The sequence below is a fragment of the Falco biarmicus genome, chromosome 11, assembly GCF_023638135.1.
Source record: "Falco biarmicus isolate bFalBia1 chromosome 11, bFalBia1.pri, whole genome shotgun sequence".
NCBI classification, from domain to species: domain Eukaryota; kingdom Metazoa; phylum Chordata; class Aves; order Falconiformes; family Falconidae; genus Falco; species Falco biarmicus.
This window is the reverse complement of record NC_079298.1, coordinates 27,829,818-27,960,452: the sequence shown is the minus strand read 5'-3', so window position 1 is coordinate 27,960,452 and position 130,635 is coordinate 27,829,818. Positions and strand designations below refer to the sequence as shown.

General features: G+C 44.0%; 6 protein-coding genes and 1 long non-coding RNA gene across 9 annotated transcripts in view; 5 read left to right on the top strand and 2 right to left on the bottom strand.

Annotated features, from left to right (window-relative positions):
- Positions 1-4,632: 4,632 nt before the first annotated feature.
- LOC130157117 (regulator of G-protein signaling 5) lies at positions 4,633-17,836 on the top strand. The gene is made up of 5 exons (XM_056356289.1): positions 4,633-4,774; positions 10,034-10,144; positions 12,878-12,939; positions 13,059-13,225; positions 13,744-17,836. The coding sequence occupies exons 1-5, from the start codon at positions 4,731-4,733 to the stop codon at positions 13,903-13,905; spliced, it is 546 nt and encodes a 181-aa protein (XP_056212264.1). The 5' UTR covers positions 4,633-4,730; the 3' UTR covers positions 13,906-17,836.
- A 721-nt stretch (positions 17,837-18,557) lies between these two features.
- On the bottom strand, positions 18,558-29,837 carry RGS4 (regulator of G protein signaling 4). Its single transcript, XM_056356285.1, has 6 exons — positions 29,652-29,837; positions 25,499-26,052; positions 22,896-23,000; positions 21,859-21,920; positions 20,970-21,136; positions 18,558-20,432 (listed from the first exon to the last, which is right to left on the bottom strand). Exons 2-6 carry the CDS (start codon positions 25,540-25,542, stop codon positions 20,181-20,183), a joined length of 630 nt encoding a protein of 209 aa, XP_056212260.1. The 5' UTR covers positions 25,543-26,052; positions 29,652-29,837; the 3' UTR covers positions 18,558-20,180.
- Positions 29,838-54,739: 24,902 nt separating this feature from the next.
- Positions 54,740-64,492, top strand: RGS18 (regulator of G protein signaling 18). 2 transcript variants are annotated; one of them, XM_056356282.1, is made up of 5 exons: positions 54,740-55,055; positions 55,711-55,812; positions 59,324-59,385; positions 60,252-60,418; positions 62,878-64,492. In XM_056356282.1, the coding sequence occupies exons 1-5, from the start codon at positions 54,937-54,939 to the stop codon at positions 63,130-63,132; spliced, it is 705 nt and encodes a 234-aa protein (XP_056212257.1). In that variant the 5' UTR covers positions 54,740-54,936; the 3' UTR covers positions 63,133-64,492. The 2 variants fall into 2 exon arrangements, with proteins under 2 accessions (XP_056212257.1, XP_056212256.1); XM_056356281.1 differs by having other exon boundaries at positions 54,747-55,055; positions 59,321-59,385.
- Positions 61,846-114,544, bottom strand: LOC130157119 (uncharacterized). The gene is made up of 3 exons (XR_008824701.1): positions 114,408-114,544; positions 105,096-105,199; positions 61,846-62,059 (listed from the first exon to the last, which is right to left on the bottom strand). It is a non-coding gene; the product is annotated as an uncharacterized LOC130157119 (long non-coding RNA).
- On the top strand, positions 75,030-79,099 carry RGS21 (regulator of G protein signaling 21). Its single transcript, XM_056356290.1, has 3 exons — positions 75,030-75,909; positions 77,088-77,254; positions 78,224-79,099. Exons 1-3 carry the CDS (start codon positions 75,744-75,746, stop codon positions 78,425-78,427), a joined length of 537 nt encoding a protein of 178 aa, XP_056212265.1. The 5' UTR covers positions 75,030-75,743; the 3' UTR covers positions 78,428-79,099.
- Positions 114,545-115,640: 1,096 nt separating the features above from the next.
- On the top strand, positions 115,641-119,322 carry RGS1 (regulator of G protein signaling 1). The gene is made up of 5 exons (XM_056356286.1): positions 115,641-115,860; positions 116,240-116,323; positions 116,965-117,026; positions 117,585-117,748; positions 118,439-119,322. The coding sequence occupies exons 1-5, from the start codon at positions 115,757-115,759 to the stop codon at positions 118,622-118,624; spliced, it is 600 nt and encodes a 199-aa protein (XP_056212261.1). The 5' UTR covers positions 115,641-115,756; the 3' UTR covers positions 118,625-119,322.
- A 10,166-nt stretch (positions 119,323-129,488) lies between these two features.
- RGS13 (regulator of G protein signaling 13) overlaps positions 129,489-130,635 on the top strand; it is a 13,761-nt gene continuing 12,614 nt past the window's right edge. The window contains exon 1 of one of the 2 annotated variants that reach the window (XM_056356283.1): positions 129,489-129,682. The gene's annotated coding sequence lies outside the window, so the exon portion shown is untranslated. The remainder of the gene's footprint in view (positions 129,683-130,635) is intronic. The other variant, XM_056356284.1, reaches the window with a different exon arrangement.

Genomic DNA, 130,635 nt, shown 5'->3' with positions numbered 1-130,635 from the left:
GGGTAACGCTGCTTTCCAGGATTTTCTCCTCTTCGACCTCACCCGTGGCTCCTGTGTCAGTGACTTGGATGTGGTGAGCAGAGGGAGCCTGGGTCTCTCATCTCCTTCCTTTACACAAATGTTTTCATCATCGGGCTGGATCTCAGAGGCTTGGTGGAGGCAGTGGGATGGTGCAAACCCACACTAAGCATTAATGGGGAGCAAAGGAAGAACTGTACCGGAGCACACCCTCAGCCATGCATGGGGCTTAGTTTAAATGTAACAAACGAGGAGCCACGGAGCCATAATCAGCGATCAGACTGTGCTGGTGAGAGCAAAAGCAATACCTTTAGAGTAATATTTAATGTCAAAAGGGAAATGAGAGGTAGGCTGGTCAGGAGCATCACACAAGTATGTGAGTGGTGTTGAGCTGATGTAGCACAAGAGCTGCTGAAGCATGCAGCGTTGGTTGTATAGGTGTAAATGCACGCCAATGCTCAAAGGGATTTTTTAGAAAAGGTGATGTCGTTATATAGGGGAGTGGAAATGAAGATCTGAAGTGGTAAGACCTTAAAAGAAGTGAAAATTGCATACAGGTGAGAGAATAAAAAAAAGAATGCAAGCTCTGGAAAGTTACAGGTGAAAGGGAAGCCACAGAAGATCTGAAGAAAGCATCCTGAAGGTGGGAAAATTAATCATGACTGTGTGAGAAGCGGAAAGCTCTCCAGAGAGCCCCAGGGACAGGGCATGAGCAGGTGCTGTAAGAAAGAGTGAGCCATCACAGAAAGGCTTGCTGAGTTACTTGCATTGGCCTTTGCTGTGAAGGAGCACACGCTAGCATCATTCCTGAGGGGACATGCATTTGCATGACTGTCCCAAAGCACTTGGGGGGTGGGTGGGGATATTTTTAACCCCATATTTAGAACACATGGTTAAAAAACTGCCAGAAGGAGCTCTCGGATGAATTGCCAAATACATGCCTGAGTGAGAATTACAGTGGTCCTCTACCAAACAGTCAATGTTGTTAAACATGATGCTAATTTTTAAAAAGTTCCAGTGGGAACCAGGAAACTGCAAAACAGCGCGGCTGCCTTCTATAAAAGGCAAATTGTTAGAAGGGATAATAAAGTCTGGAAATAACAAGGCCCAGGATAAATCTCATGTAATGGGAGATTCCACATGGCTTTTGAGGGGGCAGTTGCAAGGCAAGGCACAAACCTCGAGTGCTCTTGGAGGAAACCAGCCATTGTGTACACAAGACAATCTGGTCCTCAGAGTGCACTTGGATCTCCAAAAAAGCTCTCCCAGAAGGGCTCTTAAAGAAATTAAGCTGTCGTGGGAAGAAAAGGAAGGTCTGGGTAGTTTCTTATTGGAAATATTTTCTTAGCACTCTAAAGCCTTGAAATGCACAAACCAAACATTTCTTACTGGACAAAGATCTGCAGAAAATACAAGCTGTTTCTGTGTAACTCTTGTTTCTGTGCAACGGTATATGGTTTCTTTTTCGGTGTTGCAGATCAGTCTCTGCTAAAATGTACAACTGCAAACCCAGCACATGGTATAGCTTCCTTATCACCCTCTTGCATGGAGTTTCTCCACTCATTTTGGACCTCAATTTCCCCGACTTGCTCTGCGCAGTCATTAAACCCCCACCCTAGGCCTGTGGAGGAGAGTAAGAGCATCCGTCACTGAACTACTGCAGAGCCACAGGAGCAGAGGATTTGCCTGCCCAGGGCTGAAAGAGGTAAAGTAGGTAAAAGTCTTGAGGGGACAGACCCAGTTCCTCTGTGGGGTCTCACAGGGCAAAGCTTCAGGCTCCTCCGAGCAGCAGGAGGTCTGCAGGGCTAGAGCCGTGTCCCTGTGTGCCCGGAGCAACTGCCTGCTAGCCAGGAGCAAATGGCCCCAGGAGCAGCTGGAAGGAGAGCACATAAGGGTGCTCGGTGTCTGCTGGACAGCATTTACACAAACCGCCTGATCCCACAGATCCAAGGTCCCCTGGGATTTCGATGCTAACTTTATTACTGAAAATTAGTGAGAATAAATAACTGTGTTCCCAATGGCTCAGCAGCTGAGTGCGAGGCTGCGGGGGTTTCTCGCCCAGTCCCGTGGCCCTGCTGTCCTCCCCAGCCCTGGAGCTGTGAGAACCACTGGCACATCTCGCCCACTCCCCACTGCCACCCGCTGCCCTCCGTGCCAGGATGGGCCCAGCCGACTGGCAAAGCACCCTGCGGACAGCACCTCAGCCTCAAAGGAGCTTTTCAAAACAGCCACCAAGCTGGCAGGCACTGACCCCGCACGTGGGGTACCCTGGTGACAGCCCCAACATGCTTTCTGGGCCTGAGAGCAACAGGTGCAGCCCAGAAAGTGTGCTGAGCTTGCAAGGTTGCAGTGCTTTGGGGGGCAGGGGGCTGCACCACAGCGGCTGGGAGATGGGGCAGCTGGGTTATTCCCAAACTGAGGCACTAAGAGCAGAGCCTGCCCTGACTGCTCTCGGAAAAGAGCAAGACAGCAGCAGCCTGTAAAGGAGTAAAGTACTTCCATCCTCTGCAGCTGCCATCGTTGCCTTCCCGGCTCTGCGAGGCACAAGGGGGGTTGCTGGGGACGTCAATGCCAGGCAGCGGGAAGGGGCAGCCCCCAGATGTGGCACCACTGCCTGGGTACATCTTGGGGATCTCTAATCCTCCCAAGCCCAGACAAATGTCATTCAAAAATCTCATCCTCTGAAATTTTAGGCTGTGCTTTTTTTTGTTCAGTTCCCGTTACAAACCAGTACAAAGGCAGCCCAGCTCTCTGGGGAGGCATGGTTTCTAGCAGACCGCTAGCTTTTGCTTACTGCACCCACATGCTGAAACATAGACGTTGTGCTTTCTGCATAATTCCAGAGCAGCAGGAGACAGGATTGCAACGCAGGTCTGAAGTCCATCCAGGAGCCAGAGCCAGCACGACTCTGACACTGCTCCACGGGGGAAAGGGGGCCCAGTGCTGAGGGGGCCGCTGGGGCTGCTCAGGGCAATTAGGGCCATTAGTGCCCTTGGGGTGTGGACAGCCAGACTGGGAGCAAGGTCTCTATTCCCAGCTCAGGGCTGTGCGTGTTAAAACAAGGCACTCGGAAGCACATTTAAGGCACATAGTCACTCAGGCAGCTGAGGTCAGGGACAGGCATGTGGCAGGTTTTTAGGGTGAAGCCTGAGCCCCCGCTCCCAGTGGGACGCTCAGGGGATGCCCTGGCTGGGGTGGAGCAGGGGATGGAGGCAGAGCGGAGCCACACACCCTCTCTGCACCTGTGCCAGAGCAGGTGTAATTGCACAGGCACCTGTGTGGGGTGGCAAAGACCCATGTGGGTGTGAGTGGGTGCCCCCACACAAACTGCAGAAGAGTTTGTGCAGACCTCCACAGCCACCCTGCGTGTGTCAGGGCTTTCCCCTTGCGCTAGCTCTAGTCCAGCCATGCAAACCTGGGTGATGAGCCATGCCGCAGGTGACCCTGCTGTGGACAGGCTGTCACATCCTAGCTGGAAGGCAGGAGGGAAATGCCCAGGACAGCCGTGGTTACCCTCTCCAAGTGCTGCTAAGCTGTGTTAGGATGACTCCATTGCAGCTGTTGGCTGCAGTGCATCCTCCCCTCAAGCGGCCATGGGGACCCACCGAGTCAAGGCTTTGGCTATGGGTCCCCTGGGAGCCAGGCTGGTCCCCGTGTTTGCCATGATTTGCCTCTCAGAAGCAGCCTCGCTCACTGGGGTTGCACCTGCACCATGCCTGGCTGCTTGGCTGAGGCCGGGAGAAACTCATGCCATGGATGTCATGACCATAGGGAGGCACTGGCTCCGTGACTGCGAGTTAATGGAGTGACCAAAGAGATCTTCCCCGAGCAAACAGGAACACCCGTGTAGCACCCAAGCTTTAGGTGAGCAAGGGGCTGTGTCTCAGTGGGGCAGCGATGGGGCAGAGCCATGCAGGGAGAGGTGGGGGCCGGTCCCTGCTCAGGTCCCGCATCCTGCATCCTGCATCCCACATCGTGGGCGGCTCCAGACTCGGCTGTGTGTTTTACTGCTCTGCAGGGGAGTGGAAAAAGGCTCCAGATTTTCCATATAACAAAATGCTGGGCTGGAATTCTTTTCGGCCTTATTAAAGTGTCACTGTCAGATAAATCAGAACCTTTGCTACGATTAAAAGATTTAATTTATTTTACACTTACATTAAAATGAATTTGTTCTGGAGCAAAAGTCACTGTTACCCACCAACCGATAACCACTGTTGAAGCTGTGGATATTCTGACACTAGCCACAGCCTTTAAATCAACAACAAGACTTCTTGTAAGCACTTTTATTTTTATTAAAGTGACATTTTGCCCTGGGAAAAAACCTTGCTTGAATGAAGCATTTCTACCTGGCTTTTCTAAATACTGACCTGGAGCCTGATATGTCATTAAGTCAAAACTCCGTGGGCTTCCCAAAGACCCCCAAACAGCAGCTTGGCCCTTCCAATTTGATTACCTGATCTCACCCCAGAAAAACCACATTTTTTTCCCCTCCACGTGAGCTTAGAGAGGAGAAAACAAAATCCAGAAGCCACTGGGGCCGGGGCCAGCTGCAGCGGGATGGACGGCATTGGTTACGGGGCTGGCGGGGGTCCAGCTCCCAGTGCTATATAGGAGTGAGAGAGGGGAGCTGGGCTGCAGACTGAGCTGCTGCTGCCTGCTTGAGCCATCGCTCACACTCTTCTCGTGGCTGAGGAAAACCACAGCCTGCCAAGATGTGCAAAGGATTAGCAGCGCTGCCCCACACGTGCCTGGAGAGGTGAGAGCGGCCAGCATGTGCCGGGGTGCCGAGGGGGGCTGCCTCCCTGCAGGGCTCTGCTGGGGCAGAGAGGCTCTTCCTACAGCACATCCCCACGATGGACATCTCTCATGGGGACTGGGATCACCCAGCTCTGAACTGGGAGGGAAGGGAGGCTTGCTGGCAGGGGCTCAGTGGGATGCTGCAAGTGGCTGACATGCTCAGGGAGGGGGGCAAGTGCTGATCCAGTCCCAAAGTCTCCCCTCTGGATTGGGACCCTCTCTGTGACTCTGGGCTGCCCCAAACCCACCCCTCAACCTCAGCCGCTCCCCTGTGCGGGCCCAGAGCAGAAGCCCGTTCTCCTCAGATCTTAATATTTGCAAATTCTGGGGTGGATTGGGGAAGGAAAAAAGCAGGAATGCAGTTGCCTTTCCGAGGCAAAACCAGCCCTGGCTCCAAAGAGCCTCAAAACCCTCTTTCGCTGCCTGCGCCTCCCTTGCACACGGATGAGGCACCCCGGCCCCTCTCACAGGGCTCGGCTCCCTGCAGAGCGCCCACCCTGCCCTGCTCCTGGCACCCATTCATTCCCCGCACTGCCCTCCAAGCCTGCCCGGGGGTGCTGGTGCTTCCCAGGCTGCTCCCACCCCTTGGGAACCCAGGCAGGCTCCAGCCCCCAGCCCCTTCCATGCTGGTGGAAACCCTCCTGCGGAGCTGGAGGGGCTTTGGAGGGGGTCTGGTGAGAAGCAGAGATGTGAGGGAGGCCACCGCACACGGTGACAGGGCACTCAGTCCTTGGTAACTCTGTGGAAGACTTCCCGTGTGAGTTCCCCAGCAAGGGTCTCCTTGCAGCTGCAAATGCCTTACTACTGGTTTTTAGAGAGTGAGGGTGGCATTCACTGTTTTGGGGGGAGCTCGAGCGAAGTTCCCCCTTGTCAGCTGAAGCTGCGCCACTGGAGGCTGATGCTGCTGGCACAAAAGCAAGGCAAATCCCCATCAGAGGCATGAACACAAATGCCTGTGACAATTTCTTGAAACATGCTTTTTGGCCATCCTTACAGCCCCATGCTCACCTTGCCTGGTCTGCAGCCTCCTGCACCACAGGCAGCTGAGCAGCACTCTTCCAGATGTGGGTAATCTCCATGTTTCTGCTCTGCTGTCATCTTCTTTGTCACTCTTCCGCTACTTTCTAATCCTAAACTAGTTTTTTTCCACTGCTGCCATGCTGCTGATTTCGCTGATCTCTGTTATGCCCTCAAATCCTCCCTCTTGAAGGCAGCTTCACTTACATGTTTATACACAGAGCTGGGACCCGGTTTGTCCCATGTGCATCATGTTGTGCTGCTCTATGAGGCATTTCAACAGCTGCTGGTCTCATGAGACCCCCCTGCAGTTCCTCACGACTGGTCCCCAAGTGCTGTACCCTGGCAGCGCAATATCTGCTGCTCGGCCACTGACCCCCTTCTCCCCATGCGAGTGACATTTCACAGCACAGTCCCAGCCCGCGCTCCCCAAGGAGTACACCATGTCCCCTATGCGTTGTGGGCTACCTTTCCCATGCCGTCATCCGTGAGATGAGCTTCCCTCCTGCAGCTGCCTGGGGTCTGGGGAGCCCATCCGGGGTCCCCTGCAGGCCCAAGAGGGCTGGTACCCCCAACTCTCCCCAAAGCACGTGCTTGCTGGCCTTTTCAGAGGGGGCTGATAGGTTCAGAGGAATCTCTTCCTACGGCCAGAGCTGCCTTGACTGCTCTCCAATAGACCATATTTGTCCATGTGTCCACCACAGCTCTCCGATGCAGCTGCTGCTGACTTGCCCATACAGCATCACACTCGCAGCTTCATGGCTCCTCACATCCCGCCTGGCGCCTTTTTCTCCTGAAGGGGCATTCCCTCTGGCACCCGCCTGTCCTTGGGCACAGCAGCAGCTTTAGTTCTTTGAGCCTCTTTTTTGTTTTTAAAGCTGGAGTCTCTCCTGACCCTCCTCAGCAGCCTTCTTGCGCCTGATATGTTTGACAGAGCCCATGTTTTCATTTAGTGCTTCTTGGAAGTTGTTTCTCAGACTTTTTCTTGGCTTACTCCCACATGTTCTTACACTTAACCTTCCACAGTTTACGGTCTTCTTGCTTTTTCTCACTCAGACATAGCTGGGGGCTTCTTGAAGGATGCCTTTTTGTTTATATCTGCCTCTTTTACCCTGCTGCTTAGCCTTTGCTGAAACCTTTCTTGAAAGCTTGTAATATATCTGCTGGAGGATGCCAGGATGATGCCTTCAAATAGTCCTTCCCTCCCACCAGCCTGCAGGCACTCAGCCCTCTGGCTGTCCTTTTTGTTCCCTTTCTACAAGCTTCCTCAGTGTCCGCCACCTCCCCATATTTCACAAAGGCCGCACAGCTGATGACTTGCTCGGCAGGAGCTTCTTGCTGCTGTCCCCACACTGGCACCTGCGGGGCTTCAGCAGGGTGGGCAGCCAGTGATGGTCCATCAACAGCACCATGGGATGGAGCCATCCCAGGAGCCCCATTGGGAGCAGCAAGCAGGGAGACTGCAACAGGAGTCCAGCATCAATCCAGAAGACCAGGCTGGGGAGAAGCCTACCCACAGCACAGCCTGAGAGAAGGTGGCCCCAGGGCTAAGCTTAAATGGAGCCCCCAGCCGTGGGCAGGGTGTGGGGCTCAGCTGGGGCTGCTCAGGGCCATTAAGGCCCATTAAGGCCTTTGAGCCTGACAGATGTTGGCCGTAAGTCACTGTCAGAGGGTGGGGATTGGAGAGAAAAATCTTGAACAGGTCTAAGCGTTATCCAGCAGAGCGTTTGCTGCTGTGTGAAGCCGCTGCCAATGGCACCCAAACCTTGTGTGTGTGTGTTGGCCTCATCCACACCAGGGCAGGGGGATCCCCTGGTCCTGCTCAAACAGTGACAGAGTCCTGGCCCTGTCTTCCCACCTCCTTAGGCTGCTGTGTGTTAGATTTGGCTCTCGGTGCCGCCCCTGCTCCCAGCACAGCCCACGCTTTCCCCCTGCCTGCCCAGGACCTCCCGGCATCCACCGTTCTGGCTTCGGAGGTGGGTGAGCCCCTTCGCCCTTGCTCTTCACCCCTGCCTCTGCCAGGCAGCAGCTCTGCGATGGGACACGTAGTCCAGTCTCCTGAAGGGACTGTCCCTGGTGCACAGCACCTGGCAGCGGGTCGGCTGTGGCGGCGTCCCTGGCTCTGCCCTTCTGAGTGTTGGGTGATGGCAGGGAGAGGGACACGGTGGCAGGTGGTATTTCTGCCCTCCCTGAGCCCATGCATCCCATTCCCTGTGGGGAGCTGTGGACACAAGCACAGACGTTTGGGAAAGCAGAGCCACGGGAGAGGCTGTCCTGCTCCATCAGCTTTCCTGGGCACCCTCTGCACCCACTCGTTGCTTCAGTGCCAACAGGGCTGCAGCTCCTGCCCATGTCACCTGCTGCTCCTTGCTGCAGCTGTGCCATCCATGTGGGTCAGGGCTTGCCGTGGGGGTCCCAGCATGGCAGTGCCAGCCGACCGGGTGCCAAGGGGCACCTGAGGCTTGCAGGAGAGCCAGCCCCCAGGCTCTGGGCATCAGGAGCCAGCTCCAGCTTGACACATTTATCTGCATTTTGTTTATTTATCAGAGGGAGGGGAACGAATGGTGCACGACAGCATCCCTGTCCCAGAGGCACCTCAGTGTGGGAGCGTGGGGACCTCGTCACCTTTTGCCTGGGGTCCTGGTCTTTCCATTCATAATTCAAGTTTTCTCAGAAGCGCAAGCAGCAGAAGCCATCCTGTAGCTGCTGTTTTCCATGAAAACAGTTGGGTGTCTGGGTCTGTGCTGCCCATGCTCTACCCCCACCACGGGGGTCCATGCAGACCCAGGCTGGGCTGCTCGCTCTGGCTGGCCCCGCTGCCCACTCCCATGCAAGGGCAGTTGTCAGAGGCAGGTTTCTGCCTGCGCCCCCTGAGAAGTGGGGGGCAGCCAATGTAGCAGCAGTCTGTGCTGGGTCTCAAAGAATCACCCAGGGGGCTGGCAAGTGGAAAACCAAAACACAGGGGGAGTTTCACAAAGAGGGAAAAAATTAAAGCAATGGAAATGAGATAGCAGACCTAGCAAGGGAGCGATCATCCGCACAGGGCTTGTGACAACAAAGAGCAGAAAGGAGAAGCGCAGTGAGCCCTGAAGCTGGGGAGCTGCAGCCTGGCTTTGACAGCTGTGCCACGGTGAAGGCACCAAGCCCAGCCAGCCCCTGGGGAGTGGTGTGTCCCCTCGCTCTCATTCACCTCTTGTGCCAGCAAGATGACCTGGAAGCCACCAAATGTTGCTGTGCTGGGGAAGAGTCCTGCCCTGCAAAGATGGGGTTGGGGCGGGGGGGCTGTCTGTTTTCACCCCTTTATTTCTTCAGCCTTATGCAGCACACTTGAGTTTGCTTTGCAAAAGCTCGGTTTGCTCTTGCTACCACCACCAAGCTGCAGCAGAGCAGAGCCTCCTCGGTGGCTTTAGATGCTCAGGACCATGTTGCAAATTGTATCGCATGGAAGGGAACACTGTGGGAGGCAGCTGGACCTGCTGTCAAGCCCCAGGAGCCCTCTCGTTTCCACATCCTCCCAGTGGAGGTGGGGAGCATGGCCTTGGGGCAGTGGTGACTGGCACTCAGCCTTTGGCAGGCAGAGCACTTCAGCTCCCGAAATCCTTCCTTCCCCTCTGCCCAGGGAAAGCAGCACCCAGGAGGTACTCTTTGGCAGGAGACTTCCTGCTGCAGACATAAGGCTTATATATTACTTATATATACACTATGTGTGTATATATATCTATATCTATCTCAGGGCACCCTGCTCCAAATGCTGTTGCCAGCATGGGGCTGGCATGGGGCTGGTGGGTGCAACATGGAACGGGGCTCGTTGCGGGGCAGCAGCCCAGCACAGCATCCTGCACAGCTCCTCCATCTCCTCACCAGCATCTCCTCCGGGCTCATCACTATAGAAACTGAGTGCTGCACACGTGTCCCCTAATTCATCCTCAGAGCAGCCCGCCAGCCCTGCTGATACAATTACCTTGGCCACAGATGAGGACAAAGCAAAGAGATCAAGATCAAGAGCTGCCACTAATTCTAAGTGCCTGGTTTGAATTGCCTCAACCAGGCGCCTTTACAGTCCATTTGTTCACGTGTAATTAATTACACAGCTTTGTAGCTCACCAGCAGCTGTGCAGGGGTCTGTGCGGGCACAGGGCAGAGACCACCCCTGCTGCCCCAGCCCGCTGCCTGACCTGCCTCTGCTTGTCCCTTCCTGCAGGGCCAAGGAGATCAAGACGAAGCTGGGCACGCTGCTCCAGAAGCCTGACTCGGCCATTGACTTCATCATTCCCTACCCGGAGAAGCCAGAGAAGCTGCCCAAGGTCCAGAAGTGAGTACTGCTGCACTGGCATCTGGGCCCAGCTGGAGGGGTGGGTGCCAGCCCCTTTGGGGGGCAAAGTAGCTGAAGCCCCGGCTGTGGGTGGGCACAAGGCTTTACACGGCAGGGAGCCCATGGCACGCTCCTGGTGACCTACCGGCTAGGTGCAGGCTCAGAGAGTTATGTCAGAGCAGTGGGAGATGTGTCAGGCAATACAGCTCTATGGAAACCAGATTTCTCATGGAAACTCTACTTTTGATGAGATTTCAAATTATTCGGTAGAGGTTTTGCCAGAGGCATACGACACTTGGCTTTCTCCGGGTCACCTGCCTCATCCCAGAGGTGCCAGCCCTACAAAGCCTGCTGGCTTCGGGGCGGCAGCGTGTCCCTGAGCTGGGTGCACAGCCCCATGGCACAACACCTGGCTCTGGGCAGCTCCATCATGATGGTACCATCTCACCTTATCGCCTTTGTCCTCAGCCTCTGCTCTCTGGCACTGAGCTGATTTAATGACAAAGCAAAGCAGAGGAGAAGCTAGAGGCTGATGGGCTGTGCTGTAGGATTAACAGTTCGAATGAGGCAAAATAAACCTTGAAAAGAAACGGTAGCTTAAATCTAAAAGCAGGATGGCTTTCTGGATGTAGGGTGATGGTCTCACCTGGGGTACCTCCAGCCCAGCCTTGGACAGCTCAGCCAGCTGCCTGAGCTGCTGTCCTGGCCACTCCTCTGCCACCCCTCAGCCCTGCCACCACTGGGTGTGTGAGACTGTCCTGGGAACACATGCCCCGGCCCCAGGGAGCTGCTCCCTGCCCTGGACCTGCACCCAGACACACACAGTGCTGGAGGACCCAGGTCTGACAGCACCCAGACTGCCTAATGTGCCTGCGGTAGGAGAGGCCGGCTGGCCCAGCTCATAGCACCAGGAACAAGGGCTCATCTTGAGGGACTGATGTGGCCATGTCATGACAAAACCAGGAGAGGCACGTATCCACTCTTCGCAAGGCCAGGTTTCTATTTCCACTTTAAAATCACAACCCTGTTTTACACCAGTCCTTCTCCCCACATTCCCCTTCAGCCCAGGCAATGTTACCCTACGCTGTGGTCACTTTGGTGGCTGTAGCATGGGGGGACGCCTGTCAGAGCAGTGCCTGCCAACCCGTGAGAGCTGCCGAGCCAGGCAGGGTGGGCATAGCCGTGATGGATGGTGCATTTTGCACTTGGTTGCTGCCAAGCCCCGGATGCTTCTGCGAAGGAGACACATTTGTCCCCATTACCCATCCTTGCAGAAAGCTGGAGAACTCTCCACTGGCCGGAGGAGTTGTCTCCTGCACTGCACCATCGCGCAGCCTCAGTATCACTCACCCATCAGCATCTTGCTCGCAGTTCATATCATCCCAGGGACATTCAGATCGTGGAAAAGTGAATTTGGTAGTTTCCAGGAAATCGGGATTGTGTTGGGTTGCTGCAGCGATGCTCCTGCTCATCAGGCTGGGGAGACCCCTGCCAGGAACATGGGGGTAGGGAGGGATTTTGATCCTTGATAGCAAGTGCAAATGCAATTTGAGGTCCAGAAACTGAATGATCAGAGCCCCCATCATGGTCTTTACCGCTGAGTGCTGGCGATTTGATGATGAGTGAGGGCTGGACACCCAACTTGTGCCAGCCTTGCATTTCTGCCATTCTCTCCCCTGCTGGGTCCCCCCGGGCAGGGCGGCTGGGCAGGAGCACCTCCACTTGCCTCAGAGGCACCGCTGAAGCACCAAGGTCCCCAGGACTGTCAGGTTGTCCTGCCCTATGCTCCCTCCCCGGCCGCAGGGATGCTGTGCCCACCCAGAGGGTTTCAGCCCTGCAGCAGCAAACCAAGCCTGAGTGCAGTGCTGCGGGTGGCGAGCGGCCACGGTCTGCAGCCAGCCCAGCGCTCCATGGCCCTGGGGGCTTCCCTTGCCTCCAGCGCTGGGCATTGGCCCCCGTGGGCCCCCAGGGCAGCTTGGGCGAACTCCTTGAGGCTTAACAAAACCACAAACAAAAAAACCCCACAAAGCTCTTTAGGTCATATTTACAAGCGTTGCATTTTAAAAAAAAAAAAAAAAAAAAAAAAAGGAAAAAAAAGAAAAAAAGAAAACCCACGCAGATGAAAAACACTGAAGGTTTTCACTGGGGAGGGAGGGAGCTGAGGCCGGCGTCATGCCCCGCCGTGGGGCGTGGGAATGGGGCGGCCGGGTTGTGGGAGTGGAGGGGTGCTGACCCCAGCCCCAGCAGTGCAGAGCTGGAATGATCCAGCCCCCTCCGCCCCTCCCCACCCCCCGCAGCAGGGAGCATCCTTCCCCACTCCAGCCGGAATACATAGGGATGCTTCCCAGCTGCCTGCAGACCCGCCCCCCACCCCCACCCCCCCCGCGACTCTGCTCTCCTGTGCATGGGTGCTGGGGCAAGCAGGGCACCCACAGCTGCAGGGGGGACTCACTTTGCAGTTTGTCCACGTCTCTGCTCAAACACGGAGGAATTTGCCCACCCAGCCCCGTCCTCACCCACCTTCCTTGGCACTTGCCTCTCCCCAGGAGGAGGGTACCCGTGCTGCGATGCAGCGGCACCCTATAGCCTGACCATCGCCCCTGCTCTGCAGCAGTCTCCAAGGCCTGTTCCTCCATTCCTCCCCATTTTTAAAGGAATTATTTAAAAACCTGGAGCCCAGACCAGGGCTGTGGGGTGAGCATGGACCACCTGGGCTTTCTTTACTCCCTTCAGGCCATCACCGGAGGAGGCTCTGCAGTGGCGTGATTCCCTGGAGAAGCTCCTGCAAAACCCCTGTAAGTTCACATCCCCCTGTGGTCACGTCTCCCCACCCAGCATCCCTGCCAGCGCTCAGCAAGGGCTTGCCCCCCCCGGGATCGCTGGTGCTCAACAAGAGCTCGCTGCCCCCCCACAGATGGGCTCGCCAGCTTCCGCACCTTCCTGCGCTCTGAGTTCAGTGAGGAGAACGCTGAGTTTTGGGTGGCCTGCGAGGACTACAAGAATACCAAATCCCCTGTGAAGATGGCAGAGAAGGCCAAGAAGATCTACGAGGAGTTCATCCAGACCGAGGCACCCAAAGAGGTCAGTGGCTGTGGGCCAGGAGATGGGAGCAGGAGGGATGAGGCTGCTGCTCCAGTGGCCTCCATCCCAAAGGAGAGCGGTGGCTGCAGGGCACCTTGTACCATGGCTGAGGGACTCGGAGGGCTGCACCCTCAGCAAGGGGCAGCCCCATCCCCACGTGCTGCACTCCCACCCCACACAGCCCTGGTGCCCCCTTTTACATGCTCAGCCTCTGCTGGGCTGTCTCCTGCTACAGGCACCTCCAGCACATGCCTGTCCCCCTCTCCCCACAGAGGGCTTACGTTAATTGTAAGGGATGACAACTGACAGTAATCCTCCTTCCCTGGTTAGCTTTGCTGCAGGATAAACCTCATCCTGACAGATTTGCCACCAACAAATCCCCCCAATAAGTGAACCTGCTTCAGTCCCTCCCCTCGACCTTCGCGTGGTTGTTGGTAGGACAGAGCAGGCAAGGGGAGATGCCATCACCCACACCTTGCACAGGCAGGATCCCCATCCCTCTCACACTCCCATCACAGGTGAACATCGACCACTTCACCAAGGCTGTGACCATGAAGAACCTGGCGGAACCATCACCAAGCAGCTTTGACATGGCCCAGAAGAGGATCTTTGCCTTGATGGAGAAAGACTCCCTGCCCAGATTTGTGCGGTCGGAGTTTTATCAGGAGTTAATCAAGTAGCAATGTGGCGGGGCTGTGCGAGATGTTCCCTGCAGGCAGTCCCACTGCTTCTGTCTAAACACCTGCCCCTTCTACTGCAGCTGCTTTGCTTTCTTCATACCACCCTAGAAGAGCACCCAGCGGCGTTGCTAAACATCTCCCCCTGTGCTTTGGACTGCCAGATGTCCTGCTGTTTCCTCTCTTACAGTCTCTTTCCTCTCTCACAAAAGACCCATTATCAGAAATCCCTGGTGATCCTCACTGGGTTTGGGACCCAGAGGGGCAGCAGAGCAGCCCCAGCCCCGCAGTGACCGGGAGCCACTCGGGCAGCCGGCACGTCCCTGGCACTGCAGGGCTTGGCTGTAGCCAGTGGCTCTGACACGCCGGCTCTGCCTTCTGAAGACTTCTTAGGCCATAACATTTCTGAAGACTTCTTAGGCCATAACATTTTTTCTCCCCGTTTTGCACATATCGCTGGTTCAGCCCAGGCTCGCTCCCTCCTCCCGGCTTCCCGGGCTGTTGCTGAGGCTGCGCAGGGCACCCACGGCTGGCTCTGGCCAGCAGCACCTGCAGCCCCGGCACGTGGGGTAGGGCATGCCCACCACACGGCTGGCATCACCTCACCTTCAGCAAGCAGCCGATGGGCTGTGCAGTGATGGCCGCAGGGCAGTGACAGCAGTGTGGCAGGGACAGTGGAACGGCAGGGATGGCTGCATGGCGGTGCCAGGAGCCGCACGGCTGCGTGCCACAGGTGACCCCTGGCTGGCGTGAGGGGTGGGCAGAGCGAGCCTGCAGCACCGCTTCCCCAGTTGCTTCCCACTAAAGACAGTAAGGAGGGTAAACGAGATCTGTCTGTTCAAAACACCGGGACTGTTTAGCAACCCAGACCTCCCGCTCGCTCCAACCGCTTGCATGACGTGCTGAGCTCGCAGCCCGCAGCCCACACCCGTGTCCCCTGTGCCCAGCTGGTGGCTGGTGGTGTGCTTGGACTGCAGCTTCAGGTGTTGCTGCAGCGGCTTCTTGCTCCAGTTGCTTCTCTCTGCAGTAGGCACGCCAAAGCGATACTTCTGCACAAACCCAATCGAGGGGCATCAGTTAGAGGAGGGAGGAAAATCATAGTAGGGGAAAAAATGCTGCAATCGCAACTCTTCAGATCCAATTAAAAAATATATATATATTCAAAACGAATCCAAAAAAACAAGCCCAAACACAAAACCATTATGGGAAACATGAAAAATAAACCCCTGCCTTCTTGAACAGACAACAAACTCTGCTGAGTTTGTGTAGCCTGCATCTCTCCTGTCTCCTCCCGTCTGCCCAGGACGTGTTTCCATAAGGCTGGCTCTTAAAAAGACCAGCTCTTTTGAAATGATTCAAAGCCAGCCCACTGTTCACTACCAGAAGAAATGACATCTGAGGATGGGGCGAGGGTTTACGTGAAAGGCAGCTGGGGTCTCATTTCAGCCTTGAGGAGAATGTGATGAACGCCCGTTCCATGGGGCCTGGACGTTTTGTCCCTGCGATGGGTTCCTGGTGCAGCACCTGCAGGGCCATGGCTTGCAACGAGCTGCTTCAGCCGGCAGCCTGACAGATGTCGGCAAAATAACAAGTGGCCGTGCTCCCAGCAGGCATCCTGGACCAGCCACCCCCCTCCGGCTGCTCAACCTCAACTGCAAGTCATGAGACTCCATGCGAAATGCAATAAGATAAACAACGAGTTTGCCAGCCTTGTCAAGACTTTCAAAAGCTGATCAAAACCCCACCAGCCCCAAATATTTATGCATTGTCACTATGGCGATGAAGAAAAATACATCCTGAGCTGCAGGAAGTGGGCTGCATTTTCCAGGCAGGGATGGGGAGGCAGGGGAAGGATGGAGGCCATCACAAACGTGGCTTTTTTTTTTTTCTTTTTTTTTTTTTTTTAAAGTCTGGAGCAAATGGCCTGGGAAAGTCAGTGTTGGAGCAGCAAGGGGTGATGATCGTGGGGCAGTCCCCTGGGGTGAGCATGTGGGGGCGGCCCCAAAGAGCCCAAGGGAGCCCACGAGCAGCAGCAGGGTCCTGTCAGAAGAGCACAGGATCCCCTGGCAGCACCCACTGCCCAGAGCTGGTGGGCAACAAAGGGGAGGCAGGAGCAGGGCTGGGCATGGGCTGGGCTGGGGGGGGATAGGGGGCTTGGCTAACCTTTCTGCTGCACAGTGCTCCTACTGCCTCCGCCCACACGCGCTCCCTGCACCCTCCTGGCATCTCCATGAATTGGTGTTGATGCAAGTGGGTTCAACATGCTCAAGGTCCCTGTTTACAGCGTGACCCGTAGGAATGGAAAACCTGACAGGCTCCCCTGCAGAAAGACCTAGATATTTCATTTTTACATCTTTTACATTATCCTATTTCCAGATACCGTCACCCATACAGTGAGTGTGAGTTTAACGCACAGTTAAATGCCAACACTGACACCCCAGAGGTGGGGTTGCTGCTGGAGGCTGGCTTGCTACACACCACCAAAACCTGAGATGTTACTAGCTGCAACAGCAACGTGTGGGGCAGGGCGAAGGTGTCTAGGTATGTATGTGCCAAGAGGAAGGGTGGAGGCTGGAGTCAGGAGAGATGAAATAGCTCCATTAGAAAACCCTCCCCAGCTTGATTTCTGCTAAAATGCTGGAAGCCTACTTTAGGGGATGATCATACAGGTGCCAGTGATCTACAGGGTGGCCATCAAATGTGGCCTCTGAAGTGTTTTGGAGCTCCTGGGAGGTTGTGTTTGTGTAGAAGGGTCATTTGGCTAATTACTCGGGTGGGTTCACCCCTTGCCCCAGAAAGGCGGCAATGCCTGTACCCACCCCATGGCCAAGCTTTCCACAGGCCCAGAGGTATTTACTGTTGGGCTGATACCAACCATCATATTTCTGGTCAGAAATACTTCATGTATTTTATTACACTTTCTCTCATAAAAATTGGCAATGTATGAGCACTACACACACAACATAGTACACCTGTATCCCTATAGCCATATATAAGTATACACACACACATATATACGTACTCCTAACATGGACATCTGGATCCCCAGTGAGTCAGAGAGTCAAAAATAAGAGTTTCTGGATCTTGTGTTTGAGGTCTGTCAGAGAGACGAGTGTGCGTGGGTTTAGTGTGGTCCCAGACCCCATTGAGGGAAACCTTGGCCATTCACCCAAGCGAACGTGAAGGTGCATCTTCCAAAACATCCCCTGAAACCACCCTGTGCCTGCGGCCGCTGGGTGCCCATAGCTGTGGTGCATCCCGGTGCCCGAGCTGGTGCAGGAGGCAGGTCTTGTGCCCTCCGAGGGACTCCAACCCCTGCCGTGGGGCAAGGCAACCCCACGTTGCAGCCAGGGTCCCAGGCACCAGGCGCTGCCTCCGTGCCTGCCTCCGTGCCTGCCCGGTGCCCTCTCCCCACCACGGCAGCACGTGCAGGAGGGCTCCCTGCAGCCACATCCCCTCAGATTAACACCGGGGGATTGTTTGCTGCATGTTTTCTGGTTACTTCAGTGACCCAGACCCTGGCACCTCAGCGGTCATGATGTGCATCACGCAGCTGTCCCCTGTACGCTGAGGCAGGGCTTTGCTGGCACTGCCCTGTCCCAGTCTCGGGGACCACCAAAGCCTGCAAGGCAGTGGGGGGAGCTGCCCACGGGGGGCTGAGGGTGTCCTAGGGCTCGCCCAGGCTCCCCTGGTCACTCCCTGCAGGTGCCGAAGGCTGTGGCCAAGGGCTGGAGAGAGGTCAGGAGGTGGGCATCGGCTCCTCACACCCACGAGCAGCAGGTTTTCATCACAATGTTCTCCATGTGATTCCCACTGGAGATCTTCACATGGGGAGCACATGGGGCACTGGTGTGCACTGAGGAACTGGTTGTGTTAACCCATATTCATGTACCACTCAGTAAACCACACATAAACATGTATTTCTGCTACTGTCTTAATGGACTATTCCTTTTGTCTCTGCACTGACGGTGCAGCGTTTCCTCACCCTCTACGGGGCGCTCCCCAAACTTGTGCCCAAAGGCCCTGGCAAGTCTGGGAGCTTCTGTTGTAACAGACGTGGTGGTTTCTCTGGAAACTGAAAATGGAATAAAAACATCATCCCAGAAGGCAGAAGAAACTCCCCAGTGCCAGCATGGCAGGGGCATCCCCAGCCCCGCTAGCAAAGCCAGCTCCGGCAGCAGCAGGGGCTGAGCACAAGCCAGCCCTGCTCCCCGCACGCGCCTCTGCACTCACGAGACCCAGGCCCAGGGAGAGGTTGAGATCTGAGCTAAAATGTGTTCCCCTCAAGAGCTCCGGGTGGGAAAGCATTTGCAGCTGGGAGTTGCTCCTCTACGTTCCCCCCTCCAAGGCTGTCAAGGGGGTCTCATGCTCACCCCAGCCCCTCGGCAAGGATGGGTGCTCCCTGTGCTGACCGTGCTGTCAGGCACGGCAGCATGGACCCCATACAGCCCAGCATTCCCCAGGCTCACAGTGCGATGGTGTCTGAAGGATAACAACAAGATGAAAAGTTTCATCTCTGAAAGGTGTAATTGCTGTTTCATCTTTCCATAATTTAAAACAACCTCTGAGCGAAGCCATTCATAAAATGACTTTTTATAGTAACGTTGCCTGATGAATTGGATCTCCATGCATTTTCTGAGGTTCACACAACGGCATTTTAGAAGGGTCTAATGCAAACATTTTTATTTAGAATGTATTCATCATTAAGTATCAATACAGTTTTTGCAATAGTTATCAGGTTCCCAGTACCAGGGGAAAGTAAAACATAGCCACATGCTTGGCTACGTTCAGAGCTTTAGCAAGCCTCTCCATCTCTTAGCTGAACATGCAGGGTGGTATGTGTCAGCACAATTGAATAAATACAAAATAAAGTGAATTTTAAATGAGACATTTCTCTGTGGGCCTGGAAGTGCCTACTGGAGAACCACAGCCGCCTCCTGCCATTTCAAAAGCCCAGTGTGAGAACTGTTCTGGGCTGGGATGCAGAGCGGGGAATACGCAGTTGTCAGAGCAGCAATATCCAGCTAAGGAGAGACCAAGGGCTGGGGGGAGCATGATACCTGGCACGGCAGCCCAAGGCAGCAAGCCCTGCACCCATTCCTTGTGCCTCCAGCTGCAGGTCAGTGTCAGCCCCAAAGCCCCCAGTGACTGAAAAGTAAGCGGCCGTCTGGCAAAGCCCAGGATCGGTAACGAGACTGACACATTCCTCCTACCATCTTCAGGAAAAAAGTGAGTCATGCTGCTACTGAAATACAAACTCACATAAATAACATTAAAAAAAAAAAAAGAAAGAAACAAAGACATTGTCAAGTACTCCTCAAGCAGGGTCTTTCCTCCCCAGCTGTTGTGTTTGTGGTCTTGCTCCCTCACAAACTGCTCTGTGCAAGTCAGGGCAGGCAAACCTGAATCCAAAGGGCACTCCCAGAGTCAGTAATACACCCCTACCAGGCTGGGGGACAAGGAACGTGCTTCTGTTCTGATCAACTACAGTATTTAACCAGGGAGCACAAAGGACTCGATTACTAATGTATGGAATAATGAACCTCCTCCAAAAGAACAGCTCTGTGCAGCCCTAGGAAGGATCCTCGGCCAGCATACGCTAGATGCTACAGAGGGAGCAGCAGCCAGAGGGGAGAGCTTCCCTGCCATCCTGGCCGCGAGGATCGAGGGAGGCTGAAAAGTTTTGGTCTCCTCCCTTCAAAGCAAGAGTAGGAGCTCTCCCTGGGTCCGATTGCTGTGCTGCAGCACAGCCCGGCTTCTGAGCAAATACTGACAGTCTAGCCATTTGGGAGCTCTACAAACACAGCTGAGGGCCACAGCAAGTCCTTTACATCTAAGCTTTTTGCCAATTAGAAAGGGGAGATCGCGGTCCCAAACACTTCCCTTGGCTTCCTCTTTCCCCCGCTCCCTGCCAGGTGTCTCACGGCGCCATGGCATGCCTGGTCCCTTGGCTGGGTAGCGCTGGGTCTGAGCACCCGCGGCCCTGCCGCCCTCCCGCACCCGCAGGGCTCGCCAGAAACAGAGCGGCCATGCAGTGCCTGCACCCAGCTCTCGCGTCAGACACAGACTCCAGGGCTCCTACGCCGACGGAGTCAGAGGAGGGTTTGCTACACAAACTGAGCCTGGCTTGGGTTGCAAATGCTGGCTGTTGCATGACATGGAATACAACTGGGACATTAGACAGGTATTGGAGACAGCTCTGATGCTTCATGCCGATGAATGCCTTTGCCGCCATATACTCTTGCGGGAGCCCAGCCTGCTCCTGCCTTGCTGCAGGTTCAGGCGCACTGAGAGATGATGTTCGAGTTGCAGTCTAAGGTGTGAGTGTGGCTCCTTTTGCAGTTTTCAGGCCGGCAGCCAGCACCAGGTGGGCTGACCAAGTCCAGGTAGTAGGGGGACTTGAGGAAACGGCGGTAAGAATCCTTTTCCATGAGGGTGAATATTTTCCTCTGAGCCTCATCAAAGCAGGACAGTGTAGGCTCCAGCATGTTGTGGCTCGTCTTCTCCCGTGTGCATGAATCCAGGTTCACCTGTGGGCCAAAAGGGACAGCATGAGTAGGACCTGTCCCAGAAGTGGCTACCACAGGAAAGGGAAAATCCCAGCATCTCTCCACCAAGTGTGCTTCAGCCGTCCTTGGTGGGCAGCTGTCTGAAACGGCTGTTTGACACCCCATCGCCCTGGCAGAGTCTGTGCAGCTGGGTACCAACTCACCTCTGCTGCCAGCTGAACTGTCAGGGGGACTGACACGTACCCCCCTGGGATGCAGCCAGCCAGGAAACTAGAACAACTGCATGGGAGCAGCTGGAACACTGGGAATTATAGTCCCCTCGGGCTTCTCCCACTTGAGTGTGCATGTGAGATGGCCATATGGTTGTAACTAAACTCACTTTCTCTCTATCCAAGTTTAATACAAAAGCAATACAAAGTACACCATTTCCTTGCTAACCAGCCGAGAAGCAGCACCCTGCAACTCTTGTGAAACTACCGGTCTCTACTTCCCCGTGCTACTGGCCTGGTTCAGAATTTAGGGTGACACCTTTGCCCAAGAAACGTTCTCTGCACATACCTCTTTTGTTGCCTGCACTGAGATGAACTCATCATAGATCTTTTTGGCCTTGGGGCTGAGCTTGGCCGGTGACTTGGTTTTCTTGTAGTCCTCACAACTGACCCAGAACTCGATGTTTTCCTCACTGTACTCAGATTTGAGAAAAGCACGGAAAGCAGCCAGTCCTCCTACAGATTGTTTAGAGGAAAACCAGATCAGGTAAGAGTGCTGGTTCCCGGATAGTCGTACCCCTGGGCCCCAGCAAACAGCAATTCTGGGTTCCCCTTCCCAGAGCTGAATGAGCAGCTCCCTGGGGGCAAGCAGTGGCGACAGCCGCCTGCCTCCGTGGCAGTCGCTCCTGCACGCGGAGGGAGGCTGGAATTCAGACTGTCCCCATGGGGATGCCACACGTGGGTCCTCAGCTGAACACAAGCAGACTTGTGCGTTCCCAGGAGGCCCGGAGGAGACAGCCAGCACACGCCACAGAGTCTCAGGCCATGGGAACAACGCGAAGGAAAGCTCAGGAAAACTCAAGGCCATCAGTGTAGCCTGGAACCAACGGGAAGACAAAGTCTCCCATGGGCTCAGCTGCAAACAGCGTCTCTGCTTCTTGGTTCTCGTTTAACCCGCTGTTAACTCGTGCTGCAGCCTTGTCCGCCCCTCGCACAGGGGCTTAACCAGCTGCCTTCACAATAGGGACAGCTCGGCAGTACGGCAAAGCCCGACTTACGCTAGGATTATCCCTTGGATGTGACCAAGAGGACGCTTCACCACCCCTCCCCCAAGGCCTGTGGGGCCAAAACAGCTTCTGCATGCTGCTAAGAGACACGAGACAGTGTCCCGTGCCCACTCCAGGGACCCCTGACAGCACACACACCCTGCAGGCAGCAGAAGAGCCCTCTTTACTTACTGTCATGATGGATCAAGTTTTCCAAAGAGTCTGCCCACTTCCTGACTTCCTCTTGGCTAACCCTAAAAGGAGACAAAGGGAGAAGCATTGGGAAGATTTAATGGGAGTACAGAAGGGACAAATTTGGGTTTTTGCTCAGCACCACTAATCTTTTTCGCTGATTGTTCTAAGAGCATACACGAGAGACCTAGAAGAAAATGTCTGCTTGCTTTACAGAGACCTCTGGGGATCCCAGATCTAATCTACAGGAATTCTGGTTTGCAATCCCTGTCACCAGCCATGGGCTGGAAAGGAATTTTCCTGGAAAAACTGTTGGGGTCTTTGTGTTTATTTTGTGACTGGCTACACATCTTGCTGGGGCATGGACCTGGGGTCACGCTTACAGGTCACGTGAGTGAACTCCAAAGGGCCGATTTCTTTAACCTGTCAGGGAAACAGCAGCTATATTGAAGAAAAAGAGGAACGTGGGAACTAGAAACATATGGGGAATGTAGGAACACATCCTGCATTCATCCCCCCCTACCATACCAGAACATCCTAGGGCTCGTTCTATTCCGGGTGTATACCTCAGCCTTTGGAGTCCTCCTTGGAAAGAACACAATCTACTTGCATCTCAGTGAGAGCAGTGATACCCTGACAGGCTGCTCTCCCTGTTTTCTGTGCCAGTACCTCTGTGCAGCTGTGTGGACTGTTGCACAAATCCAGCTCAAAGAGACAATGACGCTGATTCTGCACTGTGTGAAGTTGTGCTGGGTCTTGTGATGGTGTTATTCCCCTGCGCAGCAGGCTGCACAAGGCTGTCCATGTGCACATGCATACTGAATCACAGAAGCGTTGGCAGAAAGGAACCTCCAGTTCAATCTTCTTCATGGAAAGGGACTATCAATACCTGAGGACTACTGCCACACAAAAACCCCAGTGTTCAGGAGGTACTGGGAAGCAGTAGCAGAGATGCTAATGAAGTTCAGCTCAGTGAAGGAGTAAACAACATGGTGCAACCAGCCTGGGCTTAACTGCGTGGCAGCATCTGCTCTTACCTCTGGCTTGAAGGTATTTTCTCCTTCTTGCCCTGGGAAGAGCTGTAGTCACAGGAGTCCGACTTCTGCAGCAAGAAGCCCAGACGATGCTTCATGTCTTTGGCACTGAAAGAAACAATTCAAGAACATTACAACTCCCTCTGCAGCCTCCTCACCCACTATAAAGTCCTGCAGTGTTACTTGGTGACACAAATGCAGGTCTCTGCTTGTGACTCCAGTGCTGACTTTCCGCTCCTCACATAATGCCCATTTCATTTACTAGACAAATACAAGAGCCAAAGAAATCATATTTTCACATTAAACAGCACCATTTTCTTGCTGAGAAGGTCACCAGCCTGGAGGCAGGGCTGACAAAGCGGGAGAAGCTGCTCTTTTCCTACTGTTTTTTGCAGTTAAAATATCGGGATAGAAATGCATCACCATGCTGGTAAATGTGTTGCTTCTTGGGCTGATTTGCCCAGCTACAAATGTCTGGTTCTTACCCCCTTACTAATCCTTTCCTGCAGCCCTTGGCACCTCCTCACCTCATCCCCCACCCGCAGGAGCAGCAGGGCTGTGCCAGGCCACCCCCAGAGCAGCTGCCTGTGACACCGAGGGAGGGGACGGAGCGAAGGGCTCAGGGCAGGACCCTGGGGTGACAGCAGGGGACGAGCCAGAGCTTCACCACCACTAGCCCATGCTGATTGCAGGCTACTCTCTTGCTCCACAGCAAGCTCCTCCGAGGCTGCATGCTTACTTTTGTTCTTTCCACCGTGCTTAGGACAATCGTTGCCTGACAGCAGCACCGAGATGCGCAGCTGGTACTGGCCTCAGCATCCCTCTGACGTCCTTCCAGTTTAAGGACAAAGGGGTGGGTAAATCAGTCCTGCCTGCTCAGGGGTGCAAGCCCTGGCCTGCCGCAGGGTGCAGTGATAGCGAAAGCAGGAAATTCCTCTGCTCCGCAGATCAGAGCCTGGACAAGAGCAAGAGGCTGTGCCGTAGGGCTGAGCCCTGGCAGCTGCTCAGCCTCCCAGCACTGCTCTTTGCTCCAGCCACAGCATCCTGCCAGCAATCCCGGCCACATCTTATCTCAATGCTTGCTTGAGCTCGTGAAGGCTTCCTTAACAACTCCAGCACTAGGGTGAGGGGGAAAGAACCTCGACAGCTTCTCTAGAGCAGGGTGTGCATGAGCAGAGCCAACATCCAAACCCTGCCTGGGCAGATGTTGGGCACCCTGAGCTGTCTTTGCTGCTTGCCCAGGAGGAGACCGCTCCGGTCTGCAGGGAAGCAGCAGCAGTGGGAAACAGGACACTGGTGCTTGCAGTGAGCCCCGCAGCTTTCTGGCAGAGAGAGGCATTTTCTTGGGAATCCTGGAGAGAGATGGTTCAAAGATGTGAACTTTTTCTTTCTTTTGCATTTGCAAATGCTCTCCCCCGGCTCCTGCAAATGTTCCTGCAAATTGAGGGGGAGGGTGTCAGTATTTGTTCCTCACATTTTCAGCACTTGTTTTCAGATCCACCACAAGCAGGGAGCTTTTTCTCCCAGATGGGAGCAGGCTGAGTTTTTGTTTGTATTTTTCCAACCCTCTCCCATAGCACAGCCACTGGGAAGCAGCCTCAGGGCTGCTCCTGAAGGCATGAGCAACAAGAAGGATTGTGCTGCGCCATCAGAGACCTGTGCAAGTTTGCACAGACTGGATGAGCAGGGAGTTCTGTGGGGCCCGTGCTGTTCTGGGGGCCCTGGGCCACCCTGCTGGTGGTCTCCAGGCCCCATAGCACCTGAAAGCCCCTCCGGAGGGCTTATGGCCACCTTGCAGGAACAGTGAGCCCTTCACACTGGGCTGTGGGGAGGCCCAAGGGCATGCTTGGGGGTGCACAGGCTCAGCAATGCCGGCACAGGGATGCCTGGCTGGTACCGTGCGCTGGGCTGCGGGGCTAGATCCTGCATCCACGGCAGGGGTACAGCTCAGCCCATCCTGATCGGCACCACATGATGGGGGTATGGCCAGCTCCACACCAGCCCCATAGCACTGTGCACCAGGGGTATAGCATGACCTGGTCCCTCACCATCAGCCCACAGAGCTGGGGGATACAGGCAGACCCCACACGGGCTGCTGCCGCATCCAGATCTGTGGTGCCCTGGGCTGGCCCGCATCCCTGCCCTGCCCTGCCTGCTGGCGGCCAGGTCTCTGGTCCTGCCAGGCTGGGTTTCTGCATTTGGGATGTGTTTTGGGGAATGACTCTCAAATTTTCTTATATCCTGTCTGCCTTGCTTCCCCCTCCAAAAAAATCAAGAAAAGAAAATTCAGCAGAGAAAGGATTCAAAGGAGAAAAGGGATGCAAAGCTTTCAGCAGAAGCAGAGGACAGGAATATCAAAATATAGCAATGCTTGTTTTGCTGGTGGGAAGGATGGCTTTAGAGTTCCCATAGTTCAAAACATTTACGCAATTCTGCTTCTGAATAACAGAAAAAACAAAAGCCTGTAAGCAATCATTTATGTCTAATCCTACAAAAGAATCAGAGCTGAATCTGCCACTTCTGCTTCAGACACAAAGTGCAGTAAATACATCGGCATATCTCCAGACTTACGAGACCATTAATAGATGCTCAGAAATAAACAGTACCTTTTTAAGCAAGTGGCTGGCAGCGCAGCGAGTCCCTTGCACATCTTGCTCCCGAGGTCGGTTCTGTATTCCAGGAAAAACAACAGTGCAGGAAGCAGCAGAGGCTGTGTGCGGGTCTTTCGCTGTCTGCAGAATTCAGTCTCTCCTCTGAGCCAGCTGCGCTGCCTTGGCTCTGTTTTATAGCCTAGCCCAGACAGCCCAGCAGCACTGGGTGACCCAGTCAGGAGTCAGCACAGCAGCAGCACCCGTCCCCTTTTTGCCCACCCAAGAGGAAGAGGGTGACGTATAAGTCAAGACAAAGGAGTGAGTGGGACTGAAAACCTTACCAGAAATGAAGCTTAGTGTCTGGCTGCAGAGGTGGATTCAGTTAAAAGGGCGGAAAAAGCTTCAGGGGCTTTCCTCTATTACAAAAGGTGGAATGGCACAGATAAAAGATGCTGAAGACTTTCAGAGTGGCAGAGATAATAAAAAGGGTCAGAGAATCAGATCTGAGAAGCGAGATGAGCTTTGCTGGTTCCTCTTTTCATTTTCCCCTTTGCTCTCCCCAAAGCAACCTGAGCAAAACAAGGGACAAGAATTTTAAACATAAAACTTCCTTGCAATCCCAACAAATTCAGAAACCAGAGCTCTAAGGAAAGAAGAATGTAAATTCACCAGGCAACTACCCAGGCAGATGACACTGTCCTGTTTTATTCTAGAGGCACATGGATACGTGCCTTTGGTGAGGCTGAACATCACCTCCCCACACCCCCCCCATCTCCCCCGCCGAGGGGCATATCACTATTGGAATGTAAAATGTGTGTCTCCCAGCAAACACATATTTGGGGACAGCTCATGTACATGTGTAGGAGAAAGACAGACAGGAGGCTGACAGCACAGCTGCCATGGGTATATGAGTATCGCTGCTTCTTTTACCTTCCTTCTCAATTTGTGTTCGCCCCTAATAAAAAAAACAGACTGTGAGGCTCAGGAGTCCCCGAGTCCCCAAGGGAAGATGATTAACTAAATAGACATAATTGTGCCTGTCCAGAGAGGACTTTGTGTCAGTGTTGAGGCTACTCTGTGTGAAAGGATGAACCCATAAGACACCTGGCTGTGGGGATGTGTGATGGTGACTGCGCTGCCTGGGCTCTGCTGCAGTCCCAAGGCAGAGCAGAATGACCCCAGCTACACCATTTGTCCTCAGCTTTGGACGATGCAGAAGGCAGTTGCTCCTCCAGAGAGAGAGAACTGGCTGATATTTATTGAGTTGTGGCTCAGCACAGCCTGTACCATCATTATAGAAGAGGGGAAAGCTTTGTGCAGACGGACATGCATATGGTCTGCTGCACGTCAAGCCTTGCTCCTGCTATGCCGTAAAAAAGCTTCAGTTCAGCAGCAGGCTGTCTGCCCACGCTACCCAATTCTGTGCTCCCTCTCCCCAGAAACCTTTAACTACTTTGCCCACAACCTGCTGAAGTCACAGGGTGAGCTTTTCCTTCCTGTGTCTCTAGAGCCTACAGCCAGCACCACAGACAACCCGAATCCCCCACCAGTTTACCTGCCTTGGCATACTGCATCCTCCCAGATCATTAACTGTGCTGAAAGGCAATGCTCTAACTTCAAAATGCTTTTCTATGAACGTGACTGTCCTGACGCCAAACCTAAGGCAACATGCCTGCAAGTCCTGCACTGTCTGGATTAAAAATGAGCTCTGGCTCAGGGGAGCGTAAAACTTTGATTGAGTGAAGCCCCTCGTGTTTTTGGTAAGAAGCGACTGAGCTCTGACAGAGTTGGTGCCAAAGCTCTCTGATGCCTTCTGTTTAGGAAGAAGAGAAGCCAAAGGGTAAAATATAGCCACCAGGAAAAAAATCTTAACCAGTTAATTAATTGCTAAATATTTCATTTAATTTTAATCTCAAACTTGTGCAACGTTACTGCTGTTCATGGCCAACAGCAACATGTTCATTCAAGCAATTCAAGAGCTCAGCTGGCCGACACAGTCAAGGCGTCTGCAAGCTCTACCACCCCTGACATCAGGGCCTGACCTCCTGGCTTAGGAAGGTCCCAAAGGCTGATTGCTAGGGCAGGGAAACTGTGCAGAAGACAGAAATTTCACAGTTTCTTTGTAAATTGGCATGTGACCACGTTTAGGACTGCCACCTTCTCTGTGGATTGTAAGCACGTTGGCTGCATGGCTCTAATGATGCTCAAATGCTGGTGTTGTCAACACCAAGTCACCTTCTGTATGCCTCAAGTTCTGTGTGAGCAGACTATAAGAAATTCCTAACACTGCCGTCACAACAGCCAGCCCAAAGGGCTTTGCAGTTAAGACCATCCTCCCTGGAATGGGTACGCAGACTCTTAGAATTGCTGCAGCTGAAATTTCTCTTTTTCCAGTTCATTAACGCAGACCGGTTCAGCCTGGCCCCCATGTGAGGAGTCTGGGTTTGTGTACTGTTGCTCCTCTGTTCCCAGCTGTTGCAGTTTCCTATCGCCATACTGCTGCAGCTGGCCCCCAATCAAAAGCACCTCCTTCTACCTCTTACCCTTCACAGTCAGGCCTCTTCTCTCAGGGCACATGCTGTGCTGTGCTCTACACCAAAATCTCCTCCCTGCCAGTTAAAGCAGCAGCAGCTCACGCCACTTTTACGCCTGTCACATCACCTCTGCTCGCTTCACCTGTGGCACAGAGGAATCGGCAGTGAGGACGGGCTGGGGTGCAGGGCTGGGGGCTCCCTGACCAACACATCTCTTGGCTGTGAGGTGCTTTGGAGGCACCCAGGGGTTCACAGGAGACCACAGGATAGGAATCGTCTGCGGTTCCCACTGTGGCATCTCTCACCCCCCCACCCACTCATCCCTGCTGCATCCCCCGCCTTGCCTCCCCAGGCAGCTAGAGACAAGGCTACGAAACCGAGCTTTCCCTCCCACCACTGCTGCTAGGGAAAGACGTCAGACACGTGTGCTCACCCCCGTACACCAGCGCGGGTGGGATGTGTCCCTCTGCCACAGCCCAGCAGGAGGCCGTGGGAGGGGGCAGGGAGCATGGGGAACGCTGCTTTGGTGGTCACTGCCCAGAGGCAAGCTACGGCAGGCTGTTGCCCTCCTGACAGCACAGGGCTCTCCAGCCTCAGTCCCGTCCCATCCCAGAGCAGCACGCTGTGGGATGCATGAACGCACAAGGAAAACGGCTGCTTTGCGTCGCTGGAAGCGGAGAAGGACATGACAGGGGAGCTGTGAGGATGTGCTGCTGGGCCAGCGCCTCTCCTGTCACCGCTGCCTTCCCCCGTCCACCTGGCAGAGGCTAACAGCATCCCGCTCTTCCCCTTCTCCGTGTCTCACAAAGCCAGCCCAGCACCACGGGAGTGGGCACCACGGGAGTGGGCTGGCAGAGCCGCTGGGTGTGCAGGGGCACGCTGGGCACAGCGCCGCCCGTCTTTCTCACGGGGTCCCCACCCCAATACACCTCTGCCCCCCCCCCCCCGCTTGGCAGACGGTGTCAGTGAGGAACTGGAGCAGCTCCCACACCCCTGAGAAGCACCAGCCAGGGTGGCACCGGTCCCCAGCTGCCCTGGTGACAGTTCTGCCCAGGCGAGCAGCCCCGGCCCCGAGCGGTGCCCAGCTCCCTGGCACACTTCCCCCACACCCCAGCCCCGAGCGCTCTTTGCACAAAACCCCTTCCAGTGCAATCCCACACTGCTGATTTCTTCTTCGGTGCACCCGTTAGAGGGTAAGATTTCCTTCCACTAATGAGGGCTGCATCTTCTCCACATAAAGGCGTGCTTTGATTGAATTACGGCTAATGAGCTGGGAACAGAGAGCCCTGGAAGGACCATTTGGGTCTGAGTTCGGGTGAATCAGCCCAGCACGTGCCTGACGCTGCATGCAGCCATATTTCCTGTCCCAAGGCACTGACTATGACCTGACCTCCTTAAAGGACACATGGAGAGGCCACATTTGTCCCCATAGAGTCCCCCAGCCAGCACTGGGATTCCCAGGAACACTGTCCCACAGCATCGTTTGAGGAAGTATTTCTTTCCCATGTCTCTGCAATGCGCTGCCTGGCTTCACGCATGACCACAGCCATGGCCCTCGCAACCAGCCCCCAGAGGCAGCCTCTGAGGAGAGAGCATCTCTTCCCAAATTAGCCCTGACGAGAAGGATGACTCACCATTCTGCCACACAGTTAATTCGATGCTCACGTGGAAATCTTCTCAAGTGGACGTACCTCCAGGCTGACCCAGTCACCTCTCTGCCTCTCTTGGATGAGGCAAAGATGAACTTTTACAGGCAAAGCAGCTTTGGTTTGTTGTTGCAGTTTCTTGCGGAGCCTGCTCCTCTCTGAACCGATGCTCTGTCAATGCCAGCACATTCATTCAGCACATTCCTTAGCCCCAGCTTCATACAACTCATACAATTTTCCCATGCTCTCAGGTGTTTTCTACTTATGCATGCACCTACACCATCAGTGGATTTTTGTCATTTCTAACTGCTTGGAAGTTCCTAATAATTTTGGGGGGTTTAGTTGGGTTTTTCTTTGCTTCAGCCCTCAGTTTATAGGGCTGCCTACTTCTTCTGTTACTACCCAGACGAAAATATTTCATCTTGTAGCAAAGGAAGAATTTTGTTCAGCACAAATGGACTTTTTATTTTCTCCTGGTTAGGGTTTGGTAATGAAATAAGTGTGGGGTTTTTTGTCTGGCTATTGTTCTTTGTGGGCATCAGACAACAGAAAAAGCTATAATTTGAGTAATTTGCCTTCAGTTTGCCAGATCTCTCTCCATCGTCCATCTTGATTAACAGCTCCTTTCCTCTTTATCACTAAGAAAATTTTGAGTAGGACTGGACCACAAACAAAGCCAACACATGCCTGTTTACTGTTGCTTTCCCAACACTGAAACCACTTTGAAATGTCTCATTTAGCCACTTTTAGTCCATTTAATATGGCTTTTATGACATTTTAAGCCAAATATTGATAGCAAGTCATATTCATTTATAAATCTCTTTCACCACCACAACTCCTTCATAAAAGCACTATTAAGCTTATTAGAAAAGGTCTGTTTTACCATTAAATCACATCAACTGGTATCAATTATATCACCACCTTTTCAAATGAGCCTTTTGTCTTCCATTGTAATAGCGCTGCTGCACTGATCAAAAGGTTAATAGCTCTTTGACTATATAGCTCATCCCGTCTTACAGCATGGCTTTCTTCCAGTCTCCTTTTATTCTAAAATGTATGAAAAAGAACCGCTCTTTGCCCTGAGAGGTTTTTAGCCTATTCCTCCAAGAATCTTGGAACAAGTCAGTTGCACTGGGTTGGTATAAACTGTGTAGGTCATCCCCAGGGCAACATAGCCCCGGGGCAGGGACACACTCACTGACTTTTGCAAGGGACACTGAGCAGACGCTTGCACTGTGTCCCAGCTCTGCCCGCAGCTCCTCTGGAAGTCTCCCAGTGCCAGACCCCAGCACTGCCATTGCTGCTTCTGTCCCTGAAATGCCTGGGGGCATGAAGCAGGTGGTTTTGTCCTGTCTGGGTGCTGCCAGCCCCTCCCCAGCCCACAAACTCCAGCTGAAGCACAGCACCCAAGAGCTGGGTGCTGCTCCCATGGAGCCAGGGCGGCTCTAGTGAGACACATGCTACATACTGCTTGTGGTGAACTACTTCACCCTTGACAGCAACCAGGTCCAAGTATTTTCACTCCATAGTTTGACCCGATATATAGTAACATGAATGTAGCTGCTGTTGTTTTAAATGCACCATTCTGTGTTCTTTCATGTGCTTTTTCACAAGCTGTTTGCACTTACTATTTGAAGCTTACTGGGAAATCCCCTGTTGAGACAGGAACTGTGACGGGTGATGGTGGGACAGCTCAAATGGACCCCTGTGGGCCCATCACCATGTAGCTTTCAGCTTCGCGCACACATCGCCTGGGAATGTCTCACTTGTGGGCTGATGGATTCACCCGAATGTGCCTGAGGTGTAGGGGAGGAGACGGCATAAAGGGAGGCAGGAACCGGGTGGATGCGTCAGAAATGAAGATGCCTTCATGTACAGAGCACAACAAAATCACCTCTCACGCCTTCTGCACCTTAGCAACCCAGCTGTGCAGTGCTTTCTTTTCTACGGCCTTAAAAAGCCCAGCTTCTTAATGTGGTGCAGCTGTCTTCTGCCTGGACAATTGCTAGAGGATGCGAAGTTACAGGCTGCCAGGTTAAATCTTTCCTCACTGCAGATCTAGTGAGATCTACTATCTAAACCTTAGATGGACCTACCTTCCTTCCCTCTTATCTTTCCAGCAGCAGCTGAGCAGGATTAGAGCTGATGGGCCCATGCCAGGGAACAAAGGCTAGAGCTTTATTCAGAAGTGCAAAGCCCAGGGGATGTTTTGTTAGTGGGGTCATGGCTCAGCATCCAAAGCAAGTTGCTTACTGCTCTGGTCACAGTGTAGTTGTTTAATTCTCTAAGCCCACTTACAAAAGGCAGCTTGGAAGCAGCAAGCATCTGTCAATGCCTGTCTCAAGGGTATGCCAGTTATTTAAAAGGTGATGTCTGACAAGTCTGCAGATGGGGTTACAGAGCAGCATGATTGCAGGCGAAAGAAACATAAAAGCAAGGACAAGCACCTGCAGCAGAGAAACAGCATCCATTCAAAAGCACTGCATCATGCCAGCCCGCTGCATACAACGGCTGAGTTGACTTGGGGTAAAAGTAAATGCTCCTGATGTGGCCCCAGCCTGAAGGGCAATTCTAAAAGGTGACAGGCATTCAAGGGGTGAGTCAGCCCTGATGGGCAGCTAGTTTAGAAGTCACAAAAAGGAAGCAGCAAAATGAAACTGCACTGAAAACAGTTGATCCTAGCCTGAAGTTCCTTGATCTATGTCTTGGAGATGAACTGGACAGAATAAAACTGCAAGTGGAAAACATCCACTGTAGAAAAAATGTGGAATTGCTACACTAGGAAAAAGTCACTTGCTTTGGAGGCTGATTGCATAGGAATGCATACAGTATATAATAGACATGCAAGGACTACTGGAAAAGTCAGTGCTCAGTGAACTCTGCTTTGCCAAGACCTTTTGCCATTTAAAATTTATGTTGCAGCACTGCTGAAAATCCAAGCAGACCTGAGTGTCACTGTGCCACAGAGGGGGAAAAAAAAAAAAAAAGCAGAGAAAGAGCTGTGAGCAAAATCTATGGCACATGGTACATGGCTGTGCTCTGCAGCTGATGCTCAAATATCACGCTGAGAGCGACAACATTTAATGCTGCATCATTTAGACATTTCTGCTTCTTCCAGAACAGAAATGAATGCTCAATGTTGTTACATTTCATCCTTCTGGACTCCTCCGGAGGATGCACATGGCTGAGACCTTACTGTCTCTTCTGAAACAGTGTTTGCCTGTCTTTCTGGTACACTGGATGCAGGCTGGATGCTAAAGACTGCAATTACTGGCTCAGCAGGTGAGACTGCTGCAAGCTGCTATCCCAAGGCACATTTGTGCCTTGGTGTTTCAGCTAGAAATAAGTTTCAATGTGGAAAGAAAAAACATGGGCTTCTAGACCTGTTTTGAATCTAGCCTCCAGTATCCATTACAGGCTCGTCTAACACAGGATCACTTGGATCACACAGGAATCTGACCAAGACCTATTGCAGCAAAGTTGCAGCAATCCTTAGACCATCATTCACAGATAGCCTGTTATCTTACAAGGAGATAATGCAAAAATCAAAAGAGATGCTGCCTTGGATAATCTCAGAGATGGAGCCACAGATGGAGCTACAGATGGACCTGGACTTTCCCAGGTCAAATATGTTCAGATCCAGGGTGCTGTTTCTGACCTCTGGAGAGACATGCTAGCTCAAAAGACACAGCTCTGAAAGGAGCTGTGCTGTTCAGCATTATCACGGTATAAGTTGACTGCCATGATGTACAAAGCTATCTTATTTGTGCATCACAGGAAACTGCAAGCCTCTGATGCGGGCAGCGCCAACAAATTCTGTTTCCTCATTTTATGAAAAAATGCTGCAGTCCCAGTCAGTCCAGCTAAACTTCCACAAAACCCTCACATGAGATTGCCGCTCAGCCCAAGTTCATGGGCTTGTCCCAGCTGGAAAGGCTTGCCAGGCGCAGACCCTGGTTTGTTACACAGTGTTAGATTCCCATAAAAACATGCCCAATATCCAATTAGCCAGCAAATCCTACTGGGGTATGGCTTGTCCTCTCCCTTTGTCACTGAGATAGCTTTATGCCATGACCACACTGCTCTCTGCATTCACCTCCAGTCCGTGAGATGTACCCTACCACTTGGCTGCCAGCAGAACCCAGTATGTTCCTCCTTTGCCCTCCGAGCACTGGTGTTTCAGGGTGCCTGTGGAGGGATGGCCAGGCTGAGGATGGAGCCACACTGGCCAGAAATGGGAAAGGCTGGGGCCATAAGAGCTGGAAAGGGAAGAAGAGTGGTCAGCGAGGTACAGGGGGGCAGGAAGCTATATGAGGAGAGGCCCCAGCCACGAGCTGTGGGAAGGAGAAGGACAGGTCCCACAGCATCCGGACAAGACAATCCTTGGGAACACTGTCCAGCAGCCAAGGGTCTCCAGGGACACTCGGCTGTTTCTGGAGGGAGCACGTGCGTGGGCTGAGTGGCCTCAGTGCCCTGCAAGGGAGGTCACCAAGAGCTGAAACCAGTGCCCCAGTGCTTTGGGACAGCGTGGCAGGATCTCTGGGGGAGCTGTGCCAGGCACATGCCTCCAGCATGACCCTTTGCTCGGCAACATCCCTCTCTTTACTGTTATCTTGTACTTGAGATTCATAATGGAGATTCACTTATGTTCTGAGTGAAAGCAGCTAAAAATAGCGCTAATATAACACGGATGAGAGATGAATTTACAAAATGGATCAAGAAAGCCCAGAAGCCCCTCAACAGTCATTATGTGCTCCCACAGCCTCCAGACATGCTTTCAGCGGTAAATGCTCTTGCTGTTTGTTAGGCAAAGAAGGAAATTGCCTAATACAGTCACAGATGCTGGGAAAGCTTTATGTTGAAGTGATTTCTTTTTGCCCTTTCTCTCTTCAACATCCCTCTCTCTGTTACCTACCTTGTAAGCCTCCTTCCTTCAACCAAAATAGGTGAGGCGTAGTTGCCAGCAGGCATGCAGAGCATCTGGTAAGCTTTCGCATCAAACCTTGCACTGGGAGAGAACAGACTGGTCATTTGTCATTTTCTAAGTCAGTATCAAGCTTCAGTGAGGCATTTCTTCCTTGTCGGAGGCAGACGCTGCCAAAAGCGTGGATGGCTTTTTTCAGGCTCATCCTCCATTAGGGTGCTGTGATTTCTCCCCTCTCTGTCCCTTCTGATGTGAGCTAGTTCATCTGCAGCTCAGCCTCTGAATAAGCACTATGGATTTGTAAAAGTTTTAAGCACTTGTTGGTGAAAGACAACCAGAAGGCTGAGGAGGGGCAACAGCCAAGAGCTCAGGCTACCACGACACCTGGATCCCTGGTGCTCGTGCTCCTTTGGATGGTGTGACAAGTACTCCTGGTTGCACAATGGCCCAGCTTCAGAAGGATGGGGGCTGGGGGGGAACATAGAAAGAAACCTACTTGCACCAGACAAGCTGCCCAGACACCTCTTGCAAGCTGCAGGTGCTCCAAGTTTAAGCCTTATCTTAAGAAAAACAGCCATTCCCCCCTCAGAGTTCAGCCTTTTGAATCAAAGGGCCAGGGTGACACCCTGCCCTGGTGCTGCCTCTTCCGTCTCGCACCCATGCTGGCTGTATCCGCACTCTGCTCTGCACAGACCCTGAGCAATCCCAGCCCCGCTGTGAGGCTGATGCAGGGGAAGTGCCTAATTTATTTTATTTCCCCCCTCAAATTGTTCTGGAGGTTTTTGGGGGTGCTTACTTCTCCTATTCTAATAGGCAAGGGCTCCAGGGAAGCTACCTTGCAGTCTGAGCTGTATTTAGAGTGACAGGCAACTGATGCAAAACAAGCTTAAAGGCAGTTTGAGAAAGATAAGTTGGATAGAAGCCTGGCTCACCCCTCCCTATGCCCACAATAAAGCCTTTGATGTGTCCCTTCTCTGCACTTGATCACGTTCCTGCTGCCTCTGTGATTCATATTATGCAACTGATTGACTTTGCAAGATATGAGAACAAAGTGTCTCCTTGCCCTGCTCCCTGATGCGCGTTAAGTGTGTTAGATTGGAAGGCTGAAGCAGAAATCAAAACAAGCCCTCAAGCCTGGTTTCTCTGCTAATCACTGGTGCTCATATCCTTGTTAAGCTAAGGGACTCTGTGCTAAATCTAAAGCTAAAGGCACCACCCTGGGCATGCTTCCATTGGTCTGTAGAGCTGTGCTTGTTGCAGCTTCCCAGCTTTCTGTACCAAGCAAAAATTGTGTTCCAACAGGATTTTTCTCTTTGAGGGTTAATGACCAGCTCTTGAAGCAGCCTCTGATCAATGAGATGTGAAGGGAGTAAGCCAGGAGGCAGAGAGGCCAGCTGTCTTGCCAGTTGCATCCCAGTTACAAAAAGTAAAAAAAAAATCATGGAGAGAGGAGTGGGACAAAGGGCATCACCTGCTCAAGCAGCACTATTACCCCTGAAAGCATGGCTCAAGGTATTTCTCATGAAAGCTCATACTGGTGCCGCTCAAGAACACAGTGCCCAAAGGCCAGCATATTCCAGATTAGCATCTACAGTCTGGTGCCACATCTCCAGGGCTGGTCTGTCAAAAGGACTTCACACCATGATGCTCATACTAGGAGGGAAACAGACACTGCCAACAGATGATGCGCTTTCATAGCCAAACACCACATCATGTGCTTTCATAGCCAAAGCACATCAACATGCTAGTGCTGAGCTTAACAGAGTTACTCCACTACATGAAAGCTGGTGTCGACAGAAAACATTTTTGCTTCTGTTTTTCTCAATTTTTCCTGTATCCAGCTGTGGATTGCCTTCACTTACAGCTCCTGGATAATAGAAGCTGAATCCCGCTGTGCTGTTTTACTGCTTTTTAAATTCTCTAATATATGTGCACTTGGTCCAAAACCCATCAGTCCAGTACAGGGGGCAGGCTGGACTCCGTCAGCAGCAGAGACCAAAGTGGGCTCAAATTTTAAAGAAATTAGCTCTAAAATCCTGCTTGTCTTTGTTCTGTATGAGTCACACAAGGTAATGTGCAGCAGAGGCTGGAAGGGGAATGGGGACAGCTCTAAGAATGGAAGGATATTCCCCCCCCCCCCCCCCCCCCCTTCTTCCATATCCCTTTCATATATTGTCTGGAATTATTCCTGAGACTGCAAGGGAAAGACATGCTACCCCCCATCTGAGATCAACAGAGCCTTACAGCAAATACTTCACCCTCACAGTACCTGCTTTCTATCACGGCAGAACAGTAACAGGCCGTGAACCCCGAACCGACACTCAGCACATGCTCGGGTGTTATTATATAGGGACATGGAAGCTATTCCCAGCCAAGACTCCATCCAATTTTTATCCAGCCCTATTCCATGTTCTAGAGCTTCTAGAGCTGATGTATTCTCAGGAAACCTGCTTCAGTACTAGTACAGAAATTTGACTATCAACCAGCCTCCACTGATGAACTAACTGGCCCAATTACCCAGAGTTTACAATTCAGTGAAGCAAATATTTTGTTTAGCTCCAAGTACATCAGATCAGACCACCAAGAAAGCTCGGGTGGTGTCACCCTCCCCCTTCTTAATCAGTCCAGAATCTCCAAATATTCAGCCATGGAAAAGCAGTGCTGAATCTGGCACGTACAGGGCTCAGCAGCAGCATAAGTACAGACTTGCTAATGAGGAAAAGCGTGGAGATTTATAATGTGAGCAATCCCGCACAGGGAATGAAGGGAGGGAGAGTGTGCTGTCCACACTGTCAGTCTGCTGAAGGTCAGTGCAGGATGAATAGATGAGTTATAGAAGCTTTCAATCAACTACATGGCTAAGCAGATAAAGTTTTTTCCCAGGAAGTAAAAGGCCACCAGCCTGGGACCAGTGTGTACCAAGAAGCAGGACTAGGACTGTGCAGCCAAAAGCACGGGACAGCAGGTAGCTGTGAACTTGTGACAGGGAGAAAAACAGAGGCAGCTGGGATACTGCGGCAGAGCGAAGGGTTTGCAAGACCAACAAGAAAGATGACAGACTGCAGAGGAGGAGCAACAGGGACCAAAGAACAAAGTACAGACAGGAGAACAGCAAAGGCTGGGGCAGCCTGATGTTGCTGGAGGAATGGAAGGAAAAGGTGGCTGAGGGCAGGGCAAGACATAGGACATGCAGAAAGCCAGGTACATCAGCTTGAAGCTGTACACAGTGTTCTTCTTGTTAACAACAGCATGGGCTAAACTTTTCAGGTTTGAGAATTATCTACTTCTCCTAGTCAGGACATGTTTGTTCCCTTGATGGCTTGTCAGGGAAAGCAATGGTATGTGGATTACTGCAACCTCAATGCCATTGCCTGGGCAGGATGTAGGGTCTTCTGCTGATAACATGTCCGTGCTGTGACATTACCACAGCACAGGCCTTTTGGTCATGCCATAAACACATTCTTCAGTTTTACAACCAGGAATGGCATCCTAGGAACCTGGTTCTGGGATCAGGGCTCCACAGTCTCAGCATGGGTCATACTTTGAATCCTCATTCTGTTGTTCTCCCCCCATTGTTTACACACACATTTCAATTCAGACATCACTTCAACCTTAATATTTCTATTACAAGTCTCTTATACATAGATATATGGGATAATCAGAATATTCTGCCTCATTCAGATGTTTAGTAAGAGGTCAGAAGACTGATACTGCTCTTCAAGAAGGCTGAACGCCAACTGGAGAGAGTCCAGATCACAGACCTATAAGGCAAGATAGAAGAATGAGAGTTTGTTCAATCTAGAAGTGAGCAGACCAAAGGGACACAGGGTAACGATACATGAAGTACCTAAATGTCACATCCATAAAAGGCTGTAGTTACCAAGAGAAAGATGATAAAATATTCGGTGCATCCATGCTGATTAAGGACAAGAAATATTTGTCTGAAATTACACTAAGTCAAGATTAGATTAAGCAGCAGACAAGATTTTTCCAACTGTAAGATCATGAAGTACTAGACTAGATCACCTGTGGAAAGGCTTATGACACCACTCAGAAAAGCTCCCACTACAAATGTAGTTTATTTGCCTCTGCCTTGGATCTTGATGAAGTTCTAGATGGCCTTTCTGCATTCCCTCAGCAAGGGCTTATTGAGGAGGTGATAAAACAGTAGTCTGAAGTTCAGCGTTGAGACCCACATGCAAGGATCCTAATGATCCCACCTGGCTGCCTCAGAGACAGACACAGAGCTGCTGTTGGGTGGCTGGGCCCCACTGGTTCTGTAGAGCCTGTCCTTCAACATGGGAAGCCCAACTGTCTTTTGCAGTCTAGACCTTCCCACTCTTACCAGGCTTTGCTGCCCTTTGACCGCTGCAGGAAGCCAAGCTGGGCTGCTTCATCAAACATATTCACTTTTTTTTTTTTTTTAGCTAAACAGGTTTCCACCAGCTCTGCAACACTGGGGAAAAGGAAGTTAATTTTCTAGCTGGAGAAAGCAGCTCACAGGTGACCACTCCCAAGGGAAAAAGTTGGTATCAGTGTTTCTTCGTTTCCAGTTAATTGAGTTTACTGAAGGGTACATAACATTAGAGTGCCTTGAGCCCTGGCCAAGTTTGTAAAAGTAAATAAAGACAACTCTAGTCTAATGTTAGAAAACTGACCCTTGGATTATTTCTGAGCTCACTCCTTTCAGCAGCTAGAATGAACACTGATGCATATGATGTAAAATAAGGAGCATTGGACTCATACCTTATTAATTCAACAAGCATGTTTGACTGCTGTAGCTAGAACGCATCTCTCCTCCAGAAGATGGGTCACAGGACAGAAGGGCAGCTCCTTCCTCCCAGGGCTTGTCTGGTGACCTCTCTGCAGCTCATCAGGCTTCCAGTCACCTCAGAAGGACCCGCTGCAAAACACCCTGTTAGGAAGCAGCAGGAGGGGAAATTCTCCATAAAGGGGGACAAGTGAGGAGCTGAGAACAACCCCAGCACAGACTGTAACCTCACTAAAGCACACTATCCCACAGCACCTGAGCAGGGCAGGCTGCACAGGGACTAACAAATGGTCCATCCGCAGCCCCAGGATGGACCAGGGCAAGGAGCATTTAGGGAGCCCTATCAGGTGCAGCAGGAGATGGGGTTGGAGAGAAACCAACCTACAACATAGCTCAGGAGGAATCTGTGGCCCAAAGCCTGAGTTTAAATAGAGCTCCTGGTCTGTGAGCAGAGGGTGTGGGTGGGGGCCCAGGTGAAGCTGGTTTGAGGTAAGTAAGGTCTGTGAGTGCCCTCAGGGTTCTGACACCGCATCTTCCCTCTGAACCTGCTCCTCATGTAGGCGAAGCCATCTCTGACCTCCCTGGGAAGAGCTGTGCTGCACTACTTACCCGAGACAACAACAACCATTGTGTGCTGCTCAGTTCCTCCTTGGTCCTTTCCAGCCTCATCCCTCTACCCCCTCATTGTCTGCCTGGTCACGCTGCATTCCATTCGCCAGCATCCTGCTGGCTCCTCCTGTGCTCTACAAGCACATCTTGCAAATTACAGCCATCCTAACACAGCTTTTTCTGCTCAGTAGAGTCCTGTTAACCAGCAACGCTCTTCTCAGTCTCTAGTGATTCAAACCACAAAGCCATTTGTCATGCTACATCTTCTTTCCCAGCGAGTAAAAGTCAATTAGTGTTTTCAGCTTTGCTCTGAAATATCCCCGGCTCCCTCTTGCTGCTTCATGCTACCAGGAAACCATCTACAATAATGACTTGTTTGGATGTCTAGTGCTGTGTTGCAGTGAATTTCAGGCTCTCTAAACTTTCCTCTCTGTGTACCAAACACCTTAAGCAGGAGGCACGTTTTACTGCCAGAAATTCTAAGATTAATGAGGTTTTGTACCTGTCGTATGGCCATTCTTTATATTTTATTTTTTATGCTCAAGAAAATAATGATGATTTTTGCTACCAGACCTTATCTCCTATCTTAAACACCTGAATTTTCAGCAATCTCTCTCATTTTCCTAATCTTTAGTAAAGGAATAAACTCTTGAAAAACAAATGCTCCAAAAGGTTTGCAGGATGTGACCTGGTGCTCTACACAGTCCAAGCATGTGCAGTGAGCACAGGTGGTCCTGTGGCCATCACTGAGTTCTGGTGGCCTGCTGTCCTCCGGGCGCCCTGGCCAGCACCAGCTGCTGTCACACGGTGCTGGCCCAGGCTCCCTGTGAGGTGGCTGGCTGCAGCCATGTCCATGCCCAGAGCCAGGTCTGAGAGGGGCTTGAAGCAGGGGGCTGTTGCGCTCAGCAGCAAATCAGCTCCCAACACAAGCTGCTGAGAGTCAAGGTGAATTTCTTTTGAATTTGTCAGTGTTAGGGTGCAATAAGGCACTAAAACTTGACTAGTGCGTAATAATTGTATTAGAGCTGCAAGGGTTTTAAAGTTAAACCAGTAATGTTTCTAAAACAGAAATTTCAGAAGTAGTGGTTTCTATCATATTGATATTTTAATTTGAAGTTATGGCTGTTACAGCAAATTCTAATTAAATAAGTTTTTTTTTAATGAAATTATTTAATTTCCTGGCTATTTTAAATTAAAAAATATTCAAGTCAATTATTAAATAAAACCATATGTGCTTAGGTTCATTCCTACTCAGCAATGAATCTACACATTTGCTTAAATATTATCATATGCATTTTTGAACCATAGCCTGAGAGAAAAGGCTTGAGAAGGACACACTTTTAATGTGCAGACCATGGGTCTCCTCCAGCAACGGCTGTCAGTCACCTGCTGATAACCGCTTCCATTTCTCAGCAAGACTCTCAGAGAACGGGCAACTTTTCTTCTGCCAGTATGATAGGACACACATTTTGTTTGGACATCGTCTCTACACTTGCTCCCAAAAGAAAAATTCCTATCTTTCCTTAAGGCTTCCAGAACCAGCTCCTGGACAGAGATGCAGCCAAGTGGTGCCCCTCCAGCTGGACAGCGGGGTACAGGTGCTCCACATCACACCTCTGCCTCAACCCCAGCGAGAAGTGCCTGGTTCAGCAGGTTTGTCATACCACCCTCTGGTGAGTAACAGAGCCACAGCGGACGAATGGCATCTCTGAGCACTCTGCTTGAAAATAGTGGCTGAGGTCTCCTACTCCACCGTGGTGTCAGTGGCCTCCCTTCCACACCACGTGAATGCCCAGACCTGTGGATATAACCAGTCCTTCCATTTGTAAATATTCCCCCCTGGGCAGTTTGTACTGTATTATCTGCCTCAAAGAATTAACGGAATAGTAATTCCTGGTCTGTGGCAGAAATGTGGGCTGGCCTTTGATTTCCATGGCATCCTTTCTGGTACTTCCTGGGGTAAGCTGCATGCAATGCCAGGCACCTGGTGCTCCAGTGAGTATGTTCTCTAACACCCACATCTCCTGGTTGTGTGGGGCTTGCCTTGGGAAGCAACGCAGGGTGCACAAATAAAAGCCTGAGTCAGTTTTGGGGAGAAGAGCTGCTGTTTAGATGCGACTGAGCATGTGCACAGTGAAGTGTTTGTGAGGGTTTTGCTCATCTCTGATTCAGCCTAGGAAGGAGCCGGCAAGAGTCACCCAGCCTGGCTTCAAGCCCATCTCACACAATTAGAAAAGTATTAGCTGAACTTAATAGGAAAATCAACATTAAGCAGATAGGAGCTGGTGCAGTTGTTAAAGACAATGTAGTGTTTTATCCCTGGCAGAAGCCCAGGCTAATGGAGGGCTTCCAGCATCCAGAGCAGCCTCCAAATGAAGGCTTAATTGGCCTCTGAAGCCACTCATATAATTACAAACACTTGTAATGAAGCATGAAAAATACAACAGCCCAGGACTGTGACATGGAGGGAAGAAATGATCTCATCTGTCTCAGAAAGGAAATCGAAGTTGTTTTACCTTCTTCCCAACTCCTACCTGGCCTGCAGGCTCCACTTAGGTGCTAGCTTCCAGGGCGGTGCTAAGACCAAGGGGAAATACGGCTTCTAACAGAAGGCAGAACTTCTGCCTTCCCCTGGCTGCTGGGGACACCTCTCCCACCCTTGGTGCAGGCTGGACACCAGGTGGACACTAGAATGGACTTCGACTGCCCACTGCTGGCATGCACAGTACGGCCCGGCCAGCAGCAAAACATCTGCTTTGGTGAAAGCTTTATATTTTGATTCTGCTTTAACTTTAGCTGAGTGACCCTCCGTGATTTCTGTTCAACAGCTGCTCCCTGAAACACGTGTCCCTGCCGATTACTCAGACACAGTAGCAGCAGCTGGAGCACCTGGTCCAGGCAGAGCCATGTACGTTCCCCCTCGCACCAGGGACCTGCAGACCCTGAAAGTGTGCTCCAGAGCAAAGTGGTGAGGAGTCCAAGGTACAGCTCCCTCAGTTGCTATGCTGGATTGAGCCAAAGATCAATGGGGTTTGTGCTGCTCGTTGCTCTGCAATGTTCCGGTTCACTGGGGGACAATTTGCTGGCTTGTTTGTGTTAGGGAAGTACTCTTGAGCCCTTTGGTGAGTTCAGAATCACAGAGTGAGTGAGGCTGGAAGGGAGTCAGGACCCATCTGGTCCAACACTCACGCAAAGCAAAGGCAGCTTTGAGGTCTTGTATCCCTTTTTATGGATCAGGTGGCATCTGGTCCCACCAAAAGAAAATCTCAACCAGGCATGTTAGGGAGGACCTAGAACTAGTTTAACTTCAATCAGGAAGGCTTCCTCCTTGCATATACCAGCAAAACAGCTGTACCTCCACCACACCCAGCTGTGTCCAAGTAGCCATGCCATCACCCTGACTAGTCAGCCTACTCAGAGTTTTGCAAGGCCACAGAAATATTGGTCACTCTTTCAGCATCAGTTCAGATGACACTGGACCACTTCATCTTATGCTTTTCCCCGACGTTAATCACTAAGGCCAGGGGCAGGAGCTGTGTGCATCCCTCACCTCTACCTCTGTTCCCGAAGGTCACAGCTGCTAATGCAGGGAGGGAAAAATTTCAGGAGAAAAATTCCAATGTCTCTTAAGGAAGGGGAAGGCATGGCACAGAGACTACTGCCACTGCCAGAAGGACAGCAAGGAGCTGTCAGCTGGGTGCCTGTCATGAGGTCGATAAGACAACACCGAGCAACACTTTTGTTCAGGTTGGTTTTCACCACACACTTGGGATTTGAAGGCTCACTGCTCTACACACACCTTGGCCTTCGCTCTTGGACACTACGTCCCTCCATCTGCAGAGCTCTGGTGCTCTTTTCCCATGTGTCCACATATGCTCCACATGGTGTCCATACAAAGCTACTGAGTCACTCCTACTGGGGATGAGAGGTAAGAAATTTCCATCCTCTTCAATAAACTGACTTTGGCTCGACTTACCCAGCCTCCTGTTATCACTGTGGCATGCAGCTGCAATTAAACACTGAGTGCTGAACATTGGTCACTGGGCAGCCATCATTTTCATGTGACTAATGTTGTTTGCCAGAGACTTCTATCCAAGAGTTGGAGCCCTGTGTGGGCCAGACTATGTCAAGAAATACTATATGATAAGCTCACATCTAGCACTCGCGATCTTAGGGTACACCAGCTGGTCTTCTAAAGCAGGCAGTATTCCAGCAAAGGGAGAGCATCCTCTCCCACCCAGGAAGATGGTGGTTAACAAACTACAGCTTCCCTGGCACAGTCTGGACAATCAGTCCCAAAGCCATGAGTTCTTCCTGGCTTATACCAAGCTTTGTATCATTTTACAGCTAAAATGCTAAAATACGATCAAATCACGTTTAGCTAGAGCAAGGCCTGACACGAGTTTAACTGCCCTCAAGTGATGACAAGCAGCAAGTGCAGATAAAGAAGTCGCCTGAAGAGAAGCACGTTTTGCAGGAGCCTGAGTGAGACTTCAGAGGCTCACCTGTGCACAGGAGGCTTTCCCTCACGTGTCAGGCTCAAGCCTGGGGTTTTACTTTGAAGTGTCTGCCCTGGCTCTGCCCCAAGGCCTTGCTGGGCTTCCCTGCTTTCGGCTCAGATAACCATCAGTCAGCTCCGCCTAAATGAATACAGCACGGCAAGCACAGAAGCAAAGCAGTGACCAACAGTTCTTCAGGAGCGTGAAAAGGACCCCAGCTCACAGTCCACCTGTTTTTTTGCAGCCGAGATTACGCAGGTTCCTGCACGCACTCAGATACCAGATAATGAGCCCACGTGCAAACGTCAGGAGCAGCTGTGTCTTTTGCCACGTCTGCATAGCCCTATCACAGAAGTAGCAGAAACAAAAACACAGTGCGTGCCCTCAGCACAAACAGGGAGTTCTGGCTGGTAGGGCTGTCACTGGAAGTGGGTGACCAGGATACCAGTGCATGGTCATCCACCTCTAGATACCCGAGATCTATCAGAAGCAACAGTGTACAGTTTGAGCAGGTGAAAGGATCATCCTGATCATTCTCAGCAGGGACAGAAGGGTTCTCTGATACAGATGATCTCTAAACTGAGGGTTGGTGGTCTGAGTTTGTGGAGTCAAGGGGGCCAACTCTTTTGCTTCCCTAGGCAGCTGACAAAGAAGGTCACGTGTGTCTGGGGTGACCAGATAGCAAAACCGAAGGTACCAGAGAGGCCTGGCTCACATACGAGCTCTCCCATAGCTCACAAGGAGGATCATCAGGGAACACGGGCTGTAAGCTCAAGCATGAAGCCAGGGCAAGAGCCAGCACAGCCTGTGCACTCATGCAGGCCACGGCACTGTCCCACAGGAGGCACAGCAGGGCTCTGCTCGGGCTGTATCATGGACACAGGGCACATCCCCTTTGGCCCTGTGGTAGCCCGCCTCTACCCAGCTCCTGCTAGCTGGCCTTTCTGCTGGCTGCAGGACTGGCCCTGCTGATAGAGCCAGCTCTAAACCTTGGGGGAATCCTAAACAGGGCAGGATGTGACTAAATCACCTCCAGAAAAGAAATACAGTGTGATAAGGAAAAGGTGGTGAGTAAAAGGAATACGGTAAGTAGAGCCATGAAGGCCAGCCAGTTTGCCCGCCCTCAGTCACAGCTAGCCCAGCCCAGGGTAACTGTTTACAAGAAGCAACAACTGACGGAGCAGAGCTCTGTCATCCGCTCACTGCAGGGAGTCCAGAACGCGACTTTTATAACTCTGGTGTGACCCATGTCCTGGGGTCCGCAGCCCATGCCTGCCGCTGCCTGCTGCTTGCTCTGCCCTGGTGAGGCAGAGGGGCACAGGCAAGCCCTGAGGCAGAGCGCTGCTGTGTGCTCAGTCCCACAGGGCGATGGCTGTGCGAGCCACCCTGGCTGCGGCAGTGATACTGATACTGAAAAATCAGAGAAAAAACCCTCTAATACGAGGTTTGGAGCATTAGAAAGCAGGCATTATTTATTTTTGGTGCCAGATGCACGGGGGATAAGTTCCACCCAATGTGCATGCTGACTTTGTTCACTGTTTATATGGACGATCTAAACATATTAAAGACACTTCTGAGAAACTATTAGCATATTTATTACAGTTCCGAGAACTACGTATCATATCTACACTCCTACTACAGGTGTGGCCTAATGGGCCGGGGGTCCTCTGGTGGTCATTTGGGACGTCTTCATCCTCTTCCTTGTCATCTTTCTCTTCTTCTCATCCTTTTCATGACCTTCTCTTCTTCTGACCCTGTTTCAGCACTCCTGGCTCATGCCTTGGTTTTGGACCAGCTCTAATTTACTTAGTAGCTGAACTATACAATGCAGTGTTCTACTAATAGCTAAACTACATAACACAGTGTTGTACAGCTCGGCAATGCCATGGATACATTAGTTGCAACCTTTACCGTTAAACACATGGGCAAAATTCACCCGGTATTAATACCGTAAAGTTGGTCATGGAGAAAACCCCTCTAAGAGTGGATCTGAAATTTCAGAAGGCAGGCGTTCTTTATTACAGCACTGGGAGCACAGAGGAATGTTTCCTCCAAGTGTGCTCACCAAGTTACTGGAGGGTATGCATTATAATACATGTATGTGCATTATAGATGTATACAGTGGAGCACTTACACACTCATAGTGCATTACACATTCATTTCCATTTGTGTACAGGACTGGTTACAAGTTTCTCACTTCTAATGCAAACCACCTTCAGAGAGCACTGCTGAGCTTTGTTACTAACTCCACGTGCTCCCCCAGTGGGGCTTGCCCTCTCTCGGGGGGGGCTGTTTGTGTCAGAGGTCGCGATCTCCCACCACCACAGTTATCTTTGTCCTATTTTCAACCAACTGTCTGTGACTTGCAGCACCTTATCAGTTAGTCTCCTCCTGTGGCCAGAGCTTCCTCACTGGGAGGCTTCTTTCTGCATAACTTAGATATAATAGTGTGCTTTTCCCCATCCTTCCCAAGGCTGACTCCCTGGATTAGCAGTCCTTTCATCGTCACTTTTAGAACTTTAGAGACTCAGCTTGGCCTAAACTTTGTGCACAGATTTCTTTAACACAGAGCTAAACACTAAATCAGAGTTTGGTAATTTGGGAGTTTAGGCGTCTTGTGCCTTTGCTGAGCCAGCAACCTTCCCCTTAACCGAATGCTTTGACATGAATAGATAGGTACCTATATCTGTACCAATACAGTGGCATCTACACAGTAGCATGAGTGGCAGCAGGCCCGGCAGGGTGCCGGGGATGTAGGCCCAGGGCCTTCAGGTCAGGCAGAGCTGTCCTGGCTGCCACGTTGTGGCTGCAGCATGCCAGGAGGTGGGGGCTCACTGGTGGCCCTTTCCTGCCCGGCAGCGCTCCCACCGCCAGTGCTACTAGCCACTGTGGCCCCGCGGGCCAGGCCACCCTGCGTGCCGTGCTGCTCGTGCTGCCCTGCTTGCCACCACTGTGCTTCTGCCTCTGCTCGGCAGGCCCGGCGGCCATCGCCATGCCTCAGCCTGGCGAGCCCACGGCTGCATCTCCTGGAAAAAAAAACCCAGACAACTCCTTTCACCAGAGAATCTCCTAGGCAAAATATTTGGAAAAAAGCAGGCTATTTTACCGATTCTCTTTTTAGTCCTTAAGAATGTATTGCTCCGTATATTGCTACGCCTGGCGGAACCAAAGCTGAGCAAGCCACCTCAGCAGGGCTGTCTTGGGCAAACCGCAGCTTCCAGCGCCAGGGACGGAGGGAGGGATGCGCTCAGCTTGTCTGGATTTGACTGGAAAACACCGGGGACACGGATTTCCAAGCAGTGCCGTTCATGTCCCCTTTTTGGAAGGAGGAGAAAGGACATGTCAGAATTTTTGCAATAGAGCAAGCAGCGGGACAGCTGTGGCCATTGCACTGCCTGTCACCTTATTCTGGCGCTGGAAGACCTGGATGCCCATACAGCTGTTCTCACCTTCCATCCTCTGGGAAAGATATATCTGTCAGGACCGGGGTGTGATTTGGTCATCAGAAAGCAAAGATTTTGTTTTAAACCTGGAGACCATTCCATGGGAAAAAAAAAAAAAAAAAAAAGAAAAGAAAAAAAAAAGAGTCTTACTTAGCCTCAGTGACAAACTGTAAAGTTAGGCTTTGAAAGGGGCTTGTGGATGGAGCAAAGCAGTCTGCAGACCTTCCCTAGGGAATACAAAAAATGACCTGTGGTCACTGCAAATTGGAATGGAAACTATTTCATACATGGCACAAGGACAAGTTTCAGATCAACATTTTCTATCTTTAGGCAATCTAGGCTGATGTGCAACAGATGAAATGCAACATTTGTATTAGATTTGGTGACCACAGCAATATCAAAGTTATTACAAGTTTTATGTTTATCAAATTCATAACGTAACCTGATAAATGATCACCTGATTTTAGTCAACAGAGAGACTAGAATAGTTTGCTTCCTGGTGTGCATACTGAAAGTGCAAATACCACATTTCCTCCGTTTTGAGGAAGTATTTTGGCAAGCTTTGCAAAACTTATTTTTGTGATTCCAGTTATTCTAGCTGCAACAGAAAAGGTCAGACAAGAAAGACAGGAGCAGCAGACTGGATCTAATGAGAATCTGGTTTAGATGCTGGTGTGAAAACCAGACATCAGCATTTGCAAAAGCCAAGGACTGTGTCAAATCAAAACTGCAATAACGAAGCACATCATGACTTGGGCTAAAAGCCAGAAAAATGCAAGAAGTGAATAGTGCCCAAATGACAAGGTTTTTTTGTCATGAACATGACAGCAAGGGTGAGTACGTAAAATCTGTACTGCTGCTAGGGTCCAGAATGACGAGTGGGTTCAATTCTTTCTTATGTTGCTGCTCACATCTGCTGTGTGCCAACATGTCTCAGATCTGAACCAGGTCACACAGTGTCCAATCCAATGCAACAAATTCAACAGATAAGATTTCTTGCATGACCGAAATTAAACATATGCTTAGGTACTTTGCTAGAGCAGAGCTTTATCTCTACTATGCCTGAAGCTTTTCTGAAGGCTAGCTAAGAGTCACAGCCCTCAGCATACTACTGTGTTAGGTAACCAGCAAGCTTTTCATGAGGGTTCCTGCAAATCTGAAGAATAAATTTGTTGGCAGTTTTGGGGAAGCTGGTGTTACCCTGATGCTTGACAACTGAAGACTTTTATTAGAAATTCTGGTATTAGCTAAGAAGAGGAGAGACTATGACTGGCTGGTGAACACTGATGATGAGTGTCCCTGCCCTGAAGCCAGCCTCTTCATAGGAGATTTATAACAGATTGGGAGGAGGAAAAAGAAACCACTGTTCCCAGACTTTCATCATCTAGGAAACAAAATTGCCCCATCTTAGGTTTTAGGATACAGCTTTTCTTGATCCTCAAAATATAGTTGAACCTTCCTGAATAATTTCTCAGTCGTTCTGAAGATTTTGTAATTATTCAAATTGGACCTGGCATTATGATTAAGTTATATCTAATTTTAATGGTGTACTTCTTTGGGTAATTACTGAAGAGAAAAATCAAAGTGACTGGTAGCTTTAAAATCTTCAGACGCTGCCTTCTTTTGACAGACTTTGAAGATAATATATTTATATATTCATATACATTTATACATTTAGTGAGGACCAAGAGATTAATTTTTCATTTTTTTGTACCAACTTTTTTACTGCTCTGATGAGCAATCCACCATACTACTTTGTAAACCCTGGGACTATTTACATCAGCTAAATCAGGACATCAGAACAATGCACTATTAGGAAGAAGTAGCAATGAATACAACATAACAACATATAAGCTGAAGAAAGTATTATTGCAGGAATCTTAGCTGTGCTTTAAATAGGCAGAGTTAGCTGTATCTATGTCAGTGCTGTGTTATACTGAAGCAGCACATGACGCAACACTGCAGCCATCAGGGGTGGCTTTACAATAGAACCTAAGCTCTTAGGTCCTGCCTGATTTCATCTTATATTCCTAGGTGTGACCTTCAAAACCTGTTTGCTACCTCCCAGCCCTGGGGTAGCCCTCTTCCCTGCAAGGCTGCCTTTTTAATACAAAATCCTCCTCATGGCTTCCCTGGTTCTGCATTATGGAGGTTTGACGATGCCTGCCCTAGTAGTTCAACCTGTGCTGCAGCATCCCTGAGATATTCCTGAATCATCTGACTGGAAGAGCAGAGTGAGGACATGCCTGAAATCCAACACGAGAGCTCTGCTTAAAATACGTAGTAGTTCAGTGATTACAGACTCAGTTCTGATGTAAAGCAGGTTTTATTCCCTCATCTGCCATATAGAGTTTGAACTTATGGCTAGTATTTGGTGGACCAGGAGTCACAGCCCCCTTGCATGAGTAACCAATAGTCTGTCCATTCTGTTCTCCCACATCTTTCACAGAAGGAGCAGCAAACGCTCAGCCCAATATTTGCTGTTTCTTGCACTGTTAGCATGGACTGACAAAATCTTTCTCTTTGAAAACAAGGAGATGTCATGTGAGGAATTCCTCTGGCTTTCTGTAAGATGGAAATAAAACCAGTAGTGCGTAACTCCAGTAGGACATTTTGGGCAGGATTTAGAGTACATTCCTGCCTTCAGCATTTCCTGTGAATTCCACACTAAACCCCTACATTTTAAAATGTGTGTGAGTGTCCTAAGTGAGCCCTTCCGGAAGCTGGTCATTAAAATGCAATTGTCTAATGAGCACTGATGTCATGACTGCACACTTGTGGAGAGCTAGTTGTAAACACTGAGTGGTTCCACTGAGGAACCAGCTTCCTGCAGATTAATTGTGACAGTGATGTATGCAATATGTAAATATAACTAATCAGAGATGCTGGCCATATGACCGTGGGGCAGGCAGGAAATGACTACAGCTGCGAACTTTGCAAACTCACTTTCTTGTTTTGACCTTTCAAAAGATGAAATGAATGAATTTATTTTAGCACAGATGTAAACATTTTTCCACATTTTCAGCAGAAGTTCTGCTGAAACTATGAAGATTCCCAAGCCTGCAGCAAGCTTGAGTTTTCATCATGGATGCCTTAGAAAATTCTTTTGAGATCCCTGGCTGACAGGATGTACAGACTCCGAATGCAAAGCATTACGTTCCTGTTGTCAGCGATCCATGTCTGAAGCAATGTAATTTTGCCTCCTTCCTTTTAAACAGCAGCAACAAAAGAGGGTTTTATAATGTGAATTATGTGTAGGTGTTATAATGCTTCTCCTCCACTAACTCTGAGGTATCCCACATGACAAATTCCTCCACCAGGATGAACCGTTTGAGTCCTCCACTGAAGAAATCTACTGAATTAGCAGACTGCAAGCTCCTTTACTTGAGATTTATAACAGAACTATTTTCTGTTTTGTAGTGCTTCATGAAGCAAAAATGGTTTTTTATCTGAAAATGAACAAAACAACCATATGTTGGATCATGTAAATGTTAAATTGTAGGTCCAATTACGGTTTCCAATAAGGAATAAACAATGTAAATACTGAGGAATGATAAATTGCTACTGAAGAGCAGAATTATTTATTAAAGCCAAATTAATTCAAAACATGTAATTTTGATTTTCAGCTCTTCAAATCCCTTTACAGGAAAAAGGAAGAGAAATATGGACATATATCTCTTCAGCCCATGCACTTCCGTGAAATTTCTTTCTACGCTTATTCTCCACAGGACAGTAAAGAGACTGTGTTGCTTTTTCTTCCCACAAAGATGAATATTGCTTCCCTTCAGCAGAAGCTAAAACATACATAACCCCACAAAAGTCATACCGATAAAAAAAGATTTGAATAAGAACAATGGTGGAGCTCAGTTGTGGAGGAGCCCAGGCAGTGCTGGAACATGACCATGGACACGAAGGAGGTGAAATTTACACTTACCTGGCAAATAACAAAGCCAGTCTGAAGAACAATGTGGCAGGATTACCAACAGAGGAGAATTTCTCATTGTACTCCAGTTCTTTGAGCTGAGCTGAACCATTCAGTCAGGGCTCCATTTCTATTCAGCTGAATTGAAAGTCTGAATCTTTCAGCATTTCCCTTTAAGAAAGAAATATGACATATTCAGTGTATGATGCAATGTCCTTATAGCTAATGGTATTGGTCAATATTTCTTGCACAGAGGGCAGCTATTGGGTCTACACAAGTCAAGCATCATCAGCTGTCACAGGACCTTATCAAACATTGACAGAAGCCTGTGCAGATATGTTTCGACCAAAGAGATCAGGACATCACCTCAAGCAACTTCCCCCACTTTATGATCTATTAAATTTTGCTTTTTTGTCACATAAAATTGTTTTGAAAATACATTTTCTATTCATCAAACAATGAAAAATGTATTTATTCTTTTCTACAAGTAATAAATCATTAAGTCAATATTGCTCTCACTTTGCAGAGATGACCTTGATTTGAGGGCTTAAGAATCAGTAGCCTCCTTCCTAAAAGACTTGTGAATACATTTCATTGGTTAGAGAAGTGGTGAGGAATCAGGACATTTAGTTCTCATCCCAAATTTCTTCGGAGCTTTCTAGGTCTCTAGTCGTGTAATCAGCATAATATTCTGGGTCTGCTTTTTCTGGCTTAAAATAACTTACTCATTTTTCTACATCGTCATCTTGCAGTATACAAAACAGCCCAGGAGCATTTACAGGGTCATTAATACTGTTGCTATAACTACTGTAGCCTGCAGTGAAAAACAGAAATACCTATTAGCACCAGCACCATCGCTGACAAAACACAGACTGACTTTGATGCAATTTGGCTACTTCAGGGCCTGGATTTAATATTAGCTTTCCATTAATGGAAAAAAAAAAAAGGTGGGTGGGGTGGGGGAGAGATACTGTTTGTAATTACCCCTTTCCTCCCTGTCGTGTCTGCCTCCCCCCAGTTTCCAAATGAATTCTCAGCACATTGCTGCATTCAGGACTGATGCTACTGTCACAGTTTAGTAGTTATACTTGAAGTATCTAAGACATAACGCCTGTTGCTTTAGAGTCATTGAAGAGTGGATTGGACAAGCCACTCAGATGTACACTGGGGAGAGTCCATCGCTGGTGGCTGCTGAAAGAGATGACCTAACGGGTCATTTCCATCTATAAGTTACATGGTATAGTGTCAAGACCACCAAAATTCACTTCTGAGTAATGTTTCATGCTACAAATCTTTCTTAAATCATCTTGTATCAACTATTGAGGCTACAATTAACAACATATTTCAGGAACAGAAATCACCTGGTAATAAAATAATGGCAGAGGAACACAGACAGTATTATATACACATAAAAGGTGGGGGGGGAAGAGACTCACGTGACTACCACTGTTGCCATAAAACTGAAATGAAATAATGCATTCTATATTTATTTACTTACTGGCAAAAGTCAGAATATGTTATTAAAGATAGCTGTGGTTAAAGCCAGTTTACAATAAGCAGGATGTGATATATAAGCCCACTCTGAAACTGAAAATGCAGTTTAGAAATCCTGCTTCTTACAAGTCCTTGGGTTACAAAAAGCAGATTTGCACTGGATATTTCCCATTCAGTCTAATTTTTAAATTTGTAACACGCATGTGATACATGTGAGTTTTCTTTCTTTTTTTTCTTTTTAAAAATAGTAATCACAATAAATAACATCTTTTTTTTGTCATGTTTCAGGAATTTGGAGCCCCAGCAGAGTTATTTTTTTCAGTTCTTTTGAATATTGGTACCTCCTGTCCTCCTTAGCTCCACAAGCCGCAAGGAAAAGGCTGTGGTGGGACTCTCACCAGAACTTACCCAAGTTGTGGTGATTGTGCAGAACTGGACACAATGGAGGGAAGGTGATGAGGCCATGTTCTCTCCCCAGGGGTCAGTGTCTGATCTGAATGATCAAAACAAGGGATTGGTGTTAACAAAAGGAGGACTGTTTAATTCTTAATCATCTGAGTGCCACATAATTTTAATCTTTTCCAGCACCTCATTCACCAAACACTGAAATGGTTTCTTTGATAGACGTATTGTTCTTATGATATCTTCAACACAAATTGTACTTAAGAACAAGAAACTTAATTGACATCAAGCGTGTATGTGAGGAGGTAATTTGTGCTGATCAGCCTAAAAAATTAATGTATTTTTATTTATGCAAGCTGAAATGAGAGATTTGGGTTATTTACTGTCAAAATTTAAAAACCAAACAGTTCACAAATTTCTGTGCTAAACTAACGACTTTTTATCTTGGCTGGGAGACTGTAAATGAAAATAAAGCCACAGATCTAAAAGATAAAGAAGGAGTTTTAAGTGGATGAACTTGAAATTAGAAGTAGGTGCTCATCATTTCTGAAAAATGGTGCAAAAATTAAAACCTCCACTTACAAAACATCTGATCAATCACAGCTTCATCTGGCTCTTGCAGGAGCCTCAGAATCTCTGAGTTTCAAGTTAGCATGCTATAGATAGAACTGGTTTTGTGTCCAGCATATAGCACCTGAGGCTGGAGGGAGCTGTTTGGGGTCAGTTAGAAATTCTAAGAGGTGAAGATAATGTTGCATGTTATTTTATGCAAAATTATTCTCATTAAAGTTCATTTTAGAGAAGCTATGTACACTTCTCACAGGTGTTTTGGGGAAAAGAATGGCTTCATCCTAAGTCTAGTGAAATACCAAGTTCCACAAGCAGGAGCTGCTGTCTGCAGATAGCTGTGTTTGTCTGGATGAGCAACAGCCATTTTGCAAAACTGCAATCTCACTTCCCTAAGTGACGACTGTAAAACCAGAACTCTACTTAAAAGTCCCGTGTATGTGTAGCTGCAGGGGCAGTGAAGGTGGAGAGCCTCCTTCTTCCCACTACCAGCTCTGGCAACAGCTCAACAGCCAACTGGGGGCAACCCAGCCTGACACAGCATGTGAGAGCCCTCCTGAGCACGTCAGTGACACCAGCTGCAACTGCTGTAAGGAAGTAAAAGAAACATTTTCTGAAACTGGGAAGATTCTTTAGAGGAAGATGGAGAACCCACTTCTTTTATTCCCCCAGCTAAACATCTCTGCTTCAAAGGATAAATCATATTACAAAGTCATGAAATCAACAATTAAAGAAGAGCCACATAAAGCAAGCAAGTCTGGGTAAGTTTTAAGGTCATGCTCATGCTCTGAGTGTCCTGTTTATTTAGAGGATTCTTCAAACATAGCTTGTGGGTATGAATTTAGGGCACAGAGTGTTTTATTTTTGACTTTATGTATATGAAAATTCATGAACCGCAATCCTAGGAATTGTATACATAAAATATTAATTCATGGTGGAAATATTTTTTAAGAACAAGAAATGAATCAATTAATAAATTAAGAAAACAAGAAAGGAAGGTTTCAAGAAGTTCTGAGAAAAGCCTCAATACGATCTGGGAGAGTTTCTTCTTGAAAATTTCAAATGACAGGAAGCAATACTTCCTTTTTCTTTGCGAAACATTACATGTAGAAGATGCTGAGCCAAGTGTTGATGTTCTCTACAGATTTCACCCCCTCATCTTTAAAATAAATGAAAAAGATACTGAAAATGAAAAGGCTTCCGTTTCACCTTATGAGCGCTTCATATGTAAATATGTGCTAAGCGATAGAGAAAAAAAATCATTGATGCGAATAATATATGTAGAAGCAACATCAACATTACTGTAAGTGAACATTCTTCATGATGAAGAAGGGATATTAGTGAAAGGAAATGTTTGAGGGAATAAAACCAACTTTCAGCAACGTTGCCTGAAAAGCTACCCTAATTCTGTTGTAGAGCTAAGCAGAAAAGAAATAGGCTGAGCCTTCTCCTGCAGAAATCTGAATTCCATGAAGGTGATCATCTTGGTAAACCTGGAAATTTGACAAAAGCAGCAAGGTAAGCACTGTAAAAGACTGAGTCGATGGGGATTCCTCTCAGGAAGTGCTTGTGTGACTCAGAATGTTTCCTGCATTTGTGTGTGTGTGCATTTAGACCTGGCAGAGAATAACGCTTTCAAGGTCTCTTTAAGTTAAAAGTTAGCAATCTAACCCAAGCATACAAACACTATAGAATTATTTGGTACACATCAAGGTAACTGACCATTAGTGTTTTCACACCACTAAGTAAAAGTGTAGACTGGTCCCCATACACTTGCAGATACATTTAAGCCTTTACTCATGCCAACAGCGTTTTTACTAGCCCACTGACTATAGTGAGCAAGTATCAACTCAGAAATGTAGCTGACAAATTACTGCTTACAGGGAAATCACAGCTCCTTGGAAAGCAGGTTTTTCAGAGTTCTGTGATGCAGAAATGCCAGATGCATGTCAAATACTGAACGCATAGTTCCTCAATAATTGCAGTAATTGTTTGAACACGCTTGTCTCCAAAATTCAGATGCTGATGATTAAACGCTGTTGTTATGTTGTCCCTGTTACAATATTTCTCATAAAGGTGCCAGGTAAAATCTTGGTTTTGTTAACTTCAATAAGCGTTTAGTTCCTGACTTCAATGGAGTACCAAGATCTCAACTGATAGATTAAGAATTGCATTTGTAGATCTTGACTGAAAAGAAGGAATGTGTAAAGTACTCCATGGCCTAAAATAATTGCCACCTCTTCCTTTCCATCACAAATCACTTCAGAACGCTTCAGTACTTCCCGTGCTCTTTTGTCTTGTTAAGCCTGATGAACCTTGTTTAAGCAGTTACTGTCTTTGGGACAAAGATGCGTGCTTTGACCAGAACTGCTTCTACAAGCCCTTACTAATTGTGAACATGTGGTAGAAATTGTATAGAGGCCCAAACTCTGTTTCTAGAACCCATGAAAAAGTGGCTGAGAAATGGGTGTCTAAATGCTTGCACCTATGCATCTGAATAATTAGGCAATGTTTGTTGCTCCCATGTCCAAATATCATGCCCATCCAAATGATGGGGTGGGCTTATTAGCTGGAATACTTTCCAGTCCTTGCTCCGAGGGCAGCAGTAGGAGTGGTGTCATTACTTTCTTTTATTTGCTCTTTGTTTTGCTGCTGGCGGAAGCCTTAACTCAATGGTTTTACAGTGCAGTCAGAAACACAAGACGTTGTGATGACGAGCAAAGGTAAAAGAGTGCTGAGAACAGCCTTTTTCCATTTCTTGGTTGTAAATGCAGGCAGTATTGGGTGGCTGCTTACCCCCAGGTATTTCATATAAAGTACACAGCCATCAATGCATTCTTATAATCTGTGTAAAGGCACTTTCAGACACAGATACAGTAGCAACAAATAATTCTCTGAAGAACTTGCCCCTTTTAAAGGACTATCACTTCCTCACTCAGCCGCCTTTTACCGTGTTACTCCCAGCCAGGTGCCTGACTAACAGTTCTTGTATGGAAGAGAAACTGGTAGATTTTTGCTGATCTTTCTCTAGATATAGATTAGAGAGAGAGATGTAGATAATTTTTAGCAAAAATAAAAAAAATTACTCTTTTTCAAATAATAAAGTGAGATAATACTTTGAGATTTGTTAAGTGGTTTACTTAATTTTTATGATTGCCGTTCTTCACGCAGAGACACTAACTAAGCAGAAAGAGAATTTAATGAAACACTGCAGATGGACATTGTGGTGATAGTGGAAATGCCTGGGACCTGTTAATGAGCTGCTTCTCATCTTTAGAAAGTGACAAAGCTGAAGAAATCTTGGTTTCTGTCTATTATTGCAGCAACTCATTGCTGCACCCGGATGTTGGGGATCTGTGAGGCTAATGGGTTGATGCAGTTTTTGAAGGAAAACCAGAAATTCACAGCAAGAGCTTCCAAACCCAGCAAAGAACCTCTCCAGCGTTCTCTTTGGTTGTGGACCATGCGTGTTGTCTAAAGTCATCAGGGTTTATCTTTCACTATGACCAAACTAATTTCTGTAGCCACAGGAACCCACTGTTCCCAGACTTACAAGTCCACACGCCTCAGAGAACTGTACTTTTTGTACTTCTTATAATTTAAAATCCCTGTAAGGGAGTGAGGTCTCATTTTCCCTGACTCCAGAATCATCCTTCTTTACTGACATATGCTTATTTCTTGAATTTCAGTTCTCCAGTATTTGTACCTCTCAAGAACTGTTTGTCTCTCCCTGGTGAGAGATTTCATTCCTATAAGCAATTACATCAGCTAGGAAACATGTGACACCTATAAAAAAAAATTTTAAATCCTCCTTATAGTTTTGTGCAAAACCAAGATCATTACTGGCTTAAATTCATTCCCAAAGTCATTTGAATTTCCTTTCATCTAAACTTCATATGACTACAGAATTTGCAAAGGGAACTCAGACGACAGGAATCAGGCAACAGAACAGCAAGCCTCCACAAGGGAGGGGGAGTCAAACTCAAGAAGTATTCAGTCCAGAAGAAGTTGTTCTAACCAACTAACCCTGGACAAGTTGCTGATTGATATTTTCAGTGTACTGTGCTTTGCCCTCGAACGAAAATGGTTCTAAATATTAATATTCATAAAGCACCTGATAAAAATTGACTTCCCCCTGATAAAAATTGACTTCCCCTTCAGGCTTGAAATTTAATTCCTAGTCCTAGCATGCTGGAGTCCATGTCTGGACTTACTCCAGTTCTGGTCTACTGAAAATCAAAGTGCTGGCCAGGTGTGCATTCAGGGTTAATCTGTACAAAACCAAAAAAAAAAAAAAAAAAGAAAAGTTTCTCCAAAATTGTATTTGTATGAATGAAGTAGGGTGTTCTTTTTTTGTTTTCTGCACTGTTCACCAGGGCAGAATATTTGAAATCAAAGTAAAATATGTGCAAGTTGACATACTTGATGAAGAACACAAGGAGTTTTATAAGTAGATCACTGTGTCTCAGAATAATATGACATTTGAAATATGTTTGTGGTAAACTAACCACAGGCTACGTATGCTATTACCCTTTAAGACTTATCACCTAAAGTATATTGTTAGAACTTTGTCTTCAGGCTATAGAATTTCCCGTATTTCATTAAAAATAGATTGTGGTAACACAGCCTCAGACCAAGTGTGTTTAAAACCACATCTCTGCAAGAGTATTTTTTAAGTTTAAATAGGTGACTGACCTGGTTCCCCTATGAGTTTTAGCATCCTGAATGATGTCAATTAACTTAATAGTAGTACAACACAAACATAGAAGAGAAAAATCTCTATTCTGATGTTTGGTTTTTTTCTTTAAATAGGGGGAAAAAGTGCAGCTCTGCAGGAAAAATGTCACAAAAAACCAAACCAAATGTTTCTAAGGTCTATAAGAGAATGAGCTGCTTTAGTAATGTGATCTAATCAAAGGCTTTGTGAACCAGTCCTGAGCAATAACAGTAACAGATAATGTATGTTACAACAGCCTCATAAATACACAATATGCACAATTCTTCAAAACCACTTTGTTTTCTTAAGCAGTGTGTCTCCTGAAGAAGCAGTGAAATGGGGAGAGTCTTTTGACAAACTGCTTTCTGAGAAAGGTTAGTCGATTTTTCCTCTCTGTGCAGACTGTTAGGATGGAAAATTGATGGAAAATGATGGAAAACTATAAAATCCAGTTGTGCACTTAAATAGAGTTGGCACTTACCTAAACTAGGTATGATGGGTGATTTATAGCCGCATGTGTTTCTCATGTCCTCATGTGCTTAGGCTGTAGCATACTGTCAACTACTGAAAATAATTGAAAATAACTTTCAAGTTTCATATTTTATTGAACAAAGTAATATAACAGACAGTAAAGAATTCCTTCAATAAACAGTAGAATTCGATGTGAATATTGCTCAAATAGTTCTGACTGCAAGACCAAAACTGAAAAATGAAAACATGTTCTATGCATTTAAAAAAGGCTTCGGCACTTCTGATACAGTTTGTTTCTAAAACAGTGGTAGCATCAAAGCCAGCCATCATTTGAAAGGGCCTGTTGCTCACATAATTATCGAATGCACATATGTCCTTCCTTCCATTTTGGAGGGACACGTGATGATCCAGCTGCAGTGCCGGACACTATGTGCTTTACAAGTGTTCCTTGGACAGCTGACATCAATACAATTACATTACTTCCACAGATAAGCGTACTTGGGAAAGAAAATATCTTCAGCATAATAACAATGGATAGTGGATTTTTACAGAGGCTGAGAATTCTGTAATGGGAGTTACAGCACTCGGGATCATGATGAAAGACCTGGAGTTATTTGAAAACATTTATGTATTTTAAAATAATTATCTACAATGCGATGTAATTCAAAGGGAGGACAACCTATTTTATTACCTTGCACAGACTGTGTGAAAAGAGTAACTGCCTGAGAAGGATATATTTTTTTAATGCAATTCAACATTCCTTCTGTAGCTGGATTGGATGCCTTTACGAAGTTTCTGAAAACTGAGTTCAGTGAGGAGAACATCGAGTTCTGGATAGCTTGCGAGGATTACAAGAAAAGCAAAACTGCACATGAACTTTTGCCAAAAGCTAAGACCATTTATGAAACGTTCATACAGAAAGATGCTCCAAAAGAGGTACAGTAAAAACGTTCTTCATCGTGCACAGTATTTGACCCAGCTACAGCTGATGAAATCTGCTTTTAGGAAGTGCATGCCCAGAACAACAGGGGCAACAGTTAATCGTGTAGTCACTGATGTAAGAAGGCTATATCTTAAATGTCAGATGTCTGGAAGGAAATCTGGAAGCAACCGCACAGATTATTCTCACTGTCCTCCACACTCCTTTCAGTACCCCTTCCATGTTACTCTTCCAAGTGTAGAGCACGAGTTTAAATATTTTGTCATGGGAACCAGAGCTCCCTAGTGGTCTGTAAAGCCGGGATAGACATGTGCAGGCTATATTTAAGAAAAAATAGTGATGTTAAATGTTAAAGCTGAAATGAGACATGGCAGGTAGCACAATCATAAGCAGAAAAAGTATTTTCTGTTTTTATTTTAAGTTCCCTCCAGAGCATGATTTAATCTCCCTTTCTTTTAAGTCAGTATTTTTCTATTAAATTATTACATAACTGAGATTCGGAAGCTTTTTTTTTTTTTTTAATTAACCAAAAGACTAAAAGAGACTAGAAGAAACTATTAAATTAAACATATCCTTTAAAATAATAATTATGTTTTAAGCATGGGTTTTCTTCATTGACCCCTTTCCCCTTCTGCTCCCCAGCTTCAATTGCATATTCTTGGTGTGTTACTGCCATCATATACACAAAATACATGTTGACAGGTCAATTCTCATGAGCACCAAGGCCTTTTTATATAATAGTGCAAAAAATTTTCTTATTTACAGTTTCTTCCTGTTACTGAAGCATCTTATAAGGGATCCATGAACAAGCAAAAGGAGTATTTTTTGCCTGCTTTAGGCAGGACATGAACAGGTTGGGAGATGATGAACTCTCACTGAAATCACAATCAGCTTTTTCAATAGTTCTTTTGAACTTGCAATTTCCTGTAATTCTATCAAGTTTGAGCAATCAAAAATGTCACTTGCCAATGCTTCTTTTCCCCTGTGTCCTTTATTTTTAAAAAAATATTTTTCAGAATAGCAAAAGTTAAACACTAACTGCTGCTTCCCTGTAACAAGCATGAAAGAGGCGTCATTCTCCCTGTAAGAGCTGCCAAATGGTGCAATTTCCACCTGTAATTCCCACAGGTTATATTTAAGATTCAGATCTGCTTTTCCTAGGAAATGTCCACTTCCAAAGACTTACGTTCCTTTTTATTTCTTCCCCTGCTGCGTGTCTTTGGGGCGGACCTTACGTAAAAAGAACCCCTGAGCTGTTTGAGGTGGAGACTGTCGTCAGTTGACCAGTCTGCTGGCAGTTATGGTAGGGCATCAAGCACCGATACTGTCAGTGCTTATGAGACTGATGTAAGCAAAAAGACGAGCAGGAGGAAAGCCAGGGAGGGGACTGCATGTGGAAGTGGTACATTGGCTAACGGTAATGTAACGATTTCTTTATCTGTCATACTTGTGACTGGTGCACATAGTGTGGGTGCTGTTGCTCACCTTACGCAGCTGGCTTTGCTGAGGTTTCCTCCCTTGGCTTTGGCTGAGCAGCTAAGACCAGCCAACAGCATCTCATTTCAGACCACACAGCTCCGGAACTTCCATCTTCTGACTAACTTCTCATCCAGAAGAGCTCTTTTACACACAAATTTCTGGGTGTAAAATTGTAAAATATTAGGTTGGATAAGTGGACCATTTTATCATATTGCTAATTGCCTTTTAGTTCTTAGATCTAAACTATTTATTTTATGGAACTGTTTTAAGCTTTTTGGAAAGCTTTAAACTTTATGGAAATGACAGGTGTATCTTGGCGAGGAAAAAAAAATGTATTACAGAAGTCACTTCCTGACTGGTTCAACAATTTTTTTAATTATTCTATCTTATTTTTCAAAATAGCATGCTTCAATCAGTGCCTGATACCTCAATAAAATTCTCATACTAATTAAACCTTCCAAGGATGAATGCAATGGCACAAATTATCATTTTGATGTGCTTTTCCCATCCAAATCATCTTTATATTTTTAATAATTAGTTTTCTCACCTTCCTACTACCAAAACTCTACACAGGAACCAGAAATTTTAAATATTCACTAGCACAGTCTAATGAAACAAAGTTCTACATGAATCCTAAATGAGAACGGAGGGAGTTCTATATCAGTCTGCAAAGTCTGACAGCTGCAACTGTACGAGGATCATAATTACAAAATTACTTTTAGCCAAACATCGAACTGTATCTTCTATGTTACCAGTTGTCCATTGCACCAATGACACAGCTGTGAAGCCTTTCTGACAGCCGTTACTGAACATGACCATACTAACTAATCCCATGGTATCGATATCCCGTTGTGTCAGGGATTCAAGGTCCTCTTAGCAGACAAGACTCTCACCAAAGTAGAGTCGTTGCTACAGACAATAACACAGGCAATGCATCAATGTGTGTTAAAGAAATACACTTTTCCTCATTCTCCAGGTGAATCTGGACTTTCAAACCAAAGAAGTCACGAGTCAGAATATTGAACAGCCCATCATCACCACCTTCGATGCAGCACAAAACACAGTCTACAGGCTGATGGAGCAAGACAGCTACCCACGCTTCCTGAGATCTGATCCTTACTTAAATTTGGTTAAGGGGAGAAATCCCAGTCGTCCTACCCTTAGGAGACGATCACGGTCTTTTACTGTTCATGATTTCCAGGGTGTACGACCAGACTTTACTATTTGGTAACAGGGAAACTTAACCCTCATAAATTCTAGCTACTGCAGCAACTTGTATGTTGTTTAAAATCCAAATCCTTAGCAAGTGTAAGTCAGTGGAAAACAAAGTTACATGCACTTACACCAGGTCAGAGTTCTGTAGCTGGTGATTAATCTCATTTATTATAGAGAAGCAGGCAACATGTTTGCAAGACTGATTATGTAAATTTTTCATACAGTAATATATTTTTGAACTCGAGCAAGAGCTGTGATCATATTTGGAGAGAAAAATTTGAGTTTCCTGTGTAAAAATGTTGTATAAAATGTCATTTGATTATATCCACCATGTATCCTGGGTCTGTATTATTTAGGACAGAGTTTCATCACAGTCAGAACCTATATACCCAGCCTTTGCACATATTTATATTTCTGCAATATTTCTTACACTAAGCACAGAGTATCTGTGGCATTTTCTCTTACTGCAAAACACGTAGGAACGTTATAAGTATAGTGTAAAGTTACATGGATTTTAACTACAGCCACTGCATAATTAAAATTTATCTGTCACATATATTAAGAGGAACATTAGAATATCTATTTAATTTTTGGGGGTACATTTTGTACTGTTTTTTTTTATTACATGTGTCTGTTCTCTGTATTTAAGTTATGCTATACAGATTAGCTTTGCCATCAAATATTTGTATTCTAAATTTTTGCAACCAAATGAGCAGCACCAAAGGGCCAAGAATGCTATTTTAACACAATGTCTGTCATTAAATATAAGGTCATGTGTATGTGTATATATACATATAAACCAAATATTTCTACTTTTATTTGTAAATATTCATGGTATACCAACTTTGTTACTAAACTTTGTTCTAATTTTTTTCCTGCCTTTTATTTTGAAAAAGGATCTGAAAATTAACAGCTCTTGGACTCAGTTAGAATAACCTTTGGTCTCCAGTCATTGATACGCTCTCTGTGGTTATAGAGGAGGAAGGAGACATCTCCCCTTTAATTTCTTTGCTATGAAGTCACGCATAGCCTTTTCATAGTCAGTGTATGCAGTTATCCTGTCGTCTTCTTTCAGAATTGATGCAGACGTACCTTGAAGCATGGGGCAATGAGCATCTTAAACATTGGTTCAGTTTAGCAAGTGGCTGCAAGATTTAGTTGTAACTATGACTTGTATATCCAGTCACTTTGCATTTAATTTAAGCTTTCACCTTTTTCTTCCCCTTTCTGTAAACCAGTCAAAGTGAAGAGGTACAGCTCCTGAGGACAGGACTTTATGTACATTACTGATACAGGGTATATATGAACTGCTTGATCTGAGGGTTGCCATGTCTGCTTTACTGATTTTCAATAAATCTGAAGTGATCTACTTAAAATGTTGTCAGGATTTGGTTTATGGCTAGTACATTGATGAGTAAACCACGATGACTTCGCTTATAATTCAATACTAGCTGTAATCCATGCAATTTCAATCAAAAGTGTCACTGTGCAGAGAGATCCAAACTCAGCAGGAGATGCTGCTGAGCCGCAGTGACGTGGGAACCACCTCCAGACTCTCTGCTTCACCTGGGGAACAGGCAGGCAACGCATTCATAACAATGAAGATTATGATCCTTGCTGCTTTATTCTGTTCGCCTTCCCTGATCCCCAGACTCCAGGCACATGTTATTTCTAACTGTGCAAGCAGTCAGAACCGGGTCACGGCGATTTGGGAATACATCAAAAGCTTTCAGTAGTGCTGCTCCCGTATTTCAGTCTCTTTATCAATATCAAATGCAGCTGTAGAGCTTGTCAGCCTCTGTTTTTTACAAGTTGACTACACTCCTGTTGTCCTTGTCACAGGTGTCACACAAATGGGTAAATGTAGTGAAAGGCAACTTTCTAACAGAATTTCCTTGCTGAAGTCAGTATATTTTTCTGCATAGATTATTTACCCTTGCTCTTTGAATGACTGTCTCTTAAACAGGAATCAATTCTGCCAAAAGCGATCCTGTTTCTGATTAGGGAATCTCTAATATCACCAACAATGTCTGGATGCCAGAGTTCTCAGGTATTTAACATATGCCTGTTTCTATGTTTTGTGTTACTTTGTTAGAGAAAGAGAACAGGTAACAGCAGGTCTGTTGCAACAGAGGTGTAAGACCTACACGCCTGCACCTCGATTCTCCCCTGGTGTGATTATGTTCCTTTCATACTGGCTGAGAATCTGCGCCTTTACTCTTGCCATGGATGAAATACATGAAAAAAAATATGTATATTTAACACTGTTCCAAAATCCAAACAAATGACAAATATAGTACCTTGAGTAAGACTTTTTCTTCCTAGCAAAAAAACAGCTGTTAGTCAAACGGCTCTGTAATGATAAGTGTAAGTCAGCGGGCGCCTTGTGTTTCTTTTCAGACACATGGAAAATTTTGCTTATCTCCATGGAGGCCTTCCTCAAAACCATCAGTCTGTGGTACTGACAGTGCTAGTCCCTCTTATGAGTTTTGTAATGAAAACAAACAAACCAGATATTCCTGGTAGCTCTTTATGCTTGTATGTTTTTCAAAGATAATTATGAACCGTAGCTGAATTTACAGCAGACTAATGCGATGGGAACTACTGTAGAAAGAAAGTCAAGATAAATTCAGAGAAAGGAAGGCAAAGGGCACAAAGATAAACTAAAATGACATAATTATCTGCCAAAGGCTTTTTTTTTTTTTTTTTTTTCTGGAAAAGGCTCCTTCTAGTGACAGAAAATGAGGGCTCTGGTATTTAGTGCTCTACTGTAATTCTGGAAGTGGAACTAAGCATAGATTTAGTACAAGTCTGTGATGCTGTTCCAGGATTGTGTTAGACAGGACTGATCAGATGTAGTGCCAGACAACATATTCAGGCTTCTCCAGTTTTGGTAAAATCAATGTCATGGTTATATAAATCCTCTTTTTTAGCTGAGCCAGTGCAAATAATAAATATACAAAGCCTATGAGACAAGTATTTTTTATTGGAGATTATTTTATGTAGCACCTTTTTAGATTTGTATATGCCATTCAGCATTTAGTAAGAGCTCTCAAAATACTCCTCTTAGCAACACAATAATTTACCCTACATAAACACCTTACTCCTTACATACTTGATGTCTTCAGACCCAAAGTACAAGGGAAATAATTTTCGGGCTCGTATTAGCTGAATTATTACCCACAGTTCTTGTTTAACTTGAGGGAGATGGCAATACTCATATACACATATCTTCCTCAGCTTTTGGGATTTGTTATTGTGCAGACGACAACTTGATTAATTTTTGAACTGACGAGAAACAAGAGGAATGAAATCTAAGATAAAGAATCTCAAAGAAGAAGACAGATTTCCACCTTTCCCTAAAGTGATTGGTGTTGTGGCTTATATGTACCTTTATGTGTTACAATTTATAAGTGACTCACAAAAGACAGATCATTTTTCCTCTCCTTTTTGTCCCCAGCTGCTCAGCCTGCCTTAATTAACTCCTGCTTTGAATGCAGCTCCCTTTCCTTTCCATGCATACTGTCAAAAGACCTCAACTGAGAAAAAAATTTATATAATATTACCTTCCTCTTCAGTGATTCATATGCTCATGAACTTATTCCTTGCTCAAATTCCTGTCCTAGATCCAGCTCTGGTTTTTGCATTTTAGTCAAATATCTCAATCAAATGCCCTTTAAGCTCCTGTGTGGCTCTGTGACAAAGATGAAAATGTATTTCCTCTAGACACCACCCAGCTTGCTTCCATTTCTACTTTTTTCTTGCTAGTGTCTTGTCATCTTCCATTTTTTGTACTCTGATCATTTAGGGCTGGTCTCATAAAAGCTCCCTCTGGTTTTACACCAAAGCTTTTCTCTCTCCTTTCTTAAACGACACCTGTTTGCATAGCCTCTTCATAAAAGTCTCCGTACAAGAGATTATCTAGATGCCAAGATTTACAACCTGGCCTCTGTCATTGCCTTCTCTGTGAAACGTAACAAGAATTAACTAGCATGAAATACTATCCTATGGAAGTCAGTTTAGAGTTTTCAAACAGGACAGAAGATTAAGCTGAAGCTTAACATAAGGACAACCCTGAACTGTTGTTTCTTCACTATAAAATTTGCTCGTATTATAGAAACCCTTTGTTTCTTCCCAACTTTTCAGATCAATTTTAAATTTCTTCAGTTAACGCTACTCCAGTTGTTCAAGGAAGAGAAGGCTTCTGTGGATTAAATCCTTATCTGGACTGTCCCCTGGGGGGGACCCAGTAGGAGGTCTCCTACATCATACACGTACTTTGCTCAGATTACTTGGGTATGGGCACGCTGGAGAAGTCAGAGTCCAGTAGTCATTTGCAAAAGGAGGTAACCAACAACATCGGTATATTGGTTTTCCCTTTCATTCATTCCTAGCACAGCTTGCCCTGCGACAGACCAGCCACAAGGCACTGCTTAAGAGACATTCAGTATGGGGAATTATGGCTGAAGAGCTTTCTGAAGTGTAACGCCTAGCTTTCATGTGTTATTGCATTGGTGCAATTTATACCTGTCTCCAAGCACAGGGTCCTATTATGATCCTATATGTTTGTTCTTGTATGTAGTTTTGTGAAGTCTGTGTAGGCTTCTTGTATGAAGTTTTGTGAAGCCTGGTGCTGTGTAAATAACAGTGTATTCATCCACGACACAAGCTGTGCCAAATAATGTGCTAGTTAGTATTAAATGAGAATCTTCAAGGTTGCACTTTTTCTTGAGAGTTGTTTCCGATTCACTTCCAATGTAGCTTTGTGTTTGTATAGCACTTGGAAATCTTGTATATGAGGAGCCCAGAATGTTGTAAAACATTTTGACAGACTGTTCTTGGAACCAAAACATTTTACCTGAAGGGCATACTTTGCTTGGGTGGAAAATAACGGCTCATTTTCTTATGCAAAACAACTCTGTGGCATACTGAAGGCACATGGAGTTATTCGTATGGAAAAAAAATATATTTTTGTGAGTTGACCATGCTGCGCAGTGCTATTAGAAGGCAGACATTTACATAGTACTGTGATTAAAATGTATTTGCATCCCATATGGCAGGTGTTTCCATGTTAGTAATATGCCAGCTCAGATCGTCTTGGCTTTTCCCAACATAAGAAATGCAGTGACGTCTCTGTCCGCTTGAATTGCTTGGACCAGCAGAACATTATTTTTTTTTCTGCTATACAAGACAACACTATCCAAGCAAACCTGAGTATGGAATGGATTTAATGGAAGCTGAGTGCTGAAGGGCAATGACATATTGCACCTGATCCAGGGGAAACACTGGCACATCAAAACAGCTATTGGAGAGTGCAACCTTTTCTCACATTGCACTCAGGTGAGTACAAGGCAATCCTTTTAGGAACATATACAGATGAAAGTGGTTTCTTAGGTTAATACACCTGTAGTTTGAATGTGAAGAGCTGTTTTGTACTATGGAGATTAGTATCTAGCTCAGCTATGGGTCAGAGGAACAAAACTGACACACCTTGTTCCCCTAAACAACCAGCTAAACAACCAATAGCTTTTCATAAAGGAAGATAACGCAGTGAAACCAATCTATAAAGATAACTACAGAAAAAAAAAAAGAAAAGAAAAAGAAAGAGTATTAATAAAAAGTCAAGCAGTAAGCCTGAAAGTTCAGGATATTTGAATATTCAATAAATGAGTAGTTCTTAGCAAAGTAATACTGGCAAAGGAGGAAACATTCTATCACTAGATCCACATTCCCTTTCCTGCAGTTCTAGCTCTCCTACGGCCTGTCAACGGCAGGGGACTCAAAACAAAAATCCATAGTGCAGTCCTCAGTTACGGAAATGTTAAGGCAGAGGCCTCACCGATAAAGTTTTTTAAATACACTGAAATTAGCTGAGCAGATAAGGACCCAAGCTACTCTGCAAATCCAGTCTGGGTTATTCATGAACTGAAGCTGCAGAGAGCAGCAGCGTCAGCTGGAGCCGGATTTCTAAGAACTTCAGAAATAATTCTATGTGCAATTTCCAGCCCATCTCTAGTACATATTCATATTTCTTTTTGTTTGCTTGATACTCTTTTGTTATGAATAGCTCATACATTTGCACAGGCAGCCGAGATTTTTTTTTTTAATATTAAGATCACTTTTTCTCATTATGAAATCTCAGTATTAGAGTTTTTTTACAGAAACTACTAAGTCCCAAGCAGAAGAAGTATATGATAATACTACCAGCTACTTTTTATCAGAAGAGGTGACTGCCTAACTTCGGCTAGCGGACTTGTGATATGTGTAGTGGGATAATAACAGCCCTATTACCTGCTGTGTACCTGAAATACAATCAGCTTACATAGACTAAGCAGTCACTGAACAGCATGTTACACGATGGTGAAAACCCTTCATAGCTTCTTTGTCATTTTGCGTACTGTGATCGGTACCTCATAAAATGCAAGAGCAAGCCAATTGCATCCATCCAGTTATTCTGTGTGCTAGTCAGAACACCCATGGCTCCTAGCATCCTTCTTGGCTGCTAAGACTGATTTAAAAATATCTGTCAGCACTGAAAATCTTCAAGAGATGGTCATGTCACTCAGACCTCAGGCAGACAGAAGTTTAGAAAAAAATACATCTGTTGCACTGTTTCAGTCTCCGTTTCTTAAAAAAAAAGTGTATCATCAGTTCATTATAAAAAAAATAGACACAGGTCCTGCAACACTCCCTCTCAAAAATAGTGTCACAGAAGTTAATGGGGCTATTGTAGAACAAGAATGATGTTACCTCTTCAAAAATGTAAAATAAGTCAATTTATAATCACAGTTCCAAGGTGGGTGAAGTGTAATCATTGGGATTAGACACAGGGTAAATACTAAGAAATGATCCAAGAAACCCCATGGCACTGTGGTTGGGACTAGATGACCTTTAAGGTCCTTTCCAACCCAAACCATTCTGTGATTCTGTGATGTGTTGCTGGGGACTAAATGAGTGACAAAGGATTTAATGTAAATGCAGATACTGAAGGTTTTCTCCCCCCCATAAGATGCTGGAGTTAACCTTACTAGCATGGTGCGTGGGCGGCTTTTCGCCCTGTGTGGCACGGTGTCACGGTCCACAGTACATACCCTGGAAATAAGACAACTGGTTAAGGAAAATAAGATGGACTGCAGAGAATCAGGATGATGATTCATATTTCTCTCTTTCTGTTACAACTTTCAGAAGCAAGTGGAGGCAAAGGTAAGAAAATTGCAGAAAGGATTCCTATTTTGCTGCCAGGAATCTTTTTTAGTACTATGTAGGACTGAAAGGGGTATCTTGGGTGATCATTTCTAGTTTCCTGTTATCAAAGGCACAATTTAAAATAATCTCTTTCATAAATATTTGAAGCTCTATTTTTGAAGTACAGAGGAGAAAGTAGACAAAAATTCTACAGGAAGTCTGTTGAAACCTATACTTTTTCTGAAGCTTTCTTCTGATTTCCAGCCTAAATTTATTCACTGGCTGTTTGTATATTTTTTTTTCTTTTGCCAATAATGACCAAGCTAAAATATTTTTTTTTTCTCCCTGAAGCTAAAATAATTATTTTTTCTCCCTGGGTTATCCCTTTGTATTCACAGAGAGAAATCATAGCTCCTCTTTGCTTTCATTTTACAGAAAAAACTGAAGTCTTATTCTTCTGCAAGACAGTTCAATTCTCCCGATCATCCCAGTCACTCATCTTCCTATATCTGTTCCCATTTGATTTCAATGTTCTGGAACACTGTTGACCAGATTCTTTTTTTTTTTTTTTTTTTTTTTTTCCCATGTGAAGTTCATCAGATAGTTTGGCCTGAAAATTCTGCAGATCCACAAAAGGTGAGGATAAGGAATAACCCCTTAATGTTGCTAAGGTCAAAATGTGGCATGTGGTGCTTGGGCTTTTCTTCCTTACCTTAGAAATAGCTAAAGTAAAAAAGACTGTGTCCTCAGCCAAGCAGAAGGCAGCTTTGCCTGTAATTATACCATGTGGGAAGACCAAATGGGACCTAAATTCTTGAGGCTGCTCTACTTGGTGTAAAATATTTTAACTGAAAAGACAAAAATGCCTTATTCTGCAGGTTGGGACAGCTGGATCCCAGCTCCTGAACCACTGGAAGTTTGTCTATGTCAAGTGGAGACATTGAGAACCAGGATAGGTTCACCTGGGTAGGGTGAGCAAAGCGTTAGGCAGTGGGACAAGATCTGGAGGGAGGCAAGAAGGCAATGTTCTGGAGAGCGAGACACAGCAAGGAACATACAGGGAAAGAAAAGAGCTGGAGAGGAAAGAATAATTATCACGAGCAAGCCCCAAAATTATATGAAAATGTTCTTGGGGCAGAGTGATGCTCCTAGAAGATGGCACGTAGAATGAAATATCAATAAGAGTTTAAAAAATCACTGGATTGAAAGTATCAGATACTGCATGGTTATTTGCAACAGCATCAATGTGCAGATGATGGCTATTCCAACACTCCTTGGTTCCATTGTGGTAAGTCTTGTATCAATAAACAAAAGAAGCTGGTTCAAGGGCCTCAGACCTTCAGGATGTATAAGGTGATGGATAAGCTTTTCATCACTGCCTACCTGAAAAATCAATAATGGATAATAAACTGAGGGTCGTACCAGGGTAGGAAGCTTTCACTTCACATCTTTAACCCTGGCCCCAGGGAGGCAACAGACTTCCCTAAGAAGTGGGTCTGGTCTGCATATTGGGCCTTCTGTTCCCTTCAAAAGGGAGTCTTCCATGACAATGACCCATCTTTTTTTCTTAATGGAAGTGGTTTTGACACAGGGCATAGGCCTGCTAACCCTTGGTGCCACCTCCATGCTAGACGAACCATAGTCCTTGTGATTGTTGGTTCCACTTGCCGAGGCTCGTACCCATCGTGTGAGGGCAGCCGGGCAGGTGGGGTGGCCACTGAGGAGACGCGCCTGCTACGCTGGGCAGGGACCCATCACCATGGCCCCTCTCCCTTCGGTCACTGTGTTATGGCCACTGTTATGTGTGAATGGCCATTGTTAAAATAAAAATAATAAGCCGTGTTTCCAAAAGACAAAATTTTAAAGGAAGTGTTAAAATGCAGTTTGTCAATTTGCATGGTACTGTTTGGTTATTCACAGGCTAGAGTTGTGTTGTTCCTGCTGTTCATGTTACCTTCAGCCTGAAGTTCATTCAGGAAAAAACATTCTGCCCAACCTGTGACAGTCAGACAGTGGAACAAAAAATGCCAGTGAAGTGAGTTGTTTATAGATGTTGCAATCGTAGGATGGGATGATCAACTTTTGAATAAGCTGGATAGTTTTTATTTTCCTTCCCCCTTTAATGTGGATGTGATTATTTTGATTCCTTGCTGTCAATTCTGTTTGTCATTCCCATTCAAGTAAATGCCATGAGGTCAGTGAGATAATTCTCCGAGTGGTAAGTAATATCCATAAGGAAGAGAAGCAGAATCAGGTTTGTTATGTTTGTTTTGTCTTGGCCTTTCATTTTCCTTTTTTTGTTTGATAAAAAAGCTAGTAAATACTTACTGAACAACCTGAATTTTTTTTTATGTTTTTTATATATTTGATAAAAGTTCATTACAGTTACTAAAACAAATTCTCTGCTGATTAACTCCATCAGCACATGATGTCCCACAAAGTACTACATAATGCTACATTTAATTTTCATTTGTGTTTTCAATACAGACTGACTATATTTGCACTGCAGTTTCCCTCATGAATATGTGCATATATATATGAAAAAGCATATTTTTATTCTCTTTGTTTAAATATGATTTTCTGCAGTCTGAATACAAGCAAACTCACAGCGGCAAAAAAAAAAGCTTGCTTATCAAAGCTGTCAATGCCACAGTCTATTGTAATAATTATAACTACAGCTACATAATATAGTGACACTATCATATAATCTCTTTATAAATTTACAATTAGAAAATACCGTTACTAGTGATGCTATGGATGGCTGTGGAATACAGCTCTCAAGCTAACCTGCATACTTCAGAGCAGGGTTTTGACATTCAAGCTCTCAGAGTCCCCTTAGGAATGTCAAATGGTTTTTATGGAATTCTAGGGTTGGGGTGGGTTTTTTTGGGAAATTATGAAAACCTGTAATATTTTATACAGAACATAGTGTTTGGTCCATTTATCAGAGCCTTTTAGCTCCTAAAATACCTATTTTTCAAGCTAGTATCTACAGTGGCAGAAAGTCAATAGTATAAAGGTCTTCCCATAGGTGATTTCAGACACCAGTTGGCCAGACCAAAGCGTAGTGAACTTCACTTCAAAGGTTACTTTAAAATACTCTCCTGATGGATGGGCATCTTGTCAGCCTTGAGAATACACGCTAACCTAGAGGAAAGAGCAGCACAGCATGCGCAGGCAGGTGTGGTGCTTTAGCAGAGCCTTTTCCACCCTGTTTTCCACTCACCCAAGCTACCAAGTTACCTAAATACCCCTCAGGGGTTTGGACAGCCTCAGAGGCTTGTCATGCTTTGCTGAGCCAAAGGCGAAGGCGACCTGTTCTACTTTTAGTTAGGATGGACTCATGTCCTGCCTAAGAGATGTGAATACAAGACCTAGCCATGCAGTAGAAAAGAATTACAACCCGTGAGTCTGTAGGTCTGAAACCAGGAAGACCAACTGAGAAAAGACTTTCAATACAGAATCACTAAACTCCATGCAGATTAAGTTGTGAATTAATTCACGTTAATTTAGAGAAAATTAATTTTGAACGGAGACAGGGTCTAATCCGAAAACAAGATTTATGGTTCCATCAAAAATCCTGGAATTTGTTTTTATTTTGCACTGAAACAAAACAAAATGTTTCCAAATTTTCCAGTTTCCCCTTTCTTACCATCAAATGAGAGAGGAGATGCACACAAATCATTCCAGAGCTACCAAGATGTGAAATGGCTATTATATTCACATGAAATGTAAATTCAGTTTCAGATCCCCTGCCCACCATAACCTACGCAAGATACATAACCAGAGGATTAGAAAGTTGTTTTCCTCTCTGTCTGGTTAATACATCTCTAATATTGGTATAAAATGTAACAGTTTCAACTGAAGCAACATGAAATACCAATCTATTTAATTATTACCTAGCTTTCCAGGTATTCTTGCAGGTATTCTCTAGGTAATGTGTCTTCTTGTCTCCTTAGAAAAAAATCTGTATCCAAAATGAGGGGAAAAAAAATATTACTTACTCTGCTCTGGCCTTGAACTTAGAAGTAACATTTCCAGATCTTTCACAAATGCAAAATGCTAGTAAAACTTTCTTAATTCTCTTTAAAATTTTATGTTTTTTTAAAAATTAATATGCATTATTTTTACTAAAATTTAAAATAGCTTGCAATGAAACTTTCTATTGAGCCTGTCCTGAGTAGATAACAGGGTATCAGTTCAACAAAATTCTTCATCTTTTACTTCCTATCTTTAGAGGTTACAGAAAGAACTGATTCAACACTTGAAACTTCCAACTGAAAAATTTTGGCCAAGGACATTTGTAAGATTGATTTTTTTTTCTCCAAAATTTTCTTAAAAAAACTATTTTAAAAAAAAATTTAGTTACAAACCGCTGAACTGAGGTTTATTGAAAAAGTATGCTTCTTATTCTAAAACAAAATATGAGCTAAGTGACCAAACAGATTTATTCGTGCTTATCACTGAACGACAGATATGACACTAAGGTTCATTTGGGGATAGTCTGAGGCTGCAAACTGACTGACTGCAAAACACTGAGAAAATTAAATAGAAAACCTGGCATGCCAGAAAGCAGGTAAGCACATGCTGACATCTCCACGTGTGTACCTGACATTTCCGCGAAGTGTTTAGTTTTCAAGAAATCACATTCTTCCAAGGTTTTGTGACAGAGTACAAGCAATAACAATAATGCTGGTAAAGGAGGTTCTTTTTCTCTGCTAGGTGTTTAATTGAAAAACTCATACAGTGGCAACTTAAATCAAAACATAATTTTAGAGGAATGAAAGACAGGTCTCTCTTATCTATGTACTCGTGGATTAAATTGAATATGACCATCCTTCCCAAGTTACAAGAAAAAAGTATTCCACAAGTAGCAAGCAGTTCCCTTCTCTGACATCCTTGTGCCCACCAGATCGTGCAGCTTTCCTAGTACCCTGCACACGAAGCCTGGCTTTTGAACCAGCTTGAACATCTTCAGAGCAGCCAGGCTTTGTAAAAGCAAGGGTTTATTTAGCTCCATGTCTCATTTCTAACAGAAGCCTACCGTAAGTTACAAAGGAAGAGCCAAAACTATGAATTTACTCGATTTTTTATACCATGGAGAAACTGAAATAGTATCCATTTATCCTAACACTGTTAGCATGATCATGTTTTAGAGAATTCTACTCATTCCAAGCAAAAATTGTCATATAAATTAATGGTTAATCCACTTGAACTCAGTAAGAAATTCAGTAAGTACTCTAGAACATTAATATCCCTCCCATGTTTTTATTATAGTCCAACCAGTTACAAGCATTACTACTATCTCCTGCTTGAAAAAGCGAGTTGCTAATGTCAAATAACACCGTACCTTATGAGTCTATATGGTTCTTTACACTCTAAGTGTGTCACACTTTTTGTTGACTTTCTGTTATTCAGTGCAGAGGGTAAGATTAATTGCTCATGCTGCTCCCCCAAGGAAGCAACCAAATAATAAATGAGGTAACACGAACCGCACAGGTGGAAGATCGCAATGCTATTTTCAAGGATAGATGTTGTTTCCACAGGTCAAACGCTGGGGAAGTGATGGCCTGGGCTGAGTCTGTGGATACACTGCTAGCTAACAAAGGTAAGAAGTGAAAAATATTTTTTTAAAAAACGTGGGTCAACCCAGTTCACAAACGTTGCTGTCGGGGTTTCACACCGCTCTCTGGTTTGACACTCCGTGTGCTTTGAGCCATGCGAGCTGCTGGGCTGAAAGGCATGATTCTCCAAGCTGCAAATACACCTTCTGGCCAACGTTTAAGGGACATTCAGGAAGGCAGAGGTGCTCTGAAAGAGTTTTGTGCTATGAAGAGAACTGTCCTAAACTTTTCATGCAATGATTCTGGTTTTCCTATTTTTTAAAAATAAAAAACCCCACAAACCTTGTCTTAGGTGTTCCTGTAACAAAGGAATAGATGTGTCATGCATTGACTTCCAGTCAAACAAAAAATGATTATTTCTGACATATCTAAAGTCATTTTTCCAAGAGATCCCATTCCTACTAACCCGAAACCCCAGACCACATGTAACTTAAAGATTTCCTTGCCCTTGCTCCATTTTCCTGTAGTATCTGTAGCATGGACCCTGGGGCCCCCACACTGTTTCTTAAGAGTGTTAATTTGACTAACACAGTGAAATGTGGGTGCTGCCAGCTTTCTTTCCTAAGAGGTTGTGATTTGGATTAATTTTAAAATAATTTCTTCCAAGAAACCCATTATTTGTGTCATTTTTTTCTCTAAAAAGTGCCAAACAAAGAAGTAACAAAGAGTCCATCTCTTTATCCACGTCTTAACCGTTACTTGCAAGGAGGTGGAAGCCTAAAGAGGGCAGGCCAACCTCAGCTCTGAAAGGAGCACACTGCCACAATATGACTTGTTTCTTAAACCAGGGTTCAGCCTCAGATCCCCAATTTCCTAGTCACTACAAATCCTCTTGAAGACCATAATCTCCAGGATCCCCTTTTGACTAGTGTTTCGGTGCTAGGGAGACCAAACCATGGTGAGCAGGTGTTGGGGGCATTCCTCAACCAGTAATTCTCTGAAAGAATTCTCTTAGTCAGCTTATGATTGCTATAGTTCCATCTATTTATTTCTCCCACAACAGCCTCTTAAGAATAACTGCTGGCCGACAGGCAAAGCAGTATCAGACACATGTTACACTATATATACTCCATATAGAGAGACACACAGAGGGCTGTATAGACATAATCTGCATTAGTCTTCCAGTTTTCCTCTAGCCATCATCTCATGCATTTTTCCCCAGATGGCTTGGCAGCTTTTAGGACATTTTTGAAGTCAGAGTTCAGTGAGGAGAATGTGGAGTTCTGGCTGGCCTGTGAGGACTTCAAGAAAACCAAGTCTTCCGCTAAGATTGCCTCAAAAGCCCGGAAGATTTATTCTGACTTTATACAAGCTGATGCTCCAAAGGAGGTAAATAAGTTTTTTGCACCTACTGTGGGTACTGGGGGTGGGAATCAAGTAGAAAGTTCAGATCCAAACTTCCAGGAATGACAGAAAACACAATTCAACATGGCTGTACTTCCATTTTCATGTCAATTATTTGCCAGGTAGAAAACGCTGTGTGGAACTCTGTGAAGCGAAGACAGACCTCTCCTGGTTTATACTTCAAATACATTCTTCACATAGGGCACAGGTTTATTTCACCTTTTGAAACTTCTACCTTATGATTTAAGGAAATAGATGTTCAGTATAATTTGTTTTCTCTAAGCATTTTTATAATGCAATGAGCACCATTTCCTCCGTATTTTAGGTACCAGTATGGAATGTTCATGTAGTATTTGTGCTTCTGTACAGGTGCTTTTGACATGATGAAAATTAAAATGTCAACTTGCAAAAATTTCAATCACAGCATTCAATTCTATTATTATTTTTAAAATGTTTACTGTGAAGGAACAAATTGCTAATTAATTATTGTCCACATACTACTCCCTAATAAACTTTTGCATTGCTATTTTCCCCTTCAATATTGAATGTGCTTTGAATGTCCCCATGTCTTACATATGGCTGAAATCCATTTATTATTATCAAAACCAAAAAGTCCTTACAAAATACCTAAGGCCAAAACCTGAGAGGTTGCTGACTACCTTCATCTCTAATTTAGTCTCTGGTAATTGCCGCTTCATGGGATTTGGCTTGGCAAAAAGATGAGATCATCGAAGGACAGTTTTTATCTTCTTTTTTCAGTGATGCTATCTTTTTAATAGCCAAATGAAGTCAAGAATTCAGTATGCTAGAAAATGAAGGGATGACCTTCCTGCTTATTTGCATTAGCCAGGTTATTTGGGAAGAAATTCAAATACAGGCTGTGACCTGTACGCGGACAGACCTCAGATTTCCAAACAAACTCATTTTGTTTTTACGTCTCCTTTCTTCCCACAGATTAATATTGACTTCCATACCAAAAACCACATCTCTCAGAACATCTCTGAGCCCACCCTCAGCTGCTTTGATGATGCTCAGAGGTTAGTCTATAGTCTCATGGCAAAGGACTCTTTTCCCAGGTTTCTAAGGTCAGAAGTGTACAAGGAACTAGTAAAGAAGCAACAGAATGGAAATCAGAAGAGATGGCTCCCATTTTTGTGAGAAAATACATGAAGGATTATGAATTTGTAAATGTCTCCCATTGCAACTCCGCACAGATACTATTTTTTTAAAGTGATTGTACAACCAGAGCTAAGAATTGCCTTTGCCAACGGGTTTTTGAGTATGATATGCACTTGATACTTTCTAATAAGAGTGGAGAAATAGTCAAGAAACAGGTCAGAATATGCTAAGACATTTGAGATACCTTTTCAATAGCTTGCCACTGACAATTTTTCCAGTGTTTGCTTTATTTGTTACACTATTGTCACGTTTTTAAGCACAAAGTTTTGGTTTTCTGGTTTGCTGTTGATTTTCCTTTAGGAATATGGCCTGGAAAATAAATTCCTTCAGGGGACTTGAATACATTTACTCATTCATTAACCATCTTATTTGTAGTTTGTAAAAAACCTTAACATCCTCTTTTAAACATGTATTTTACCAACTCAAAACAGAAGTAGAAATGTAGATAACACACTATGATCATATTTAACAAATAGGCAGCTGCTTTATAACAAATGTTCCTGGCATTCAGAGCAAATGAATGTTTCATAATACAGCTGTCTGCAACACGACTCTCTTCAATTTTCTTTGTGTTTATTTAGTTGGAATTTGTTTTAAATTTGTATTGAAAAGTCTCATTTATTAATTGCCTAGGCATTTTGGAAAACACTAAGTAAATCTTCCTTTGTACATTTTCAATTGATAATTCATTTTCTTTGCTTTTCCAAATGTTTCAGTGTTACTGTCCCCATGCACTCATGAAGAAGTAATGTCAATAACTGTCACCATTTCTCAATGAAATACAGATAAGCAGAAAAGTAGACATCAGAGAAATGGTATTGGGCAAGTAAGCATGTAAATCAGGGTTTGGTCATGGTGCTATTTTTCAAATAAGCAAGATATGGTAGGTTCAGGTGTCTCCAAATACACACACTGATCTTGTTCATTGCTATTAGAGGATTTATTGCATATATTTAGGTGAGGGATGGAGCTGTAACATAGTATTGAAAACCAAAATTTTTTAAACCAGATTGGACAGAAAGAATCTTCACTATGGAAAAGAATTCTAAACACAACAGACAGCAGTAAGAGTTTTGGAAAAAAAACAAAAAAGAAAAATCTTACATTTGACATGAAATCAATCCTTTTGATTCTTTTGTTTTTGAGCTGCCTTAAACCTCCAGGAATCTCTCCCTGTTTGGAACTCTGTTCATGCCTTCTAGACACCATCACAACCTCTATGCAAAAGACCCTTTCTATTTTATAAAACTACATTAAGGAACTAATTAATTTAGAAATAAAGGTTATTTAAGGGGTCTGAAAGCCCCAATATCCTGCCTTTGATTATGCACTTCAGTTAAAATCCTGTCGCAGCTTATATAGGTAGGTAGGTAAGTAGGGTGTAACATACCTATCTAGTCCTTGATACCCATCATCTTTTCTATCACCTAGTTTTATTTCTTGATGTCTGTATTTCTTTTCTTTCTTCCCTAGTAGTAGTGGTTAAACAGAGAAACTAGCATGATCGCTGAGGCTGAACTACAAGGAGGATGTGGGTTTGTTTTGCCGTCCCACAGCTACTATTAATTTTGCAATGATACTTCAGTGGAAAATCACAACTTCTGCAAGCAGCCCAGCCTTGGTATCCTTTCTACACCAGGGGATTTCTGCTGGTTAAAGTCACAGTAAAGACATCAGTCAGAACTGCAGAAATTATATTGTTTACTCAAAAACGTAGCAAGTAATTTTCCCTTCTTACAAATCCGATTCTCGTTTTCAGAAGACAAAATTCCAGCATGTAGGAAGAAGTGGGATCACATCACCTTTCTTAGCAAGGCAAGTAGAAAGCCAAAAAATTCTTCTCTACCGATCGTTTGGGACCTCAGATGTGTGCTCTTGAAATCTCACAACTCTCTCTGTGCTCCTCTAAAACTCACACACTTCTGCCTTCACCCCGTTCAGAAACAGAACTAGAAAGTGGTAGAAAGATGGATGTCAGAGGTCTCTAAAACAAGACTGTTTGAAAGCACAGCATAAACAGAAGCTAAAAATATACACAAAAATAGTAAAACTTGCAAAAATAATGCATGTTATTATTCCAATAGCTATATAAAACCAACAGCAGGAAGCATCATGTCCACACGATGTCTGGCTGATTCTCTATGATCAACAGCATAGTTACTGTCAAAAGAGCAATCATTCTTAACATTTTAGCATTTGAAATTCACTTAAATAATTACATAATAAAGCATCATGAATAGTATAAAAACTTCTTCTATTATTTTAGAATGTTTTGAGAGAAATGTACAGTAATGGCACTTCTAGGGATTATCAGAGACACAAATGTAAAGTAACAGTACTAATCTTTTCATAACTAACTAATTAAAATAGCACTAGTTTTAATTAGCTAACAAAGCAATTAAAGTTTTGTTGTTGGCCAAGCCATTTAACATTTTTATTAATCTGCCTCAGATGCTTAAATATGAGATGAAACCTTGCAAACTTTAAATAAATTTCACTATAAATTCATGAATATCCAATATAATTGGATGCACATTCAGAACTAATTTTTACAACCGTAAGAGAACTATCTGGCTATATCATATGCAATAAAACAGAATCTACAGCATATTGAAGTGTTTGGGAATTTAAAAACTAAATTTCTGAAAAATTCTATAATATAACATATTATTAAAGCTTTATTAAAGATCTGTTTTAGAAAGCATCTGAAAACACCCAGTTGTGAAAGATGGGAGCCAGTAGTCTATATTGCTCTTTATTTTCTAGGTCTAAAACTAATTCTTCAGACTTCTACACCACCTAAAAGAGGTCACAGCCTAGCAGCCGAACTCTGATAATTTGACATACGAAAAGGCTAGGCACCAAAACGTGATTTAGAAGATTTAGACTGAATTTGACAAAATCCCAAAGCTTTACCAAGGACTTCCAGCATGAGCTTGGCCCAATTGTAGAATCTGTTGTGCAGCAGTTATGAAACGGAGACATTACCTCCATCTTCCATTAAAATGTAATATATTTATGCCCTTTAATATTTGGGGAGTGTGCAGACACTCCAGGAAGGCAGGATCTATGTTCAGGCTTCAGGGCAATCCAGGGCAAAGCCACTTAACATCAGAGTAATACCTTCATTGTCAAAGCCACTAAAGTTTGAAAAACCTGGATAAAAATTTTGTGGAGAGAAAAAAATCTTGTAAGTTTGTACATTACCTGTTCCTGTATGACCTTGGGCACTAACACATCACTGGAATTATTTATCCTATTAACAGCTCTAGGTTATGATGGGAAAAGAAGGCTACAGCATTGTTAACACCGAATATTACACATTCAGTAATTACCTTACAGAAGTTATGGTTAAATTTTTAAGGAGTTTTTGGTGTGATTTTTTTTGCTAGCCCCTAATAAAAAAAGAAAGAAAATGCTGTTGTAGCTAAACAGAAAACACTTGTAAAAAGTTACATTAGAAACTAAGTTTGCACTCCAAGCCTCCCGCTTGCTTTCACTGAAAACTACAAAATGGCTATTTGGGTTTTTCCCCTCCTCTGTTTACAAGTCCAAGTCAGGCAAAAATCTTAATTCTGAGAATTATTATTATTATTATGTTGAGAATTATATATAAAAATTCGATCTATTTCAGCACAAAAAGGTAGATTTACAAAAAATACTGCCAAATAGAAAATGGTAGAAATAAATGCAAAGCGATCACAACATTTCTTTAAAAAAGAATAATAATAATAATAAAAAAATCTCAATTCCTGCACACAGTACCAACAGCATCTAGACTCACAGGCCCCATCAGATCCATCATGCACACATCATGATGGGACTGTCCTAGAATTAAAACTAAAGGCACAATAATATAATAAACAAAAGATTCTCCAATATATTATATATATCTATACAAGATATAAATACAAAAATAATAAGCCTATACTTAAGTATGACAAATGCATAATTAGTCCTCCACACAGGACTGATATTAGTATTGTTCTGAAACACAGGATCCCAATTAATAGGCAGACAGGACTTTGTGAGCCCCGTACCTATGTCTCGTCACAGGTTTGCTAAATTCAGCACACTTCTGTGAACAGTGGAGACAAGGACCCTGTATTTTCTGTTTTGTCAGAAAATTCTCTGCTAGCACCATAATGCAAAAATGTACTTGAACAGACACACATAATCACAGGCTTTGCACAAGAACCTCCTAGACCTTTGTTTTGATCTCGACCCAAAGAAAAAAGTTCAGAACACAGAACCCCTTAAGCAGCGCCTGCTGCTAGATAAGACAACCATCATGCTAAGAACCTGCATGATCTGGGAGGGGTTGTGTGCCCATCAACCCGTACCAGATAACACTTTTGTTCAAGTACCCAAGTAGGTATGGTACAGCATTTGTCTCTGCTAACAGAGCTGTCAAAGCGGATTATCCGTTCACAGCTTTCACTGCAGGGCTTTGCTAAGGCATTTGGATGGATGTCAGACCCGAGACCTATCCCCATGGCACACCGACACCCTGCTCATGCTCTCCTCCCTCGGCTCTCTCCAGCCATGGCAGCAACAGTGCCATTCTTAAACTAGCTTTATTTTCTATGTATGAAGGTCTTCCTCTTGAGGAGATGTCTATGGGAGGTTCTCCTCTTGACCCAGTTCAGCTGTTTTAGAGGATACAGCTTTTGAAATTAAATTCAGTCATGGAAAAGAGGCTGTCACAGCTTTAACAATGCTGCAACTCATCCAAACGTGAATATGCGGATCAGAGCTGGCTCATTACATTTTTGATTTGCATCTTCCCTCTATACCGCGCACCTTCAGGAATGCTCCAACTTGTGTGGAATCGTGTGAGCGAAGGCATGTGAGCCAGTGAGAGCCCCTGCTCACCTCGGTTAGATCAGATGCAAGATAATACAGTTCAGCGTCTGAACTAGAAATATAAAATATCTAAAAGTTTTGAAGACTAAAGGCTAAAACCAGCTGGTTTGTTTTTTTACCAGAAAGACTCCCTGCTACATCTGGACTTTACTGCAGCGTCTAAGGAAGGGAAACCTACCGTATATAGCTTGGCTTTTGCAAAGAAAGGTCAGTTAGATTAAATTACTGAAATCTTTGTATGTGAATCATAATTACACTTTGTATTGCTGGTGGAACTTCAAAGCACATTATAGGTCTGAAAAATGAAGCATGCTGCCTGCCTTTCACTGTACTGAAAAACAAGGGGAAAAAACTACCTCCCAGAAAAGTTTCTTTTTCCATTTTTTCCCAGCTTTTCAACTTCTATAACGTTAGGCCTTGGAAACTAGACTCAATGTATTCTTACCCATTTCAGATGTGGCCCTGCATGCTTTGATCTGTAGTGAGAAAAATGAGACTATACTAGAGCAAATGATTCCCTGCCTTATTTATTTTATATTGTTGCTATGGTTTCTAGCTGTGATGTTATCTTTTCTCTGTCCTCAATGAGACATTTCCTTGATTTTTTTTCTGTCTATATTGCATAGGTTTAGTTATTTGCATATAAAATGAGCAGAGCTGGATTTCTCTCTCAATCCATATCTGTTTCCATTTAGGTTTGCATGTAGGTTATTTTTAGTTCGATGAATAGTTTCCCTACTATGCATAACAGTCCTGGAAAGGCAAACAAAAGCATGTCCTCAGTAAAAAGTCAAGGAAAACAGTTTTTTCCTAATAGGGCGGTCATAACTTCGAAGCTCATAAACCAGAAAAGAAAGGAAAAAGAAAAAAAATCCTCAAATAAGTTGTGTGTCTGGAATTTCAAATGTATTACGCTTTCTTCTAAATATTGTGTTTTAACAGAGAGAAGAGAGCAGGAAGAGAAGAAATCATGAAGATGTATGGTTTAGTATTTTGGATAAAACCTTCTTATTCTTATCTGTGTTGGCAGCAACACCTGCATGCCTGCACAGCATGGGGAACATAGCAAGGCAGGGTACAGAGAGATGACCCAGCTCAGGCTCCCACACTGGTTGATCATCCCTGGGCTGAAGCTCCTTCAGTGAGCTGCACTGTATTCACCTTTCAATCCTTCACCAAATTCCAGTGGCAAAAAATCCACTTTTAAAAAATATATTACCTTTTCCTCCCTCTGAAATATAGAATAACTGTGCTGTGTTAACTACAGGCTGCAGAGTGCCTAGACTTTAAACTACCACCACACATAAATACTGTTATTAATAGTAATTCTGCTCTAGTGATTGATATTTCTGCCCCTAACCTCTCAGCAAATACCCGGCACCCAGGGCTCAAGGGGCATTTGCTTCTAAATAGGTAAAAGATAAAGAATGTAAAGAAGTACAAGTATTGCAAACTCAAGAAAGCTAATTCTTCACATGATGTAACAGGGGAAGCTCCTTTGAAAGGTTGAACTAGTTTGTTATTTAAAGCATTCCATTCAATAGAGGAGATACGTAGGCAAATTCAGCAAATGTTCTTGACGCTGTAAAGCGACACTACATAAGCTAGGAGACACCAGATAAAATGCCATGGACTGAGACAACGACATAACTTCTTGTATCACTAATATTTTGATAAGTTCTGCACTCAGTCTACCTGGTCTTTCAGCCAAGCTCCTCACCACGAAGGGACTTCTCTTGCTTCAAGCTCGTTCTCACTTTGCACAGTGCTACCACTTGCCTTGAAGCACCACCAGCAACGATACAATATGAATAGTTTCAAATTGATTTGAATTTAATTTCCAGAACAAATGGACTGGATTTTGATCTAAATGCAATCACTTTGCCTGTCGTAATGGGTTAAAATGGCAGTAGTCAAAAGCCGTGGTGTTTATTGTATTTCCCACCAGAGCCGAGCCTTTTCAGAGGCTAAAATGAAAAACATAGCTTGTTAAATGGCATCAAAGGGGGTTTGTGACATGATGTCTTTTCATGTCAAATGGTAAGTGCGACATATTCCAGACTAGACAGACTCTTTAATACCGACACCTTTCACAGCCTCAAAACGTTTTTCACTTTTGATTGTGAGTCGGTATTGGAAATTCTATATTCTGACACAGGAATTATTAAAATAAATCCAAGAATCATACTTCATACATTCTAATACTTATGCCATTTTCCAGTTATTCTCTCACGTTATGTAGATGTCTCTGCAGTGACAGTGACGTATCAAAATGGAGCTCAATTCTGTCACCAGAAACACACTGCATTTTTGTGTAGATTTTAAAACAGGAAAATTGGATATTTTAAAAATATGCTTGCTGGTTGCGGTTGTTTTTTAATGCTAAGTTTCTGAGCTTGTCCTAGCACTTTTATTAGGATAAAAACTTTTTTTTTTTGCCATGCATGACTAGGTAATAAGTCTGTATTCTGAACTGAAATTAGAATTGGAGGAATGGTAAAGGGAGGCACAAACAGAGGATTCCAGTTTTAAAAAATGTTCATCTGGTCCCCTAAAAATCTCCACAAGTTTCTGTGGAGTGAATTACTAAAAAGGAATGCCTACCACCATGAAGTACTTTATCTCCTAAAAATGCAGTTTTGGGTCAAGTGTATCTACAGATTTAATAATTATGAAAATAAATATTTTTTTCTTTCTTAAACAAAGGGGGATTTGTTTGTTTTGTTTCCTTTTGAATGGATGGAAATATGAATTAATTCATAGTTTGCTGTCCTCGGTGAAAACGGGTTTTTGTGCATTGGTAATTCAAGTCCATCAAGACAATTCCTACGAGTTGGTGCTTAACAAAGTGCTTACAGAAACATTGCAGTCTATGCCACAAAATTATCTGTTTTCATTTTGTAAGAAAATTATATCTCACATCTCATTTTTGTAATAACTTTCAATATTATTTTGGTGCTTTGGTCATTATTTCTTTTTGTTAATCATTTATTTAAAATTATCCCTGGGAATGATCTTTTCTTGGCAGTCTGAATGAAAAAAGAGAAATGACAGAAGGAATTACAGCCCATTAGAGATCTCCTTTAAGCTCTTCAATTACATGAAAGCAAGGGAAAATCATATGCAAATGAAGTCTGCAGGCAGCGAAAAAAGAGGCAGTACAATGTAATTGCAGAGAAGCTGCACAGAGGCAGCAGAATAATGGCAGGAAAGAATGTAGTGAAAGTCGGCTTGATAAATTTTAATCTAATATACTGAAGGGAAGACAGCTTGAAATGCAGCCCATTGGGCAGGCGATATCTACCAATACTGTTGAAAGACATTGTGCACCTTTGTGTAAGAGCTTGTTTATTCAGATGTATGTATTAACTCTTATCAAAACCACCCTTCGAAGATCTGAACCAGCAGTTAATGTTTGTACAATGTCCCTTTAGGCTTTGGCTACAATGAGGAGTATAGAAATCAAATTCCAGGGGCATGGTCTTGCATTAAGGACAACCCATTCCACCGAGCTTTGGTTCAAGGACTGAAAGCAGAGCACGTGGATTGTAGGGGTCCCAGAGCGGTCCTAGAATTCAATACACATCTTGGATGTTACAATCTGGAACTGTTTAGGATTCATTTCCTTTCAAAATACTCTCAGTATCCACAGCGCAGAGAACTGTTGCTCTCCAAAATGCTCACACACTGGCATTTTGTAATTGGAGGCACTCGTCTACCCAAGAGATATTAGTGAATCGGCAGCAATTCAGCGACTGGGAAATTAAGGCAACAGATGTTTGATTTATGAAGAAACATTAAAGAGGCAAGCGTAAATACAGTGTGTAGTCAAGGAGATGTGAACCACGTGTGGTAAAGCAGCACAAAAACAGAAGACGGAGTGTGATTCAAGGAGCCTGAGCGACGGGATTACAACTGCACGATACAGATCGAGGCTTTGTTAGGAAATTTTCCTTGCTTATCCTGAGGGAAAGGACAGAATTCCCATGAGATTAGATACTCACTAGAAAAATAAATAGATAGTGGACCAGAGGAGAAATCCTCACTGGCATAGCAGGCGGGCTTCACCACCAAACTATTCTTTCCTGCCTGTAGTCCACTTCAGCTGGAGGCTGAACCCAAAGTTGACCCCACCACTACAGCAGACACGGAACCCAAAGTTGGTGCTCAATTCCCATACAGCAAAACTGGCCCAGATTTCCTGACCCCTAAGTATGCTGGTATTTTCAGGGAAATGTCTTGATACAATTCAGGCACAACTGCCCTTACTGAAGAACTGAAAAATGTTGCAGCAGCCAACGTGGGAGGAGAGGTGAAAACTCAAAACTTATCTATCAAGATGAATTTGCTTTTTTAGGCAGTAATTTAGGAAAATATTTCATCTGCTTAACCTCCAGCACCTAAGCAATCTATCTTCAATAATTAGGGCAGGAAAGCACATTATAAATGTCAGTGTCCTGTTAAATCAGTCAGCTCTGGCAGACGGATGGAGCCAACTGCCTCTGCATTTACAGGAGCGATTCAAAGTTCTGCCGAGTATCTCTGCAGCACTGAGGGGCATTACCTCAAAATGAAGGCATGGTTTGCATCTAAAGCTATTTTACATTACACCTATATTTAGAAACGCGTTGTTTTGATACAGTGATTTCAACATCTTACAAAATACTGTGGTACCACCTTGTGGCAGTGTTTTAGATAGCACTGTTGGCATTACGACTGTGGATGACTATTTTTAAAATGAAATTAGAAGAACTAGCATTTGCTGTGGTTGGGGTTTGAGCTACATTCAGAACTGCCTGCATCCTCCCAGCAATTCGAATACTTTATGGATTTATGGGTCTTAGTTATAGGATATTTGAAGTAAATGTCAAATGTATTTCAGTGGAAGCTGGGTATCGGTGTTCTAACACTACTAGAAAATCACTTTATAAATATATATATCTCAAGAACTCACCTGTTGAATCTTCTCAGTCTATAGTTATGCATGTGCTCAACTATTGTCAAAGTTGGGAAGCAAAAAGGCACAAACAAGAGAATTTCCCACCTCCATTGAGGCTGACAAGTCAGCAACAGCATTTCCAACTCTGGGCTCCAGAAGCAAACGCAAACCTCTTTTTGAGGCAGAGCGGTGGGAGAAGCCACCAGGTAGATCTGCCAGGTAGGGCTGGCTGACAGCTCCTGTAACCACATGGCTGCTGGCACAAGCTCAGGAGGTTGCTGGGAGCCGGCCGGCATCAGCAGCACAAGAGGGAACAAGGAGACACGGAGGAGCCCAGGTTGTCCCTGTTGTCTCACAGGGCTGCCCAGAGAAGGGAGCTGGTGAGAGGTGCGGGGAGGTGATGCTGGGAAGACAGCAGCTTCTGCTCTCATATTGTTAAGATTAGAGGAAGGCATGGAAAACTCTGGAAGGCATACAGGCGTGTAACTGAGCTGCCATGGTAAAGATCAGCTTTTGCAAAAAACCCCCCAGAAATCTGGATACCACTAAGTGGACTGGAGACAGCAGACTGAAAAAGCATTTATTTTAGGTGACCTGCTGGGCCAGTGGCTAATTAGCCCCGCTGTATTCTCCTGGGCTTTGATCTTTTTGGAGACACCAAAGTATAACAAACAGGACAGTTTCAAAGACCTTTTGGTCTGCTTCTCCCACAGCCATCTTCATCCTCCTTTCCACATCACTGCAGGAAATGAGGTTTCTGCTCTTAAACAAGATGTACCATCTGTTTAGACTTTGTGCTTTGGTTTAGGTCCTTCTCAGGGTGTTGCAGTTTAGGTACAGATTTATCTCTCACCACTTTGACTGATTTGAAAACACAGAGCAGGAAGGAGAGTGTCTCTTGTTTGAAAATGGTAGTTAACAGGTTGTTTATTGTGTGTAAGAAGAAGCTCTGGGTTTCTTCAAATGAATGCTTTAAATCTGAAGCAGCTTGCCATGTTCCAGCTCGAACTCATACATGCTCCTGTTATTCGCTAACTACAAGCATCACCATAGTGTAAAAAAAAAAAAAAGATTAAAAACTGGCACAGAAGTCAGGCATAAATGAGCCAATTTGAACCAAGGCCTTTTGGCTCTGCGAGGTCTAGTTCTCCTCCAGCACCCTGCCTTCTAGTTTCCAGCTGAAGCCCAAAGGGAAAAGCGTTGGGATTGTGTATTGCACATACTGACTAAGGTTGGCAATGAAATACAAAAACGCCGAAAGATCAGACATTTGCGTCAAACTGAAGAGAAAGCATAAGGCTAACATATAAAGCAACAGAAAATGTAAACCCTCGCAAGAACACTCTCTGTTTAGAAATCTCCTTGTCACATTTTCTCATCTCTCCACCCAAGTACCCGTGCCACTTCTCTACCTCACACTCAGATTAAAAAAAGATCACAAAGGAGTGCTTGCCTGGTGATTACAGGGGTAAAACCACCTTCTCCTGAAACACTCTGATGGATACCAGTTTCTAATAGATAAATCAGATACATACTTTACTTTTTACTATTTTCTTAACAATTTTAATTGTTAACAGATATATATAATTTTAATAGATTTTTAATAGATAATAGACTTGTATAAATAATCTTAACACATTTTTAAAGGTTACCATTTGAAAGCTCACACTACTGTGCTACCAGTGAGTGTCACAGCCTGTTACTATAGTAGAATGTTTTTCCACTAAGTAGGCACTTATGTACGTGGGACATTCGTTTTCCATTCTCATGCATACTCTATAAGGCAATGTTGATTGTAACCTGTTAAATAATCTCTGCAAATATACATCATTTATGGTAGCTATAAGCCCATGCCTTGATGTTAAATTAAATAAGTCATAACTCATGATAAGAAGCAGAAAAGGAAGATATATAGAGCTAATTAAAGGAATGTTTCTTAAACTGTTTCTTTAACCTTAACACACTAAGCTCCCATTTATCATTTTATTCTGTACGCTTGCGAGAGACCATGTCACATGTCATCTCCTTGAGGAAGGAGACCAGCTCAGAAATTATTCAAAGACAGGCTCACCTCACAGCTGGTGAGCAGCAAGCCAAGTGCCTCTCTGTGAAGAAGTCTGAGGAAGAGAAGGAACATTAGGAGAAAACATGGGCATGACTGCTTAAGGACAACAGCAACAGAAATACAGCTTTCTTCTGAAACGGTCTTAGAAATCAGTTTAGATTTACGCAAGGAGATGGGTGAAAACTCCATTTCCTCCATTTGTGCTCCTGCAGTTACAGGGTTAGTGGTAAGGGTACGATCACAAAGTTGTATGCGCTTGCTTGTATACACAGAACTGGAATAGAAAACCGTGAAGGCTCAGTGAGAGTCTTCAAACTCCGACAGACCCCCTGTATACATACTTCCTTGTGCTTTTTTTTTTTTTTTCTTTCTGCTACAATAAAGGCTGAATGCTGCCCCAGTGGACTGGATAAGGAAGCTGTAAAGTGCCATACACAAACCATTGGCAAAATGGAGCATGGAAAGGTCGCACACAAAGCTGGAGAAGGCTTTCAGCAGGTGCACCTGTAACTGAACATTTTTGCTCTCAACTTACTTGTACCTCATTCCTCAGCTTTGTATGCAGGATCCTTTCAAGTTCAGAACTTGCAATCAATATAAAAACGAATGGCCTGCAAACCCCTGTTTCTGCATGTCAGGTGATTAAATCTGGGCAGGATTTGTCAACAAAAGCTTTCTGATAGAAACTTCTGAGCAAACCCCCAGATTTTCTAAAGAAAAGTGTATGTTTCAAAAAGGTGTTCAGGAAATTTTCTCGGGACAAGGTTGGAGAGGAAAGAAAAAATAATTTATTTTGTTCATCACCACCACGTTTCCCCTCTCTGTCTCAAATAACCAGTGGTTTACAGACTAAGTTGGGACATATGAAGTGCATGCAGAGCACAGTACACATATCTCCAGTCCCCCTCACTCCAGATACTGCTTATCTTGCGACTAAGGGGTGTCTGTCTGACTGGTGTGGGTTCTTCTATAAAAGCAGTAGTTTCAGTTCTTCTACAGTGAAGTTCCTACTAACTTTTTTTTTTTTTTTTTTTTTTAACCCCAGACCATTTGTCCCCACTTCCGCCCCCCTTTTTTCTTAATTTGGGGTATTTTGGTCTTTGAAGTTCCGATGATGTGATCCGCTGCCTGCCCCTTCTACCCACAAAAGGGTAAATGCTACTCAGCGTGGGGGTGGACTCGATGGCCTTAGATGCTTTTTTTGGTTTGTCTGACTTGTGGGAGAATGGAGGTAGCACTCTGGCCCACAGCTGAGCCTCTTCATCTATATATAGATGTATAGATGCGATATTTCCATAGCCGCAGGGTTTAAGGGCTGCCTCATAAGACAGAAAGGTGGCAGTGACTTGCACAGAAAGCATCTGCCAACATACCTGCCCAAGTCAGCCCGCTGGGTTCCCCTCCTTGACACTCCTGAATTGCCCACCCTGACCCTGCCTGGTACACAATCCCCTTTCCTGCTCAAAGGCATCCCCTTCTTAGACTGAGAAGTAAAAGTCTAGCTATGGCATTTGCAATGGCATCTTTTTAACAAGTTGTGGTGAGAACACTGGAACCAGTGAAGCCCGCTTTCCCTACGGAAACTTTTCTGCTACTCTCAACACCACAAAGTCTTGCCCTGCTGCCACCTACCACCTCACCCTTATGTAAGACTCCGTTTCTTACACCCACAACCCTTACGTTTCATGCGTTCTCCCTCCCACTGCCCACAGACCTCTGGCGAGACACGGAAGAGCAGAAGCGGCGCGTGGTTCAGGGGCACTGGGCGGTTCAGGGGCACCGGGCGCTGTTTGTCAGCGGTGAACAGAACCAGCCTCTGCCCAGTCACCCGCTTCACACAGCCAGGAGGACCACAGCTCCGTCTGGCTGCGTCAGTCGGCTGAAAGCTAACAGGGTTACTGTGCAAGGTGCTCCGGCAGGCAGAAGGCAACATAACTAGACTTCATTTCCCGGTGACACAAATTTGGTAATTTCGCTCTTTATCAAGAATAGATCATCCAGGAGTAGAACCTGGGTTCAGTCCTGTTTACCCAGTTACACACAGAAGCAGGCACTGGTGGAACCACTGGCTTTGAGGACTCTGCCTTAACGAGCCAGATCACTCAAGCACAGGCGCAAAAAACAGACAAACACAAACACTTTACCGAGGATCCAAGGGACAAAAAGAACAGCAGCTTGCAGGAATGCGGGCTCAGAGGAGACTGTAAAAAGGTGTTTCAAAAAATTAGAGTTTACATTAGTTACCAGCAGGGGACAGCAAGGCTTTATATATACAGAGAATTTGATCTGCTTTTCTGCTCTGATAAAAGAGCCTGTTCAGTCTTCAGATACCACTGGGCAAAGGCTTCCAAACAGGAACAGTATCGAGTGCTCAGATTCAGCCAGAACTGTAGAATAATAACAGTAAAGACCCAGAGTACTGATCTCAAGGCTCAATCTTAGATTAAAAATACAGTGACCATCACCCCCTATTTTGATGACCAAAAAATCCGGGGAGAGATCTAAATTTTTAAATATAAACATTTGGTGCTATTTTACATGCTGAATGGGATCCTACCTGCCCCTGCTATTTCAGAAGGGCAGAGCGCTGCAGGCTCAGTGCCATAGCTGACAGCCCTATACCTTCAATATTTTAGGGTACCTACAGTGCCTATATTTAGGCAGCTCCTCACGTTCTCTGGTTCTTCAGATGGGGAATGGTTCAAAATGCATGCGATCATTTCTGATCATAGCTGTCCTTCCACGACTTCATATTCCACAAGATTTTATGACACTTTTATCATCAAGGAATGACAACATTTATGTGATCCCCCATCACAAACTAACAAAAGCCTGCACTATGTGCCTTAAAAATCAGGACAAGAGATTTCTTATTTAAAGGACTAGGGAAAACTGAGAAGTCTTCTTTTCAACTTCGGCATATAAGAAAAAGTGTCCTTTTTGAAAAAATATCAATAAGGCATTTTCAGTTTGTTAAAAATGTTTTTGAAAAACACGCGCTGCCCTGTAGAATCTCCAAATACTGAAAAACGAATGGGACCGTCTCCAAACAGCGACCAGCGTACGCATGCGCTGCAGGTATTTGAACTGCAGTTTCCTTTGAAAAGAGGTCTGCAGAATTAAAAAATGGAAAGGTATTCCTGCCCTTCATGTACAAAACTGCATTTTTTTCTAATTCAGGCACTGCTTACACATTACCCATAGTGAGAGGATACCAAGAGACCGTAACACAAAAATCTGTATTATATAAAAAAAATATATTATCTACACACATGTGCCTATTTTTCTGCATTACAAATGTGATTAGGAAGTTCAGTTTTGTATTTTGATTATTCATAGAGAGGTATTAATGTCGTCGCATACAAAGTAGACCATAAATACGCCCTCATACCTAATTTTGATTTCCGTATTTTAAAACTACCATTTCAAAATGTAAGGGGCATATAAAAAGAATGAGGGCTGGGGTCAAGCAGTCTCCTTGCTAGTAAAAGAACAAAGAAATTTAACCTGATTAATTTGTCAAGGAACAAATCAACAAATGACTTCATCACAGCCTGTAATTGAAATAAAAATACAAAAGCAAGACAAGTCCCAACTATAATGAGACATGCTGTTTAATGCCAACACCACGCTAAGACATGTTAGACTTACACGGAGACTTTAAATCGAAACCGGATAGCATTCTAGAGAATGTTTTACTCGCACACGGTTCTAAAGCCCTTATTTTGCAGCAGATCAAACTAGATCATCAAGGTCTTTAGGAGGTTTAAAACCTCTGAATCTATTGTATTAATTTCTTTTGCAAGTATTTTTTAAGCCTTTTACAATCTTATCATTACCTCTGTGATCTAACATCTAGAATTACTGTAGGGCCTACTATAAAACTTACAAACCTTGTAACTACTCGCATGGACTTCAGAATCAGCAGAATCAATTATTTTATTGCTATTCATGGGGTACATGAAACTGTAGGATTGTGCCTGTTACGTCTTTTCCCATCAGTAAATCTTTTTGAATGCAAGCTGAGCAGATGAACATTAATCAAATAATGCTCAAAAAGAGAAAAGGCAGAACACCCTGGCTGTTAACATTTATTCTACGATACACACTAGTTGCTATTCACAGCTAGAAACAGTCTTAAGCTTCTGGCAGTTATGTTGTTTCATTGTCAGCAGGATTTGTAAGAACTTGGCAATGGCACTAATGATTAATGAACTTGATTAAGGAGCATTTCTAGAGTTACAGTTTTGCAGATCCCAGTGAAGTCAGTTGGAGGCCTGAGAGCTGAACAACTATAGGAACAAAACAAAGTCATATTACCAAGATATTTCATTTGTTAGAGATAAAATCTCTCTTTCCCTTATTATCTGAGGTGAGAAATTAAACTATGGGTTTTAAATACAACTGTATAAAGCCAGGTTAGGGTGCATTTAATATGGAAGGGAATGCATATGAATGCTTATACATAATTTCAAGTTCGCTTACAAATGGAGTCATAGCTCTATTAACCAGGACAGCCTCGTCCCCATCATGCCTAATTAAAAAAAACAAAACCCAAACAAACAGCTACAATGACTGGTTGACATTCTCTTTAAGCTTTTGTGTAATCTTGTCCAAGGCAAAAGTTAGTAAACTTAATAGTGTCTATAGACATATTAGTAAGATTAAAACACATATCAGTTGAGTATCCCAACCAACTTTTCTCTTTTCTTAGACATTTGTGTTACCAGAGGTAAGTGCTCACGGGTGCTTCTGCAAGCCTGCATGTGCAGCTGTGCACGAAGGAAATGCTTTATTACCCTTCCCTAGGTAGCACAGAAGTTTGGTACATGGCAGATATTATACTAGGGAGAAAGGACAGAAAACCCAAGGCTTTGGTGACTTGGTGAAAATCTAGTTTTTAACCTTTCTGAAAATCTAGTTTTTAACCTTACAATATTTCTGTGGGGAGGGAGACAGGAGAATCTTAGGAGGGAGGCATTAACTTTCAAGTCCAAGAACTGGTACTGCAGTGTATGCAGTTTCTCCTATTTCTCTTTTCCTTGAAATTGTTGATTTGTATGGTATCTCAAAATGTATCTTATCTCATTACATCTCACTGCAAAATTAAATGTCACGTACAAATAATTTTAAATGGGAATTATAAAAGTTTAAACTAAGAACTGATCAGTTATGTCTTCTTTTATATGCTACCTTTGGCGTTCATAAATCAAGATTACATGATTTATCTCGGGCTTCTAATACAATAATAAAAACAGTGGATGCATTTTAAAAAAATGTCATTTAAATATATTGAAAATGTTTCTTTCAATGCCAGGCTTAAAATTTATGTCATCCTTAGATCCAAATGCTAGAATAACTGAGTTAAAAATTCATTTGACAATTCATTTGACCAGGTCTTTAACATACATCAGAGTATTTTTTCTCAGGATTAACTGTGGTAATATTTGTTAAGGTCAGGGAATAGTATTTTCATTAAAACTGGATTACACATACTGAAAATACACAGTCTGATTGATAATACCCGGCACGAACTACAACCCATCACACTATAAGTAAACAGAAGAATATGCTTTTCTTTTTAGAAAATTACATATAGTGTGATTGGAAAAAGCAGTCCCAAAAGATGTAATGAGGATCTATTAAATATATTAATTTATTCATATTGAGGAGACAGTGCGTAAGACCAGATTTGGGTTTGTCTGGCAAGAGCATGTGGTTACGTGGGACATACGTCTCGAACGCAGTTTTTCAGACTACTTGTCCTCAATTTCCTTTTTGTATGTTTGGTCTCCTCTGTAGTGTGGTTCTGGGTGGAAGTCTTCTGCTTCCGTTTTAAAAGATTGACTAATCAGTCGGGACTTGTGTTACTCATTTCTCTCGATATTTGTAATCTCATGGTGAGATTAAAACAAGAAAAAAAAAAAAAGCTGCGTAGGCAAGAAGACATTCAGGACCTATCTGATACTCTATTTTAATGATGGGACATTGTAAGAGTATGGGGGAAGCATAGTCTTACACTCATCTCTTCAGTGAAGTGTAAATAAGGAGGACAGTAAATGCAGTCCTGTTATATACATACATAAAGCTGTAGAAAAGGAAACAAGGAAAAATATACTTTTCTGGTTTTAATTGTCTAAGGAGCAATAAAGCAAAAAGAAAACCCACATTTTAAAAGGTGTTCCCCAAAAGAAAGATAAGCTTATCCATTGTTAATTGTGGTGCAGGGTCAGTCTGCCTGAAGCTGCCAAAAATCCATGCGCTTTGGCTATGAACAAACCACCTAAAAAACCCCAATCAAACCCAGGCCAAGTACCTTTGACAGCTTCATAAAACTTACCAATTCACTTCAGATCCCCATTAAGTTGGAGTAATAACCTTTTCAGTTCACCCTTCCTGTCCCATGCTGGACACCTAAACTGAACAAAACTCCCCTGTAAAGACCAGCACTCAGCTCAGGACTACATGAAATACAGAAATCCTGACATTCTGATAATAAAACTCAAAATTAGTCTTTACTGACATGAAACTGTTCCAAGGTTCATTCTACATTTTCTCCTTATTCTTGGATCTATGTTGTTCTACTACCTACAGCACATTTGCTAAATCCTGTAGAAATGCTTTTTTTTTACTTCAGTTCTTGCCACTTACAGTGGCTAAAGCAGGTGCACTTTCTGCATTTTTGTGCATGTGTTTGAATGATGATAGGTTCTGCCTTCCTTGCAGATCCTTTACAAGATCTAGGGCTCCATTTGCTCACCATAGCCCAGACTGAAGGTGGGAAGGTTTCTCCGTGGTTCGCAGAAGAGGCATTCAATGATGGTGAAAGGCAGAGCACAGCACTGGTGCCTTCCAGTGTCTAAAGCGGATGGAAACAGGACAAAACTTCTCATTGTACTGACCAGGGATGGAAATGGTGACTAAATTAGAAGAAAAAGTAAAATGGATTTCCTTTCATGCTACTAATAAAGCTTAAATTGTTACTTATTAAAGAACTTAAACAAAAAAATCTCCCCTTTAAGTGAATAAAGTGACAGCCCATGTTCACACCCTACTACTCTACATTCAATTTTTCTCAGACGTAACCTTACTATTCTGTCTTTCAAACCTCAGTAACAGGGTTGGCAGGCTTGTTTTGTCTGTCTGCTATTACTTAAGCAACGGAATTATTTTTGTGAACGCTCAGGAAAAGTGCTGGAATGTTATGGTCACACAGTCTCTTTATATCATATAGAGCCTCTGGAAAGCTAATTTTACAATCTCAGTGAGGACAGAAATTAAATGGAGCAAGAAGCAACTCCTCCTTCCTTCATTTTACAGGTGTCAAAAAAGATAGATGACTCAACTCAGTTGACCACACACAGTGATATAATGCCATCTGACATCCCCTGATGTGTCACCTGATCTTCATTCATCACCTCAGAAGACCACAGGGCTCCCACAGGTCCTGTGTCATACTTGCCAGTGCTGCCCAGACTTGCAGATACCCGACTATATCTCAAGAGGAGCAGACACCCATGCCTGGGTGACATATGAACCCAGAAAGACTAAGTTTTGCTCTAACTCACACAGGAAATCCATAGCAGAGCCACAAATTAGACCCGGTGTGCTTAAGTGTCATCCCATAACCACAAGACCCCTGACATGGCTGGCAACGAAACTTGTTTAAACAGATCACCACTTTTCGGTGGTGGGAAACTGCCTTCGTTTTTTACATCCTTTAACACCAAAAAAAAAACCCCATGCTCTATCTTCCAATCACTCTGACATGACTTCTCAGCTATTTTTGTCCCTAACATTTCATCTGCTTCCTTCTCCTGTTCAGTTGCTTACCGTTCTCACCACTGTAGCAGTAAATACTGCTGATGTGACCAACATACAGATTAAGATCCATTGAAACACTGAGCTGCATATCTACCTATCTAATACTTTAGTATCATACATTCAGTGCGTACTTCAGAACTTAAATTGTGTCTATCTGATACAATGAAACTTTATCCATAGCATAGTACTTATAAGCCAAATAAAACCAGACAAAATGTATGTGAATTTGAAATACACAAGTTCAAATTCCTGTCATTGTTTCAAGGTGGCAAGCTGATGTGCTTTCCTCTTTAATGTCTCCATATTTTCACCAATTACAAGTGCCTTTGAATCTGCTTTGACAATTAGTCAGGTGCCTGGATGCCTCTAGTGAACTGATAGGAGAGTGAACTCAACTTCTGTAGGTCAAAGGAGAAGCAACAGGAACAGCAGACAACTCTATGACAAAGCAAAAAAAAAAAAAAAAAAAAAGCAGAAGTATAAAGGAGGAATAAAATTCACATGTTAGAGAGCACATTACCAGATTTCAGAGGCTATTCCATGCTAAAAAGTGCCAGTTAGGATCAAACCCTCATCTTACAAGGGACAAGTAACGTCCTTCAACACTTCTGCTAACAACTGTAACTAGACAAAGTCAAATATCATATGATGACGTTTTGCAAAGGTTGGCAAGCATCTATCTGCAGATTTCTGTAAGTAGGCTCAGGTCCTTTTAGTTTTGTTAATGTTTAATGTAAAAAAACATTCCAAAGAGTCAATAAATTTTAGGGCTACGCAAAGCATTTAACAAAATCTTTTTGAAAACAGGATGGGATCTGATCTGATATTGCAGCTTCACGTGTGACAAGGGGACCCACAAAGCACAGCCAGTTTGAGACTAGCACTATGTCCACAACCTACAACCCTGTTTGGGCAAGAACCTCCACTTCTGGATACTTGTTTCTTCACAAAACGTCAAAGATAATGCAATTTAGGGAGAAACTCAACCAAAAAGCAGCTGGGTTCAACATTTGCAGGTCCAAGACCCAAAGATTATCTAGCATTTTGATATTTGTTTGGGTTTTTTGTTTGTTTCTTTCTTTGCTTGGTTTGTTTTATTATTTTAAACCTGTAGTATCACACTAGGAGCATCCCACATTACCATGTCAGCAGTTGTTCCAGGAATTCACAAGCTACCTTTTTTGCATTGCAAATGTAGATTGGTATGTATTGACATTTAAGAACAATATGCCCAGACATAATGTCCAAACCTCTTTGCTATGTTTCCCTGAATATTTCACTAAGTTCTCCTTAAGAACAAACAAACAAAAAAGTTTTCCTTTCTCTGTTACGTAAAATATACATCAAATTGTCAACAGCTAACCAGAACTCTATGTTAAATAAATTACATGAACTGTTTATGGCTAGCCAGTACTTTCCGCCCCTCCTCCAGCTATCCAGTGCTGAAAATAACTCCTGTTATTCCCAGACCCTGAGGACCCAGGACTACCCATGACCATGATGGAGGAAGATCACAAGAAGTTCATACATCCACCTTTACTTATGCAAGCGTGCTAACAGCAGTGGTTACCACTATGCCTGATAGTGCTGGACCACAGCCTGTGTCCCAGGTTTTGTGACAATAGAGGCAGTCAAACAGTAAATTTACCTCTTCTCTCACAGATGTTTGCAGCTTTCTTGTGCTCGTGCTTTGAGCTAAAACTACATGGCCGTACCAGTGTGGCAAGGAGTTTAACAAAAAAGCATGTTATCTCTGCACTGGCTTCTGAAATTCTTTACTGTGCACAAGTACTTAGTGAACTTATCCTCTGTAATCAGGAAAGTTTATTAACGTAGCAGGTCTCTGAGGGTGCCATTCTGCCTTCTCTGCAAAATAGCTTTCAAGTACTTTCTCATTCTACTCAAGGACAAACGTGATATTATTCAGTGTTCTTTCCTGGGGTGTCTGCATGGCCCACCCTTGGAAAACATTCTGGATAGCATGTTAAAACAAAAATGTTTGCATGGTATTTGCCCAAAATTGACTACATTAAAGAGAAAACCCACTACCATCAGCCAGGTTCAACAGGAACTCGGGAATTACAACCAGATTTTTGAAACAAAGAAGTCATCATCCTGAGAAAAACAGCATTAAAATTTGTGACTTGGAGGAAAGAGATCTTTGAGTGCAAACAGCAGCAGTCAAAACCTAGTTGACACCAACATCCCTCCACTGACAGAGTCACCTCTGCCAAGGCCAGGCAGAGCATCCTCCCCGTGGGCGTCGGAAGCAGCCTGCCCTCAGCTGTGGCAGCGACAGCACAGGGTGCAGCAGCAGAGACCTGCACTTGGGTGTCTGTGTGTGACCTTGGTGGTTTTTTCACCAGCACATGGAGATGTAGGGAGGAGCAGGCATACACGTAAAGCTGGGGCACCCACAACTCCAACAACGGGTGTACGCAAACAGGGAAACCCACACATGAGAAGGGGGATGTCTGCTTGTAATGTACATATCTGCATTGTTAATGGAATAAAAAAAAAAAAAAAAAAGACACGAGAGGCTTTTCCCAGAACAACTGATAGGAAACAGCTAGAAAATTAAAAGCATCAAGCAGAGCAGGAGCATGAGGAGAAACCTTGCAGAGGTCTGTGGTGAGTCTGGAGTGAGAGGCCATTGACTGAGCTGCATCTTTGATAATGAACCAGAAAATTTCTCTCAACTTAAAAAATTACATTGAGAGAATTTTCTCATTAATATAGGTGCAATTCTATGAAGTAATGTTTTTAAATTAGAATTTTCTAATGAAAATGTATAATGAAAAATTCCAAGTCTGTTTACTAAGAATTATGAATAAACTTCCTAATGTTACTCTAGCAGCAGCACAGACTTCTTAGAGCTCATGGCCAAGTGACTTCCTTTTATCTGCTTTTGAAAGAAAGTTCAGTGCTTTTCACTGTTGAGGTGAGCTCGTAACAGTCGCTTACTTGTAATTATAGAGCATCCTGCAGTTCTGTGAATGCTCCATAAAACTTCCTATCACCTGCCTCCCCTGCTAAAAATATTCTGCAATAAGCTGGCTAATTAAATTTAATAAGCTGGCTTAATAAACAGAGATACAAGGGCAGTTGGGCTCATTTATATAGAAGGAAGTAGAGAAGGAAAATGTGAATCAGCAAGATAGTGCTATGCAGGTGCTTTGTGTAACTGACAGATTTCCAAGTTTACTGCAAAGAATCACGGCTTGGGTTTGTCCTAAAGCTCAGGTAAGCTCCTGCCTACCGCATCCTGCTGGCTATTGTAACAGTGAAAAGGAATCTGTTACCTTCTGACAAAGGCTGATAAACATTGCATAGACAGCGGAAAACCACTCGTTCTGAAGCGGTTTCCTTTTGCCAGCCCCCAGGGATAGCAGCTACGGAGGCACTGGTGGCCACAAGGGCTTCAGGTGTTTTAAGAATCAAGCACCATGCTTCAGATCACATGAAAAAGGAGAGAGGAGTGCCTTACAGCTTCGGTATTATCTAGGACAAATAGGTTTGTGCAAGGCTGGGTTTTCTGTATCATTCCTCGAGCACATGTGTGGTAACAAACCACCCTCAGAAGACAGAGAAGTTTAAAATGGAGTCATTTGTTTCTACAACCTCGCTTTCAATACCCTTGGCAAGTTCTGCTTTGGGACAGTACTGGCCTGGCTTTGTTATTTTCATGGAAAGCTTCTGTGAACACAAGGAAATGTCAAGCTAAACTCTGCTATCAAGTTTAGGGAGAAAATGAATGCAACAGCTTCTTCCTCATCTCACTAAAGCCTACTGACCTGAGAAAGTACAGGGCTCGGACTCATTCCACAGCACAGCTGCAGGTTGTATGGGAAAAGTGCCCTCTCACCCTTTTTATTCCTTTATTCTTTCTTTCTTTCTTACCTCCTTTGTTCCAGTCACCTGCTACCGTGACCCCAGGCACAGGCCTGCATCCTGCCACCTTGAAGTTCACATGCAGTAATAACACAATAAAAAGGCTGAGCTGAACAGTCGCTCTGGCACTGACAGAGATGCTTCACACAAAGAATGAAAGATGAAAAGCAAGAGTTAATGACCATAAGGGGGAAAAAAATCCAGATAAATTACAGGTCCAGGGTGATACATACATATTTTTTTTTAGATAATTAGGTTATTTGCTTGTTTGTCTTAGCATTAGCCCTCACTTCATTTCTTGAAAATGCACAAAGCAGATACAGCACTCAGTTGTCTTGTGGCTGTCTTCAGAGAAGAAATCCTTAAACAGATTCTTTTAGATTGCAAGTGCTCTCACTTCTTTATGAACACAAAGTATAATAAAAGTTAGGCAAAAAGGAAACAGGTGTGAGTGTGAGCCAGTGAAAGCAAGAAAGCAAAATTCACTAAAATGACATTTACAGAAATAGCAGAATAGTCTGAAAACGTGTCTGGTCTCGAACAGAGCCTGTCAACTGATAGATCAGGTAAACAGCATCCTCACTTGATAATACAACCGTAAGCTTTGTAAAACATAAATTCCGTGTGTTGTAATGTTTTGAGGTCGGTGATAGTCTCTTGGGTTCAGAGATCATATTTTTCCAGTTGTTCTGCTCTGTGACTGGAAACCACATGCAGCCTTGGGCTCTGTTGTACTGCAGCTCCCTAATATTTGGAGTGTTCCATAGCAACACACAGTGAGACTAAACCAGATGACAAGTGAAAGTGGTGCTGGTTATTCAATGGACGTAAGAGGAATCCAAGAGGTTGGCTTGTAAAAAACAAATCTCACTACAATAGGAAACTGAAACAAGTTAAAAAAAGAGAACAGTATGCAAAGAGTATTCTGAACTTCAAACGACGCAAGTAAATGTTGGTAGGTCTCTCTCTTCTATTATGACCTGACTTTGGAGGTTGATTTGCATGAAACATGAGCGTACAGTAAGGATGCATTAACCTTTAATCAAGGCTCACTGTAGCTTTCCGTTTAGTATATTCTCCTTATACCATCCTTGATGGCCAAAGTTAGAGCAGCCATGTCCAACAATGTCATTTTACATATTCCGCCCCCCCCCCCCCCAGCAGTAATAAGACATCCTTACTTTGTAATTTTCAGAGCAGCAGTGTTCGTTTTTGTGAGGAAGAATCTGCCCCATTCAAGATCCTAAGCAAAATGTAACCAAGCAAAATCATTACAATGGGAAAAGTTTTCCCATGAGAATCAATTAAAAAAAATTATTCATAACCAATAATCAGCTGAAAAATAAGTGCATGACGCGGCAATTCACTAGAGGAAGTACTACATAAAGTAGGAAAATACCTGCCATTTTCCAATGACAGGATAAATTTGATCAATAATCCACTATATCTGTGTCCTTCTAGTGCAGGTGAATACTGTTATTTATATTATTCAGCTCAGCAGTTAGCATTCTTATTTCCTGAATTGTTGTCTTTACTTATTTTGGTCTGTAATGGGTTTGCATGGCAAGGTTTTGGTAGCATGGGGGCTACAGAGGTGGCATCTGTGGGAAGATGCCAGAAGCTTTGCCCATGCCCAATGGAGCTGATGCCAGCCAGCTCTGAGACAGACCCACTGCTGGCCAGGGCCGAGTAATCAGCGATGGTGTGCCTCTTGGATAGCATGTTAAGAAGGAAATAAAAAAAAAAAATTAAAAACCTGCACCAGCAAGAGAGGAGTGAGACTATGTGAGAGCCACAGCCCTGCAGCCCCCCAGGGCAGGGCAGGAGGAGGCAGGAGCAGCTCCAGGTGAGAGCAGAGATTCCCCTGCAGCCCATGGGAAGCCCGTGGTGAGGCAGGCTGTGCCACCAGCCCGTGGAGCCCAGAGGAGCAGACGGCACCTGCAGCCCTGCCGGGGCAGGGGGTGCCCGAAGGAGCCGTGACCTGTGGGCAGCCCGTGCTGGGGCAGGTTGGCTGGCAGCGCTTGGGACCCCATGGGAGGGACCCACACTGGAGCGGCACGTGAGGAACCACAGCCCATGGGAAGGACTCATGTTAGGTTTGTGGAGAACTGTCTTCCACGGGAGGGACCCCACGCTGGGGCAAGGGAAGCGTGAGGAGGAAGGAGCAGCAGAGGTGGCGTGTGATGGTTGTAAATAGTTGGAGTGGGCTATTCTGCAGTTTTCAGAAAAACAAATATAGCAAGGGTTAGCATTTCAAGAGCCTTAACAAACATGAAAAAATGAGAAAGTCATACTTCAAGATCTAAGTCACCTTCCATTTCCTTCACTTGCTATGGATATTCCTACATTAACTGAATGTATGGTAAAACTGAAGAGTGTAATCAGATTCTACACAATTCTAAGAAAATTACACCTGTGTTTCTATGCAGAATAACAATCTGTTATATTACTGTTTTATTTTCTATTTGTAATACCAATATTAGGTTTGGTGCTTCTGTCTGCACTGAGCACAACATGTTTCAATACATCACTTGAGTGTTAAACATGACAGCCAAAGTTTAAATGAAAAACAAGAATAAACTGTGTTTGAGAAGACTTGGAAGTTGCAAAACTGTTTTTAAGTAATACTAATACTAAACATAGGTAAAGAACTACAAATGTTTCCTAGCAGCTATGTTTTCATCAGATCTGCTGCAAACATTCTGATGTTATATATCATGTATGGAAAGAAAAGAAGCATTCTGCTCTTTCATGGAAAGGGATATTAGAGATAACAAAGTTATATATACACATACATATCTACATGTGTTTCTACAAGTATCTTACACTCTTAAGACTGAAAAGATGAAAAGTCTGCTTTCAGAGTAACTCAGACCAGCATTAAAAAACTCAGCAGTTAACAGCAAAACTGGTATCGTCTTGAAACTCAGCAGGTTCTGTTTCCTGCTGCTTATATGAAACCTTCCCTCCAGATGTGGTTATCTTGGTTTGCACACTGAATTTTCATGTGTTCAAATTAATTTCAAAGTTAAAAGGAAATGGTCATATGTATTAAAACTCACCTGGTTTACAGTACTGCAGTACTGACACTTACAGCACACAGCAGATGGGGAATTCCAGACCTGCCAGCGTATAACCACACTGCAGAAACGGCAGCTTTAGTCCTCTATGGAAGTCACAGAAACAAGAAATAATTAGTTTTCACCGCCGGTGGGGAACTGGTGGGACATGGTAGTAACTTTGTGTTTTAATAATGACACATATTAGGAAAATCCATTCTAAGGGTGTGACAGCTCCTCTTTTGAACAGAGATTATATACAGCACTTGTATCAGCCAAGGTCTGTAGACTTCCAGGTAGATAATTAAAGAACAACTGTACAGTGGCTTTGAATGATGAAGGGCCATCTTTCTACGTCCTGTAATTTAGATGTGAGTTACAGTCATTTCCCACACACTTTAGAGAGCAGACACGTGTAGGGACCCAAAGAGGCAGATACGCATTTTAGTAAAACCATGGGCACCTACATAAGCTCCGTTCCTCACTCTGCAAGAAGAAGGTATGTGAAGGATTAGGCTGTTTTTAATCAAACTCATGCACCAAAGACTTTGCTAAGCATCCACACTGGCATCCTGAACAATGCACACCTGAACCAAGCACAGTCACTATAATGTGGGTGAATACACTCAGGAGGATTTGTCTTGTCAAATATAAACCCACCTGTTTGTTACAGAGAACTTGTTTTAACTAAAAAGTATACAATCAAAGAGGAGCTCAGATTTCAAAGAAACATAGTTGACTTTCATTTTAATAATGGCCTTGCCCACATTCTTCCCAGGAACGGTGTGCTAACTGCTGGTAGCTGGATTTCCCCAAACGCACAGAGCAGTTCACAAGTAGCAGCCATTCTAGTAAAGAAATTTCATAGAATCCTAGAATGGTTTGGGTTGGAAGGGACCTTTAAAGGACACCTAGTTCAACTCCCCTGCAATGAGCAGGGACATCTTCGACTAGATCAGACTGCTCAGAGCCCCCATCCAACCTGACTTTGAATGCTTCCAGGGATGGGACATCTACAGCCTCTCTGGACAACCTGGCCCAGTGTTTCACCACCCTCATTGCAAAAAATCTTCTCTTTATATCTAGTCTGAACCTCTACTTTTTTAGTTTAAAACCATTACTCCTTGTCTTATCACTGCAGACCCTGCTAAAAATTCTGTCCTCATTTTTCTTATAAGTCCCATTTAAGTACTGAAAGACCATAATAAGGTCTCTCCAGAGCCTTCTCTTCTCCAGACTGAACAACATCAACTCTCCCAGCCTGTCCTCACAGGAGAGATGCTCCAGCCCTCTGACCATTTTTGTGGCCATCTTCTGGATCCACTTTCCTGTACTGGGGATCCCAGAGTTGGATGCAGTTCACCAGGTGGGGTCTCTCCAGAACAGAATAGAGGGGCAGAATCACCTCCCTTGACCTGCTGGCCAAATTCCTTTTGATGGAGCCCAGGGTACGGTTGGCTCTCTGGGCTACAAGCGCATTTTCCCACCTCATGTCCAGCTTTTTATCCACCAGTACCCTAGAGTCCTTCTCAGCAGGGCTGCTCTCAATACCTTCATCCCCCAGCCAGTACTGATACCAGGGGTTGCCCTGACCTAGCTGCAGGACCTTGCACTTCACCTTGTCGAACTGCATGAGGTTCATGTGGGCCCACTGCTCAAGCTTGCCCAGGCCCCTCTGAATGGCATCCTGTCCCTCAGGCATGGCAAGTACACACTCAGCTTGGCATCATCTGCAGACTTGGTGAGGATGTAATTGATCCCACCATCTGTCATTGATGAAGGTACTAAATAGTCCTAGTCCCAACACAGACCCCAGAGGGACACCAGTCATGACTGATCCCTTCCTGGTCATTGAGCTGTTGACTGCTACTCTCTGGATGCTATTCATTACAGGCTTCTTTGTCATTAAACTAAACTGACACTAATCACCCTGCTACCCAGCCAAAACCCTTCCCCAGACTAAATCATAGCTTCCTAGCATTTGCATTTTCCAGGCTTGGCTTCATCTTCCTCAAGCATCTGGAGGGTCTCCAGACCCACAGATCCCCCTCCTCCTCCTTCTTTCATCATCCTCCCTCAGTGCTTCCTTTGCAGCTCCTATGCATGCAGCAGCAGCTATTTCAATAGTGGCAGCACATCAGCTCTTTCCCAGCCAGCCCAAGCTCTGCAGGGATGAGTGTGCAAAGTCCTAAGGCACTGCAGCAGATTTTGTTTCACTGCCATCAGCAACAGGACTGGCTTTGTCTTAGAGGTTGAATGGATTGAGGGAGACAGCATGGTTGGCAGGAAATATCCTTGAGGATCAGCGAAATCAAAGATTCAGCTGTACTATCAGGATATGTCAGGTGCAAGTCATATAGAAAGGCAGGGAGGTAGACTAATAGGACTGATGGGGTTTGTCCCTGTGGTACAGCTTGTAAAGTGTGATGTTCCTATATAAAAGAGCCAGTATGAAAAGTATGAGGATACTCAAGTGTTTCTTTTGCAGACATTCCATACCTGATAATTCAAAGTCAACAGCAGGTGAGATTCAAAGTAAATGACAGGAAATGGAACTGAACTGTTCTTCTTCCCTGGTTCATCACAAACAGAGCTAGTTCCAAGAGAACATCACAGAAAATATCTAGCTTTTAAATCTTTATATATTATATTGAGACTACACAGCTATCTACAGTTTCCCCATTTCTTGAAGTAACCTTCTGCTACCTCATCTGTGTACTAGGTAAGTATTTTCAGAGGGAGGTGGAGGAAACGGTAATTTGAATGATGTGCTTTCGGTATGCAGTTCTCATTCAAAAAAGCCAAACTGGAAACCTGAATTAATTTCTACAATTACCATTATTCCCTGAGCAAGGCTCTAACTGCATTAGACTTCTGTGGTGTGGCTTTCATTCATTAGTTCTAGATAGGATCTAGTTCTAACCAGGATCAGCTATGAGCTTAGACCAGGTTACTCAGAGCTTTATCCAGTCTGGACTGGAAGTACCTTCAAGGATGGAGATGGCCCAGCCCCCTAGGCAACCTGCCCCACTGCTCAGCTGCCCTTAAGGGGGAGAAAGACTTTCTGTATATTCCTGAACTGCTCCTGTGACAAGTTGCACCCATTGTCTCTCATCCTCCTACCATGCACTGTTGGGAGAGCCTGATTTCATCTTCTTGATAGCTCCCCTATATCCCTACACACCTGGACAATGTTTCTAAATTCCTCCTTTGCATCCCCTATAAGGATGCTTTCCAACAGCATCCCTACACACCTGGACAATGTTTTTAAATTCTTCCTTTGCAGCCTGTCTGTTCTTCCACCCTCTGTATGGTGCTTTTTGAATCTGAACTCTGTCGTGAGTTCCCTGCCTAGCCACGGTAGTCTCCTGATATTTCTTGTTTTCCTGAGCTTCAGAAGAGACCCTTCTTGTGCCAGAGTGGCTTCCAGGAACAAGGCAATCTTTGGATGAACCCATCTCTGTGAGGATTTTTTTGGTCAAAGTGAAAGCTGTATGTGAGCCTGCACTGATTTCAGCTAGGTAATTTATAACACCAAGTATAAAATAGACACTTAAACTGTTTGTAATTCTACAAAAGAGTCTTTACCAACATAACTCCACTTAATGCCTCTGTAATATTTTTCCTATTTAAAAGCGTCTGAAAATATTTTCAAAATAGAAACCAAGAGTTTTGGCTTGCTGTCTGTGTTTAATCAAACCATTTGTTATTTTGAAAGTGAAAGATACAGAATTTTTGCCATACATTGAAACAATAAGAAGGAAAAAGCATCTATTTTTTCCATTAAGATTAAATTAAAACTGAAGTCTGCAATTTCAAAAGCTAAACTTGTATTGTGCTCGCATATCACATTTCCATGTTGACAGTGAAAACACTCAGCAAACTCTGCTTCACACCCTGCTACCTCAGGCCCCATTCTCACATTTTTTTTTTGCTTAATAACACAAGCAGCACTGCACTAGTCCAGTGTATCAGTGTGCCACTGCATAAAAATGTGAGTAGGTAATCAGAAATGTGCGCATTTCCCACATAGTGCGTGATGAGCACATTTCCTGCGCTGCCAAACATCAGAGACAGGAAGCATCACCACCAGCACCCAAAAGTTACTGTACTGCATTTTTTTTTTCTCTCTCTCTTTTTTTTAAATCCAGGTGTCAGTCAGCATGGCTGAGAACTAAAAGTCCCCTGATTTCACAGAAACAAAACAGTTAATTTATTTCAGATGGAAAGCCCCAGAATGAAAAGGATCTGGTTTCTGATAAACTGCATGAGCTTAATTGCTCTAATTACAAAATAGTTGTAAGAAAAAGGAGAGTTACTAGGTATGTGTGTCTCAGATTGAAATGTGCTTTGCTATGATGAGGAAATATAATTGCTTGCAGTGACTCTATAGTATACGTGTCTATATAACTATATATAGCACAATAGTTAATGCTAACAACATTCATCATAAAATATTGTTAATATTCTTCTGTAAAGACAAATCATAGAAATTTAGAGGATGCCATAGAGAAAATAGTAACTGTAAGAACAACTTATATTTGGCAACTTTTTTTACAGGAGACTTCCAATAACTAGTGGTGACTTACAACAGCTGTGTGAAATAGCCAGAGAAGTTAGTAACGTGGCTAAGGTCACACAAGCTGGGAGCTCAGTGCCCATGGAAATGTCTGGAGGTTGAAACAAAGGAAAAACCTGTAGTAACCTCTTCAAAGAGGTAGAAGGCATACCACAATGGATGCAGCGAATGGACTGTATTTTAATCTCCATATAATTCATAAAACCAGGCAACACTTCACTTATATGGCCTCCACAGGGATTTCAAGACATCCTGCCATGTCTCCTCTTTGCTGTCATGGTAAAAAACGAAAAAATCCCACAAGGTCCTCTACAGAAGCTAGGAGAACCCCTAAAAAAAAATATCAAAAAATCCCCAGAAATATTTCAAGTATTCTGCAGATACTTTAGAAGCAGACAGGGCAATTTTGGACACAACTAGCAGTTCGCAGGAACATTTCTGTGAAGACATTTTACACTGAGGAAGTGAAAGAGCTGAAACAGAATTTAGGAAAGCTCTGGTCACTTGCTGTCCAGAATCAGATCTCTGGCTCTGTTCATGCATGAGCTGAAACACTGAGCTAAATACATCCCTATTGTTATGCTGCCCACAGAACAAATGCAACAAAATTTTTTCAAGTGGAAGATAGTTGCCCAAAGCTTAACTTGTGGCATTCCTTGGTTGGCATTAGGCTTCAGACATTTTCAAATATAAAAACCCTCCTGTATTTTGAGAAATCTGATGCCATTCAGGCTTGATTATGCCTTATTGGTTGCAAAAATAAAAACACCACTATATTAATTAGGAATAAAAGCTAACATTGGGAACATCTGAAAGTTCAAACCAAAGAAACACCTCTCAAAAAGCCTCCAATGCTCAGTTAAATCAGTCCAACACCAAGACCCCTAAAAACAGTAGCAAGATTTTAGTCTCAGTGGCTTCAGGATTTCATTCCAGAAAGCATTTGCTCATAGCAGAAGTTAGATCAAAAAGAAAATTAATTATGGATACCATCACTCCGTTATGAACTGACTGTATGATATTTGAGATTTTTTGTGTTGCAAAATATTATCCCTACTGCTCAAAAGCGCCCTCCCCCTTTTTTTTTTTTTGTAAAATGAACACCATTTTCTCTCGCATCAAAACTAGTTTCTATTTCCTTTAAGTGCCTCTTTTGCTTGAGGATGGATTATCAGTAGTTTATCTCTTTAGGTCACGTAAAAGACATAAGCATTTCAAAGAAATCACTTGTTTTCATCGTAAAGTCAAAGCTCAGCTACATGACCGGCAAGTGGATATCCTGCAACAGGGCAGCACTGCTTGTCTGGGCACTCCAGCCCAGCCCTCCAGCACAGCACAGATTTGGCCAGCTAATGCTGGAGAAGTGTATGATGGACAGCAAGAGTACAGTAAAGCTAAAAATTGTTCATATGTGGAAGCTAACAGCTTGCCTAAGCCAAAAAGTAGCATTTGGAAACAAAAATAGAGAATGAAGGAGTGTAAGGCCAGTCAACAGCAACCAGAAAGAAACCTAAAAGCAGAAGTCAGAAGAAGCAGCTTGAAACTGTTTACACCAGCAAGCGGGACTTAAAGACTTCATGGGACTTTTTATCCTCTTTGCTTTAACTAAACTTGTCCAGTGTGGTAATCTTGGAAATTCTCTCACATTTTTTCCGTCTCGCACTCTACCAAGTAGTCGCCAGAAAGAATGGAAAACAATGCATAGGAACAGGTTGAATACTAAGAAGTATTTGCAAGTTTCTTCTGTGTACATTCAGAAGTTAGATGAATCACTCATCACAAAGCTACAGGAATTCTGGAAAATGGTAAAAAGCAGGTGGTGATAGCCAGCTGTGCTACTGCTGCAAAAAAAAAAGTTCCTCTGTCCTTTTATTGGACAGAGTCCAATGAGACGATGCCAACCTAAGGACAAAAAGGGTTCTGTATCAAATGATGGGGTTATTCTAATAAACACTGAAACTGATAGGCTCAAATTACACTTTTTTTTTTTTAATTTCCTGTAATAATAATAGAAGAAAAGGAGACTAATAATTAAACAGAAAGGTATTTCAAGCAGCAATTAGCCACCATGATCTGCAGGAAATAGAGCAAGGTGTTACACAGGTAGGTTCAGGTGGTGAGAGATGAAGGAGACAGGTCTGTTACCAACCATCCCATGATGAAACTGAAAACCTCCAGCGAATCAGGACAGAAGTTATGTGAAAAGGTTTTCAGTGGGTCAGGACATAACTGTTCCTCATGGTATCATGTTAAATCTCACCAGAGCCTGGACTACGCTTCTGTCTACAGGAAACAAGGGTAGTGAAGCTGAATATGGATAAACACACAAGATTTTTAAGTATTATATTTCTAAAGTTAAGAATAAGTAGCCCTTTTGACACTACATATGTCATGTAAGGGCATTCAGAGCAATGGAATCATGCAAGCTGGAGGGGACCAACATCTAAGTCCATCTGTGGGAGCTAGTCCAACTCCTCCTCAAAGCAAGATCCTCTACAATAACCATATCCATAGTTAGCAGAATATTTTAATTTAGGAAATTCCACACAGGTGTTTCCCTGGTTTCCTGTGGTCTACAAAAGCAGAATGTAACTCAAGCAATAAAAGAAAATCTTGTCAGCCCTATTATTATATTTTCTCATTTTCCTCTCACTTTAACTGTACCCATACGTAAGTTTTGTAGACATTTTTCCCATTCTCAAAATGATGTAACTCGCTTTGGACTCAGGAAATAAAATCTTAAAGATGAGTAAGCCTGCATAGAAAGAGTGAATCAGAGTCAGTGAAATATTCCATCACAAGAAAAAAGAATGTCTTGAAGATCAGAGTCATTCAGAGGAAGAAAGTAATTGCTGGGGGGGGTGGGTGGGAATGTGAATAATAATCAAATCAAACTTCCATGTTGAGATATCTGCTACTGAATGCGGTAGGCTTTGGTCTTACAGCATTTAAGCAAGGCTTACAGGAGAGTGTGAGGATATTGTAGCTTTACACTGTCTTTATATGTCCTATGACCCTAAGCTAGAAGTTTAGGTGCCACACTTCTTTGTAGATATACATTGTTCATCTCTTCTCCAAATCAGATACTCATACTCCCACTTTTCTCTCTATTTTTGCCAATCTTACACAAATCTTTACACAAGTTGACAAATAGACCTGGTTTAGAGTGAGCCAGGGAGGCAGCACTGATTTCCTCTGCGCAGGGACAAAGAGCAGCAGTAGTAATCCAGAGACTGGGACTTACTGATTTGAAAGACTGGAGAGAACTCTCTGATGGCAGCTTAGAGGACCAGGACATAACACTGGTGTATTAAGAGCATTATAAATTCAGCATATGAGAACAGCAGAATGTAAGAATATCATCTAGTGCCAGGTGGTCGGCTTGGTAACCACAACTTTTTCCTCCTTTACAGTACAGTACTCCATATATTCATCCTGCCCTTTTGGCCGCCTTCAAGTCCAGTAGCACCAGGATTCTAAAAGCAAAGGCTACTACCTACCCCAACGTTATAATATCTTCTGAGGGCCTACATACAATCTTTCCACAAGTAGGCATTTTTCTTGACTGTACTTTACCTCACATCTATTCCAAACTTCCTCCAATCCATAGCAAACACAGCCCCCCCCCCCCAAAAAAAAAGATCTCCTGCATTTATTTCTGTTGATGTGTTACCATCAAGATATTCTTGAGTGCATTCAGTGCAACATTATCAAGAAAAGTAATATCATCTCCTAGTGATGTCCCAACAAGAATGTCAGAAGAAGAATAGGTTGTACAGAGATGAAGCTGGAAAAGACTTCAGACTCACAGAAGTTTGTCAGATATAAGACAAAATAATTCATGCAATATGCCAGAAACAAGCTTGGGGCCTCGCAGAGGCTTCATTTCAGAATCCTTTAAGATAGCGAGGCCAAAGCTCTCAGTGAAATGAATCTGTTGCATCCTACAGACTACACTGTTATCCTATAGTAACGTAACTGATCTCCTCTGGCAAATAAATTACCTGGAAAACAATTCAAATATTGTGTGGCAGCAGCATCGCCTTGATGTAAGTGACCAGGATACTGTTCTTTATTTACTCATGAGATATTTAACTGCAAGAAGGTGAAGTACAAAGTCCATGCAGTAGCACATGATAGTCCCTTTCTAAAAGAAGGTCCGAAGCAACACCTGTAATGTCCATTGGTATGCTTAACAAATCCCAAAGGTAGGTAGTAACTTCATTTTAAGTGGAGAACAGACGTTCCCTGTCTGGTAAACGACCTGCCAACAGCCTTATATTGATAATAGGCACAAACAAGCAAACCTTCCTGTTCTTCAGGGAAGTGCTTCTGGCTACTCCCTCTTTGACTCACAGAACCTAACTATTGGCTTACTTATACCTGCTTGTAAGTATAAGTTCAAGACATTGCCCCCTTTTTGCCTGAGACCACCGAGTACAGAGGGATGTGGTAGGGAACAGGGATTTTTCCCTTGATATAACTTTGGCCGTTGCCTTTTAACATTTAATTGGACCATTCTGAAAAGAGTTTGGACACAGCATCTCTGTAACCCTCCCAGTAATTCACTGAGGACAGCTACTAACTGAAGAAACAGGAGGCACTGTCAAAAAAAATCATGCTAGATATGAAAACAAATACCGTACTGATAACATCTCTTACTTCCTTTTTAGCCTTGTTCAGGGATGTTAAGAGCAGTTAGTAAATACCTCTGCCTTACAATGGTCAGTGTTTACCTGATAGCCTGGAGATAAATATTTCCTTGCAGGACAGCCTATGCAGACACATTTATGTCACTGCTCATGTGCAGAGGCTCAGTAGCCTCCTGTGGTTAAAACCACCCTGATGCAGACAGTCTGTCCTTGCGTGCACATCTGTCTGCAGGCAGCTTTCGGTCTCCCTGGGTCCTCTATATCACCACCCACTACGGAACTGTAGATACGCAAGCAAGTTCTCAGTTACCATGATCATATGCAGCCCTGTACAAATAATTCATGAGCTGTTTATAAGTAATCAAAGTTGTATGCATTATTTAATAAAACAAAATCATCAAGATGTCCCAGAAAAAAATCCAAACCAACAAATGAGCCGAAGTCAGGATGTCCAGGGACCAGATTAAGCACTTAAACCTCTAAATCATCAACACAGATAAATAGAGAGTAACAATTAATTATTCATCTTGCTTTGCACCCATGGTTTCTTCTTTGCAGTGGAACTCAAGTATGTATGAAGAACACATGGCTCCCTCAAACACGTAATGTTCATGTTGTCTTTACAAACAACAGCTCTTTAACTTTAATCAATCTTTGCACATCCCAAATCACTTAAAATTATGGAGGCATCACTGAACTATGGCAGTGTGCTTCCAAATAATCTGACTTTGAAAAATTAAACCAGATTAGATGAGTTCTCGCTGCTTCAAAGCCCTTTCCTATGAAAATCACTTCTAAATATTTTCACAGCACATGTCTAAACAAAACAGATGTCTCTGTCTAACACAGTATTCTAGTTTAAAGAGCAACTGGTGACTTGCAAATAGCTTGTTGCATATGGAACCTTAATAACACTGGCATATCTTAAGGCACTTTTTTGTAATATTCCATTGAGCCCATCTAATCAATAGTAAAGTACAAAATTTCAGAATGCAGGCATGTAGCAGGTGAACTTTGTCAAGACAAAACTGCAGTATTTTCAGCCCATTTGATAAAACCAAGCAATACTTCTGGTTTGAAAGTACCAATCAGAAAGGGACAAGAATTCAAAGTTCTAGAGGGGATTTTTTTTTTTTTTTTGGTAACACAGACATACACAGACACAGAAAACAAACCCACAGTAATTCAGTCTCATCTGGTTTAACCTCAACCACGAGACCCTGCTGTCTGTTTTCTTTCTCAAAGGACTCACGTCACTGTGCCCTGCAAAAAGGGAACTTCCACCATTTGTGGTGAGGATACATGATAAACAGCTCTGTTCACACCAACTAGCAGGGCTGCCTGCGTCAATAAAAGGCGGTAGCAGAGTCAGTGAACTGTCATTTGGTGCTTGGAGGATTATCGTTTCAAAAGTCGCTTCATGTTAAAGTAAGATGCCAGGATTTTTTTTCCCCCACAGCAACATGACTGAATTAAATGGAAAAGACGACTGCAAGCTGGCAGAAGGCAAAATCCATAAAAAGAAGCAAAAGGCTTTGTAAGTATATACATCTTAGTATAAACTCAAACGTATTAGAAGTGAACATAGCACTAGAATCTTGGAGATTAAGAATTAGCACCGTGTTTCAGGCTAAATGACTGTACAGCCTTCTCAAAGCCCAGGACTACAGCATCATTAAAAATGGCTTGCGCTGATGCACACCAATGAATTGATTCCCTTATCAGTCAGGAGTAGATTTCAGATACACTGGGAGCCTCAGTCTTTTCAAAAAAATTACTTGGATATGTAACTCCCCAGACTTCAGTCATAGGATGGAGCTGTCTGCCTCTGTTCAAAAGTTTTAAGAAATTTAAGTAGAATTGAAATGCAACTACAATTTTAATGGATTACAAAAATGTTTGTTCATTGGTTTCAGTGGTGCAGATCTCAAAAATTATCTGAAGTGCATGGTACCACGTATCGAATCTGGGATCAAGACTTCTAACTCCAGAAACTTCATGTAAGTACCAAGATACACTAAACTATAACAAAATATAACTATACTAGATAAGGATATGGTAAGCTATTTAGTTAATTTCTAAGCTACTTCTAGAGCAGTAAATACTATAACAATGCCTACAATTTCCAAAATGCAAAAGATGTAAAAAATAGGAAGTAGAAACTATTTGTGGACTTAAGGATTATTTTACATGATAAGTTTGCATCAAACAATGAGGGACAAGACACCTCCGTTAAATCTATTTTCTTCAGAGGGACATTATATCCATTCCCTAAAGATGTGCAAGAAATGGTGCTTCACACTCAAGTGAAGAGCAGGTGTATTACTATTCTTATTTCAGGAATATGGAAACAGAAGTACAGATACAAAATTAATGGTCAGAGTTACAGTAAAAGCTTTTCTTTCTGGCAACAGAATTCAGGATAACATCATAGCTCCTTGGTTTCCCGTCTCTCTAATGATTTTTCTCAATGTTGACTTGCCTCCAGGGTCTCAGATTATGTGAAAATCATAAATTTAATAAATACCTGGCACATATTCCTAGAACAGAATAACAAATTATGCAATCTGTCTCCTTTAAACATGCAAAAAACCCCACATGTTTTCTTGCCTAAAGCCTTTTTTTTTTCTTATCATCTTAGGCTTTCTGCAGAGGAAGTAATACAGTGGTCCCAGTCTTTGGAAAAGCTTTTGGCCAGCCAAAGTAAGTCTGTTACTCCAGGATGATTTTTTTCTTACTCTGTGGACAAACTCTTATCCGATTTTGCCAAACAGGCAAAGCCATAGCATTCTGCAAACACTGCCAGAGACTGACCAGTTGCATTTCAATTATTTACAGCTCCAGTGTAACAAGGCCACTGTTACAGTTTGTTAAAGTCTGGGTTTTTTCTTCCATTTCCTACTCCCAGTATAGTAAATAAACCTCAAATAGCTCCGCTCAGTGTTTTTTGACCAGTCTTCTGTCCTTTTATAACATACTGGTTTGATTTAGAATTTTCCCTCCACTTGTACCCTAATACAATGCACTGAGGGAGGACTAGAATCCATTCATGTATTTTGGTAGCCAGGGTCTAGATCTAAAAGCAGTGAACATAATTAGGAAAACTCCCATCACCCTTAATATTAGAGTATCTATGGTATGCTGAAGGAGGGAATAACAGTGTATTTTGGCAAGATTTTAATACAACTCTTGTTGATTATTTTATCCTCCCTGGTCACAAATATCATTGTATAAATGATGATGTGTTTGCGTTGGCTTTAGGTGGTCAAGGTGTCTTCCGGGAGTTCCTGAAGTCAGAGTTCAGCGAGGAAAACATTGAGTTCTGGTTGGCTTGTGAGGATTACAAGAAAACCAAGTCTGATCACTTACAAGGCAAAGCAGAGAGGATTTATGAGGAGTTTGTTCAGTCAGATGCTATTAAACAGGTACGTACAAAATTAGTATCTGTGTAGTGTTAGAGCGCAAGGATTCTGGAAAATCAGAAAATAGATGAGATGCTTACACGTTCATTCAGTTGCATGGGATGAAGCCACAGACACAGGGTTTTTACAAGTGTACTTGCATCATTATTGTCTTCAGCCACGAGAGTGGAGTCACACGACACAGGCCAGTACATGGGAGCACCACTAGCAGAAGCTCAGCAGAGGCACCAGCAGCTCAGCATACGTTGCTGTTCACCAAGCCAGCCCAGATGGAATTACTGCTGGTGTTTGGAATCAGATACTTAGAGCTTTGCTAGTAGGACAGCTGTGGAATATTTCTTGTTTTTTTAAAATACATTCTGGAGAATTAGAAGTAGTGTGTGTTGATCATATTTCAAACTGGAGACTCATTACACACAAGATTTATCCTAGGTTTTAATTGGAGTTTGTTCCTCTACTTACTCCATTATTGAGTTGTATTACCTCTGACTCCATAAGAAACCACATTTCTATAGTGAGCAACAATTTTTGTGCATAACTGGGATGTAAATGTTAAAATTATCTCATTTTGCAATTTTGATATTGGACTCACACTGAGTTTTAAGGCTGTGAATTTGTTCATTGACAAAGTGATAGATGTAGAAAGAGAGTACATTTTAAAGATGTCAATGGCATTTGTTTTTCACTTTCCAGATAAATATTGACTATCAGATGAGGGAAGCAACAGCCAAAAGGGCTCAAGACCCAACTCACACAAGTTTTGATGAAGCCCAGAAAACTGTGTACATCCTCATGGAAAGGGATTCATATCCCAGGTTTTTGAAATCCAAAGCCTACCTGAATCTTTTGAACCAGCTGCAAACCAACACCTCAAAATGAAGTGCTTGAGGCAGTGAAGAGCCAAGTAGACTCTGTGTCAAATATCCCGCGGAGAAATCCTTCAAGGTGGTTGGATCTTGGCAAGGAGTACCCTGGCCTTGGGAGGAGGGGTACAAGCAAGATGCAAACAGCTCCACAGCCAAGAGACCGCAGGATAGAAGCTGGCAAGACTGTTACAAGGGTGAGAGCAGCACAGGGAGAAAATCCTCTCTTCCCATATGTTATGGAGTCAAGACAGCATATGGATATTATTTATTGTTTGAACTATGCTGTGAACATTGAACCAAGTCTTAGATCCCAAAGAACTGTTGAATGTTAGGAAGTGCAAGACTAGCAAGCTAAGCGTTGGGGAAAGGTTACCAAGTTCAGAAGAACAAGGATGACTGGCAATTTTGTGCCTAACAAGAAAATGCCCAGATAAGACTGACTAATGGCTTTTTTTCTAGTCTGTGAAGTGTTAATAAGTGTGAGTGCAGTTCCATGATGCTATTGTGCTATGTAAATATATTATAAATTGTCATGTCTTAAAACTGATATTTTTTTAAGTTATATAAGAATTATATAAGCTGTATTTTACTAAGTCTGTATTCAACAGGCAGGTATGTAGCATCTTTTCTGTTTAATTTATTGCAAAACAATAAGCAACTCTTCAATTAAATTACTTAAAAATAAATTTTTGTGGTTATTTTACATTTTAAGTGATCTTTCCATTGAAATCACTGAAATATTGAAACACATTGTTCCTTTCTGTCCCACTATGCCACTGCTTCCCATCATCTTAGCCAAATACTCATTTTCCCCATGCTATCTTTTCTCTTTTTCATCCATTTTACGCAACCGTAATCTTAGTTATCCGAGGTGGGTGATCCTGACTCACATAGACTCATCCTCATGACTCCCAAAAAGAAAAGGAAAAAAAGAGAAGCAAGTCTAAATTTCCTTCCTATTTCGCATAATCCCCCAGCTACCAGCACCCAAGATACATCTCAGATATAGAAAACTTTTAATCACTGACATACAGTTCAATCCATTTCTATACTGATGACATGTTGAGCACAGCAGATTACCTATGCTTGCTTGCATAGAGAGCCAGCAACTGGTGAGACTCACTAGTAGTTGCTTTCCTTGTGATATTAGTACTACTCAACCTAATCTTGGCAAGTTCCAGACTCTAATTTACAATACCAATACTAGCATCAAAGGTCATTAAACTTCACTGCAAATGTCGTGTTGTATTTACTCTAAAATATACAGTATCATGAGTAGTCTATACCACAGTGGGCTGTGATGAGAAATAAAGCAAATGAAGAAAAGTTGCAATTATGCACAGGCACTACCACGTCTAAAGTATTTAAGACCTTGTGACTTTAGAGCTCATAGTAGAAATAAATCAAAGCATGCCCTCATCTTAATGAGTTACCATCATGAGACAGCTATCACACAGGTGGCAATACAAGATTTTATCTCACCCTTGCAGATTTTCCATTTTCCAGAATCACATGAGCTTAGTCAGGCACACTCCATTATTCCATACCAAATGGAGAAGCTATAAACCCACAGACGTACGTCATCTCATGGGGAGAGCAAACTATGTTCATGCTGCCACCCTTCGGGGACCTTAGGACCTCCAAGAGAGAAAAAAAATCTTCAGTGTTACAAGCAAAGCTCTGCTGGAAGGAGCATAGCTAAGTGGCAGTTGCTACTCGCTTCCACCATCACTTGCTGTTGCAGCTGGAAGCCACTGCAAATCACACCTTGTTACTTTCAAGGCCAGTAAATGCAGAAGACTATAATCTGGTCTCGCAGTATGATGCATACCTGAGGGAGTCTCTGATTGCAAAACTTGAATGCTCCTGAAACATTGTAAGCCCATCTCCAGTTGGCACTCTCTTACATGAATTAAGTTTCGAGGATCAGTAGGAATAAATCTAATTCCTGTGAAGTAGGAATAACAGCTATGCCTCCCACACAAGGGGCATCCTCCTGTTTGTTCTGACACAGCTAACATGGACCAAATGTCACTGTTTACATAGCTTTAACCTTGCAGAAGACAAAAGGTAACTATGAAATATCAGCTACCCTGCCTTCAAGTAACGTTTTTCTTTTGACTGTAATTAGTATGGGCCCACTCTTCATTTCCTCCCTCTGCTGTTTCACAATTTTGGATGATTTAGCCAAACCACTGTATGAAATTTCTGACTAAAATCATATTTCATAGTATGTCTATTTAGGCTTTTTTTTTTTTTTTAATGGCTTGTTACTGTCAGAGTAGACTGTCAGAAGCCATTTGACCTGCTGTAAGCGAGAGTGCTGTGTTTTATAATGAGCAGATACAGGTTTCCAACTCAACATAGGTCTCAGAGACAGGTGTCACAAAAAGAAGGCAGTCTCTAGAGTCGTGACACGGTTTTGGGTGCTGCAGCAGCCACTGCTCACTTCAAGAGACAGCCCATGTCACTGCCCATGCCCACTGCCCTGTGACTTTGCATCAGGCAGAACAAATCTTTTCACAAAGACTGAGTGCAATCATTACAGCTGCCTGGCACCCTGCCCTGCACCCTGACCTCCTGCAAAGAGCCACCAGGTCCTCCCTAACAGGAAGGGGCAAAAAAGTGACACTATAACATGCTGGTTAGAACTCTCTGAAAATAAGCTAAACCTGCCCACAGAACAGACTAACACAGCTCTCAGACAGCACACCAACCACTTGTGTTATACACAGTATAGACCAGAATATTTGCAGAGAGAAGAAGGGACTTTTCACTCTTTTCCACAAGCATCTCTCCCTGCTGCATGATTTGGAGTAGTGTGAGAATGGAAAGTTTCGTTTGGTTTTCGTTTTGGGTTTGGGGTTTTTTTTTTTCCTTTTTTCAAGAAGAAACTATTCTGCTTCTTACAATCCAACCTTGGTACATTTCTAAATCTTTCACCTTACTTGCAGTAGGAACCTGAAAACAGCTACAAAGATCAATCGCCCAGGTTGTTAATTCCAGAGATATTCCAGCCCACTCCAGTGTCCTTGGCAACATGACCATGTTTCACCAAGCCATAAACAGCATAGCAGAAATACAGAACTGTCTCTGGGATGCTGTCACAAGTCTAGTATTATATATCTGTTGCCATGGCAGGGTTATACAAAGCTGGTTGTTTAAATATGGTCCAAGAGATCTGGATGTATTTTATGGCAATTTATAGTGCTGTCCGCACTAATCTACTTTATAAAAGGAAGAAACTATAAGTATCAATGGAATGGTACAACCAAAACAATTTTTACGGTATTGACACATATTATTTATGTGCTTTAAAATCATCCAGAGATAGGCATTTTTATAATTTCTTCAAAACCTCTTTTTGAAAATGCAGTATACAATGCTTATTTTATAGTGATTTCTTTTTAAGACTGCCTAAATAGAGGCTCTTTGGACTCAGAAAAAGAGCAGAACATACAGATCAAAGGGATTAAGGACTCAGTATTTTCTGTGACCCTTGGTTCATTTACAGGGCACAAGCAGAGCATCAAGTTCATTCATGATTTCCATCTCATCTCTTCCCCCCACCCATGCACACCCCAGCCTCAGTATCACAGCCTGGTTTCATGGCCGTGGGCTGTGCCCTGCCCAGCGCAGCAGACTCTTCCAAAATGGGACGTATTATGCATTGAATGCAGAAAGTGGACCTCCCTAGAAACTTCCCATACTGAAAGGAGAAACTTGTGAACGCAAGCTCTATTTACTATCTTGTAAATAAATTAGTAGGCCATCAGGGAAAACTGTCCTTTTTCAACATATGCTAGACTTTGTTAGTTATCAGTTAACTGCTAAAGCTTTCCAGAACAATCAGGGTCTGACTGTGATCCAGCACTTATTAATATATTGAATATGTATGTCAAGCAGCTTATTTGATCATTTCTTTTAACTAGATTTAAGTTTCCCTTTTTGGAAAAAATATACCGAAGGAATGGAAATTTGTTCCATTCACAGTCTCTATGAAAAATAGGTTGAATCAGATTGGCCATCAGCTACAGATCAGTGTAGGCAAACAGGATGCCCTACATGGAGCAGCTTTAAGGTTTGACAGTAGTGACTCAGACTTTAAGTGTTCTACCTTGCCCCCGAAGGAAAGAAACATTTTCATAGTTTTTCTGTGTTTCAGTATAAAAATCAATCATTGCATCATCTTCAGGCATACTTTTGAAATGAATTAATGTCTCCCTCCTGCAGAAAGAAGCTTTCTTTATAGGACTTAAGAGTCCAGCAGACCCTGAATGTGAGTTTAGGAGACTAACTTTAACCTCTCCAATTTGGAAAACCTTCTCTAAGTGTATTCCCTGAAAGAGATATTTTTAAAATTATCCCAAATAGAACCAAAAATATGGCATAACATAGTATCATTCTCTTCCATATATTGAAAAGGCCATCCATGGAAGCCCGCTAGTACAGACATCCTATTGTTAGGCACAGCAAAGCAGGAAGGAAATTAAAGCTGAGATGGCGATGAATAGTACAAATTCTCCACCTTAGAACCCTAAATGCCACCTGTCCCTGCCCACACTCTGAAGGAAAAGGCTTTCCGGATGTCCTCTCCTTTATGGTAGTGAAATGAGTTTGAAAAGCAAAAATAGATGACAATAGGTGGGAAAACTAGATGTTCTCATCTTCCATTCGGAGACACGGGTTGATTGTATCAGCGAGTGTGATGTCTGTAAATGAAGCTTTATGAGATGAAATCTTTAGTCATTAAACACAGGCAGAAATTGCAAAACAGGTTCTTGCTTAATATTCATTGGGTGATTTAAATTTGTCTTGGATGCTCAGAAACAAAGTCAGAGAGGAGTTAAGGTTATCCCTTGGCTTTCTTTGAATAAATACAGCCTCAGAAGTTTTAGTCACAAAAAGAACATTTACATCACCAAGAACTGATGTGCTTATTTTGGGAATGAACTCATTTCCCCTTATTTGTCAAAACAGTCCCAGAAAGTACTTTCTTGAAAGATCCCAAAGATAATCAACATTTAAATTCTACTGAGCACTTCCCTTCAATTTCTTTGAACAGCCTAAACACCACAGAGCCTTAAAGCACTTACCTAAGCTAGTCTGGTGACCAGCTTTCAGATGGCCCTTTTCACTAATGAAATTAAAAATAGCTTTAGTAAAAAATGAGATGCAGTAATGTAATCCTCTCAGGATCACTCTAGACTTGTATGCAGAGAAGAACAGAACAGAATAGCAATGTTTCTCTTCAAAGTTTGTTACTCAGCCAGAGTACTAAAGTGACAGCACACCTGCCTATGAACTTGACATTGCTTGAGTCACAAGGGATTTTGGTTTTTTTCAAGTTACTGTGGTCAGAGGGCTTCTGTTATTAGAGGACAGCCTTTAAAAATAAAACAAAATAAACACTCTGCATAATGGTACTAACTTAGTAACCTGTGAATTTCATACCACTTATGGAAAAAGTCTGTACTATATTTGCTGTAGCAAATGGTTTGTCAACCATGAAGGCTGAGAAGCCAGCTTTAGAGATAGAGAAGACACTTGCTGTTGAACAGAATTTGATCAGCCATGAGTCTGAGCAAGACAACATGCTTACACATGCCAGTCTGAGGAAATAGCTAACACACTCAGGATGTCCTAATGTTGTGGTTTAACCCCAGCTGCTAATTAAGTGTTATGCAGCCACTCGCTCACTCCCCCCTCACCCAGGGGTATGGGGAGGAGAATTGGAAAGGAATGTAAAACTCAAGGGTTGAAATGAGAACAATTTGCTAATTAAAATAAGAACAAGAAAACAATAGTAATGATAACAATAACAGTTATAATGAAAAGGAGGGAGGAGGAGAGAGAGGAATGAAATCCGAAGGGAAGGGAGACGAGAACTAATAATGCACAATACAACTGCTCACCACCTGCTGACCAACGCCCAGCCAGTCCCCAGGCAATGACCTGCCACCTTGGCCAACCCCCTCCAAGTTTATATAGCGACCATGCTATCCCATGGTACGGAATACCTCTTTAGCCAGTTTGGTTCAGCTGTCCTGGCCATGTCCCCTCCCAATGTCCTATGCCCCTCCAGCCTTCCTGCCAGCAAGGCCTGAGAAACCAAAAAGTCCCCAACCACACTGTTCCCACACCAACCCCAAACACAGCACTGCACTAGCCACCAAGAAGAAAATTAACCATATCCCACCTGAAACTAGGACACCTAACAAAGCCCAAAGTCCAAGCAGAAACTTCATGTACTGGAACAAACATCTGGGGGATAAGGGGCCCTGGAATAACATGATCAAATGTTCTGACCAACTTGGACCGAACTGTAATCAATAACTTCACACTAAACAACTGCAAGATGGACAACTGACATCTTCAGATAGATTACGCTTGCAGGAAGGGTAAGTAGCCTTTTTCACTGCTGAGCTTTTGTGCAAGTGTGTATGCAGTCTGACAGAGAGCTAAGGGCACATGGTGCTGTGTATCCAAACAACAGTACCTACCCCTCTGAAGCCTAATTGAATGGGAAGGTTGAAAGTTCACGTAAAAACTACTCCAGGCTTCCAGTCACATGATTTCCTTCTCTGCTTTGATGGTTGCAGAATATCAGGGCCACACAATGACATCATGGCTTTTACCAAAAAAAAAAAAAAATGGAAGAGAAAGGTCAATAGTGTACAACTGAGGTAACGTTTTCAAGAAGTGCTACCTAGCCTTCACTGTTTTCACTCAGCAGAAGATTGTTCATGGAGTTTGCAGAGACTGGCCACAGTGTAAGATTTGTCCAACCTTATTGATAAAACCTGAAGCCATGAATATAGAAACTATTCAAATTCTTGAAGTCAGTGACTCCTAGCAGGCCATGCCTACTTCTACCCAGAAACAGAAACCACTTCATCATCTGTATAGCTGCAGACAGTCATCTTGTTGTGGCCTACAGTAGGGAGCTGTACTGGTGAACCGTGTTCCCTGTTGCCCTGTGAGCAGATCTTTGCTGCACACTGAACCTAAATTTTCTTGAGGCTACTGTCAATTATATAGCAAGAAAGTTCCCAACAGAACTGATCAAAACCACTAAGAAAGATGCAACCAGCGAAAACAGGACTGTCGGCTGCAAACACCAATGGCTGTGCTAAGTGAAAAGCAAGAATGTTGATCCGTTTTTTGTACGCGACTCCCACTCAAACAGGAATGAGGATGAGTAGCACCTAGACGGGAGTATCCACTTTTTGCTCTCCTCGAGGTTAACAAAGGCCTCTTCATATTTTACTGCTCTTCCTGCGCTTGGCCCTAGATCTCTAGGCATGTCCTCAGTGCTCCTATTTAACATGCCCTTGTAAGACACTGTGTCAGGAATGTGGGTAGAAGGCAAGCCCCAGCAAGCAGTGTTCCTACATTCATGAATGCCAGCGTGTGGGTGGGTGTACTGCAGGAGAAAGGGTAGCAATGTGAGAGTGAGGGAGTATGTGGGTAGATGGAAAGAATAGCTACAACACAGAGAATGAGACAGACAGTGGTTCCATGTTCACTAGTGTGAGAACAGATGTAGGTGGGCGAGATGTTTGTTGGGCAGAACAGCATTAAAATAGAAACACAAATAGGAAAGAATGAATATAAGAGCAAAAAAAAAAAAAAAAGAGAAGGCATGAGAACTAACAAAGATGCTACTAAGCGAACACAAGAAGACAGAAAATGAAATACAAGACTGAGCAAGAGCTCACCTAGGAGTATTACCCTAAGTAATAAGGAAAAAATTGTTGCAATCAAGATGGTTGACATACATTGCCTAAACTAGCTGGCGATTGATAGTTAATCCCTATAAAACAAACAGGCCAGAACAACTGCCAAATTCAGCAGCTTTGTTGTGATATAGCCATTTTCTCAGTTTTCATACTTTGGCTTTTCAATTTTCCTCATAATTTTCTTTTGGAAAAGTATGTCCAGCAAAACTTCTGAATCCACCAAGAAATAATCAATTCCTACACAGCGCATGCCCTCACAACACTGAAGTTGTTCTGTACCCATACATGTGGCAACCTAAGGAATTCAAAGGAACAAGGCCATATCAGGACCCACATTAAACCGCCTGTTCAATGTACATCTCAGACACCTGCTCGTCTCAGGGTCTCACCTACCTGGGCAAGGAGTCTCTTTCAGGCTAAATGAGACCATGAGTTACAGAGAAACTGCAGAGAGTTTCCCTAGAGCCTGCACCCACATCCACCCTTGAGAGACCATGCTTTGATGCAGTTATACCTTCTTCTTTAGGGCGATACCAGATGACATCTAGTGGAATATCTATGCAATAAGAGGAAGGGTATGATTTACATTCAATCACGTAGTTTTCCAGTGAAGCAGCATACCTGGTTAATGACTAAACCTTTCACTCTTACGTGCTTTAAATATTCTGGAAAGGGAAGTACAAAGGTAGTGTTCTGGGTATTAAGCTAGGAAAGAACGGTAGTGGAAAGCAGCTGACTCGGAGAAACAAGTTGTAAAATCGTATTTGCAGCAAGTTTAATGAAATAGCCACAAGCCTGAATGGTAGCAGTCCTGTTGAAAGTAAGAAGATGGAGTGCTCACAGTGGCTGGGAGGCACGGTGACGGCAGGCAGCAACACAACCATAGCCATTCAGGGTCCCTCAGACTTTGAGGGCTTCCCAGCCAGATTCTGTGGTTTGACAGTTCCTCTGCACTGATCCAAGGACAGATTTGGCAGCATGTTCACCACCCCATGTTAAGGCACTTGGTGATCTTAAGTGCCTGCAGGTTCCCATTAAATTTCAAATGGTGCTTTAGAGCGTGGTCAGGGACAGAACAAAACTGCAGACATGAAGTAAGCAACAAACCCTGCACCTAAATATCCTGCCACTGTACAAGTCAAGATGAGGTTTACAGAAGTATCTTCTTCAGTTTAATACTAAATCAAACTTAAGGGAAAAAAACTAAACAAAGTTTATTTCAATTTTAAGCAGCATTTTAAAATGTCTGTAATATATGAAAGAAAATATTTGAACACAGAGTCACTAGTTACTGACCCTCAGCCTCTGCACAACTCAAGTTTACAAAGAGATGATCTTATATGCAGCGTCCTGAACATCAGCTAATGACAGAAAAAATCCCTACAAGCATTTTAAAACTAAGATTTTTAGATGAGTTATCCTTTAATACCAATATAATCTAATGCAAAAATAAGATCTATTTAAGCTTTTGCGAAAGAACTTACATACACACAACGTTTTTACAAAATATATGTAAATCAAATAGTTAAATACGGGTTCAAACCACTAGTGCAAACTATCAACATAATTGGGATTTTCATTATGAACCTTTTCCAGAGTCACATTTATACATATGGTGCTTTATATATACATATTTTAATTTAAGTATTTTTAGAAATTCCTTATAGCCAATTTTAGCTTGACAAGTTCAGCCCTAAGTTACTTCCCTCCTATGCTTTTAGTATATAACTGCCCGTACTTGCAGGCATAAGAAGTATTATTTTTTAAGAGACATGTGAGAAAGTTGGATCATCTCACTGTTGTGATTATTTGAATAATCAACTCAAGTTACATTACATATTTTCCCCTGACCATTCCTGTTGTAGAAATGAAACAAAATACTCTAAAACCCTGTGTGAATGTAGGAAGAATACAAAGTGAGATTTGATGAAATAGCAATCCATAGAGAACAGATCGTGTTATGATATTTGTCCCTCCCTTCCCATAAGCACAGGCCAGGTCCCATGGTAAGTTCTTTACGGTCAGGCTCTTATGGTGCCCCGCTGACACCAGGTTCTGCTGTAGATGTGCATACCACATGTTTCCTCCTTACAAGAATCTTTACTGTTGGAAAACAGATGTACATCCTTCTACACTAGGCCTGTATACCAGTAGGGTGCAATAAAATAAATGAGTGTGCTATATTACTGTAGACTCAAACTTAAGTTTAAGATCAAATACTACAGAGGTCATGCACTGCCTACAAGGCATTGTAAGAGAAAGATGAGTCGAAACAGAGACACAAGATTGAAAAAAACACATTGCACACTGCACACAGCTGGGCTGTCAGATGGAGCAGGGAGAAGACCAACTTTTCCCTCCTGACACAGTCAACCTGTGCCTTGTAGACACTGGCAAATCCCCAACTACCCCCAGAAAGGACAGAAAGTTCTCTAGAAAGATAATTTCCACCCCACCTCTCCTCTGCAGCTAATTTACAACAACTAGCTGAGCTAATGCTTACTCCCAAAGCCCCAGCACACTACAAACAAGTCCGCCATTAGCATGAACAGAGCTACTTCAGTGCTACTGCACCACTTGGCTGCTTTGAAACGCTTGGCTAGAGAAGAATAAGTGGCACATACACAACTTGAGTCTCAATTTAAAATGAGGCCATAACCTGGGCAACAGCTATGAGAAAAATGACAGAGGATTTCATACAAGTTTAAAGAAAGTTCTGCTCTAATGTCACTCAGATGGCGTGCAACACCAACTTGACTGGTTAGCAACATGTAAAAGCCTCACACTAATGGGTCAGAGCAGAAAATAAAGGCTCTCCCATGGCAATCCAAAGTACTTCATAAAGCTGCCTGTAAGAGGATGAAACCTGGGTTTAATGCAAGAATACTTTTGCCTTTCATCTCATTTCAACATGGACTTTAGGTTTCATATAAAGAACTTTGATAAAGGGATGGAAAATATTAGTCACAAAACTTGGACAATACATGCAAGATTTCAATGAAGCAAAACACAGCTTCATTTCATTACAGCTGATCAGGAGAGATGTCAAGATAATTTCAGAGCAAACAGCCTCTATCAGTGGTGAATCAGAGTCCAACTGAACTTTTTCTGACAGAAACCACAGCCACTGTTTGCCTATGGTATGTATAAGAGGAGCCAGCCACTAACACGAGCAGCACAGACATAGCCAAAGGGTAGTAAGATCTTCTACACTAAAAGAAAGTAATGAAGAAAAAAAACAGGTCAAGGAATTTGGAAAATTATCCCTACAAATGCAACTACTAAATGAAACTCTTTTAACCAAGGGAAACAATCCAAGAAGAGCTTCTGTAAGTATGAGGTTTTGTATTTTGAAATACTAACAGAAAAGTATAGAAAAGGCAGGGAGATTACCTCAGCATAGTGAGGGCATTCATTTTAGAAATGTTTCTGATGTATAAACAACTTCATCCCTATTTATATATGAATATTTTTTGTAACACTCTTAGTACAAACCAAGATGAGTGACACTACAGAAGGCAGTTAATTAGAACTTTTATATAGCAGTTTCTCTCTGAAGGTTCTGCTGAAACCTGAGTAGTAAAAACTGGACATTAGGCAGCTTACAGATCCACTGGCACAGCATAAGGGCGCTGAAAAAATCAAAATGTTTGTGTAGTTTGAAAAATAAAGAGCTCTTGTTCTTTGATCTACCAAAGTAGTTTTCTTGGTAGTTTTCCAATATAAAATATAGTAACAGTTAAACAGTCGTTTCCAGATCAGTACTGCTTATAACTTTTACAGACATGAATAACTTCAGGACTGATTCACTTATTATATCAGACAGGCAATTACTTCTCTGAAAATGTTGTAATCATGTGATTTTCTTTTTGATTACAAGACCCGCAGGGAGCACAGAGCCTACATATTAAAGAACTTATGGCCTTGTGGCAATAAAGTATTATAACGAGAAAAGGAAGAGGTAGATGATCTACCATTTACAATAGAAGGTAGGACACTACCATCGGTAAAGTCATAGACTGCCCTTGTGAAGATCAGCCAACACAAAACTGACACAAATTGCTCAAGGGCATGTTGTAGCTTTGTGTACTATTCCTGTCTTATTTTAGGACTAAGCCTATTGCCAGCAGAAACAGGCAACATTAGAGTAATGAGGCATAGAGTATGCTTCAGTGGAAAGAAGACATTCCAAAGCAGCACTGAAAAAGATAAAATCAGCATGTTCTGTTCCTCAGTCCATTAGGAAGTATTTCTGATACAAAAAGAAGAACGAACCACAAAG

Coding starts and splice junctions, on each gene's coding strand:
- LOC130157117 (XM_056356289.1), top strand. CDS start 4,731: ATGTGCAAAGGATTAGCAGCGCTGCCCCACACGTGCCTGGAGAG. Junction 12,940..13,058: donor GAAGCTCCTGCAAAACCCCT/GTAAGTTCACAT, acceptor GCCCCCCCACAG/ATGGGCTCGCCAGCTTCCGC. Junction 13,226..13,743: donor AGACCGAGGCACCCAAAGAG/GTCAGTGGCTGT, acceptor CTCCCATCACAG/GTGAACATCGACCACTTCAC.
- RGS4 (XM_056356285.1), bottom strand. CDS start 25,542: ATGTGCAAGGGACTCGCTGCGCTGCCAGCCACTTGCTTAAAAAG. Junction 23,001..25,498: donor CCAGCCACTTGCTTAAAAAG/GTACTGTTTATT, acceptor TGTTTCTTTCAG/TGCCAAAGACATGAAGCATC. Junction 21,137..21,858: donor AAACTTGATCCATCATGACA/GTAAGTAAAGAG, acceptor AACAATCTGTAG/GAGGACTGGCTGCTTTCCGT.
- RGS18 (XM_056356281.1), top strand. CDS start 54,937: ATGGAGAACCCACTTCTTTTATTCCCCCAGCTAAACATCTCTGCTTCA. Junction 55,813..59,320: donor AATTTGACAAAAGCAGCAAG/GTAAGCACTGTA, acceptor TGTTTTCTTAAG/CAGTGTGTCTCCTGAAGAAG. Junction 60,419..62,877: donor AGAAAGATGCTCCAAAAGAG/GTACAGTAAAAA, acceptor CTCATTCTCCAG/GTGAATCTGGACTTTCAAAC.
- RGS21 (XM_056356290.1), top strand. CDS start 75,744: ATGCTGCTCCCCCAAGGAAGCAACCAAATAATAAATGAGGTAACACGA. Junction 75,910..77,087: donor TACACTGCTAGCTAACAAAG/GTAAGAAGTGAA, acceptor ATTTTTCCCCAG/ATGGCTTGGCAGCTTTTAGG. Junction 77,255..78,223: donor AAGCTGATGCTCCAAAGGAG/GTAAATAAGTTT, acceptor TTCTTCCCACAG/ATTAATATTGACTTCCATAC.
- RGS1 (XM_056356286.1), top strand. CDS start 115,757: ATGCCAGGATTTTTTTTCCCCCACAGCAACATGACTGAATTAAATGGA. Junction 116,324..116,964: donor TCTAACTCCAGAAACTTCAT/GTAAGTACCAAG, acceptor TTATCATCTTAG/GCTTTCTGCAGAGGAAGTAA. Junction 117,027..117,584: donor AAAGCTTTTGGCCAGCCAAA/GTAAGTCTGTTA, acceptor CGTTGGCTTTAG/GTGGTCAAGGTGTCTTCCGG.